Source organism: Sebastes fasciatus, chromosome 18, assembly GCF_043250625.1.
Source record: "Sebastes fasciatus isolate fSebFas1 chromosome 18, fSebFas1.pri, whole genome shotgun sequence".
Classification (NCBI taxonomy): Eukaryota; Metazoa; Chordata; class Actinopteri; order Perciformes; family Sebastidae; genus Sebastes; species Sebastes fasciatus.
Genome location: NC_133812.1, coordinates 3,617,116 through 3,761,294, shown reverse-complemented (window position 1 = coordinate 3,761,294; position 144,179 = coordinate 3,617,116). Strand labels below are relative to the sequence as shown.

The following is a 144,179-nucleotide window of genomic DNA, read 5'->3' as shown; positions in this document are numbered from 1 at the left end:
AGGGTTTATCCTGAGCCAGGCCATACAACAAAGATAGTAATCATATCACATCCATACATGGTCAGTATTAAACAGCTGTTGAATAATAATAATAATAACTGTATATTTTTTTTATCATGCTGGTATCTGATCGGTAATTGGTATCAGCCGATAACTCAAGTTCAGGTATTGGTGTGTGTGTGTGTGTGTGTAGTGGGTGTGTAAACTTACTGTGTAAGTATGTGCGTGTGTGTGTGTGTACTGATTGTGTAAGTATATTATAAATGTGCCTGTATCATAGAAATCTAATCCTAAATATAGTTGTAGTTCTTTTCTCCCTCTTCTCACCTACCCAATTGCTAATTTAGCAATTTCTTCCTGACACTCCTTTATCTCAAGAATGCCTTATTCCAATGCTTATTTAGCACATCACTCCATCACGCTGTTTCTTACACAATAGTATACTTATTTAAGCAACTATTGTTTCAGAACTCATTTATTCCTTTCAGTGGTCCACAGACGATCGTACCCCGTCCACCAGATCACACTGAGTGCCAATCCGGTATAGGATATACAACCTTTTTGCCATTGATCAGAATACCCCGCCCCCCTCCCCCTGTAATCTGTAGGAATTTTGCCTCTCCGCGTAGCCCTTCCCTCATGGAAGCAATATCCATAGGACTCTTACACGTGACCTATCCGAGCAGAGATCCTCTTCTAGGAGCCGTAACCATAGGCTTTTATTTTCACTGCCTAAATATGCTATTCCGACTATTAATATAACTAAACATATCAGGACGTTGGACTTAGCTGTCTCCCTTTTTCACAAATAGTATCTCTCCTACTTGTTACTCAAGCTTCCTTTGGAGAACTATTCCCAGCACTGTTATAAACAGCATGCAATAGATTTAAGATCCAAATGCTTTTAAACACACTCTTTATCTGTAACATTAGATTATTTCTTTGGAGAAATTTAGTGCTATTACCACTCAGCCCGAGCCTGGGTCGTACCACAAAAACCTTTCTAAAATAAAGCTAAATATTGCTTAGCTTTTTAGGTGGCCACCGTTACAGTAGTTTGTCCTGGATGCTGGGCATAGCGAAGGTGATCTCTTCCAGTCCGGTTTGCGATGCCAAGACTTTATTAACAAGGAATAAAGCCGAGTAAACTCTGCAGAACCCATCATTAGATCATAGATGGGTCGGTATGCCCTGATATTAGTTCATGTCATCGTCATCCTCGGACGTGGAAGGTTTGCTTGACAGTCATTTGAGGACATGGCAGTCATTTGGAACCAACTCCTGTCACATACCTATCTCCAACAATTTAATGATGAAGTAATTTCACAACAGTAAAGTGCAACACATGTTTCAAGGCATCTCTATATTCCTACATCAGCAGATCAGCAGACTTGCTGACTCGTCATTCACTTTCAGCAAACACCCAAGTGATTAAGAATTTCTTTCATTCTTTAGAATATGAGTCCTCACCAGTAGTGATTGCACATTGACCATCAACATCTCGGTCAATAGGTTAGCTGACTTGCTGATTCATACCAGTTACTGTCAGCAGACATGTAAGTGTTTAAGAATTTATTATTTTATTGCTGTGGAACATACGTTTTTCTATTTCAGATCTAAATCGATTATAGTCAGTGTAAATAGTGTAAAAGTGTACAGCATGCATGCACATTTAAAATATTATTTTAGATATCATTATGGTGATCCATATTTGACAACTGATGACAACATTTCTCATCATTATATTAGAGCTTTTGAGATGCAGCTCAAATATGGCCATTTTCAAAGGGGTCAAGGGACCCCTTTGAAAATGGCCATATCAGTTTTTCCTCGGCAAAATTTGGTCCAAAGTCAAAAATGGAACCTGCTACAGCCTCTGAAAGACAGTAAAGTTGGTCAGGATCGCGTGGGTCTCAGAGGGTTAATGCAGTTACCCACAATGGCCGAATACATCTCACAAGTTGATGTGTCCCTTGATGAAGCTGATGAGCAAACGCTCCAACACCAAGGCTTCAAGGAAATCGTTGTTGATCTAAACAAAAGTGCAGTGGGAAAGTTCATCTATATTTGGTACAAACGTGGGTCAGTACAAATCACCAGGCTCCAATTTACATTCAACGATGACATGGCTGTTGGATTGATCAATGCAGGGTACACAAATATCCGTAAGGATCTCAATGCAAAAAACTTCAGATTACCTTGATAATTTCTTCTGATATAAAAATGCTCTTTAAGAGAGCTCAGGAGGTAGACACAAACACACACACACACACACACACACAAGGCGTTGGCCAAGGTAGCTTTGGTGCTTCTTTTTCCAGTAAGTCAAAGTTTGAGTGTGACAACATTTACATTTACATGAAGAAATCATGATTTTAAACTGTTTTCGTAAAGTATTTTATTCTTTGGAATATGACTCCTCCCAAGTAGTGATTACCCAATGACCTTCAACATCTCTATATAAAGGCAGCTGACTTGTGGTAAATACAACAGAATCCAGCAGATCAGTTGAATTCTTACTGCCGCTCTACCAGTCACTGTCAGCAGACACGTAAGTGATTAAGAATTTGTTATTTTCTTGCTGTGGAAAATAGTTTTTCCTGTTTCAGATGTTGATCGATTATATTCAGTGTAAATAGTGTAAATGAGTGCAGCATGCATGCACATTTCAAAAATAATTTATTTTAGACATTGTTATTGTGATCCATATTTGACAACTGATGAAATAATTTCTAATCGTTATAGTGGAGCTCACCTGAAAAGTCACAGTCATGCTGCTAACTTGTCATATTCAGTGTACTCATGGTTTGTCTTTCTTTAATGCAGTTACCCACGATGGCCAAATACATCTCACAAGTCGATGTGTCCCTTGATGAAGCTGATGAGCAAAAGCTCCAACACCAAGGCTTCAACAAAATCAATGTTGATCTGAACAAAGGTGTAGGGGGAAAGTACATCTACATTTGGTACAAACGTGGGTCAGTACCAATCACCAAGCTCCAATTTACATTCACCGATGACATGGCTGTTGGATTGATCAATGCAGGGTACACAAAGATCCCTAAAGATCTCAATGCTGGAGCAGAAGGTGACTTCATCTACCTTTGGTACTTCAGAGGGTCCGGAGAGTACAATACTCCCATAGTGGACATTGATGTCACTACAGATTTAAATAGTGAAGCCCGGAAATTTGAGAATGACTGGGAAAGATTGGCCTGTAATCTGAACCGCAATTCTGGAGGGAACTGGATCCACGCCTGGGTGAAGAGGGAGAAAAAAACCTACATCTGTGATGTCACTGCCACTGATTCCTACGGGTCAGATCACGACCACTTTAAGAATGGTTACATCCGTGTGGATGAAGATACTAACAAGGGTGCAGGAGGATCCTTTGTCTTCATCTGGTACCGTCAGACCACCGACTCCCAGCGTGCACTCAGTGATCTGAATGTCTCCACTGATAATGCCGAGTATCAGACCCTTCAGCAGCAAAATTACATGCCAGTGAGTGTTAACCTGAACGAGGGGACCGGCGGGAAACCGGTGTTCCTGTGGTACAAGAAAGACCAAGTCGACAATCCCATTAAGGCCATCACCCTGCTTCTCAACATAGCTGCTGTCCCAGTGTACAAGAAGGCTGGTGTCACTGTTATTGAAAGAAATCTCAGCAGAGGCACTGAAGGCAGCACTGAGTACGTGTGTTTCTATCAGTGAAAGCCTGAGAATTCTCAACACTCACTGAAGTGAAAAGCAATGTCCAACAATATTGTTAAATCATTTTGGTCATTGCCTCTTTAAATTTGTTTCTTATCTTTTGCTATACAAAACAATGTGATTAATTATATTACAGTATAACTACTGGTAATTATAACTTGCTGTCAATGAAATCAAACCATTTTAAATATAAACATTTATTTCCTGATTTTCAACAACAATGTTAATGAATGATTGGATAATAAGACTCTGTATCACTTTATTCTGCATATTTCCTGCTTTTTAATAAAGACAACTTGGCATTTAAAGTGTGTTTGCTTCAGACTTTTAACAATAGAAACTTCACTTGGAGTACTTTCATGTCTTTTCATCATCTTATTCCATCACTGTTATCATGCTGACAAACCAGAGCCCATATTTATCAAAATGCTAAAAGGGACATTTTGGACTTGAATATGAAAATCAAATCACTTTTATTACTCACAAACTGAGGATAATCTTGATGATTTCTTCTGATATAAAAAGCTCAGGACGTCTCTTAAAGTTACAGTTACAACAAATAACTTTTTGTGATATTTGCTTAAACTGTCATTATATCCTGACAGTTGCACATGAGACAGATCATCTGTGAAAAATTAGAGATGTTCTGATATAATTTTTTCCTTCCTGATACCAATTCCGATACCTGAACTTGTGGTATCGGTCGATACAAGTACCAATCAGATACCAGCATGATAAAAAAATACAGTTATTATTATTATTATTATTATTATTAATAATAATAATAACAGCTGTTTATTACTGACCATGTATGGATGTGATATGATGACTATCTTTGTTGTATGGCCTGGTTCAGGTTAAACCCTTTGTATAACATGAACAAATACCCACAGAGAATGAATGCAAAAGAACTTTCTTTTATTATTCGGTTTGTCAGTTACAAAGAACATAAATAAATGAAGCTCTGAATAAATAACAATTCCATATTCTCTTTACTGTCTCCTCAGTGAAAAGCCTGTGTGCTAACCACACCCCGTACTAGGGTACTGCCACCCCTCAAAGCGGTGGAACCCTTATGTACTGTACATATCACCGTTTTACTTGTTAGATTTTCCACTGCGAGACATTTTCCTCCCTCTGACTACCGTTACCGCTTCACTCTCCACTAGCACTGCACTCTTGTTTGCTATTATCATGTGAGAAACTACCTGCTATCAGTTCTTCTTCGCTGAGCTAAAACAGTAGCTGCCAGTGGCATCCATGACACAGCCAGGGTGACAGCACAGTGAAGGCTACTTTGGAGCAGCAAAGAATTGATTTCAGGTTAAGCAAGTTAAATGAAACATGAATCAAGAAACATAGTTTAATTTACTATTTAACTGTAAACTTAGAAAGATTATGACCCAGCAGCCATGTTGAAAACAGTTGAATCATAACTAACCACCGCCCACCGGCCGGAGCAGGCCTTGAACATACACACACACACACACACACACACACACACACACACACACACACACACACACACACACACATACAGTCCTGTTTTCATAACTTTTGAGAACATTACATTTACTTACATTCATTTCCTGGAGACTTATCCTAACCCTAACTGTAACTGCTACATGCCTAATCCTAACTCTTACCCTAACCTTAACCTAAACCTAACTTTACCCTAAACCAAGTACTCACCGTAAAATATAATGATTTACATTATGGGGATGTGCATTTTGTCCCCTTTTGGAAGGACAGTCCCCACAGTGTGACCGTGTGAACAGGCTTGTGTCCCCACAACGTGGGTAATACAAACCTACATACACGAGAAAACAATGGGGGTTTGTTTTTGGAATGAGTTTTTGGGCCAATGGTGCATTTTTCTGACTATTGAGCTGTCGGAATAACAGGTTGTCGAAACAATGGCATGGTACCGCTAACCCGGACGTGATGTCAGGGCTTCGGCTCTCTATGCTCTTGTGTTGTACAGATAAACATTACAAATGACTTTGTTAACTTCAATCATTTTGTTCAGTTCAGTACAAATAGTTTTATCATGTTTGTTCCCTTTTCTCTAAGCTTAGCAATCACATCACCTGAAGCACTAAACACGCAAGCTCACAGTAAGCTAAACATTTGTACCTAGAGGTTTTGTTAGTGAGGCTAAACAAGTATCCATTCAAAAGGCAGGGAATGCAGATAGTTAGTGAGCTTAACAAGTGCAGCACAGAGACAAGCCTTCATCTCCAACGCCCTAGTTAGAGAGCAAGCTACATACTACCATACTATCTCGTATGCCAGAAAATAATTTAGTATATCCCAATACATAATATGTCAAATGTAGTATGCCAAAAATACCATCTGGTTGCATTTTGCAGTATGCAAGCCAGGAATGCTTTCCTGGCTATTCTGACACACAATCCTTTGCACGGCAAATATATGTGCAAGAGGGTTCAAGGTTATGATGAAATAGTATGTCCCAATTGTATGCAAGAAAGCTGCGGTTTAAACCATGTGCTATAGATTGTTAAAATAGGGCCCACAATGTGTTAGTGAGTTTTAGAGTTGCTGATAGGCAGTTTTTTTTTTTTTTTTTCACAGTGAACAGAGCCCATGGATGTATAAAGAGAACTGGATAACAGCGTTGGAGGCGGGGCCCCGTTCATTCCTATGAAAATTGCTCAGTTGCACACGAAGCCAAAATGCCTCGACTTCCGAGTGGAAAAGTACCTGGATCTTCCACATCCATTGGGTCCATGGAGCAGGCGCAGTACGTCGGCTCTGTCACATGGCTCTATCACAGGGTCACAGCCGTCATGCTGTCGTCACGGCTTGCAAACTCCGCCTCTGAGCCCTCGCTCCAGTCTCGCGGCTGGGTCTCATTCACATGAACAGAGGTAGGAAAATAGCTCTGTTTTCGGCTATTAGTGAATTTTTTATAATAAAAATGTATCACCAAAATAATCAGTTTGTAGCTAAATGTCTGCATAGAACTTCCCAACACATATGCACACTCCCACACAGGTTCCCATTGAGTGTTTTGTCAGTTCTGTGAAAGTCACGCTTGCTTTGAGTAAAATAGATAATCTGCTCAATCAATCTGTTGAGGAAATGTGACTCAAGAAAAGAAAACAAGTTCATCTTGTTTTTCTTAAAAAAACAACAACTTCTTCCTCATGGGAACACGTGTGTGTGTGTGTGTGTGTGTGTGTGTGTGTGTGTGTGTGTGTGGGCGTGTGCGTGTGTGTGGGTGTGTGTTTCACTGAACAAGACCAAATGAACCCTTCTCTCTAACTGGGATGTCTGCTACTTGCCCAGGAAGAACGACAAATCGATACAGTCAAATCACATTTTGACATCATGTTAGGCTTATATAGCCTACCTAGATACAACGTTAAGTAATGCAGCAAAGGTACTGAATGAACGAGCAAGGACCGATTGAATCAGCCTCGAGTTGAGACGGACTGCACGGCAGGTTAATGGTGCATTCACATGCTGCCCGGATGGAATCATTTCCAGAGTTGGGAAATTGTTCATTGTGACCATCCAGTGATGTCAATCAATTTGAAGAACATATATGACACATGGACATGTCAGTCATGGTCTTTCCCGAATAACCAATTTGGATTCGGGTGCATCCCTAATATAAATAAAGTTGTCTTTACTTTGCTGTGATGTTCATGACAACAGTTACTGTCTCTTTATCTGGATGGTTATATTTTTTAATTCTAAACACTTTTAGACAAGATGGAATTATAATAAAAATGTACCGCCAAAATAATCAGTTTGTAGCTAAATGTCTGCGTAGAACTTCACAACACACATACACACTCCCACACAGGTTCCCATTGAATGTTTTATCAGTTCTGTGTAGGTCACGCTTGCTTTGAGTAAAATAGATAATCTGCTCAATCAATCTGATTGGGAGGACTTCTATCTAGGAGGAAATGTGACTCAAGAAAAGAAAACAAGTTCATCTTGTTTTTCTTAAAAAAAAAAAAAACTTCTTCCTCATGGGAACACGTGTGTGTGTGTGGGCATGTGTGTGTGTGTGTGTGGGCATGTGTGTGTGTGTGTGTGTGTGTGTGTGTGTCCACTGATTGTGTAAGTATATATATATATATGTGTAAGTATATTTTATGTATGCCTGTTTCCTAGAAATCTAATCTTAATTCTAGTTGTAGTTCTTTTCTCACTTTTCTCACCTACCCAATTGCTAATTTAGTAATTTCTTCCTGACACTCCTTTATCTCAAGAGGGCCTTATTCCAATGCTTATTTAGGACCTCACTTCATTACACTGTTTCTTACACAATAGTATACTTATTTAAGCAGTTATTGTTTCAGAACTCATTTATTCCTGTCAGTGGTCCACAGAAGATCGTGTGAGTGTTCACAGAGTGGATAACCTTTGCTGGGCTCAAAGCAGCAAAAATCCATGTCTTAGTCAGGAGAAAGACACTTAATAAAGGACAGATTTTTCTCTCATCTAGACGGGTTTCCTGAAAAAGAGATGAATTGGAAAGTCCCCGGTGCGATTCCCGGATGGCCAGACCATTTACTGCATGTCATTCGCCTACTCTCTTTCCCAAATTTACTTTCCCTCCACTATCAAATAAAGGCATAAAATGCTCCAAAAATAAAAAAAAAGAGCAATAAATACGGTATAAAATGGCTCTCAGGTGACTAAAATCAGCTCCCCATTCATTTCATTAGTGAAGGATGTGAGATATATTTTCTTATTGTCACCTCTTTTACTTGGTGAAGTGTTCAATCCGATTGAACTTTTAAGGCCTGGTCACACCAGCATTTAAAACGATGAATTTATATGAGAAATAAATGCAATTCCACCTCAACAATAGATCTGAATGGCTGATCTGATCTGAACCCTAAAGCCCCCCCCGCCCCTCGAATAACAAGCAACTTCTATTTTCATCCTCATTATTTGTGCTTTCCCGAATAACCATTTCGGATTAGGGTGCATCCCTAATATAAATAAAGTTGTCTTTACTTTGCTGTGATGTTCATGACAACAGTTACTGTCTCTTTATCTGGATGGTTATATTTTTTAATTCTAAACACTTTTAGACAAGATGGAATTATAATAAAAATGTAGCGCCAAAATAATTTGTTTGTAGCTAAATGTCTGCGTAGAACTTCACAACACACATACACACTCCCACACAGGTTCCCATTGAGTGTTTTGTCAGTTCTGTGAAAGTCACGCTTGCTTTGAGTAAAATAGATAATCTGCTCAATCAATCTGATTGGGAGGACTTCTAGGAGGAAATGTGGCTCAAGAAAAGAAAACAAGTTCATCTTGTTTTTCTTAAAAAAACAACAACTTCTTCCTCATGGGAACACGTGTGTGTGTGTGTGTGTGTGTGTGTGTGTGTGTGTGTGTGTGTGTGTGTGTGCGTGCGTGCGTGCGTGCGTGCGTGTGTGTGTGTGTGTGTGTGTGCGTGCGTGCGTGCGTGCGTGCGTGCGTGTGTGTGTGTGTGTGTGTGTGTGTGTGTGTGTGTGTGTGCGTGTGTGTGTGTGTGTGAGTGTGGGCGTGTGAGTGTGTGTGGGTGTGTGTGGGTGTTTCACTGAACAAGACAAAATGAACCCTTCTCTCTAACTGGGATGTCTGCTACTTGCCCAGGAAGAACGACAAATCGATGCAGTCAAATCACATTTTAAAATCATGTTGGGCTTATATAGCCTACCTTGTTACAACGTTAAGTAATGCAGCAACGGTACTGAATGAACGAGCAAGGACCTATTGAATCGGCCTCGAGTTGAGACGGACTGCACGGCAGGTCAATGGTGCATTCACATGCTGCCCAGATGGAATAATTTCCAGAGTTGGGAAATTGTTCAATGTGTATATGGGTTCTATTGTTAAACTTGCTACATTAAATCAAACCATTTGAAATTGCTCAAGAACAATGCTAATGAATGATTGGATATTAAGGCTCCTTTTCACTTTATTCTGCAAATTTCTTTTCAATAAGGTCAAGGTCAAGGAAAACTTTATTATCCCCTAGGGGCAATTTGTTGTTCAGTCAGCAGTTACACACAGCCATCAAACAACAACAATAAACACAATAAATAGCCTATTAAAGGCAATAAATACAAAAAGGCCTACAACATACAACATTACAGGGCATTTTTTAGGAAACCAATGGCGGTCGGAACAAAAGAATTTCTGAGCCTATTGGTCCTACATGTAGGCAAACTGTATCTGCGGCCTGACGGGAGCAACCTGAACTCATTGGACAGGGAATGGCTAGGATCAGCGAGGACCGACTGAGCCTTCCTCAAGGTCCTACTTTGGAACAAGGGAGTCAAGTCATTAAGGGTGGTGCCTGCAATTTTGCTGCACACTTTGACTATGCCCTGAAACCTGTTTCTGTTTTTGAGGGTAAGCAACCCATACCAGCTGATAAAAGAGAAGTTCAAGACAGATTCGAAAAAACAAGAATAAAACATTTTCATAGAAGTGTTGTCCACCTTAAAACTACAAAGTCAACTAAAGACAACTTGGCATGTGAAGTGTGTTTGCTTCAGACTCTAAACAATAGAAAATGCATTAATTTCCATCATGTTATGCCCATCACTGTCATCATGCTGACACACCAGGGCCCATATTTATCAAATTGCTAAAAAGGGACATTTTTTACTTGAAAATGAAAAATCACAGTACAAATCCTTCACTTTTATTACTCACAAACTTCAGATTAAATTGATAATTTCTTCTGATATAAAAATGCTCTTTAAGAGAGCTCAGGAGGTAGACACAAACACACACACAAGGCGTGGTCCAAGGTAGCTTTGGTGCTTCTTTTCAAGGAAGTCTGAGGTTGAGTGACAACATTTAATTAAAAGTAATCAAGATTTTAAACTGGTTTTGTAAGGTAGTTTATTCTTTGGCATATTACGCCTCACAAGTAGTGATTTCGCAATGACATTCAACATCTCTGTCCTCTATATAAAGGCAGCTGACTTGTGGTAAGTACAACAGAATCCAGCAGATCAGTTGACTTCTTACTGCCGCTCTACCAGTCACTGTCAGCAGGCACGTAAGTGATTAAGAATTTATTTTTTTCTCGCTGTGGAACATAGGTTTTTCTGTTACAGATCTTAATTGATTATATTCAGTGTAATTGGTGTAAATGAGTGCAGCATGCATGCACATTTCAAAAATAATTTATTTTATACATCGTTATGGTGATCCATATTTGACAACTGATGAAATCATTTCTAATCGTTATATTGGAGCTCACCTGAAAAGGCACAGTCATGCTGCTAACTTGTCATATTCAGTGTACTCATGGTTTGTCTTTCTTTGATGCAGTTACCCACGATGGTCAAATATATCTCAGAAGTCGATGTGTCCCTTGATAAAGCTGAAGAGGAAAAGCTCCAACACAAAGGCTTCAAGAAAGTCAATGTTGATCTGAACAAAGGTGCAGGGGGAAAAAACATCTACATTTTGTACAAAAATGTGTCAACTCCAATCACCAAGCTCCAATTTACATTCAACGATGGCATGGCTACTGGATTCATCGATGCAGGGTACACAAAGATCACTAAAAATCTCAACGCTGGAGGACAAGGTGACTGTGTCTACCTTTGGTAGTTCAGAGGGTCCGGAGAGTATGATACTCCCATAGAGGACATTGATGTCACTACGGATGCAAAGAGTGAAGCCACAAAGATTAAGAATGGCTGGGAGAGACTGGCCTGTAATCTGAACCGCAATGTTGGAGGGAACTGGTTCCACGCTTGGGTGAAGAGAGAGAAGAAAACCTATATCTGTGATGTCACTGCCAATGATTCCTACGGGTCAGATTCCAACTACCTAAAGAATGGTTACATCCGTGTGGATGAAAATACTAACAGGGGTGCAGGAGGACCCTATGTCTTCATCTGGTACCGTCAGACCACCGACTCCAAGCGTGCACTCAGTGATCTGAATATCTCCACTGATGATGCCGAGTATAAGACCCTTCAGCAGAAACAGTATCAGCAAGTGCATGTTAAACTCAACGAGGGGACCGTAGGGAACCCGGTGTACCTGTGGTACAAGAAGGACAAAGGCCACAATCCCATTAAGGCCATCACCCTGCTTCTCAACATAGAGGCTGTCCCAGTGTACAAGAAGGCTGGTGTCACTGTTGTCGAAAGAAATCTCAGCAGAGGCACTGAAGGCAGCACTGAGTACGTGTGTTTCTATCAGTGGAAGCCTGAGAATTCTCAACACTCACTGAAGTGAAAAGCAAAGTCCAACAATGTTGTTAAATCATTTTGGTCATTGCCTCTTTAAATTTTTTCTCATCTTTTTCTATAAAAAAAAAAATGTGATTAATTATATTACAGTATAACTACTGGTAATTATAACTTGCTGTCAATGAAATCAAACCATTTTAAATATAAACATTTATTTCCTGATTTTCAACAACAATGTTAATGAATGATTGGATATTAAGGCTCTGTATCACTTTATTCTGCATATTTCCTGCTTTTTAATAAAGACAACTTGGCATTTAAAGTGTGTTTGCTTCAGACTTTACACAATAGAAACTTCACTTGGAGTACTTTCATGTGTTTTCATCATCTTATTCCATCACTGTTATCATGCTGACAAACCAGGGCCCATATTTATCAAAATGCTAAAAGGGACATTTTGGACTTGAATATGAAAATCAAATCACTGTTATTACTCACAAACTGATGATAAACTTGATGATTTCTTCTGATATAAAAAGCTCAGGACGTCTCTTAAAGTTACAGTTACAACAAATAACTTTTTTGTCATATTTGCTTAAACTGTCATTATATCCTGACAGTTGCACATGAGACAGATCATCTGTTAAAAAATTAGAGATGTTCAGATATCTTTTTTTCCTTCCTGATACCAATTCCGATACCTGAACTTGTGGTATCGGTTGATACGAGTACCAATCAGATACCAGCATGATAAAAAAATACAGTTATTTTTTATTATTATTATTATTATTATCAATAGCTGTTCAGTACTGACCATGTATGGATGTGATATGATTACTATATTTGTTTTATGGCCTGGTTCAGGTTAAACCCTTTGTGTAACATGAACAAACACATACAGAGAATGAATGCAAAATAACTTTCTTTTATTATTCGGTTTGTCAGTTACAAAGAACATAAATAAATGAAGCTAGGAATAAATAACAATTCCATGTTCTCTTTGCTGTCTCCTCAGTGGACGGCCTGTGTGCTAACCACACCCCCTACTAGGGTACTGCTACCCCTCAAAGCGGAACCCTTATGTACTGTACATATCACCGTTTTACTTATTGGATTTTCCACTGAAAGACATTTTCCTCGCTCTGAATACCGTTACTGTTACACTCTCCACTAGCACTGCACTGCTGTTTGCTATTATCATGTGAGAAACTACCTTCTATCAGTTCTTCTTTGCTGCTCTAAAACAGTAGCTGCCAGTGGCATCCATGACACAGCCAGGGTGACAGCACAGTGAAGGCTGCTGTTTTGGAGCAGCAAAGAATTGATTTCAGGTTAAGCAAGTTACATTTTTTCTTGGTTAATAAATTATGGTACTGGATCGGCTCAGTCTGGCGTACTCAGTGATACCTGATATCAGTATCTTCTGCCTTGTTTTAGTGCTCATAATGGTATTTGAAAAAATTAGACCGTTCCCAAAGAAAAACAACCAATCAGAGCTGAGGAGACTCTAACGCAGCTGTCAATCACTACTTGTGAACTCTGATCAAACGGTCAAACTAGGCAGCGCTGATGAAACATGAATCAAGAAACACAGATTAATGTACTATTTAGCTGTAAACTGAGAAAGATTATGACCCGGCAGCCATGTTGAAAACAGTTGAGTCATAACTAACCATCGCCCACCGGCCGGAGCAGGCCTTGAACACACACACACACACACACACACACACACACACACACACACACACACACACACACACACATACACACGCACACACACGGACATACACACACATGTGTTCCCATGAGGAAGAATTTTTAATAAAATAAAGAGGAACTCGCTTTCTTTTCTTGAGCCACAATTCTTCCTAAAAGTCCTCCCAAGCAGATTGTTATCTATTTTACTCAAAGCAGGCATGACTTACACAGAACTGAACAAAACACTAAATGGGAACCCGCATGGGCGTGTGCATGTGTGATAAAGTTTATGATTTCACCTTCATGAGAGCACATATTTTTGCAGTAGTTGAAGTTCTATGCAGACATTTAGCTACAAACTGATTATTTTGGCGCTACATTTTTATTATAATTCTATCTCGTCTAAAAGTGTTTAGAATTAAAAAATAGAACCATCCAGATAAAGAGACAGTAACTAAAGACAACTTTATTTATATTAGGGATGCAATCCGAATCGGTTATTCGGGAAAGCACAAATAATGCTATTAAAGAACAGATTTTTCTTTTACCCGAAGTTGCTTGTTGTTATTTGGGGGGGGGTTAATGACATGTCCGTGCGTCAGATATTCTTCAAATCGATTCAATTCAGATCTATTGTTGAGGTGGAATTGCATTTATTTCTCATGAAAATTCACCTTTTTATAGGGACTGTTTGTAACTTTCAGAAATGCTTGTTAACAGCGACCCCTGTGGCCGTTAAGTCAATGAAAGTCAGCGTCGGGCTCGCACTTGCTCGCTCTAAATAGACATGAACGAGCATCGCTCAAAACAGTGAGGAGACACACGTCAGCTAAAAACACAATATCACTTTATATATTTCACCTGCTTGGCAGTAATGTTAGCTGACCAGACAAAGGTCTCTCCATGAATCACTGCTGATCCTAGTGTTGGCTTTTCCTGCTTCAGCCTCCGGGGCTGAAGCAGGAAGAGAAACGTTATAGTCTCCCGACCGCAGTCGGAGGGAACAGGGGAGACACCAGAGTTTTGGTCGGAGACGATAACGTTTCTCTCTGTGGAGCCCCGTCACTTCACAAGACACGGGAAACCTCTGTTGGTCTGGAGGAGCTGCAGCAGTTATTTCTGCACAAACGTCCACTCTACATTCACTAGATATTCTCAGAGCTAAACTAAGTCTTCTGCAGTGTGTAGTGTGCACGCATGAACGTGAGGTGGAGTGACAACGCGCGTGTTGTGTGAGTGAAGACAAGCAGGCAGAGGAGCGAGCGCGCATGGGATCCTGACCCGGTAGATGTATACCTGTCAAAAGTTACAAACAGTCCCTTTAAATGCTGGTGGGATCAGGCCTTAAAAGTTCAATCAGATTGAACACTTCACCAAGTAAAAGAGGTGACAATTAGAAAATATATCTCAACTCCTTCACTAAAGAAATGAATGGGGAGCAGATTTTGATCATCTGAGAGCCATTTTATGCTGTATGTATTCCTCTTTTGGAGCATTTTATGCCTTTATTTGATAGTGGAGAGAAAGTAAATGTGGGGAAAGAGAGTAGGGGAATGGCATGCAGTAAATTGGTCCGGCCAGCCGGGAATCGCACCGGGGACTTTCCAATTCATCTCTTTTTCAGGAAACCCGTCTAGATGAGAGAAAAATCGGTCCTTTATTAAGTGTCTTTCTCCTGAAAGGAGGAAAGGGTTATCCACTCTGTGATCACTCAGTTCTCCTCCTTCTCTACAGCTTTTCAATGGACCCCCACCACCTATCCCGCCCCTTAGACAATCAAATGACCTTCACCCAGACAGATTGTTTCAGCTACATGATCAACACCAGCCACAGTGAGTCACCTCCACCAGAGTGACGAAGGCAGGGGGGAAAAAAAGGGGCGGAGGGGAAAGGCAAGTGTGAGGGATAGGATGAGAGGAAGACAGGTATATGGGAAGGAAGGAATAGGAAAGCTGCTATGATGCTGCATTATTCATCATCAGAGTGGGAAAGAAAAAAAAACCCTCTCCAGGAAAACCCCCAGTCAATTAATTAAAAACTCCTCACATGTGGAAGATGGAGGTGTAAGGAAGGAGGAGAGGAACACCAGCAGAGGTGTAAAGGGAAAGCTGTTGAGGCTTTCACATGATCGTGTTGTTGATTTGGATGCACTGGCCTACTGATCTGACCATTTGAGAATGTTGTGGATATTTGCGTTATGTTGGACTTTCGTTTCTGTCTGGATGGGTGTGTGTGTGTGTGTGTGTGTGTGTGTGTGTGTGTGTGTGTGTGTGTGCTCTTTCAGTCCGGTTTGCGATGCCAAATTATGTGGTGGAATTAGGAAGACATAAAAAAGAAACAAACTACTATGGAACTAAACTTGTGGATCTGATAGACTTTATTAACACGGAATGAAGCCGAGACAACTCTGCAGAACCCATCATTAGATCATAGATGGGTCGGTATACCCTGATATTATTTCATGTCATTGTAATCTTCAGACGTGGAATGTTTGCTCGATAGTCATTTGAGGAAGTGGCAGTCATTTGGAACCAACTCCTGTCACGTACCTATCTCCCACAATTTAATTATTAACTCATTGCACATAAAAAGGCACAGCCATGCTGCTAACTTTTCATAGCGTTGTACTCATGGTTTGTCTTTCTTTAACCATCTCAGAACCACAATATACCCGTTTTTGTCTTCTTTAGGCAGGTACAGGGGGTATTTAGGGGGAGATAGTAGGTCAACAGTAGATGCCACATATTGGCATGTGTTTCAAGCTGTTCTAGTCATAAATCAGAATTAAACATGAATGAATGAATGAATAATCAATTAATTACTTAGAATAAATTGTAAAATAATAAGAAATTTTAGGGTTGATACAATTTGTTGAACAAATGTGGTGCTAAATTTTAAATTTTTTTACCACTCGAGAATTGATCAAAATGATCAATAATCCTTCCAAAATACCACATTAAGACATAAAGAGTTTGAGGAACACCATAGAAAAAGCCATACTGTGATTTGGTATCAAAAACTTTTGACACTTGGAGATTTCTGCAAGAATTGCATTTTTTGGAGGTTAGATGGCGAGCACTTCTGTTCTGGATACGGCTTAGAAACCCCCTCATTGTCAATATACCTAGAAAAGCCATCCATCCACTGAATGTTCTAGGTCTCTAGGTTGTTTCTGGAAAGTTTCATGAGGCTGTGATTATCCTAGAGGTCACCATAGGTCATTTTATATAGTCAGGCCAAGTTTCAAAATGGGGACTAACATCATCACACATGAATACAGTTTGGCTCATTGGATCCACAAGAGGCTCAGCTTTACAGTGATACCCAATTTATGTAATTCTAAGACTTTTTAGGGACCCCAGTATGCGGAAATATTCCAATACACCATTTTTAGAGCAGGCGAAAATAAAACATGTATACTGCATTGAAACAACTGCATGGTTTTGGCCCAGAACTGCACATACAGTAGCTGTCATACAGTGGGCATTTGGTCTAGTTCAGTGAGTGTAGCTGCCAGGCTGCCTCTCGAATCACTCATTGACTATTGATTGATTGAGTGTCAATCAATCAAACTTGCGCAGCACTCCTCAATCAAATCAAAATGCAATTCAAAGTGTTGTACAAGTGATTGAACAAAAAACAAGAACGCAAAACAAAGCAAGAGATATCACCAAACAAAAGGCGGCTTTAGTAACCGATGTTGTTATTTGCAGTTATTTGGTTCCCACTCCACTTGTCTCAGTGCTACTATTCCCTATTGTTATCATCAGGTTTTCAGGAAAGTGTATTTGCTCTCTGTGTATGATAGTGTTTACAAAAAGTGTAAGTGTTAAGTGTGTTTGCTATGTGTACGTGTATACTGTATATGTGCACTGTGTGTGTGTGTGTGTGTGTGTGTGTGTGTGTGTGTGTTGAAAATATGAGTGAATGTTATGTGAGTTTGCTGTGTGTGTGTGTGTGTGTGTGTGTGTGTGTGTGTGTGTGTGTGTGTGTGTGTGTGTGTTTGTGTGTGTGTACCATTTTGTGTAAGTATGCTCACTTGTGTGTTTGGTGTGTGTGTCCACTGATTATGTAAGTATATTAGAAGTGTGCCTGTATCCTAGAAATCTAAATCTAAATCTAATTCTAGTTGTAGTTCTTTTCTCCCTCTTCTCACCTGCCCAATTGCTAATTTAGTAATTTCTTCCTGACACTCCTTTATCTCAAGAGTGTCTTATTCCAATGCTTATTTAGCACCTCACTCCATCACACTGTTTCTTACTCAATAGTATACTTATTTAAGCAACTATTATTTCAGAACTCATTTATTCCTTTCAGTGGTCCACAGACGATCGTACCCCATCCACCAGATCACACTGAGTGCCAATCCGGTATAGGATATACAGTACGACCTTCTTCCCATTGATCAGAATACACTCACACACACACACCCTCAGTGCAAGAGGAAATGCGTCCTCTACCAGGTCACGTTTAGGTGACGGTCCAGGACAGGTGCGCAACTCCTCCTCACCAAAGCCGGAGCTCTGTCTTCAATCACACTCACAAACACACATACTGGTTCTTACCTACTCCAACTATCCTGTAAATCCTTGACCTATTTCTAGATTACAGCCCCTCAGGTGAAGAATCACTAACTATTCTATATTCTACAGACAGATTACCCTGAACTGCCTCCTTTCATGAGTGCCAAGGCTGCCTATTAGAATACTTATCCCATCTTGGACGACCCATTGCTTACCTTTTAAGGTGGCTAACGTTTGAGTAGTTTGTCCTGGATGCCGGGCACAGCGAAGGTGATCTCTTTCAGTCCGGTTTGCGATGCCAAATTATGTGGTGGAATTATGAAGACACATAAAAAAAAAAAAAACTACTATGGAACCGAATTTGTTGATCTGATAGACTTCATTAACATGGAATGAAGCTGAGACAACTCTGCAGAACCCATCAATAGATCATAGATGGGTCGGTATACCCTGATATTATTTCATGTCATTGTAATCTTCAGACGTGGAATGTTTGCTCGATAGTCATTTGAGGAAGTGGCAGTCATTTGGAACCAACTCCTGTCACGTACCTATCGCCCACAATTTAATTATTAACTCATTGCACATGAAAAGGCACAGCCATGCTGCTAACTTTTCATAGCGTTGTACTCATGGTTTGTCTTTCTTTAACCATCTGAGAACCACAATATACCTGTTTTTGTCTTCTTTAGGCAGGTACAGGGGGCATTTAGGGGGACATAGTAGGTCAACAGTAGATGCCACATATTGGCATGTGTTTCAAGCTGTTCTAGTCATAAATCAGAAATAAACATGAACGAATTAATGAATTATTTAGAATAAAATGTAAAAGTGTATACGGGCTTAGAGCATTATAATAGAAGTATATGATGTCCATCCCCATGCTCTATTATGTCTCATAAGTTGTTGCAGACATTTTGAGGTTGATACCATTTGTTGCACAGATTTGGTGCTAAATTTAACCATTTTTCACCCCTGGAGAATTGATAAAAAATTATCAATAATCCCTCCAAAATACCACATTAAGACATCAAGACCTTGAGGAATACCATAGTAAAAACATGCTGTGATTTGGTATCAAAAACTTTTGACATTTGGAGATTTCCGCAAGAATTGCATTTTTTTTTGGCAATTAGATGGCGAGCACCTCTGTTGTGTAAACTGCTCAAAAACCTCCTTATTGTCAATCTAGCTACGGAAGCCATCCATCCTCTGAATGCTCTAGGTCTTTAGTTTGTGGCTGTGAAGTTTCATGATGCTGTGATTATCCTAGAGTTCACCACAGGTCATTTTATACAGTGAGACCAAGTTTCAAAATGGGGACTGACATCTTCACACATTAATACAGTTGGGCTCATTGGATCCACAAGAGGCTCAGCTTTACAGTGATACCCAATTTATGTAATTCTAAGACTGTTTAGGGACCCCAGTATGCATAAATATTCAAATACACCATTTTTGGAACAGGCGAAAATAACACATTTATACTGCAATAAAACAACTGCATGTTTTTTGCCAAAAACTTCACATAGCTGTCATACAGTGGGCTAGTATGTAAAGGGCAGACTCGTGGGTACCCATAGAACCCACTTTCAGTCACATATCTTGAATTCAGAGGTCAAGGGACCCCAAAATGGCCATGCCAGTTTTTCCTCGGCAAAATTTAGGCCAAACTCCAAAACGGAACCTGCTACAGCCTCTAAAAGACAGTAAAGCTGGTCAGGATCGCGTGGGTCTCAGAGGGTTAATGTAATTACCCACAATGGCCAAATACACCTCATAAGTTGATGTGTCCCTATATGAAGCTGATGAGCAAATGCTCCAACACCAAGGCTTCAAGAGAATCGATGTTGATCTGAGCAAAGGTGTAGGAGAACGGTACATCTACATTTGGTACAAATGTGGGTCAGTACCAATCACCAGGCTTCAAGTTACATTCAACGATGACATGGCTGTTGGATTGATCAATGCAGGGTACACAAAGATCCCTAACGATCTCAATGCTGGAGCAGAAGGTGACTTCATCTACCTTTGGTACTTCAGAGGGTCCGGAGAGTACAATACTCCCATAGTGGACATTGATGTCACTACAGAGTTAAATACTGAAGCCCTGAAGTTTGGGAATGAATGGGAGAGACTGACCTGTGGACCGCAATGCTGGGGGGAACTGGATCCACGCCTGGGTGAAGAGAGAGACGAAAACCTACATCTGTGATGTCACTGCCACTGATTCCTACGGGTCAGATCCCGATCACTTTAAGAATGGTTACATCCGTGTGGATGAAGATACTAACACGGGTGCAGGAGGATCCTTTGTCTTCATCTGGTATCGTCAGACCACCGACTCCCAGCGTGCACTCAGTGATCTGAATGTCTCCACTGATGATACCGAGTATCAGACCCTTCAGCAGCAAAATTACACACCAGTGAGTGTTAACCTCAACAAGGGGACTAGAGGGAACCGGTTGTACCTGTGGCACAAGAAAGACCAAGTCCACAATCCCATTAAGGCCATCTCCCTGCTTCTCAACACAGCTGCTGTTCAAGCGTATGAGGAGGCTGGTGTCACTGTTATCGAAAGAAATCTCAACACAGGCCATGAAGGCAGCACTGAGTACGTGTGTTACTATCAGTGAAAGCCTGAGAATTCTCAACACTCACTGAACTAGAAAGCAAAGTCCAACAATGTTTTTAAATCATTTGGTGATGGCCTCTACAACTTATTTTTCATATATTTTTCTATACAAAACAATGTGATTAATTATATTACAGTAATACTAGCAGTAATATCATAAAGTATCAATGGTATATGGGTTATATTGTTAAAATTGCTGCATGAAATCAAACAATTTGAGATTCCTGTTTTTAAACAACAATGATTAGACATTGAGGCTCCCATTACTGTCATCATGTTGACACACCGGAGTCCATATTTATCAAAATGCTAAAAAGGGACATTTTTGACTCAAAAATCAAAAATCAAAGTACAAATCCTTCACTTTTAATACTCACAAACTTCAGATAAACTTGATAATTTCTTCTGATATAAAAATGTTCTTTAAGAGAGCTCAGGAGGTAGACACAAACACACACACACAAGGTGTTGGCCAAGGTAGCTTTTTTGCTTCTTTTCCCAGGAAGTCAGAGATTGAGTGTGAAAACATTTACTTAGAAGTAATCACGGTAATCATTAATTTTGTTTCGTAAGGTATTTTATTCTTTGGAATATGACTTCTCACAAGTAGTGATTACCCAATGACCTTCAACATCTCTATATAAAGGCAGCCGACTTGTGGTAAGTACAACAGAATTCAGCAGATCAGTTGACTTCTTACTGCCGCTTTACCAGTCACTGTTAGCAGACACGTAAGTGATTACGAATTTATTATTTTCTTGCTGTGGAACATCGTTTTTTCTGCTTGAGATATTAATTGATTATATTCAGTGTAAATAGTGTAAATGAATGCAGCATGCATGCACATTTTAAAAATAATTTATTTTAGACATCGTTAAAGGCACAGCCATGCTGCTAACTTGTCATATTCAGTGTACTCATGGTTTGTCTTTCTTTAATGCAGTTACCCACGATGGCCAAATACATCTCAGAAGTTGATATGTCCCTTACTCAAGATGATGAGAAAAAGCTCGTTCAGCAAGGCTTCACGAAAATCAATGTTGATCTCAACAAAGGTGCAGGGGGAAAGCACATCTACATTTGGTACAAACGTGGGTCAGTACCAATCACTGGGCTTCAAGTTACATTCAACGATGACATGGCTGCTGGATTGAAGGATGCAGGGTACACAAAGGTCCCTCAAACTCAAGGATTTGACTTCATCTACCTTTGGTACTTCAGAGGGTCCAGAGAGTACAACACTCCCATAGTGGACATTGATGTCACTGCAAATGCAGAAAGTGAAGCCATGAAGTTTAAGAATGACTGGGAAAGAATGGCCTGTGATCTGGACCGCTTTGTTGGAGGGAACTGGATCCACGCCTGGGTGAAGAGAGAGAAGAAAACCTACATCTGTGATGTCACTGCCACTGATGCGTACGGATCAGATTCCGACTACTTTAAGAAAGGTTACATCCGTTTGGATGAAGATACTAACAGGGGTGCAAGAGGATCCCCTGTCTTCATCTGGTACCGTCAGACCACCGACATCCTGTGTGCACTCAATGATCTGGAAGTCTCCACTGATGATACCGAGTATCAGGCCCTTCAGACGAAAGATTACACGCCAGTGAGTGTTAACCTGAACGAGGGGAACGACGGGAACCTGGTGTACCTGTGGTACAAGAAAGACCAAGTCAACAATCCCATTAAGGCCATCACCCTGCTTCTCAACATACCTGCTGTCCCAGTGTACAAGGAGGCTGGTGTCACTGTTATCGAAAAAAGTCTCAACACAGGCAATGGAGGCAGCACTGAGTACGTGTGTTTCTATCAGTGAAAGCCTGAGAATTCTCAATACTCACTGAAGTGAAAAGCAAAGTCTAACAATATTGTTAAATCATTTTGGTCATTGCCTCTTTAAAAAAAAAATATTATCTTTATCTATACAAAACAATGTGATTAATTATATTACAGTACAACTACTGGTAATTATAACTTGCTGTCAATGAAATCAAACCATTTTATATATAAACATTTATTTCCTGATTTTCAACAACAACGTTAATGAATGATTGGATATTAAGGCTCTGTATCACTTTATTCTGCATATTTCCTGCTTTTCAATAAAGACAACTTGGCATTTAAAGTGTGTTTGCTTCAGACTTTACACAATAGAAACTTCACTTGGAGTACTTTCATGTGTTTTCATCATCTTATTCCATCACTGTTATCATGCTGACAAACCAGGGCCCATATTTATCAAAATGCTAAAAGGGACATTTTGGACTTGAATATCAAAAATCAAATCACTTTTAACACTCACAAGCTGAAGATAACCTTGATGATTTCTTCTGATATAAAAAAGCTCAGGACGTCTCTTAAAGTTACTGTTACAACAAATAACTTTTTGTCATATTTGCTTAAACTGTCATTATATCCTGACAGTTGCACATGAGACAGATCATCTGTTAAAAAATTAGAGATGTTCTGATATAATTTTTTCCTTCCTGATACCAATTCCGATACCTGAACTTGTGGTATCGGCTGATACCGAGTACCAATCAGATACCAGCATGATAGAAAAATACAGTTATTTTTATTATTATTATTATTATTATCATCAACAGCTGTTTAGTACTGACCATGTATGGATGTGATATGATGACTATCTTTGTTGTATGGCCTGGCTCAGGTTAAACCCTTTGTATAACATGAACAAACACATACAGAGAATGAATGCAAAATAACTTTCTTTTATGATTCGGTTCGTCAGTTACAAAGAACATAAATAAATGAAGCTAGGAATAAAGAACAATTCCATATTCTCTTTGCTGTCTCCTCAGTGGACAGCCTGTGTGCTAACCACACCCCCTACTAGGGTACTGCCACCCCTCAAAACGGAACCCTTATGTACTGTACATATCACCGTTTTACTTGTTAGATTTTCCACTGAGAGACATTTTCCTCGCTCTGAATACCGTTACTGTTACACTCTCCACTAGCACTGCACTGCTGTTTGCTATTATCATGTGAGAAACTACCTGCTATCAGTTCTTCTTTGCTGTTCTAAAACAGTAGCTGCCAGTGGCATCCATGACACAGCCAGGGTGACAGCACAGTGAAGGCTGCTGTTTTGGATCAGCAAAGAATTGATTTCAGGTAAACAAGTTGATTTTTTTCTTGGTTAATAAATTATGGTATTGGATCGGCTTAGACTGGCGTACTCAGTGATACCTGATATCAGATTCCTCTGCCTTGTTTTAGTGCTCCTAATGGTATTTGAAAAAATTACACCGTGCCCAAAGAAAAATCAACCAATCAGAGCTGAGGAGACTCCAACGCAGCTGTCAATCACTAATTGTGAACTCTGATCAAACGGTCAAACTAGGCAGCGCTGATGAAACATGAATCAAGAAACACAGATTAATGTACTATTTAGCTGTAAACTGAGAAAGATTATGACCCGGCAGCCATGTTGAAAACAGTTGAGTCATAACTAACCACCGCCCACCGGCCGGAGCAGGCCTTGAACACACACACACACACACACACACACAGACACACACACACACACACACACACACACACACACACACACACAGTCGTGTTTATAGACAGTATCAGGACTTTTGAAAAAAATGTGACAAATGGGGACGGGCCTTCCCCAAGGTCCTTGAGACCTGGGAATCAAGGTATTTCCAAGCTATTCTGCTAAGAATACATCCATCTGTTGAGATTTTTCTAAGGCTATATTTTGGTCAGACCTGATTTTAATGCTACGGAGGCTCTACAACACTGTGTTGAGCCTTGGAAAATTGAGGATGCCAAACATGTCCTCATTTTCCGAGCGTCCTGATATTGAAGGTGTGTTATCATAGAATTGTCCTCATTTATCATGAAAACAAATACACACACACACAAACACACCACACACGCACATACGCATACAGCAAACTCACACAAACACACGTGTTCCCATGAAGAAGAAGTATTAAGAAATAAAAGAGGAACTTGCTTTCTTTTCTTGAGCCACACTTCCTCTTAAAAGTCCTCTCAAGCAGATTTTTATCGAAAGCAGCCGTGACTTACACAGAACTGAACAAAACACTAAGTGGGAACCCGTGAGGGCGTGTGCATGTTTGTTAAAATTTATGATTTCACCTTCATGAGAGCACTGATTATTTTGGCGCTACATTTTTATTATAATTCTATCTTGTCTAAAAGTGTTTAGAATAAAAAAATATAACCATCCAGATAAAGAGACAGTAACTGTTGTCATGAACATCACAGCAAAGTAAAGACAACTTTATTGATATTAAGGATGTAACCAAATCCGAATTGGTTATTCAGGAAAGCACAAATAATGAGATGAAAACAGATTTTTCTTTTACCCGAAGATGCTTGTTGTTATTTGGGGGTAGCCATTAATGACATGTCCGTGCGTCAGATATTCTTCAAATCGATTCAATTCAGATCTATTGTTGAGGTGGAATTGCATTTATTTCTCATGAAAATTCACCGTTTTAAATGCTGGTGTGACCAGGCCTTAAATGTTCAATCAGATTGAACACTTCACCAAGTAAAAGAGGTGACGATAAGAAAATATATCTCACCTCCTCTTCACTAATGAAATGAATGGGGAGCAGATTTTGGTCACCTGAGAGCCATTTTATACTGTATTTATTCCCCTTTAATTTTTGGAGCATTTTATGCCTTTATTTGATAGTGGAGAGAAAGTAAATGTGGGGAAAGAGAGTAGGGGAATGACATGCAGTAAATTGGTCCGGCTAGCCGGGAATCGCACCGGGGACTTTCCAATTCATCTTTTTTTCAGGAAACCCGTCTAGATGAGAGAAAAATCTATCCTTTATTAAGTATCGCCCCCCCCCCCCTCTCAACTCCCCTGCCCCTTAGACAATCAAATGACCTTCACCCAGACAGATTGTTTCAGCTACATGATCCACGCCAGCCACAGTGAGTCACCTCCACCAGAGTGACGAAGGAAGGGGGGAAGAAAGGGGCGGACGGGAAAGGCAAGTGTGAGGGATAGGATGAGAGGAAAACAGGTATATGGGAAGGAAGGAATACAAAGATGCTATGATGCTGCATTATTCATCATCAGAGTGGGAAAGAAAAAAAAAAGCCTCTCCAGGAAAACCCCCAGTCAATTAATTAGCAACTCCCCACATGTGGAAGATGGATGTGTTAAGAAGGAGGAGAGGAACACCAGCAGAGGTGTAAAGGGAAGCTGGTGAGGCTTTGGGAGCATGAAAGGAAGAAGTGAGTTAAAAAAAAAAACAAGAGGAAGAAGAGGAAAAACTGAGCAGGTAGAATGGAAAAAGAAGAGAATATATAATCAAGGCATAATCTCTCTCATAGGAAATGTTAATGTTTGCACCCTTTTGGGAATAAGCTTCACCACTATTGACCTACTATTATTATTTTTATTATTATTATTTAGTGAAGCAGGACAAAACAGGTGAAATTTGAAAAGACAAACAGAAACAAAAAAAAGAGAAAAATAAATAAATAAAATACATTGGGTGACATGACAGAATTAACGGGACGGGGCAATTCTAACAAAACTAACAAAATGATGCAAATAAATAACGGATGTTGGTGGAGGAAGTGGCTTATAATATCTCATGGTCCGACAATGTTATGTTATAATATTTTGTCTTTAATATTGGTCTTTATTTTATTTTTTTTTGTTTCCTGAGACAGGTCACCCTCCATAAGCTAACCCCAGACCCTGTGGAGGGGGCTGGCTGTCAGAGGTGTCTACTGTCACCCTTTTGCCCATTCTGAACAGCCCCCACACCCGTCAGGAGAGAGCCTGTTCCGTGCTGGGAGAGCGATTATTTTTTTTTTTTTCCCTTATCTTTCCCTTCCTCCTTCCCCAATTCATTTCTTTAATTTTTTTATTTATTTTAAACAGGACGTCAGGCCGCCCCCAGCCAGGAAATAGGAAAAGGGGAAGGTGGATGAATAAGTGAAGGAAAAGGGGAATGAAGAGCAAAAAAAAAATTAAAAAAGGAGGAAAAGGAAAGGGGGGGGAGGAGGAGTGGTGATACTTGATGGGGTAAAGATGCGATAGGGGAAGGGATGAGGAGGGTGTTATTTCAGGGGGATATAGTGAAGTGTTGTTGGTGCAATGCATTTTTTGCAAGCAAATGCTGTATTTATATGTGATTATTATAATAACAATGATAAGTAAAATAAATAAATAAAATTAACCATCCGATTGATTCATTGTATTAATAGTAATAATATATATATACATATATATATATATTGACCTGTTATTCAATGACCAACACAATATAACCAATATCTACTCTATGGCCTACTAGTGAACCTTTTTATCCTGGATTCCTTTGCAACACCAACAGCGCAGCAGTGGAGTTTCATTTATTTCATAGGAGGCATTCCCTTTTTGGCTGATGACCAATGGCAGAGCTTGATGCTGATAAATACATTTTGACTTGGAGGGGTAAGGATAAGTTATATTAAAGGAAATTATTTCTACTTTTAGGGAGAGAAAATCAGTTAATGCCGGGGACACACTACACAACAATGAAGCTGATTAATCGTCAGCAAAGCCCCGATTTTTTTATGGTTCTAAAGATTATCTTTGTAGATATTCCTGTGATGTGAGGTATGTTAAAGCATCAGTAGGCGAGATTGGAGCAAATATATAATACAGTTGTTATATCATGACAGTAGTACATGAAACAGGTAACCTGAAAAAAAATCATATTCCTCTGTGTCCTCCGGTGCTCCTAACGGCATCTGCAAGATTTCACAGACCGGAGGAAAACAAGCAGTAAGAGCTGATCTGAGGTCTGCTGTCCAGCTGCTGTCTATGAGAGCCGGCTGTCAATCACCTGCGAACTCCGACCAAACGGTCAAACTAGGCAGCACTGATCAAATACGAATCAATATTCTGTTACGTTAATGTCTATTTCTCTCCTCAGATGTTTTCAGAATCATCTTGAAGTGTGCTGTGAAATAAAAAAGTTTGTGACGCCGCCGCCATTGTGAAATCTGGTGAAGGAACGCCAAATTCCGGTCACATGACCGGAGCACAGCCAATAGGCTCTCTCAATGAAATGACCTGTGATTGGTCAAAGTCTCCCGTCACGGGCTAGATTTTCTATAGCCTGAAAAGAGAGGCATGAGGAGGAGCAGAAGTCTAGTTTTCTCTCAGAACACTTGAATTACAACATGCTGAAAGGTCATTATGGATTTTTTGCTCAATGATGCCAAAAATATACTGCCTACTGACACTTTAAGACTCGTTTAAACATTCCCTAATCGGCTCGGAAGTCCATCCTGGACGCACCGATTTCAAATCGTAAAAATTAAACATGTTCAGTATTCAGGATGGGATCTCCTGTTGTGTGTCGGGAACCCCGAGGACAGACGATGACGCAGTCACGTGGGAAATAACGACCGCCAATTGAAAACCAAGCTGACTGAAGAAGAAAGGACAACCAACACCATCATGGCGGCCGCGGCTAATGCATGAGCCAATGCAAAACGCAAAGCATAATGTGGCAGTGAGATGGAGCTCAGAAATGGAGGACTAATTTGTTGATTTGTGGCAACAACATGAGTTTATTTAACGTGTCTCCATGACTTCATCCATCCATCATTCAGTTCAAAAAAGTGCAAAAACTAACATCGCTAATTCTTCCTGCCCGTCGTCCGCCATGTTTGTTTACACTAAAATCACGTTTGATCGCGAGAGATTTTGCGAGATTTCAGGTTCTTTTAGTGGGGCCTCTTGTTGTTCATGAGTGAATCTGTTAGTGTGTGATGGCTGTTTTGGCCAAATCGTTGCTCTCCACACACTATAGGAACTAAACTATTAAGTTTAACAGAACATGTCGTTACGTGTGGGCTCTCTCACATTTTCAACATCTGTTAAGATTTGAAAAATCTTTTAGTGTGATCCAGCCTTAACCCTCTGAGACCCACAACAGACCCGTTTTAGTCTTTTTTAGGGTGGTTCAGGGGGTGTTTAGGGGGAGATAGCGGGTCAACAGTAGATGTCACATAGAAGTGGTGAACATCATCTGAAAGCTGGAACCTGGAGAGTAATTTGAGATGCAGCTCAGCACTGTGAGTCAAGTTGTTCTGGTCATAAATCAGAAATAAACATGAATTAAATAATTAACTAAAATAAATTATGAAAGTGTATAAAGGCTAAGAACATTATGATAGAAGTATATGATGTCCATCCCCATGTGTCTATTATGTCTCATAAGTTGTTGCAACAATTTTGGGAATTGATACCATTTGTTACACAGATTTGGTGCTAAACATAACCATTTTTTTACCACTCCAGAATTGATAAAACAATTATCAATAATCCCTCCAAATTAACACATTAAGACACCAAGACCTCAAGGAACATCATAAAAAAAGCCATGCTGTGATTTGGGATCAAACATTTTTGACATTTGGAGATTTCTGCAAGAATTGCATTTTTCGGCGATTGGATGGCGAGCACTTCTGTTGTGTAAACTGCTCAGAAACCCCCTTATTGTCAATCTAGCTAGGAAAGCCATCCTATGAATGCTCTAGGTCTCTAGTTTGTTGCTGTAAAATGTCATGAGGCTGTGATTATCCTAGAGGTCACCACAGGTCATTTTATACAGTGAGGTCAAGTTTAAAAAAAATTGTCTCAATACAATGGTACCCATAGAACACATTTACATTCACATATCTTGAGGTCAAAGGTCAAGGGACCCCTTTTGAAAATGGCCATGCCAGTTCTACCTCGCCAAAATTTAGCCCAACTTTGGAGCATTATTTATTTAGTATCTTTTCCAACATGCTAGCATGACATCGGTCGGTACCAGTGGATTCCTTAATTTTTTTTTAGTTTCAGATGATATCTGTATCCTAGCTCTAAAACCTACTAGAGCCTCTGAATAACAGTAAAGTCAGTCAGGATCGCGGGCCTCGTAGGGTTTTAAAGGTGGAACTAAATGAAGGGTGGGAGAGGATCACAAGAACAGCTGGAAAGGAGGTTCTAAGTTAAAAAAGAAACAAACAAACAGATCAGGTGAAGGGGTGGAGAGAACATCCAGTTGACTGATGGTAGACATGGATGGAAGATGGAGGAGGGATGCACAGCCCTTTTAGCCTGGAGGGCTATATATTGTTCCAGAAATGCTATGTCAGCATTGGTGTCATATCGGCTGCGACAAGTGCCGGTGATTAATGAGATCAGGAACGACTGCTCCGACGTCATTTAACGAGCAGCTATACGTTTTGACTAAGACCGCTTTGCGGTGCATTCCAGAGGTGGTTAGGCACGGGCACCTTTTACCTCCAGCTAACACAATCACCCCTCTACCATCAATGTTATTTATGTACTTCATGGTGGAGAAATATTTCATGGCGATCTGTGTCGTAGATCAGCGGCAGTGGATTCAGGCACGCTTTGTCAGATTGAAGGCTTCCGGCTACGTGTTCATTCTCCACATATCCAATCCTTTACAAAAGTAAGTGCATCTGCATATTTTTACCTTTATTTTTCATTTTTAAAACCCTTGTGTTCTCCATTAGCCCTATGTGTCCCTACAAACTTCTTATGTGAAACAAAAGGTGATAATAATGCAGGGCTGCCCAAGCCTAATATCACGTGTCTGAGAGTCTCTTATTGTCAGGGGGCTCTGAATAGTAGACCTACCTTTCTCTGAGCTAAATGTGGCATCACTTATTCAAATAAAGACATTTTGTAAGCCCAACTGGGATATATAGCATTCAGCATATGGATTCTTAGTTTAGCTGTCACCCCCCCAATGAAGCTCAGCGGAAGTTCAGTCAGGAAGACTCTTTACACGCTCATCATTCACAAATCTCTCTGGCTGTATTTGAAACCTCATACTATACTAGAGGTACGTACTGATTTGGCCAAAATGTAGCATGTAGTATGTAGTATGCAAACAAAAAGTAAAATCTACAGTATGCCAAAAATACCCGGATGACGTACTGATTTGGAAAAAATCTCCAATATGCATCGGACCAGTCGACCTCGCCTACTGTATACCGCAATGCAAAGCACGGATTGGTACAGGCTGAGGTTACAACAGCGGCCAAAAAAAGGCAATTTTTTTTAAATTTTTCGTAGCTATTTCATCACTAAATTCATGTCTGAAAATGTTTGAGGCGAGAAATCAACTGTGTAGATTTTGAATATTGACAGTTTTACGATATGAGATGGCGAATTGAACATTTGCAACGACATTTTTCAGTTTAGAAGCTCCACAAACCTCCGTGACAGCTAGCTAGCGCCTGCCGGGGTCGCTACCTCGCCAGCCAATAATATTGTCACTGTCAAATTTTAATTTATTTACGTAAATACGTACATTTCAGTGCGAGGGTGGAATATTCCTGTACTAATCGGTTATATTTTTTTCAGTGAAACTTTTTGTTGGTGCCATTACTTGTATCAGTGCCAACTTTTTCCCCAATACAAGTGTTTCAATGCCAATGTTTCCTTTTTCAGTTCAATGCCAAATTTTATTTTCGATGCGGAGATGTTTTGTAAAACTAAAGTCTTGTGGACAGGTTTCTTTTTTTTTTTTTTTTAAATGGAAGGGAAAATATTAAAAATATCTGTATATATACAGTACGTAGACAGGGCCGAAATGATATGGCATAAAAACAGAACAGATGAAAAAATTAACTAAGAGTTGACAAAATGTAAGTACATTTCTGAGAAGTTAAAGAAAACTTTTGTAATGACTATTTAAACATTTTTATATTCAGTCCATTTCAGCCAGTGAGCTTCTTTTGGATGCCTTTATTATGACTATGGGGGGTTTTGTATGGTAAATCTTACACAAGACGAAATTCGACATTCTAAGACATAACACTCAGATGACAGCTGGTTTGAAAACAAAGAAACTGATGTAACATTTAATTGAGTTATAGTGCAGAACAAAAGAGTGTTGAGGAGGCAGAGGTGGCACTACTGTAAAGTAATCAGCACCACGGAGAGCGACAAGACTCTACCGACCGACTTCAGCACCAAAGACTGTTTCCATTTGACTGAAAAGAGGGAGAATAGATGAGAAGCAAAGATAACATGAAACCTGCAACTCTGGGAGTAAGTTCTATGAATGTACCTAATACCACTCACCAGAAATGTCCTGAGTACATTATTCAGAATGTCGTAGCACATGTCAACATCGCTGAAGCACACTTGCTGTACACTTACCAACTGACGTACTGTTCAAGTTACACTGTGCACATTATGTAAGCTTTTAGCCTAATCACAGCTGCTGTGACTCTTTATGAGCCAGTACACAGCTCCAGATCCTGAAGCAGATCCATTCTGGCAACTTCAGAGTCTAGTAAAAAACAAAAAAAGTGCGGAGGTGATTGGGACTTTGCCATCCAGGCTCTTAGGTTTTTTACTGAATGCCTGAGAAGCTTAGGGCAGCAAAACCAGAGTGATCTTTGACATCACTAGCTTTTATATAATTAATTTGGGCCCGAGGACCAACAACGTCGGGCTAGCGAGGTCCCTATTGAAACTGTAGTGTTTATTATTATTATTCATAAAATTAATTGACTTTTTGAGGGCCTTAGTATGCTCAAGAAGTTGTTAAACTTGGCACACTTATCAGACGCGGTGAAAAAGTTTATATTTTAAGGGTCTCGGGCTCTGATGTTGCAAAATGGCTCGCTAGCGCCCCCTAGACAGTTGGAAAAATTGAGCCCCTCGCTCGGGTTTTACCTACATGTATGCAATTTGGCAGACAGATGTAACATGTGGAGACGCACAAAAAAGCCTCTTGAAGGTATGCCCAAAACTCAACAGGAAGTCAGCCATTTTTAATTTCATGGGCGATTTTTTGCCATTTTTAGCGTTTTATTGGCCGTGTACTTTAACAAACTCCTCCTACAGATTTGATCAGAACGACTTGGTCAGGACCATCTTAAGACCTTAAAGGGACTGTTTGTAACTTTCAGAAATGCTTGTTAACAGCAACACCTGTGGCCGTTAAGTCAACGAAATTCATCGTCGGACTCGCGGTTGCTCGCTCTACATAGACATGAACGAGCGTCACTCAAAACAGTGAGGCGACACACGTCAGCTAAAACCACAATATCACTCTATATTTCAGCTGCTTGGCAGTAATGTTAGCTGACCAGACGGAGGTCTCTCCATGAATCAATGCTGATCCTAGTGTTGTCTTTTCTCTGGAGGCTGAAGCAGGAAGAGAAACGTTATCGTCTCTGACTGCGCCCGCAGGGAGACACCGGCACCCGGTCAGAGAAGATAATGTTTCTCGCTGCGGAGCCCCGTCACTTCACAAGACACGGGAAACCTCTGTTGGTGTGGAGGAGCTGCAGCAGTTATTTCTGCACAAACGTCCACTGTAGATTCACTAAATATTCTCAGAGCTACTAACTCTTCTGCAGTGTGTAGTGTGCGTGCATGAACGTCAGGTGGAGCGAGAATGCGCCCGGTGTGTGAGTGAAGGCAAGCAGGCAGAGGAGCAAAGACTCCAGCCCTGGAGACTAAAGCTACGGTTTCCCATGCGTACTACGACCGCCGCCAACACTGTTTTGCAAGACGGGCTTCACTAGATAGAACCAAGAGGTTTTGGTGCTTCCGTGTAGTTTTTGTTGTAGTCTGATGGTACGTGTCCACAGGGAGTCTGAACAGTGTAGCCACACGCGAGCGCGCATATGCGAGCGCGCATATGCGAGCGCGCATTGGAAACCGACCCGGTAGATTTATACGTGTAAAAAGTTACAAACAGTCCCTCTAAGGATGACAAGTTATTCAAATGGTGAGTTTTCACTGAACGACCTGACCGTGGCATGGCGGCAATTTTTAGCAATTCGCCATGAAACAGGAAGTTGTTGTAACTCCACTGCACATAGTCCAATCTGCCACAAATTTCTCAGGCATGATAAGGGTCCAGTCCTAATGTCATTTACATGCAAAAATACACTCATAGCCCCGCCCCAAGACGTTAGCCATGTCCCCTTTCATAACTCATGAGCCGTTTGTCGTAGAGTCTTGTGGGAGGTGTCATATCACTCAGCAGTGAGCTCCTGTTTCAATGGTATTGTTATCCCCCCTCCTACAAATTAGCCACGCCCCCTTTCATAACTCGTGAACCATTTGTCGTAGAGTATTGTGGCAGGCGTCATTGCGCTTATCAGAGTTCCGGTTTTATTACGCCTGGCCGCATCAATCGGCGTTCCCCCAGTACCCCCGACATGCGGTACGGTGCGAGGGCCCATTCATCGTTGCTTGCAGCTTTAATTCTATATTATATTTTGATTGAAATTGCCTTTGCACTACAGCAGCCTCTTATTCCGCAATCAAAATTGGTCTACGAAAAACATTCTTTGTGTGTTGTAGCATAAGAGGGTTCTCAGCAGTGGGCCGTTGCTGTACAGAAAGTAGGCAAAAAGTGAGACTTCCATCGTGGCTACATCTGTATGCTACAGTTTTTATCATGTCAAAAGGCATTTGACAAGCAGTCGTATATTTGTTTAAAAAAAAGCGTATATTCCATTTGTTTTCTTCAAATAAAAGTTCTTGACGGATTTTAAAGTTGCACTGCATACATTAAATACATGTGGGTTTACTTAAATTAGCATATAATCCTATTGCCTGTCATTTTTGCTTTCTGTCAAGTAAAAACGAAAAGATTTGCATCTTTATTCTCTGTGTGTTTCAAGGTCTAATATGTTATATTTGTCTGTTGCTGTCAACACCCAGCATTCAAAGTTGGCCCCTCCTCCTCGGTTCAATGAGCCAAGAGAGAGAGAGAGAGAGAGAGAGAGAGAGAGAGAGAGCAGCGATGGTAGAACGAGCTGTAGAGTGAATGAAGAGAGGGAGCGGCGTTGAGAACAAAGCAGTGAATAAAAATAAATAAATGAATAAAATGTTATTTTCAGATTGTTTCACGGCGGTTAAAAAAAAAAACAGGACTTTCACCGAGGAGATCGGTGTTCGTGTCCCGTGTGAAACCAGAAGTCAAAATTGATTTATTTGTCGTGTAACTTCCGTACTTGACTCTGTGGTTTGTTGCCTAAGCCTAACAAGTCAATCTATTCCTAAACCTAACCAAGTAGTTTGTTGCCTAAGCCTAACCAAGTCGGTCTTTTCCTAAACCTAACTAAGTAGTACCTTGACACTCCGTCCTTGGTCCGTCCAGGTTACCCAGTGCGTCCGTCTCCGACACCGAAGGGCACTGACCAAGCGGTGGTATTTGACGAGTTGGGAGTGAGAATGTGTCGTCTGTTCAGGGACTGCCAGCGCAACTGCTTGTAGCCTACGAAGAAGAGACGGCGCTCGAGGAGTATGACACAGAGGTTTGTTTTACAGCATTGTAAAAGTTGAAAAAATCCTCCCTGTATCTGCTACCTGCAAATCCCACTCTCAGAAGGACATCGCTCAGTGTTTTCTGTTCTCACTGCAGGTAGAGTGATGTTCGCGCTAGTGAAGCTCAGAGGCCAGAAAGATGCTAACTCTGCACAGGGTATCCTCCATCCCCCACACAGCAGTAGCGGTCAACTTCTATCATCTACCTCCCACTTTTTTTTCTACTGCTCTGTCTCTGTGGAATAAAAAAAAAGCTCTTTTCATGTGGGTAAGTGGTGGAAGAAACCCAGAAGGGTATCTCTCTCTCACTCTCTCTCTCCTACACAACTTTAAATCCAGTCCTTCGGGGGGCTGTTATGTACTGCATCTGCAGTTTCGTAAACCGTGCACCGTCCTGAAGAGCGAGCGCTGCTGCATGTTCATATGCTTCCAACATCAATTATTAACGCTGTGCATTTGTGTTTTCCACAGTTATTTTCTAAATAAAAACACGAGGGACAAAGTCAAGCAGGAACGGACACATACTGCGCATTTTAATAGACATATGGTGCACATGAAAACTACAAGAAAATAACCCCAAATCAGATTTGTGCATGTTTAACCGCTGATTTATAGTCTACCAGCTGAGAAGGCAATGTCAGTTCGACCTAGAGGAAAAGTTAAACCACTGGGAAATACACTTATTTGCTTTGTCCCTAGGACATTTCTATCAACCTTGTGTCCCTCTGTGGAGTTTGTGACCTCTAGTAGCATTACATGTTCTTATGACGAACCAATGGAACAACAGGGACCACAATGTTAATGAGTCCTGGACTTTGTTCCGTTATCCCTGAAAATGTCTCATACTATTGTATTTTTTTTTTACTGCTGTATTTGGAATTATGTCTAATAAGTTTAAATAAACTGAGGTGTATTCACTGTATCTAGCAAGTCACACGTCAGCTGAATAAATCTGGTTTACTACAGCAGTATGAACTCAAAATAAACAGATTTTGCTGTGATTAAATTTCAATAAACGGATCAAAAGGATGCTGACGTAACTGCATAATGATGCTGATTTGGAAAAAGTCTGAATTCATGCTTTGTCAGGTCTGTCTGCAGGTCGACAATCAAACTAATTTTAAAATGCTTTTTTCTCAATGGAGTTTGGATCGATCAGTGCCAGGCTATATTAACATTGTTGCCGCACTGTCAACACTCAAAATAACGTCATCCAGGTATAAATACGGCAGCACTATTAGCGTTTATACTATATCATATCCATCTATGGTTGATAAACATACATTTATAAACAGATTTTACTACAATAACAATATTTTCCTCCATTTCTGATTCAACAACATCTCAACACACTAAATAAACAAACTTCTGACCCAAGCGTTTCATTCTGGAGAAATATTTTGAAAAGGTGGAAATTGCAGCCCGAACTACGAGATTTATCACCCAGATTTAGATCTCGGTATAGTTTTTCAACGTATCAAACCTGGCACAAGTGCCTGAAATGGGCCGGTTCTCACCGGTAGGCCTACTGAGTACCAGCACTTCTGACTTTTGTCCACATGAGTACCTTTACTTCTTATTGCGTACCGCCATATGTAAATACGTTTTCAGTTGTACTCAATCAATGTTGATTTAACACACAGTACTTCAAGGTGACATTTGATGTGACCGCGTCATTGTAGCTAAAATGCAGTCTTGCCCATACATTATGGACTTGCCTTTGGTGTTCCTTCTCATTATCCGATTTAATCTGTAGGCCAACATATATCATACTTTCAGTTGATTTCATTGTAGCATATGTGCAATACTTTAGTTTTCTACAATTTGATTTGTATAAATAAAAAAAGTCTTTTTAATAACCAAATGTATGTCGTGTGGAATGAAATGCACACAAAAATACATTTGAAGTAGGATATCTTAACAAGGTATGCAGGAAAATATAAATATATCCAAGACACATGTTATGATCATATCATGCAACTGCTGAAATAGGGTACTGGCACCTTTTTTGATCCAATTCTGGCACTGCCTGGCACCATCACTGTGACGTAAAGACCTTCAACACAGTCTCACGGCAATTTGTGGAATAGTCACCAAATTTAATTTATTTGATTCTATACGTAGACATATTTTTTTTTCAAAGACACTCAGCACGACGTTCAACAATGTATTTTTTGTGCTTTTTTCCTACGAATGTCCAGCAACACCTGACACAGGTGTCAGTTTCCGCTCCAGTCTTTTCAAAATAAAACTACTTAGTTAGGCTTAGGAAACAATCAACTTGGTTAGGGTTAGGCAACAAAACTAATAGTTAGGTTTAGGAAAAGATCCCGGTTTGGGTTAAAATAATTCCGGAAGTGCTGTAAATTAAGCACGGAAGTTACGTGACGAATACACCTTAACATCTGGTTTCACACGGGACACAAACACTGGTCTCCTGGGCAAAAATCCAGTGTATTTGGACCCACCCATCCACCTCGACCTCCACCCTACGCGGCGTTGGCCGCTCTTTATACTTCCCGTCTCACCATTTCTGGATTACTTATGAATTGATTTCCTGCTGACCATCACAAAAAAAATTTGAAATTCGTGTCTATGTACACAAATCAATATATGAAATTTCGGGACTATTTCAGGAACTTCTGTGCGACTGGGCTGAGACCTTTTGGATTCTGCGCAGTCACTGCACTTGACCGTTGTTCGTCAAGAAATATGTAGTTAGAGCACCCAACTCCCCCTAGAAATAGTCTTTTTTACATTTCTCTTTCTTTACAGGTTAAACAAACACGATACAAGCCCCAAGCTTTTTTGTTTTTATTGTAGACGGTAGACTATAGATAATTACTTTAGTCTAGTAGAGCAGGGTGTGAAGGCCAGTTAATGACACCCAATTTGGGTTAAGTGGGCTTACTATGAACAGTAGAGGAGTCATTAGGGTGTAGTCTGCAGGGAACAGTGGAATACAAGCAGAATCAGTCAGTGACATCCACCGCCGAACCCTCATTAAACAAACCCTGATGATCTCTTCGCACAAGTCACATTAATAGACAGATGAGGAAGTTTTGTCTTATTGAGATTTCTGGTGAATGAATGGCCTGAGAGGCTGTTAAATTTAGCTAAAACTGGATGAGGTCTGTCTCTAAAGATTAATGGTCATTGTAGGAGAAGCTGAAGTGAATAAGGGTATTAACCTAGTGACAAAGGTGTGTGTTTTTGTTGGTTGTTTCAGTGTCTGTGTCCATCTTAAGGGGTAATAACTGTGTCAATCAACCAATAAAATGACATTGCATTGCTCCATTGGATGGATTCAGCAGTTTTAGATGAGCTGTCATGCAGGAAGGAGGGGGCATTCATTAACTGCCGCTATTCCCCAAAAGTTATTGATAGAGCAAAGACAGAAATAGAATCATAAAACATCATTGCGCGCAGGTATTTTTGGGACGCGAATGTCACTTTGCTGATGTTCCTCGAGCTGACTGTGAGCTATTTTCAGGGAGGTAGATGTGTATCCATTTGATTTCAGTATCAGAAACAGTCGCTTTTGTACATCAAATGCAATGAATCTGCAATTAAATGTTAGCTGACATTCAAAATTCAACGAGACAAGTTATTGGACTACAATATTCTGTGTTGTTAGAAATCCAATCTTAATCAAAGTCCTGGCACATTATGCAAATGAAACTGCAGCTGATATACAGTAACACTTAAAGGAATAGATTGACATTTTGGGAAATACACTTATTTGCTTTCTCACTATAAGGCTACAGCCAGCTGGTTAGCTTAGCTTAGCACAAAGACTGGAAACAGAGGGAAACAACTAGCCTGGCTCGGTTTTTGAATGTATAAACAAACAAAATATAATGTGCTAATTAGTAGACTTTGAAGGTGCTGGTAGATGGATTATTGTTAGCATTGGATAGAGCCAGGCTAGCTGTTTCTTCATTTCCAGTTTAAGCTAAGCAACTTAGCCATGTCAGAATAAGTAGCTGACATTAGCTGAAGTTATGAGCAACATTTGGCATAAACGTAGCACATAACGTTAACATTATTTACAACTTTTGGGACAATATCGAAATACCTGAAGCGACAATGACTAGGTAAGATTTGCGCCCCTTGCTGACTGGAAGTTTGGGCGTGGCCTTATGCTAAACGCAGAAGGTTTGCGTACATTTGCTATTGGCCTGATGCATGCCACATATTTCCAGATGCGTGCCACATATATCATGCCTAACGTGGCCCGAGTCTTTATTTCTACATGTGGGCAACATACATTATGCCCAACATTGCCCAAGTTCAGCTGTCCAGTACTCAGCCACATCTGTTATACTACAACTATCGGCCCACGCTCGGCCCTGGTGACGTCACAGACAGTGCGACAATTGTCCCGCGCCCCACCCGGATGTGGCCCGTTAGTACACTGCTAGCTGGGTTCAGTCTCCAATGGTTCAACATTTGCTGTGACAGATGCAACATCAGATTGTATGATACTCAAAGTGGCAGCAGTGGAATTAACATCCAGACGAAAGTGGAATTTACATCCAGGCGAATTGCCAGCCATTGCCAACGATATTCTTCGAGCCTGATTTAAAACTGAAGTTGTCTCCTCAACAAGAGGGCATGGGCCATCAATTGTCATCTGTGATCTTGAACTGAAGTTGTTGGATCCATAATTTCATTGCTTCTTTTGAGTTTTCATTAAAAAGTTTTAGCGACACCTCCACGGACCAAGTAACTGATAGAAATTTGAGAGAATGAAAGCACGAGTAAGTGCTACACTGCCATCATGAACCAGGCATCTTGTATTCCCCCAAGGATAATGCAACCCCTTGATTATTGAGACTCCAACCCCCCTCACCGATTGTATCTTGCTCTATTTTACCCCCTGTCCACACTGGACACGTTTCAACCACGTCTTTAGTCGTCCATCCAACACATTCTCACTCCCAACTCGAAGCTTGATCAGTTCTCCCATGCTTCAAACTATGACTAGGTACCCCTTTAATGTCAGTTTTGGACATATCAGGGATGGTGTGTCAGTTTCTGCTCATCACGTGCATAGTGTCTTTTCAAAATAAACATCCATGTTCACAGGAAATGTACAATTTCTGCTTGTTACATGCATACAGTCTCTTTTCAAAATAAACTTCCAACGTAGTTTTTAGGTTTACTTAAGCAACAAAAGTACTTGGTTAGGTTTAGGAAAAGATTGTTGTTTGAGTTGAAATAAGTGTGCATGTTTTGTAACTGATGTTAGTTAAGTACGTATGTTACGTAACAAAAGTAAGGTCAAATAAGTCAACGCTGATTAGGTTTTAAATGGGATACGAACAGCAGTCTCGTGGGTGAAAGTCCTGTTTGTTTGACCCATTCAACCTTAATTCCAACCTAGACTTTTTTGCTCTCAATACTACATCAGTTGCTTTTTTTATTGGTGTTGTTCCATTGTAAACAAATATAGAGAAAAAAAAGAAATAAAGAAGGTTTGTTACATGTTTTTAACCATATGTTACATATAAAAATAATAGCATATAGAGATTATGTCGTTGGCAAAAGTAGTACGTACAAACAAGACCCCTGCAAAACAAACAGTCTTCATGGTAAATTTCAGTACTTAGTTAATGATGTTTCAATAGTGGACTAGTAATCATGGTCAGATGGGCAACACCAAAACATATGGATCAGTGAGGCAGAATCTTGTCCACACCTGTTGCAAACAGGTTCAGGATCAATTTGAGAAAGTCTACGTTTTTGTACGGTGTATGATTTTGTTGATTTAAACCAAGTACATCACCTGTTTCCTACTATAGCGCAGCCTTTTCTTTTCTGGCAAATTATGAACTAGAGCCATTTGAACCACTAGAAGATTTACTGGACGCGAGGAAACATTCAACCCCCCAAATGTAATCACATTTTTCCACATAATGTAGGTAAATTTCTAAATTTACGACCCATGTGTTTGCAGAGTCAGGTCACGCTGAAAAACTGCCATGGTTTTTCTGGCAAGTTTCTGTGTAAACCCATATTCATAAAGTACAGTATTTGATCAATTACTGAAAAGAGGAGATATCACAGATTCAGCATGGGAATCCACAATATGATTTATGCCCTTGTAGGAATAGCCTATTCAGCCAGAATTCCCAATCAGTCCAATCAGAATAACGTCTTCAACTACAAACCACAAACCCAATAATGTTTTCAATAACATATATATGTGTAAGTAGAAAGTACCCTTTTCCACTTCAAATGTTTGTATTTAAAGGTTGTTTTTGAACATTTCATGATCAACTGAAGCTCTACAGTTAATAAAGTGATGCAATCTTTTAAACATATTCAATCCTTTAGCCTGCGAAAGCTGTGAAAATGAGGCCCAGCTTAAAAATAACTGGGGTTCTCCTTAAGGCGAGACATCAAACACCTACGCTAGTGCAGAAAAAACAAATCTGAATACGCAGCAGTAAATGTCTAAAATATGAAATGCTGCCAATTAAGACCCCTGTGTCTTCCAGCCGAAAATAATGTTCATGTGACCTGACCTGACTTCAATGCAGAAATTACAGATAGTAGAAGAAACACTCACAATACACATTCTGCAATTCAATTTCTGGATCCTGGATTTCTGATTCATGTCAAGTAACCCTTTTTTGCGCAGCATCAACATAAGACTATGTTGGGAGCATCAGGACGAGCCGACAGATGGCACGTCCAATGTTCAGATCCAATGTTCAGGTCCAATGTTCACGTCCAATGTTCACGTCCTTTTTGTAAAATAATTAGTGAACTTGTTTGTCATAACTTTTTTTTATTTGTAAACAAATATAATCAGTGAAAGATTATTTAAAAGTTTTCTTAATTTGCTCTTTTAGGACAAACATTTCCAGAAGAACTAAATGTTCAGATGGAGGCTGTGATATGTGTAAATAATAAGACTAGTAACTAGTCATAAAATGGTCCAAAGTGATGCAAAATTGCATAGTTTTAAGTGGAGTTGGAGGAGGACCCCCAAACCCAATATCTCCGAGTATCTTTTATTCAATGAAATATTCAGAATGTGTCTTTGCATAATATGTAGGAGCATCCTGAGTGGGACTCTGCTCCTAAAACCTGAACGATACCCTACTATAGGCTACAAATAACACAGGAATGATACCACCTTAACCCTATAATGTTACAGATGGAATACTATTGAAATTGTATAGGCCTACTATAGAAGATGCATAGCCCAAGTATAATAATAGCAATAAAACTGACACAGTGTAACATGCTTAAAGAAATAATGAATAAGTTAGGGATAATGTACAGCGAGCTGGTCATTGTTGTGAAATAAATATAATTATACAAAGCAACGTTCTGCTATAAAGAAATAACAGACTGTAGAATGCCGTAATTTGTCCAATCAAAATTTGAGTATTCAACAAAGCCAAGTAATAAATAGGAATAAGTCGCAAGAGATTGCTGATACCGGCCGATACCCACACCAACATGTGAATAAAAGAGTATTGGCATTTCTTTTTTTCAAACACTGCACAAGTTATTTAGTTGCCAGCCCAGTTTGCCAGTTAGCTAAACTGTGTTCCAAAGAGGAAAATTGAGGTTCAACACAGCAACCAGATGGACTATTTAAGCCTCCAGAGGACACGTGCGTGGGTGTGATTTCGTCAATACACATTTGCAGATGTATGCGTGTCTATATTTGTGCTCGCATGTGCATCTGTCATGTGTTTCATGCGCATACGATTGCATTTGAGCATCCTAGTGTAAGGGGCTGTCTTGTGTAGTACAGTATGTGTGTGTGTGTGTGTGAGAGAGTCTTTGAGGAGTTGCTGATGAATGGCTTTGATTAGCAGTGAGGACGACACCAGAGCCCTTGGAGCGCCCTGCAGGATTACAGGACAGCGCCAGCATTTGGGAAACAACCACTGAGGCAGAAAATCACTTTCATAAAGTGACACAGACCCTACACTCCCATACACACACACACACATACAGACTCCAAGACACAAAAGCCCAACACAAATAAACACACATTAATGCAAACACACACGAATGCACACATTTAAAGACATACAAAGGTTGGTACCCTTGATTTAATCTGTACCTGTGTTTTATTGGTCTCAGGTCCCCAAACATCATTGTTGTTTTTCCCCCACACTTGAGTTGCTGTATAGTTGGTCGCACTGGCCCTTTAATGGATACACACAATGCATTTCAGGATATCAAGGGTACCGTAATAACCTGTGCAGCTAAACTGTTTTTGGTTAAACCTGTATTTCCCTTGGTTTGGCTTGGAACCAGAGTGGTGAAAAATGTATTTACAGTATCTCGGTGGCAACATCGACCGTCAATTACAGTAAAAAAAAAGATGTTACATACACAGTGGTTTACTGCAGAACACTGTCATATCAGGTCACCAGTAGCGACCCTCTCCCCTCTGACCAGAGACTTTGGTTTCTAAAGGAGGGACTTGGCATCCAATCAGGGGCTAAATGGAATGTGGTCACTGTGCGACCTTTAATTAAGTCCTTCCAGAGGGGAGGATTTACTGTTCTGGAAGGAGAAAAGAATGAGTACATAGTATTTTCTCACCCACTTAGGGCAGTAATCCCTAAAGCATTTATGTTACCGCAAACTGTGCGTTCAGATGAGAACTCTTTAGCAATGCATTAGCAGATGCATTACAGCAGCTATATCCTAACATAGTATATTGGCAATGTCATGAAAACAAATTGCTGAATTTGAAAAAGACCTCCTCTCAGAGGGTAATGCATTAACATTTGATATAATACCAGATTTGGAATGACTCTCCACGGCACTGCACGGGCTACTCAAGGCGGACTGGATGGCCGTGCCAACCATGAGCTCTTTGATACCAGTGTTTGTGTGTGCAAAAGGCCTTTTGTAAAGGCTACTCCCGCCCAGTTGATAGGGTGCCACAATGGAAGGTTGTTTATCTCAAGTCCTCAGCAGCGGAGGCTGTTCTGAGTTTTTGGAACGCTGAAATTTCTAAATAATGATTTATTCAACGAAAAGTGCACCGCAGACGTGAATTCTGCAGTGTTCTTTGTGCGGCTCTAGTGAGCAGAGCCGGAGCTTTTGTCATTTAAATCAGCAAATACATCCAAACGGCTCCTGACAATCAAAGAAAACAAGTAAGAACAAATAACGCCGCTGCATCTTTTGCTCGGGAGGCCCGTTTGGCAGACTGGTGAATGAGGTTTCACTTGTGCCAAGAAATTATTCAGGAGCAGAGGTAGCGACTGTACATGCCCTACTTTTTATGCTGCTTCTCCACTGCTGTTGCTCCAACTATAAGGAGACGTGCTGCTTGGGAAAAAACAATCAGGCTCTACTAAAGGCAGGATTAAGGTCTGGGTCAACAACAATGTACCCAACATGTATTCGCAATGAGCTGTTGGTTCTGGGGGGATTCTTCAGTGGCTTCCTTTGTGTACTGTACAGACATGGGAAGGGGCTTCGATGATGATTACCACTGTAAACCCAAGAGTATACAAACGGTATTTACAGTCTAACAAGCATGAGTTAATCCTAATCCTGAGCTATAATTGATTTTCCAGTGATGAGATGTTCACTGGAAGTCATTAGACTAGGACGAGGTTTTATCCACGTCTGTGAAACTGGTCAACAAGCAGGGAGCTATTGAGTGGGCCAGATACTGTCTAATGCTATTACGAATTATTTAAATGTATCCTCTTAGTATATAGTTTTTTATACAGCATGGTCTTTATGGCTCCAAGCTATAGACCAGACCAGCATGGTATTTATGGTTCCAAGCTATAGACCAGACCAGCATGGCGTCATCTCCGAGGCTGCGCTCCCTTTTGGGGGAAAGAAACTCGCCGTCACAGGAGAGAAAATGATGAAAAGCTGTTGTGTAGCGGGTTAACCGAGGCTTTCACACTGAGATCTGAGTATCATACGATACGTGAATATTCACTATCAGTGTGCTAAATGGCTAAATGATGCTGGTGACGGTGACTAGCATGGCTATCTAACGTTAGCTTGAGTGTGAGGTTGCTGCAGTAAAACAGTCATACCTTAACATTACAGCAGCATCAGACTGTCGTCTCAAACTAAATCTCAGCCTACAGATCAAACAGTCGGCTATTAACAAGTTGTTTTTTTACAGACAACACTTAGCCTAACGGGATTCAATCAACTATGTATAGAAGTCTGGATCAGTAATATCCGGCCACTGTGTTGGATGGGGGAAAACTGAAGAGACATGGCGGCGATCAATCTTAATTTATTTAAGTATCGCGAACGCTCAGGTTCAGGTAAGATCGAAAAATAAGTATTAGACATGTGCATAAAACAAATGTTTGTTTAACAAGAGATGAATGCTTACAATCTTGTCAAAATTACAATTCAAACATACGTCAAATTGCATTGACGTCTTCGGTTATCTATCCCCCAAAAGGGGGCGGGGCCTTGACCTTTTGCAAAGTATGTGCCGGTCTGATGTATAGATTCTAATGAGTTGTATCATGGGAAATGTAGGATCCATTATTTTTTGGAACTGGACCTGTACAGGGGACTAAAAAAATCAGGATATCTCTACCTCTGCTTCTTTGAATGCTTGAATTCTTTTTTTTTTCTTCAAGTTTTTTAAATGTATGGCAGTATAATACAAAATAGCTGGATTACCCCTTTATAACCTTTAATATTATAGTTGATATTATGAGTACATAGTGCATTTGTGTAAACAAATTGGTATTTTATCACAAACTAACATTCAGCAGACCTGGGGCAGCGTAACATTTCAGTGTAGGAACACTGCTTGGTTCCTGGGGCTCTGGGCAAAATATGCCTGCTGTGAAAGTAATGATATTTTTAACCATGACAATGAAGTTACCCTTATCTTGACAAATATTTATTTTAACCAAAACTTTGATGTTTCTCGAACCCCAACAAGTGAATTACCTTAACCATAGCACTGGCAGACCAACAATATATATGTCATATTAACTCTTGTGCAATGGTTTTGGAAGGCATTGACAAACAAAGGGCATTAGATTTGGAAAGACTTGCATAGGTCATTATTGAAAGCATTGGCAAATGATATATTTAGTCATTTAGTTTGGAGGATATGTTGGTCACAACAAAGCATGATTTATTCCAACAGAGTGTCTTATATTAAAGTTAATGCTGACCCAAGGGGCAACCTCCCGGTCTGAGAAGTGAAGCCAATGCTGAAGTGCCTTAAACCTGCATTCTTTCTAACAGCCAGCAGGGGGCGACTCCTCTGGTTGCAATAAGAAGTCTGATTGTAAAGAAGTCTATGAGAAAATGAGCCTACTTCTCACTTGATTTATTACCTCATTAAACATTGTAAACATGAGTGTATGGTCTCAATCACTAGTTTCAAGTCTTCTTCAATTCAGCATGATGTTCATTGATGATGAGTTCTCATAATACAACTTTTTTCCCCGTAAACTTCTGACTTTATTCTCAGAATTCTACGACTTTTTTTCTCTGAAAGTTATTAATTTATTCTCATATTACGACTTTTTCTCATAAACTTATGACTTTATTCTCATAAAATTTACTTTTTTCTTGAAAACTTCTGACTTTATTCTCATAATATTATGACTTTTTTCTCAAAAACGTATGACTTTATGCTCATATTACGACTTTTTTTATTGCAAACTTATGACTTTATTCTTATAATATGACTTTTTTCTGACTTTATTCTCATAATATTACTACTTTTTTTCTCGTAAACTCATGACTTTATTCTCATAATATTAAAACTTTTTTCTCTTAAACTTATGACTTTATTCCCATAATAAAAATTTTTTTGTCGTAAACTTATGACTTTATTCTTATACGACTTTTTTCAAGTAAACTTGTGACTTTATTCTCATAGTATTACAACTTTTTTTCTCGGAAACTTGTGACTTTATTTTCATAATTCGACTGTTTTTCTGACCTTATTCTCATAATATCACGATTTTTTTTCTCTTAAACTTATGACTTTAATCTTAAAATATTACAACTTTTTTTCTTGGAATCTTCTGATTTTATTCCCATAATATGACTTTTTTGGCGTAAACTTATGACTTTATTTTTGCAATATTATGACTTTATTCTCGAAATCCCAGATATATATATATATATATATATTTATTTATTTTTTATCCCCTCAATGTGGCCCTTATACTCCGTCGTAAAAAAAAAGAAAAGCATTTAAAAGAAAAAAATGGCCTGGTCCTGTCACACCACCGCTGCCTGTCTGTGCCTGTATGTATGTATGAGCCACTCAGCATGAAGCACAACACAAAGTGGGTTTTCCCCATTCATGAAGCCAACACTGACTCATCCCTCCACCACCACCAGCACCACCAGCAACATCTTTTACAACTTTCATGTCGCCTGTTGCCTCCATCCACTGTTTCCTAAAATAACCACCATCATCACCCCCCCCCCCCCCCCCCCTCCCACACACACACACACACACACCACCCATCCCCATCCTCCAGCTCCCCCCCCCCCCCCCCCTTCTCCATCCAACCCCGCCACATGGTTACAGTTAAGTCCATAAATCAGGTGCCACCGCTGGTGTGGGTCGCGCAGACAGACGGAGAGGCACGCACGCACCTCTCCACCGCCGCGGCTCGTCGCTGCTACTGCAGCTCCTGCTCCAGCTCCAGCCCGGTGCGGCGCGAAGCGAAGGAGACACAACTCTAGCGGCGGCTTCTTCTTCTTCTTCTTCTTCCTCCTCCACCATCACCATGGAGAGAGGCGGAATGGCTTGAGATCTCACGGTGGCGCGCAGGACTCGGTCTCTCTCGATCGACTGGATGTGCATGTGTTCTCACTCGTCCGCCTGTCTGCGTCCGTCCGTCCGTCTTGCCTCGCGGATTGCTGGATTGCTGCAGTGCTGCTGCTTTTTTCCAGGTGTTGTGGCGCGCGTGTGCGCGTGTATGTGTGTGCGACTGTGCGCGTGTGCGTGTGTGTGAACGTGTGTGGTGTAATTCTCTTTAACGAATTGGACTAAAGCCTGGGGGGGGGTCTGATGTCACATGTGCTTCATCGGAGGAGACGGGGCATCAGCGAGCTGGAGGATTTTGTGGAGGATGCTGCGGCAAGTGCTCCACAGAGGGCTGAAGGCTTCGTTCTACTGGCTGGGCTTATTCGTTAGCAGGCACCCCGTCTTCTTCCTCACCGTGCCCGCCGTCCTCACCATCATCTTCGGCTCCACCGTGCTCAGCCGCTTCAAGCCGGAGACGGACCTGGAGGTGCTGGTGGCCCCGACTCACAGCCTGGCCAAGATCGAGCGGAGTCTGGCCAACAGCCTGTTCCCCATCGACCAGTCCAAGCACAAGCTCTACTCCGATCTGCACACGCCGGGCAGATACGGCAGGCTCATCCTGCTCGCCAAGTCCGGGGGCAACATCCTGGAGCTGGCGGACCAGGTCCTGCAGGTCCACAAGCGGGTGCTGGATCTGCACGTCAATTACAAGGGCTTCAATTACACGTTCGCGCACCTCTGCGTGCTCAGCCACCGGGACAAGCGGTGCCTGCTGGATGATATCGTCACCATCTTCGAGGACATCAGGCAGGCGGTGCTGTCCAACAGCAGCTTCCACAAGGTGCCCGTGAGCTACCCGAACACTACGTTGAAGGTGAGGGTTTATGCATGCGTGTCACAGCTGGGGCCTGTATGTATGTACAACCCCCACCGCCCCCCCAAATACAAAAAAATCTCCATCTCCATCAGAGCCTTGGTGACAGTGCAGCAGCATCAGCATCATCAGCATCAGCAGCAGGCTGGCTCTCAGCTTGCCATAATTTTCTGAATGAACGCTTGTATTTACTGCAGAATGCCACATAGATCAGCCGGCTAAAGGGGAACCCTCTCCATAACACACAGAGAAGCAGGGCTTTTAGCAGTTTGCACCCTCCCTTGTTGGTGCAGGTGAATTGATTGGCTGCATGTAGCCCATCTCTGCTCTTACACACATACTCACACACACACCTAACAGGGATATCCTGTCTTTTTTTTTTTTTTTTATGCAGTGTCTCCCTCTCTTCCCCAGCTGCACATGCAGCATGACATGGCTGCAGCAGCTAATAAGACTCCCAGGTGTATTTCTCATTGAGATTGGACTGTATATCCATCACTCTGTTATAGCAGCAGCAGCAGCAGTACATAAGGACACTGTATATCAAGATGCTGCATGTAGTAGCAGACGTGCAGGTGCACATTGGGTATATACTGTTGTAGGCCCCACAAGTGCAGATGTGCTCTGCAGATGGAGCCCGGTTGCTGTGTGTCTGAGCAGGTGTGCACTGAAAATCTGTTGCACATGTGCATGATTCATATGCAAGAAGATTTTTAGTGTTACATACGGATTGAATATTGAATTATAATGAATGGATTATTAAATAAATACTATTGGTTAGAGCTGTCGAACAATTAACATATTTAATCCCATGATTGTCCATAGTTTTATCTGTTCAAAATGTACCTCAAAGGGAGATTTGTCAAAGTATTTAATACTCTTATCAACATGGGAGTGGGCAAATATGCTTTATTTATGCAAATGCATGTATATATTTATTATTGGAAATCAATTAACAACACAAAACAATGACATATATTGTCCAGAAACCCTCACAGGTACTGCATTTAGCATAAAAACAATATGCTTAAATCATAACATGGCAAACTGAAGCCCCAACAGACAACTACTTTAACTCACTTTAAAATATTCTGAGACATGTTGGTGGGATGTGAGAAGTCCAGGACTTTAGGGTTCTATCCCTGACAACGTCTGATAGGTCATAAGTAATGTCAGTAAACCAAGTAAGACTAAACCCTGCGAGTAAAATAAACCCATCCGCGTCATTATTAGACGGTCAAAGCAACTGAGGTAGTATAAAGACTGGGGCTGTCAATCAATTCAATTATTTAATCACAATTAATCACATGATTGTCCATAGTTAATCGCGATTAATCGCAAATTAATCACTCCTTTTTTATCTGTTCAAAATGTACCTTAAAGAGAGATTTGTCAAGTATTTAATACTCTTATCAACATGGGAGTGGACAAATATGCTGCTTTATGCAAATGTATGTATATATTTATTATTGGAAATCAATTAACAACACTAAACAATGACAGATATTGTCTAGAAACCCTCACAGGTACTGCATTTAGCATAAAACAATATGCTCAAATCATAACATGGCAAACTGCAGCCCAACAGGCAACAACAGCTGTCAGTGTGTCAGTGTGCTGACTTGATTTGTGTTAACATGTTATTATCACGTTAAAGCTGAAGTAGGCGAGATTGGAGAAAATATGATTAAAAAAGTTATTTTTATAAAACGGTCGCTATGTCCTGACAGTAGTGCATGAAACAGGTAACCTGAAAAAAATCATGTTCCTCTGTGTCCTCCTAACGGCATCTGCAATATTTCACAGACTGGAGGTAAACAAGCAGTAAGAGCTGATCTGAGGTCTGCTGTCCATCTGCCGTCTATGAGAGCCGGCTGTCAATCACTCGCGAACTCCGACCAAACGGTCAAACTAGGCAGCGCTGATCAAATATGAATCAATATTATATTACGTTAATGCCTATTTCTCTCCTCAAATTTTCAGAATCATCTTGTAGTGCTGGTTTAGCTGTAAAATGAGAACGTTTGTGACGCTGCTGCCGCCATTGTGAAATTTGGTGAAGGAATGCCAAGTTCTGGTAACATGACCGGAGCACAGCCAATAGGAACGCTCTCTCTCAATGAAATGACCTGTGATTGATCAAAGTCTCCCGTCACGGACTAGATGTTCTAAAGCCTGAAAACAGAGCCATGAGGAGGAGAAGTCTAGTTTTCTCTCAGAACACTTGAATTACAATATGCTGATAGGTTATTATGGAATTTTGCCCAATGATGCCAAAAATATACTGCCTACTGCAGCTTTAACTATGACCGCTCTATTTTTTAGTCAGTCTCTATTGTCTTGAGGCACGTTCACAGTACCACACAGACTTGACACACCACGGGCCTCATGCAGGGAGCATTGTAAGAACAAATTTCCTCATATTTTTGTTTGTTATTCCGTTAGTACCCGTTGATTCCTGGGATTCATTCATGTTTTCGTATTTTTGCTCTTCTCTTAGGTAAGAGAACATTTTACAAGTGGTCGAGAGTCCTCTTACCAAGATAAGAAAAAAAACATCTTGTTTTCACTGTCTCAAAATAGTTTGTCAAGTGCAAAGAAACATAGTTTTAAAATTTGAGGAAGATAAAAAAAAGGCATGAATATCATATAATCAAATTTGGATTATTATATATTTAAAGTGATTACCTTGAAGGTACCAACTATGTCATGTTAGCTTGCGCTCCAAAGTTAGGCTAAACTTTGTCGAGGAAAAACTGGCCTCTGACGTCCAGATATGTCAATAAAAATGAGTTCTATGGTACCCACGAGTCTCCCCTTTACAGACATGCCCACTTTATGATGATAAGATGTAGTCTAGGGTAAAAACCATTCCATTTTTTGAATGCAGTAAATGTTTTGCCTATTCTAAAAATAATGTGTTTGAATATTTCTGCATACTGGGGTCCCTAAACAGTCTTTGAATTACATAAATTGGGTATCACTGTAAAGCTGAGCCTCTTGTGGATCCAATGAGTCCAACTGTATTAATGTGTGATGATGTTAGTAACCATTTCATTAATTTTAAAACTTGACCTCACTGTATAAAATGACCTTGTGGTGACCTCTAGGATAATCACAGCCTCATGAAACTTTACAGCCATAAACTAGAGACCTAGAGCATTCAGAGGATGGATGGCTTTCTCAGCTAGATTGACGATAAGGGGGTTCCTGAGCAGTTTCTAGAACAGAAGTTCTCGCCATCTAAACGCCGAAAAATGCAGTTCTTGCAGAAATCTCCAAATGTCAAAAGTTTTTGATACCAAATCACAGCATGGCTTTTTCTATGGTGTTCCTCAAGGTGTTGGTCTCTTAATGTGGTATTATGGAGGGATTATTGATAATTTCTATCAATTTTGAGTGGTAAAAAAATTGTTTAATTTGGCACCAAATCTGTGAAAAAAATGGTATCAACCCCAAAATTGCTGCAACAACTTATGAGACATAATAGAGCATGGGAATGACCATCATATACTTCTATCATTATGTTCTAAGCCGTGATACACTGTCACAATGTATTCTAATTCATTCATTCACATTTATTTCTGATTCATGACTAGAACCACTTGACACACAGTGCTGATGCGTCTCAAATTAATTAAACCACTTCTATGTGACATCTACTGTTGACCTGCTATCTCCCCCTAAAGACCCCTTGTACCCCCCTAAAAAAAACTAAAAGAGTCTATGTAAGTCTATGGGTTAAAGAAATACTATTGGCCCATTGATCCCAATTAAGACTATAAAACCTTTGGATGATACTGCGTGCGTTCAACCTCTGAATGTCTAACATACTGCTCTTTGATGCTTTTTGATTTTCCTGGAACGCCAGTACTGACGCTCTGGGAAAAATCACATTTACTTTGTTTAAGTTTAATTAACAGTACCTCAATTTCACTAATTCTTCTTCTTGTTACGGCATTTTTTTGCTGGCTCCTCTACAGTTCTTGGGTATGTGCCAGAGTATTTGCACTCCTATTTATAGCGTTTAGGGGGCATTACCTATGCTCATAAACACGCCTCCAATTTATGATCAAGTGGGATTCATCGTTCAGCATACCAGAGCAGATTTGGATGGTAAAGAACTTTTGGTGCATCTGAAGTCTCTTATTTTTTCTTTGAACAGAAAATTAAGAGGAAAATATAAGATACATTTAAGATAACATTGCTGCATGAGGCCCAATCGACATAAGAACACACACTATAACAACTAACTTATAGGGGACTAGATTGTGTTCCGCGCCACTGTACGCTGCTTCGTCCCTATCTGCCACATACATATAGGCTCAAACTGACAGGCACATATTTAATGTATCACAAGCCCTGGTCTCCAGCATGGCGGGTTGTAACTTCCATTGACAGCGGTGTGAGCTATCGGAGCAGCACCGGTGTCTGAGTGGAGTACTGAGGCCATTCATCGTCCTGCTGCTACAGCCGGTTTGCCTCCTAATATTCAGGTGAAAGAATACGTAGTGTTTTTCTTGTTTTGGATGACAAGTGGGAGTCAAATATGGGTTGTGAGTCACTTTTTTTGTCCCAGTATGCCTGTTTATTCCATTTGAAAGCACTCTCTCAAAAGAGTGATAAAGAATGAAAATAAGATTGCCTCTACATATCATTGCTATCCAATGAAAACAACACATTTTCACTCCCAACTCATCATCAAATACCGCCGCTTGGTCAGCGCCCCTCGGCAACGGAGACCGACGAACGGGGTACCCCTCTTGCGTTACTTTTGTGGACGGACCAGGGACTGCGTGTCAAGATACGCTCGTTACATGCATAGTGTCCTTTCAAAATAAACTTCCCTTTTCACAGGAAGTTATTGTCGTTTGACCCATCCAACACCCCTCCCACCATTAGCGGACTATCACGCTATTAATTACTACGTCACTTGCTTTGACCATCAAATAACGCCACGGGTGGGTTTACTTTGGAGTTAGTTGAAAGCCCGGTTCGTCACAAGCTGGCGCTAAAGAGTACCACACTGCCCAGTCGGCGGTGTTTGACGAGTTGGGAGTGAGAATGGGTTGGAAAAACATTCATCTTCAAATTTGGGGATTTTGAATTGTGTTCCATTTAATGGGTTGAGATAATTTGACCTCTGAAAGGTATAGATTGGATTGTTTTTGTTGTTGTATGAGGTACTTATCCATACTTGTCCACATCCATTGTATTAGTGGCGGTCGGCACGCCTCCAGCTTGGAGTACTAAGCAATGTTCTGCTATGGACGAGGGCAGCAGCAAAACATATTTTAGACACCCAAAAAATGTGTACGCTATATTTAAAATATTTTTACCGCTTTACCTTTCATCAAACAGCCCTTTCCAGACTTTAACTGAAGCCGTTGTATCGCTCTCTTCAAAGCCACCAGACTCCTTTGACAAAAAAAGTAATTTAACCTCTCAGAACTCGGAAGTTGTTGGTCTACCACTGCATTGATCGGTTAGTTTGTTCAGGGGTTGTCAAACATTTTGGGGCCATGGACCCCTTAAAAGGGAGACAATTTTCCAAGGACCCCTGATAATCGTAACACTGATTAAGCATATGCTTACTACCATTTGAAAATGGTAATAAGCATATTTTTAAGCATATTTTTCACTCTGTAATAAAAAGGTTTATTACTGTAAGCTACACAATTTATCCTCATACAGAAATGATCAGCATGACGTTTATTATAAAGGGAAAATAGACGTTAGTTTTTTTAGCGCTGGAGAACCACGCAGTAAGAATGAGTCACTTCACTGTCTCATGACGGCGAGAATACACAGCCAATTAGTAGAGTCTATAGTTTACTATATTCAGTATTAAATACATTCATACCATATAGTGGCACAGTGGCAACAATTGTGCATTATGCGATAAAAGTAACAAATTAGGCACAGATGTAGGTTTATATGTTATGAATAGATGTAGATATCGGGGGGCTGCAAATTTGGCCCCCGAGGGCCGTGGCGGACATTTTTCAAAATGGCCACCAAATGGGCGCTAAATATTCCAAATTGTTACAGAAAACTGATTTTATGGATCTTGACGATTTTTGACGCTTTTTAAAAGCTTTTAACCTGAGAAAAACGCAAAAAAAACAACAACAGTAAAGTAAAAGGGGCATGGTCAATTCAGGGTCAAATTTCACCCCCTTGCCTTCATGATAGAATGACAACCTTTAGACCTTTAGAACGGCAAGATCTTCAGCTTTTCATCAGTGTATTTATCTCTTCATTAGCAGGATAATATGGATAAAATACATCTATGCAGCAGTATCTCTTTTTTAATTAATTAATAAAAAAAAAACTGCCTCTGTATTTTTCACATTGTCATCCGGGCCTTCTGATTGTTAAAGGATTAGTTCACCTAAAAAATATAAATAGAGCACCCGGTAGTGGTTTCTATTGCTGTTGCGTCGCCTCACGTCGACTTTGTCTTGGCCGAAAAATTGCATTTGAGCACACCGCAAAAACGACAGCCAACGGCACAGTTAGCACGGACGTTCTGCGTCTGCGTGAGAGGAAATTACTCTCCAGCAGGTCGCGGTAGTCTGAGTTTGTCAATCAAAAAAGGGGAAACTGGAAGGCAGAGGACTGCGGATATACAAAACGTTGTTATGTTACGTACATGACCATTTTCCCACCACTCTCACTCACTACTTGGCTTCATTCCAGGTTTTGCCAACCGTGCACTGATTCGCTTAAGCTGAACAGCCAATCAGAGTGATTTCTTTCACCGACGGGCTCCGCTGCCAATTCTGCTGAATCGGCCGAAAAGCCTAACAGCCCGGACACACCAGGAACGTCAGGAGCGTGTGGTGGCTGCATTACCTGTTGTTTTTATATTTCGGTGTCCGTGTTAACAGGTTAGAGCAACCACACTGCCAACGAGAGACGCGCGTCTTAGCTACGTCTCTTCTAGAGAATAGAAGTCTCGCCTATTTTTGACGCGTGCCGCGCGTTTCACAGCAACAACAGACAGTGAAGGTGATCTATTGACTGTATATTAACATCATATCAGCTACATTACTACAATTTCGATGTCTAGACATCTGTAGAATATGTAACAGACAGTGAAAGTGATCTATTGACTGTATATTGTCATCGTACCAGCAAGATTATTACAGTTTCAATGTCTATCTGTAGATTATGTTACGGAGATGAAAAAAAAGTAAAGACTTATTTTTAAATGAACACTTCCTGCTTTCATTTCAAAATAAAAGCCCTCAAGCGTTTTTTCTGTGGACAGAATTCCTTCATTTGTTAACACAAGGCCTTTATTCTGAAATATGTGCAGTGTTCTAGAACATGCAGTGACTTGGAGAGCTCCATGAATGAATATAGTACGGAGTTTTAATTGTGGATTATTACTATTATTTACAAATTACCACACGTTTCTTAACCTTTTTCTGTCTAAAATAAATATAAATCACATTTATCATGAAATTAAATGGCCATTAAAAGGCAAACTCTCTGTAGAAAGAAGGGACCGACGCAGCCACCACGTCACGCAGCCGCCACGTGCTCCAGACGAAAAAAAAAAAGTCCTACTTTTTGCTGAGCTGAACTTTAGCTCTGTTCCCAGGAGAAAAATGCTTAAAATATATAGTCTTTGTTTTGCTCTGTCTGCTGTATTTTCAGCTGTGTAATCTTTTTAAACTGTCAGGTATTAAAAAAAAAAAAAAAAACAGACAATATGATCAAAAAAGATCCAGTAAATGGGGCTTCATGAACAAATAAGGAGAACGATACCTAATATAGAAATGGGATATCAAAGTTCAAATAAGCTGCATTCTAAGGAGACTGCGAGCTCTTGTACTGTGGTTTCATCCTGCATCCATACCACCAGCTACCACATCACCGTGCTAATGTCCAATGGTTAATTAGAGCTTGTTGATTGCTAGGTGAAGTGCAACGCTGACATATGATTATCTGCTGATAGCCAATAGGGCCCAAATATTGGAGTTTTCCCTTACTGACAGTTAGGCTTCGTCTACGGGTCATACAAATACGGACTTCTGTTTTCCAACTGCCCAAATGTTATAGATTAACGTGTGTTATAGTTGAATACAGAAGCCAAGAATGGCCATGGTTGAACATTACATTTGTCAGAAATGGAATCTAATACTCACAACTATGTTTTCAGTAGTGTGTAGGGAATGGGAATGTGGCGTCACCGACAGCAAGTCGGACATTTTTGGAGGATAAAGGGTAAAATTGCCATCCAATGGCTGGTTAGATTCAATTCACAGATTCAAAAGCCAAATTGTAGTATATATAGTATACCGTCAGACACAATAGTATGCTAAAGTTACGGGTCTCATTCTGTAAGATACATAGAATCCATATCCATAGAACCCATTTTCATTCACATATCTTGATGTCGGAGGTCAATGGACCCATTTGAAAATGGCCTAGTTTTCTCTTGTCAAAATTTAGCACGAGTTTGGAGCATTATTTAACCTCCTTTGTGACAAGCTAGTATGACATGGTTGGTACCGATGGATTCCTTAGGTTTTTTAGTTTCATATGAGGCCAGTATCTTCACTCTAGCTTTAAAACTAAAAGTGATCCGATTCATTTTGAAAAGTCAGCTTTTTCAACATCACCATGGCTCAGTTCAAAGTTTTGTTTCAGAACAAAACTCCTCATCTCTTTTCCGACATGATTTTGACATCAGATGATTTGCTACCACTACACTTCATAGTTTGTTTAAACAGAGAGAGACTGAAGTCTCATCTGTCACTGGATTTAAATGAATGCCTCTTACTGCAGTAAATGCAGCCCTACAACCTAAAAATCCCAAGTTACGTTAATGCGTTAAAGAAATTAATGGCGTGAAAAAATTTGCGTTGACGCGTTATTATCGCGTTAACTTTGACAGCACTAGTAATTTTATATCACAGTAACGGTGTAGATCACAATACAGTAATTATTATGTAAATTCAATTAAGAACTATTTTTAAATAACCATATCATACCTCATCACATTGGATCATTTTCTTCCTTTATTTGGAACTTCCGTACAACAAAAACAACTTCCTCACATGAGACAACACTTGATTTAAAAACAAAAGACTCTCAAACAAAAGACTGTTTAAGGTTCCTAAGAACAACAATTTCATTGTTACAGGTTTTAAGGTTAACAGGTGCAAATAAATACCAGCCTGACTTCAGGCAGTGCAATATAAAAATCACAAATGTGTATTTTAGAGTATACCAAAAGAAAAAAAGATGCAAGATTTCCTCATGTTTCATTTAAAAAAGCTGACAAAACAAAACACGTTACCGTTTGCAATCTCGCGCAAATTACGAAATAACGCCAGATTTGCTACAACGGTGGAAACGGTATTGCCAAATCTCTATCTGTGGACACATTTCTATTGTCGTACGGTATATACTGTCATATCACCCAACCCTAACTTGCATCAATCTCATCTCAAGAGCAAGTCTGGCTGCTCTGGGCTTCCGTACATAAAAGCTCTGATGGCCAAAATGGATTTATATAAAAAGGCAAAGGTGTGCCATTTCTGCAGCACATACACACTAATAATATTGTGCTTGACAAGATCAAGCTTCTTGTTACATTCACGAGAGGACAGTGAAATTGAGTGCTCGACTGAATTAAGTTATTGGTAGTTTGATGTTGCATGCTGCATGGCAATGTCAAGCTAAGGTCAACGCTTGTTTTACACCACCCCAACCCCCCATTCTCTAAAAATAAATCATACAATTGGAGGTGAGAGCGGCAGCGGCGAGGCAGCAGGAAAACAGCTGATATGCAGAAGGAGGTCTGTGACAGTTTAAATGCTGCAGGAGACGGGATGTGATCGGAGGATGGGAGAACAGATGAGGCACGGGAATTGGCTGATGGGGGTTAGCTACATGTGTGTCAATAATTGGCTCGCCCGAGGGTGCGTTGGGGTAAATGGCAATAAAAAGCAGTCAATACGATCCTCAGATCAGTCTCCAGAAACTGCATTAGAACCCGTAATTAAGAATTTTCTCTTATAGCTCTCATAGACAGCAGCTGGACAGCAGACCTCAGGTCAGCTCTTACTGCTTGTTTTCCTCCGGTCTGGGAAATCTTGCAGATGCCGTTAGGAGCATCAGAGGACACTGGAGGACACATGACTTTTTTCAGGTTACCTGTTTCATGTACTACTGTCACGATATAGCGACTGTTTTATAGAAATTAAAATTGTTTTAATCATATTTACTCCAATCTCGCCTACTTCAGCTTCAAACACAAATGTGAAGACATTTTCAAAATCGGTCAAACCGTTTGGCTGAGGAGTGAGGTTTTCTTATCATATTATATCTAGTGTTTTTCCTAATTTTTCAAAAATCCTGACTTTGACTATTAATTAAAGTCTGATTTTATTATGTGATCTAAAATTTTCAAAGTTGTACTGTTAGATACTTGCCTAAAGTTTGTCCATACCAATTTCAACACTTTTGACCAATCAGAACAAATGTGGCATTTTTCCTTATCATACTAAATATAGTCTTTTGGCCAAAGTGGGTTAGATACAGTAGATATTGGTTGCATGCCTGGCAATGAATGAATGAATGAAAGGATGCCAGGAAGTAAGAGAACTACAAAAAGCTGCATTTATGGCCAAAAGAAGTTATGCACTACTTTGTAGGCGGCATCACTTCAGGATTATTTCTCAATGAAAACCAGAAACCAATACAGTTTTGATTCAGTTTGATTTTTCATCGAGTGAAATGTTGCATTTTTTATGAAAGCACCCGGGGATGTTTCTGACTTTGAGGGTGCATTTCACACTGTTCTGATCCGTGATCTTTGATCTGGCTACGAATAAAACGATTGTCCCATTCTCTGTGTAAGAAATGCCCTGACTCTATATGCTGATGTTTATGCACTAGGGCTGTCAAAGTTAAAGCTGTAGTAGGCGAGATTGAAGCAAATATGATTAAAAAAAGTTATTTTTATAAAACGGTTGCTATATCGCGACAGTAGTACATGAAACAGGTAACCTGAAAAAAATCATGTGCCTCTCTGTCCTCCGGTGCTCCTAACGGCATCTGCGAGATTTCAAAAACCGGAGGTAAACAAGCAGTCAGAGCTGATCTGTGGTCTGCTGTCCAGCTGCCGTCTATGAGAGCTGGCTGTCAATCACTCGCGAACTCCAACCAAACGGTTAAACTAGGCAGCACTGATCAAATATGAATCAATATTATGTTACTGTAATGCCGGTGGACACATTTCTATTGTCGTACGGTATATACCGTCATATCACCCAACCCTAACTTGCATCAATCTCATCTCAAGAGCAAGTCTGGCTACTCTGGGCTTCCGTACATAAAAGCTCTGATGGCCAAAATGGATTTATATAAAAAGACAAAGGTGCCATTTCTGCAGCACATACACACTAATAATATTGTGCTTGACAAGATCAAGCATTATGTTACTGTAATGCCTATTTCTCTCCTCAGATGTTCTCAGAATCATCTTGTAGTGGACTGTTTAGCTGTAAAATGAGAATGTTTGTGATGCCGCCGCCATTGTGAAATCTGGTGAAGGAACACCAAGTTCTGGTCACATGACCGGAGCACAGCCAATAGGAACACTCTCGAAATGACCTGTGATTGGTCAAAGTCTCCCGTCACGGGCTAGATTTTTTAAAGCCTGAAAACAGAGCCATGAGGAGGAGCAGAAGTCTAGTTATCTCTCAGAACACTTGAATTACAACATGCTGAAAGGTTATTATGGAATTTTTGCCTAATGATGCCAAAAATATACTGCCTACTGCCACTTTAAGTACTTGACAAATCTCACTTTAAGGTACATTTTGAACAGATAAACAATGTGTTATAAATTTGTGATTAATCGTGATTAAATATTTTAATCGATTGACAGCCTTAATATATACTAGTTTTTTAGGTTAAATTTGTTTTATTTCATTTTGTTTTATTTAGTTTTAGATGGGGCTGCAAGGTGGTGCAGTGGTTAGCCCTGTCACCTCACAGCAAGAGGATCGCAGGTTCAAAACCTGGTTTGGGGCCCTTCTGTGTGGAGTTTGCATGTTTTCTCCGGGTTCTCAGGTTTCCTCCCACAGTCCAAAGACATGCAGGTCAGGTTAATTGTAGACTCTAAATGTCCAGTAGGTGTACATGGTTGTCTGTCTCTATGTATCAGCCCTGTGATAGTCTGGCGACCCGTCCAGGGTGTAGCCCGCCTTCGCCCAATGTCAGCTGGGATCGGCTCAAGCCCCCACGCGACCCCGAATGGGATAAGCGTTTACAGATAATGGATGGATTTAGATGGTGAAATCAAAGCAGCAGAGGTTGACATATAAATATTTGACACACAGCATTAACAGGAGTCCTGCAGTAGACACCTACCCCATGGGTTCTGATTTTTTAGTCATGGAACAACAGACAGATGTGTCGTACATGATAAGGTACGACACATCTGTCCTGCTTTAATTATATTCCCCTATAGTGGAGTTACAGGCAGGTTAGTTTTGCACAGAATGAGGACTGTGGATTTTGTCCTCCATCACCTACATTAAAGGAGAACACCACCTAAATAAAAAAAAATCCAATATATTATTTTCATGGCCTAGAAAAGTTCAATCAATATTTGTGAACATGAGCTTCTCTCTCTCACAGCCAGAAACCAGAGAAGTAGGTCTCAAACTTGTGATGTCATAGGGTATAAAGTCTAGAGCTGCTCCTTAGACAATGACACTATGACATCACAAGTTTGAGTTTTAATACTCTAGTTTTGGGATTTGGGAGAGAGTTGTTCATGTTTACTTATATTTTTTTGGACTGCCTTAGACCATAGGAATAACATGTATGAATTGTGAAAATGTATGTAGTTCTCCTTTAATTTGCATTATAGGAAGCGATCGCTTTGTGGCCAGTATGAACAGGAGGAACAATTACAGCAACCAGTAGCTCTTTTTATGTACATACAGGCATGTCAGTATTGTTTTAAGATACACATTACAAAATGTAGACCCCTCTTTAGTCCCTAGTATGTGTCAAGCTCCAAAAACACTTAATCCTCCAATTCCCATAATGCAACTCTATAGCATCTTTCATCAGATTTTTCCTGCCTTGTAAACATCCACATGCAACACTGTTTGTAACGCAATTGTATCAGATTTTTTTTGTCTTATACTCCTTTATATGATATTATGCATTATACTTTGACATTTGTCTTCAGTGGAGTGCCCCTTTAAATCAGAGTTGCCAACCATGAGAACACAAAAGTAGGGAGGATTTCAAAACCAAAATTTGAGTTTGGTGACTTTTAAAGGTCCCATATTGTAAAAAGTGAGATTTTCATGTCTTTTATATTATAAAGCAGGTTTAAGTGCTATATAAATACTGTGAATTTAACGTGATTGTGCGTATTAAATTAAATAAGGATTAATGATTTTTGCAAAGTATCAAAACATTTATTTGTTCTTATTTACACTTATTTTGTAATATTTTCTGTATTTTTTCTATTTCAAAGGCTATTTCACCTAATGGCAAATAATAATTCCTAAATGAACTGAACTTTCAACTCAACCTACAAAATAAAGGAGGGAAAAAAAAGAAAAGCTGTTTTGTCATTGAGTGGATTCCAGTTACAAAATCTCAGAGTGGATGTTTCAATCTCTCTCAAGTTGGGATACTGCACATATTTGGACAATAACTTGACAATGTTGGTTGATTGATTTCAAATAACTGTGGTTTGTATCGTAGGAGGGGGCTTCCGGTATAAAGACAGAGAGGCATGGAGCTCCTCTCGAGAGTGCGGCGTGGGCCTGAAAACTCAGGAAGTGCTAGAGCCCTATAGTCATGGGCCTGGTGTTGGTCGGTTTCTTGTGTTTGTTAGTAGTGATGGCGAGATGAAGCTGCATGAAGCACTGAAGCTCTCCAGCAAATTGGTTCGCAAAAGGGTTCGTAAAACAGGCAGATATATTTCAGATATGTGGCAGTGGTTTAACAGGGCACAGGACAGTGAATGTTCTTGTATAGCTAAAGGAAAATGATAGATGGGAGACATTATTCGTTTTTATTCAGGAATAATAAATTCTCAACTGTATTTTGGCTTCGGGCGTCTTCAATGAAATAATTTTTCTAAAATGATACAAGCCTCGATACGCGCTTCACAGAAAACTTCCTGAACTAGAATGGCACTCAGAGAACGCAGACCTCCGCCAAGCTGCCCGAGTACGATTGCCCCCCCACCCCCGTCCCCCGTCCCCTCTCCGTTCAGCTTGCGCCATCATCCACATGTATTTTTGTTTATGTTGAGATCAGCTGTACGTGGCGGAGCATCGTAAAACACTTCATTCAAACTGGACAGAAACAAAATAAAACCCACCTAAACCGTCGGCGTTACTCTTTCCAACAATCATCAAGTGTGCTTTGGCCGAACTCGACTGTAATTTCACAGAGTTTATTGTGAAAAAAACGCAGATTCTACAGGTGTGCCCCCCACGCCCATCCCTCCACCTCCATCCATCAGTTACACTTCACATGTCTTAAAGCCTGTGGTGTTAATGCACAGGCTGAGCGGAGTTATTAAAAAAAATTCCCAAAGCTGGATCATGATCCGGATCGCCTCCAAAATCGAATGGATTGTTTGTTGTGCCACACCCCCACCCCGCCAAAAATTTCATTCAAATCAATTGCAGACTTTTGGAGTAATCCTGCTAACAGACAAACAAACCAACAAACCAACACCAGTGAAAACATAACCTCACAGGCCTTCGGCCCTGGCGGAGGTAATTACTCGACACAGGCCTCGAAGCCTCGGCACATTACGTAACATCACTATTTGTTAGACATACTGTATACGTTTCCTTATGAAGAGTTTGTACTTAGCTTTTCCTCCCCCCCGCCCCCCGGAGCAATAAAGTATTTCCGATTCCGATTGTTATTTGTAGTTTCCTTGCCAGAGAGAGGGAAGTTCATCCGGAAGTGGCCGCTGTATTTCTACCCTACTCTTTAAAGAAGGGTGCTTTATTGAGGCTGTGAGTGGAAGGGTGTAGGGACCAGACTGGAATTGGGTCTGTGCCTCCTTCTTCCACCACTTGGCCAAATCTCGCTGTACGGTGCCAGAAAAACGGTTAAAAAAGGTGTGAACATTTTTCATAAATCTGCGGAGATACGGGAGAATTCTGACCCAGGGTGGAAACCGGGAGAGGGCAATGAAAAAACGGGAAGTCTCCTGGGAAAAATCGGGAGGGTTGTATGCTTTAAACGTGTTCATGAAACCTGGAAGCTTCTCTCTCCGCCTCTCCCGCCCGTCACCTCCGTCTTTCCTCAGAGAGCTCGAGAAGTGTCACTCCCTCCCTTTTCACATATCACTCAGCTTCTCACAGAAATCACACACACTTGCTTATGTGTGGTGCCCCATCCCCCCAACTACTCCCGTTCTTTCTCTCTCACACACACTGAGAACTATATTTTCTCTTTGCTAAAGGGTGCCAAAAAAAAGAAGAAGAAGAAAAAAACAAAGCTTGAGCATTTTCAGAAAGCTCAACGGCACTGACAGTTTGCAGGCGATATAGAAATCCTTGCCCCGATTATGTCTCATTCAGGGCTGCGGAGTGCGACCAAAAATCTGTCAGTCAGCGCAACTAAACATTTTCATTTGTTGCACCGGTGCGTCTGACATTTAGCAGGTCTGTCTCTGTGTGTGTCATTGTGACCAAATGTGTAACAAAGAGTATGTTTGTGTGGGACAAGTTACCAAGGCTGAGAGGTAGTCTACAATTTTGATATAATGTCTATCTAACTTGAATAATAAACATTTATATTCTGCCCCTTATCTTGTAACATCTTTATGCTTTGCCCGAATGCATCCATTGATCGGCACGACTCTTTTTGAGCCGCCCGTTTCTTGTGAGACTCACGTGAACTGTGTCGCTTCATGTCGTATTTCCACCGTGTGTGAAATTGAAAAATAACTGGCGAATTTCACACAGAAAACTCTGAGAATTGCCTTCCACCGGCTTATAAATACTTGTAAGTAGTTTCCCAGTTTTCATTGCAGCTGCTTTTCCTTTTGTTTCATATTCCACCTAAATCTGCAGAGCTTGTGACTTTGCGGTCACTCGCAATTTTCTCTGTTGGACGTAGCGTAGCAAAGACGGTGAAATGTTAACCTGCAGATTGACAGCGCCGTGATGACAGCCTTCCCTGCTGTCTTCACAGCCATTGGATAAAAGCCAGATTTTTAAATAAGTGTCTGTCCTGCAGTGGTTTGACTTTTGAAAAACTAGAGCCAATGAAAATGTTGGACATTGTCTCAATATGTGGGCCGTGTGACAAGGGGTAAAAATGCTGTGCAGTCACCTCGTAAAGTGGCACACTTGGTCAGCCTATCCTCGAACGACATCACAACCGTAAAACATACCGGTAATACAAAATGAAGAGAACTACTAATCTTCTGCTAATTTCTTCGATCATCAAACAGCTGATCTGCTTGTAGCGCATCTCTCTCTCTGTCAGTCGACCACACACTAAATAAACACACACATAAACACACATATTTTCATTATACATATGTAAACGTGATAAAGTACCGAGATCATCCAGCGATCTTCCGCATAAAGTACCCAAATCATCCGTCGATCTTCCGCATAACGTACCCAGGTCTTCTGATGATCTTCCGCATCCATTGGACCCATAGATCAGGTGCAGTAGCGTTTCCTTTAACCCCGCCTCACAGCCTTCGGTCCAGCCTCGGTTTGGGGCTCATTCACATAAACGGAAAAAATAAAATAACTCCATCAACTTTCAGGACCTAATGAGTTAAATAAGGGCTATCAAGTGTATCAAGTGTTAGTACTGCGAAATTGATTTACCTCAAACAAAAATTCCGGCTGAGTTACAGACGTCTCTTTCCAAATGTAAGTATATAGGAAAAAGTATTTTTGGGCTCAATGGCGTCACGTGACGGACAGGCGTCACGTGAAAATTCGCATCAAAGCCCGGCACTCTTCCTGGAAGGCTTGGTTGAAATCGGCAGGGCGAAAGCTAGTTAACGTTAGCTGTTAGCAGCCAGTAAGCAGCACAGTCCTTCACCGAGCTAACAGCTAACGTTAACGCATTATGATATGTTCGGGCTCTATTCAGTAAAAATGAGTATTGGATGGTAAATTCTAACGTTATGATGATGTGTTCAAATGTAATCTTGTAAAATGTAGTTTTTGGCGAGCAACTTGAATAAATCCAGTTGTTTGAAGGAGATGTTTTCACAGCGATATAAAATAGACAATTATGAGGGAATTATGACCTGTTAAACTTCCTAACAAAAGCAAGTATGCATATGTTGAAGAACATGGATTTATTGTTTTACTTTTCTTTTTTACAGTGGTATTGAATTGGTATAGAGAATCGTGGAATTTCACTGGTATTGGTATGTATTACTATATTTCTGGTATCGTGACATCCGTAGTGTAGGCCTATGGGAACTGACAAAACACTTTAAATGTATTATTGCGATGCCAAAAGGCACGTTGTTGGTTTGTTGGTTTGTTGGTTTGTCCATTAGCAGGATTACTGCAAAAGTCTGCGATGGATCTGAATGACATTTTTTGGAGGGGTGGGGTGTGGCACAATGAACAATCCATTAGTTTTTGGTGGCAATCTGGGGGGGGGGAGACTTCTAGTTCACTATGTGACTGCACATGTGTTTCAGCACTGCACACAGTCTGAGCATGTGTTGGCTCAGTGCGGGCTGCAGAAGTTTATAGATAAGTGTGTTTGTAACTATTGAGATTCATTTGAAAAGCTTTAGTGAAGTTGGAAAGACAGATTAATTTGAGTTTTGTGCAATTACACAAGTGAAATTAGAGCTAAAGCTTTCGGAGTTCCCTTAGCAATTACTGAGTGATTACATTACATATACACACTTGTACGCTGTCACAAAATGACAAATTTGAAGCACTGAGTGGGGAGTATTTTGAGGGTAGTACAGAAATAATGTGCCTTGATCTTGCCTGATAAAGTGATATATTAGAGGTGGTCAGTTACAGATTGTCTGGCTCTAAAAGGAAGAACCTGGCTGTTGACTTATGAATGTTATCAATTATGTGACTTTAAGGAGCAGCGTCCACCACCACTAATTCATCCTGCTGCCCACATAATGCCATCGCAGAATAACTCATCCATTTTGTCCCCCCTCGCTGCAGTAAATTGTTTACAGAAACTGAGGCGAACAATCGCTGGGATTTATTTATCTAGAAGCGTGAGATTTATATCACGCTCCCCCGCTGTGAAACAGCATACTGCGGCTGTTTGATTGTGCTGGATTATTGTGTTCATAACAAGATAAATCATATCTACAATAAGCTGCAAATTAACGTTGACATTGTTCTGGTTAAAAACAATAAAGCGGTGCCATGCAGGAGTTCAAATTCACATCACAATGCTGTGTGTGTGACATAATAAATATTTACCCAGTCCATTTAACAAGGGAAGTGAGAAACTGTTTTAACCCTCTGAGACCCACAATAGACCCGTTTTGTCTTTTTTTTTTAGAGGGGTACAGGGGGTCTCTAGGGGGAGGCGGCAGGTCAACAGTAGATGTCACATAGAAGTGGTGTACATCATCTGAAAGCTGGGAACCTGAAGATTAATTTGAGATGCAGCATGTCAAATTGTTCTAGTCATAACTAAAGACAGAAATAAACATGAATGATAAAAATGATCAATAATCCCTCCAAAATATTATGAACATTAAGACACCCAGACCTTGAGGACCACCATAAAAAAAGCCATGTTGTGATTTGGTATCAAAAAGTTTTGACATTTAGAGATTTCTGCAAAAATTGCATTTTTTTGGCAATTGGATGGCGAGCACTTCTGTTGTGTAAACTGCTCAGAAACCCCCTTATTGTCAGTCTAGCTATGAAAGCCATCCATCCTCTGAACGCTCTAGGTCTCTAGTTTGTGGCTGTAAAGTTTCAAGAGGCTGTTATTATCCTAGAGGTCACCACAGGTCATTTTATACAGTGACTACAATGAAATAGCTACTATGGAGACAAACATTATCACAACTGAACAACAATTGGACTCATTGGATCCACAAGAGTCTGAGCTTTACAGTGATACCCAATTTATGTCAGACTTTTGGTCACCGTCTTCCTCAGCTGTTCTCTTTTCTTTTTTTACTGCTGCTAACAGACTACTTCTAAAAGTGAAATACTGTAACTTGTGGCATATAACAATGCTACCTTGGCAACTTCAATATGAGAAAGGTTGTGCCAGCAGTGACCTCAGTTCTGTATTTCTTCCTGGCAGACTGACAGACCCACTTGTATTTCCCCAGCTGCTCTGCACAATTCTTATTGCACAATCACATTATCTCCAAACCCTTGCCACTGTGATGTCTTGAATGATTAAATGAATTTAGCCATTACAATGGAGCAGCACATCAACCTTCACTACCAGCTCTGTCCACAGCTGCATGGAGAGTTAAATGGTAAATCAACACTGAGAACTGCTGCTGCACTGCTCCGTGTGGGCTGGAACTTTCCAGTATATTGTACATCTGAATGCTCCCCCAATAGCTGGTTTGCTGTCGCCAACATAAATGGTTGCGAGTCCAATGGCGTGGAGCATTTAAAACAGATTGGATGATGTATTTTTGTGAGCTAATGTCAGATATCTGTAAATCCCCCCTACAGGATGGCCGTGTGTCCTTCATCGGCCACCAGCTGGGCGGCGTGTCGTTCTCGCCCAACAGCCGCGACCAGCAAGTCAAGTTCGCCCGCGCCGTCCAGATCACCTACTACCTCCGCAACCACGGACCCGTGGTTCAGGATGCCATCGCCGAACGCTGGGAGAACGAGTTCTGCGCGCTGGTCAACCGGCTGTCCACGGCCGAGGCGCCCCACGCGCCCGACCAGCTCCACATCCAGTCGCTCACCTCCTTCAGCCTGTGGCGGGACTTCCACCAGACGGGCGTGCTGGCCAAGGGGGAGGTGTTGGTCAGCCTGGTGCTGGTGCTCCTGGCCGCCACCATCTCCAGCTCCATGCGGGACTGCCTGAGGGGGAAGCCGTTCCTGGGCCTGCTGGGCGTGTTGACCATCTGCATCGCCAACGTGACAGCCGCAGGGATCTTCTTTATATCGGACGGGAAGTTCAACTCGACGCTGCTGGGGATCCCGTTCTTTGCCATGGGTGAGTGGGAGCACGGGTTGTGACTGAGACTGACTGTGTGTTTTGTGTGCGTATGTGTAGCGGTTGGTTAAGGGGCTTATCAGGGGTTGACACTCACATCGGGGTTGATTGGGGAAGGGATTAGCAGAATTGTGATGGGCTTTTCCTCGGAGGGGGATGGCGGCAGTTCATTGTAGTCGTTGCAAAATAGTGAGAGCGGCATTTGTGTGTGTGTCCATGTGTGTGCTAGTGTGGACCTCATAGCTGCATTTGTGCAGCACATTCTTCAGTCACAGTCTTTGCCTGTTTTTTTCTGTGATTTTTTTTGCAATAAGGTCACATTCAATCGTTGGGTTTTTCATTATTTCGCTGAGCTTCAAGGGATGTTATCCTCAGTGTAGTGGATATAATAATAAACTCTACCACTTCTACTGGTACTGTATGGTATTAAAAAAAGAAGAAACCACATACAAATAGATTTGTTTCATGTTTCAAATTTGGATTTAAATTCGTATTTCAGTGGTTTCTCACAGACACACACACAAATCGGTTGTTTTGCACTGACATAGTAATGTGAGAAACGAGTGCTATAACAAATATGTCAGGTTGGACTCAGTGCTTTGTGCGTAGACTTGAACTAATGAAACTTTTGTAAGCATTAAAATTCATGAATGTGACACACTGTAGAACAGCCGTGGTGTTTAGAGAAAAGGCGTCAGTGGTGAGCATGAGCTTGTGAGGCTGAAGTTCACAGTATGGGCTTGAGATGAGGTAGGGAACGTTCAAGACCTTCTGATGGCATTACACAACACAGTCTCACGGCAGTTCTTGAAATAGTCACAAAAATTGAATCTATTTGATTCGTGTACATAGACACAAATTTCCCTTTTTTTTCCCGTGACGCTCAGCACGACTTTCAACAACGTATTTTTCATGCGTTTTCCTCTGAATGTCCAGAAACACGAGACGCACATGTCAATTTCCACTCCAGTCTTTTCAAAATAAAACTACTTAGTTAGGTTTGGGAACAGATTGACTTGGTTAGGCTTAGGGAACAAACTACTTAGTTAGGTTTAGAAAAAGATCGACTTGGTTAGGCTTAGGCAACAAACTACTTAGTTAGGTTTAGGGAAAGATCAACTTGGTTAGGCTTAGGCAACAAACTACTTAGTTTGGTTTAGGAAAAGATCAACTTGGTTAGGCTTAGGCAACAAACTACTTAGTTTGGTTTAGGAAAAGATCAACTTGGTTAGGCTTAGGCAACAAACTACTTAGTTTGGTTTAGGAAAAGATCAACTTGGTTAGGCTTAGGCAACAAACTACTTAGTTAGGTTTAGAAAAAGATTGACTTGGTTAGGTTTAGGCAACAAACTACTTAGTTAGGTTTAGGGAAAGATCAACTTGGTTAGGCTTAGGCAACAAACTACTTAGTTAGGTTGACAAAAATATTGACTTGGTAAGGCTTAGGCAACAAACTACTTAGTTAGGTTTAGAAAAAGATCAACTTGGTTAGGTTTAGGCAACAAACTACTTAGGTTTAGAAAAAGATTGACTTTGTTAGGCTTAGGCAACAAACTACTTAGTTAGGTTAAGGAAAAGATTGACTTGGTCTGCGACTGCGCTGCATCACAGGGTATATATTTTCTCAGTGAAGATATTACAAACACAAAAAAATGCCACTTTTCTGTCAATAAAAGAGACATTTGGATATTAATAGATGATTTGTACATCCGTTTCCGCTAATTATTAAATGGAAACCAAAAACTATATCATCGTGACAGTTTTTATTGGTGATATATTAGGAGGAAGCACAAATCATTTTTGTGGTGACTCATTGCTTTTAAGATATATTTGTTGCCTAGATAGCGACAGTGTAGATACAGACGCGGGAGACAGGAAGTGGTATGACATGCAGTGGTCTACATACCAGCTAGAATCATACTGGGGACGTTGCGGTTGTATGGTAACCACAAGACCACCAGAACATCAAGGGGATCCCATAATAGTCCCATAACAAAGTCAAATCAGAGACATAAGTGGATGCAAACAGTGGTGAATTTTCTGTCGAAGGCACACATGCACACACACACACACACACACACACACACACACACAAACACACAGTGTGCACACTTTGCTGGCTACGCGTGTGTTTTACCCTCTCAGACAGTATCTGCAGATACAGATCAATTTAATACGATTCGATTCAGCTGCAATAAGAATTTAATATTTTTACTTTTTTAATGATGTGTGACTAAAATAAATCAATTAGTATTCTTTATTAATTTCCCTTGTGTTGACTGCTCCTTTCAGTTCAACTTCAGCTCACTTCAGAAACTGTCAGCGCACACGTTGTCTTTTTAAATGAGTAGAGAGGTTTGAGGTGCCACTGGCATATTTAATAACACAATTGTACATTTAGAGGACTGCAGATAAGGATGTTGTGGATGGTTTAAAGCAGATATTTCTTTGGGGAACATTGCCATCCTTTTTGAATGTGTTTGCCAATTGAATGGGGGGTGTTATCAGTGGATATCACTACCATTCTAAAGACGGGCCAAACTGCACCTTTCACATTGTTAAAGTGAAAGTGAAACTTAACTTAACTTTAGGTTAAGGCAACAAAATGACTTGGTTAGGTTTAGGAAAAGATCATGGCTTGGGTTAAAATAAGTACGTTTGTTATGTAACTTATGCACGTAGCATTAGTTAAAGGGGCTCCATACGATATCCAGCGCATTAATATAGCAGAAAACAAAAAATATAGAGGAGTAATGTCTACCTGAGCAGAGAATGAAGTCCCTCTCCCCCCTGTGTGTGTTGTATTCTGAGCTTCTCCATGCTTTGTTGACATAGCCGGGACCGGCTGCGTATGCCTTTTAGGGCATGTTAGTGCGTGTGAGCGTGCCCCACTGGCTAGCTCATGGCTGCCGCTCTGCACTGCGCTCATATGGCGTTTACAGCAGATAACGCCCTCCTGATCGATGACGCCATTGCGGAAGCGTAGCACCCAACCTCTGTCAGCACTGTTGCCATTGTTTTCACTGTTAGCGGCGAGCTGCCGGCTCAGCCGTCGCCATGTTGAGAGCTCTGAGGAGGCAATAGAAATGCTGCTCCCAATCTCACATTCAGCACCTGTAACTACGTAATTTACATAACAACAATACCGCACAAAAAGGCGTATAAATGCCACGATAATGCGCTTGTTGGCCGGTGTTTTGTTTCGTAAATTACGTTAGTGAAGTTTGTCACATGCTGATTGTCACATGGTTTTTGTTGACGTTGGATGACGTTTTCTCTGTAGTTGTGTTACGTTGCTTCAGTACGTGTTTTACTTAGTATACTTACTTTTTTTAAGCCCAACCATGACCATCCCTTAACCTAACTAAGTGGTTTTCTTGCATAAAACTAAACCAGCAGACATTTGTTTGATGTACAAATGACATGAAAACGCAAAAATGTGCACTCATGTCACGCAAAATGTCCATGTAATGTTGTGGTATTTATACATCTTCCCGTGAGACAGGTTTAAAAAATACAGTAAAATAAGTCAACACTGACTTTTGGTTTCACAGAGGACAAAAACAGCGGCCTCCTGGGTGGAAACCCTGTGTTTGTTTGACCCAACCATCCACCTACGATGCAGACTGTCGTTCTTTATACTACGTCACCTGACTTCCTCCTTTGCTCCAGTGATAATTACTACAGCAACTAGAGGCCTTCTGAACCTTCTAGTAGGTGTAGCAGGCCCCTTCTAACCCATATTGATGAGGCTGATGACGGGTGATAACGCCCATTTAATTAATCGCATTATTGTCCATAGTTAATCGCAATTAATTGCAGATTTTTTATCTGTTCAAAATGTACTTTAAAGGGAGATTTTTGTCAAGTATTTAATACTCAAATATGCTTGCTTTATGCAAATGTATTTATATATTTATTATTGGAAATCAATTTAAAAAAAACTATGCTCAACCCCTTCGAAAATGGCCATGCCAGTTTTTCCTCGCCAAAATTTAGTGTAAGTTTGGAGCGTTATTTTGCCTCCTTTGCGACAAGCTAGCGTGACCAATGGATTCCTTTGGTTTTGTAGTTTTATATGATACCAGTATCATGACTCTACTCTATTTGGAAGACTGAGCCCGCTACAACCTAAAAGTTTTGTTGATGCGTTAAAGAAATCAGTGGCGTTAAAACGAATTTGCGCTATTAGCACGTTAACTTTGACAGCCCCAATCATATTGTATCTGAGTGCCCATTTAGAAGCAAAATTACAATTACAGCATTCATTGCTTAATAATGTATTGCAATTATTGTACATTAAGTATTTGTAATTATTTGTTCTAGTCAACAAACCAAACTACAATAAGACCATTGTCGTGAAAATTGTCCTTTTTTTACATTTTAAAATGAATATTCAGTGTAACAGACAGACATTCTGTAGACTCTTAATACCTCCCTTTCCTTCGTCCTCTCTGTGCTTCTTCAGATACACCTTGTCCGATAAACTACAGTATATCTTGTATTTCCTCCCCCCCGTGCGCTGGTAAGGTCACTGGATCCCCGGGGCTTTGGTACAGCTCTGCTGCAGGCCCGGCTGACATAACTCTGAAGTTTAACTAAGACTCAGGGACAGGAGGCTGGATCAGCTCCTTGTGACCTAGAGGCAGGGGAGGAGAGGAGAGAAGAGGGGGGAGGAGGAGGTGGTGGTGAGAGAACCACATGTGATGTATAGGACTGAACAAAAAGGAGGGTGTAGAGGAAGAGGGAGCAGAAAGAGACAGATACAGAGGGAAGAGGGGGAGAGAGAGAGAGAGAGAGAGAGAGAGTGAAAGTCACATAGAGAGGGAGGAGGTGGAGAAGGGCAGAAGGAGATGGAGAGGACTTGATTAAGTCTGTAATTTCATGTGACAGGACCTCGGATGCAGCAGATGTCCACCCTCCTCTTGGGAGGTCCTGACGGAGACACACCCCTATCACTATATCAACGCCACATCAGGGCAGACGCCGAGAACTCAAATGGGAACTGATACTCAAGCTGTGTGGCGCCCCTTGCTGAGATGTTATTATTTAATGGAAATTATACGTTGAAAAGTTAATATAGAAATTTTATAATTATGTTGGTGTGTGAACAAAGGTTTTGTTATTGACGGTTTTTTTACATCGTTTATATTGCGTTATATTATGTCATATGAGGGAGTTATTGTTCCCGCAGCGCACTACTGTGGTAGTGAGTCTGGGCAGTTTTCAGTCGAGATGGGTATCCTTCATTTTCTTAACACGAGGCTTTTATTCTGAAATATTTGCAGGACAGTGTTGTAGAACATGCAGTGACTTAGAGAGCTCCATGAATGAATATAGTACTGGGTTTTAATTGTGGATTATTACTATTATTTACAAATTACCACACGTTTCTTAACCTTTCTCTGTCTAAAATAAATATAAATGATATTTATAATGAAATGAAATGGCCTTTATGAAAGGCAAACTCTATGTAGAAAGAAAGGGCAGCAGCAGAAACACAGCAGACACGCAGCTGGTGTGAACACCCGACGTGTCAATCTAGTGACTGACGTTCTCAGTGTGAATACGCCGTTAGTTGCTATTGTAGCTGACCAGTAATGGAGGTGGATCTTCCAGGTCAAGTATGATGACATGAAATGAGTTAAAAAGGCTTTTAGTCCAATTTATTTGAAGAATATTTTACATTCATTTTCAACCTCACTATGTTATCCTCGTGCTAATGAGTTAGCCTGCAGCTACTGATATCTGTTGGCCACAATGCTAACAAGCTGCTTCGTTGCCGAAGCAGAGGTACACACAGTCATCCCGCACAGTCCCAAGATTCATGTGTGCTGGTGATATACATTATAGACCTAATTATCTTATCTCGAATATAGTCCCCCTGGCTTTCTAGCTTGTTCTGGCTCCCTTCATCTCCTCTGTGGAGACTACAGTGACACTTAGAGTGATATTTAAAGACCCTATGTATAGAATTGTTATAGAATCTTTCAAATGATGTGGTAGAGGCTTAATATGTTTGCATTTATATTCTAATGGGCCCGCATGTGACAAAGGAAGGGGCGAAAAATCTAAATTGGCTTGTTGAATCACATGTTTTCTGATCTAGGCAGCCCATAAAAAACTGACTGGGTTGTCTTATTTCACAGCTTGTGTGTGGTATGCACTACGGATACCCAAATGGATGTGCATAAGCACTGAAAAAATGAGTCCCCTTTCACTGGATCACTGGCAAATATTAAATTCAGCCACGTATTGTGGTACTACTATCCTAAGAAGTTCTAAATACCGTCTGTATACTACAGTACCATTATACAGCCCGGAACCAAACAGCTGACACACCGTAGTTAGGTAAACATAGTGCAGCATTTAGAGGTTAAAGAGGCAAATATTTCCCCCAGGAGCTGGTGGAGAACAAAACAGAGCTAAAATAAAAGTATACATACATCGGACCGGCACATATGAGTAATATATGAATATGAATATTGCTTATCCAGACATCTCTACATATTTGATTGAACCCTGTTAGGCTTTAGTGTTGTCTGTAAATAACCAACTTGTTAATAGCCAACTGTTTGATCTATAGGCTGAGATTTAGTTGGAGACGACAGTCCGATGCTGCTATGACGTTAACGTATGACTGTATTACTGCAGCTGCCTCCCACTCAAGCTAACGTTAGCTAGCCATGCTAGTCACTGTCACCAGCATCATTTAGCCATTAGCGTTATTACTATTACCGGTTTGTTTAAAGTAGAAGTTTGGAGACATGTTTCAACTTCTTTTGTTTACTCAAAAGGGGGCTTGGTCATGAGAGCCTACCCCGGATGACGTATTGCCGGTCTGATGTATCGGACCCATTGGACTCACAATGAATGTCGTTCTGTGTTCGTTTGATATGCAAATGAGCAATTGTTGGCTAACATGTTCACCATATACATTTTTATACGGTTATCATTTGTCAATGTTGGTTCAGCTGCCTCCAACTGGCAAAGAAACAAACAATTAATGCAGTTGTACAGATAGCTTCAGTATCCTCCATGATTTTGAAGGGATAAATAGTCAGAATTAAAGCCTCACTATGGACATTTTTAAATGTTTAAATTTGAGCTTCGACGCATTCTGTCTCATTGGGCCATCATCTAAACTGAAAATTGTATTAATTGATGTATTTTAGAAAGACACACCTGTGCACATCACTGGGAAAACGGATTAAAGGTCCCATATTGTAAAAAGTGCGATTTTCATGTCTTTTATATTATTAAGCAGGTTTAAGTGCTTTATAAATACTGTTAAACTATCAAAACGCTCAATATACGGAGAAACACACTAAGCCCGTATTCAGAAATTGTGTGTTTGAAACAAGTGGTCAGGATTTCTGTCCATTTGTGATGTCACAAATATACAATATTTAAACCATTATGCGGTTTTAAACGTAAACGTTCTAAACGTGTCCCAGTTTATTTCTTTTTGCAGTGTATGTTAACGACATCAGCTGACAAGAAGTAAAACATGGACCCAAGCTGTTGCCTAGCGGCACAATTCAGTTGCAACGCACTAAAATGGAGCATTTCAGACAGGTATATTCAGGCAGACAGTACGAGGAAAATAAAGTTTTTTTTTTTTTAACATAACAGCATGTAAACATGTTCTAGTAGAAACATAAAATACAAGTATGAACCTGAAAATGAGCATAATATGGGACCTTTTGAGGGAATGATGGCGTTGAATAAAGCCAAATACAGAGAGGCGATTTGGTTGGAAAAAAATACCTGCACACAAACTCAACCGTGACAAAGATCCTTGACACAAAAATAGGAGTATTATTATACGCAGTATTGAGTATTGTTTTTCATCACCCCGGGTCCCATACCCAACGCTGCAAAGCTCGCAAACGTAGAACTGCACCCAAAGAACAAACACAATAGCACGCTTTGTCCAAGTTTGCATCCGAGCATATACAAGACCCTCTGAAGCTGAACATGGCTCATTAAATGTAAAGCTGTGTCGCGGCTTTCCTTTATCTGTTTCATCAAAGCCTCGTAGTAAAACTAATCCACTATTCTCTCTGAACAATGTCGTCTCAGGCCCTTTGAATCATATAGAGGAAGAATCTGTACACGGGGCAGGTAGCACCACGTTGCGGGTGGACCTTTGTTTAATATGGAGCAGCTTCTCTTCCCGTCTGTCTCCCCCCCCGTGTCTATCTGCCGTGTCATCTGCGAGCTGGCCAATTACCGCTGAGCCGAGCTTGTCACTTCCTTCTCTCTCTGGATATGTGAGGGCTGTTAGAAGTGTAAGAAAACAGAGAGGGAGAGGAGAGACTTATGAAACATACATGCCGCGGAATCACAGAGGAAAAGTGATGGCTCCGTCTTTTCTTTCTCTTGCTCGGGCAGTTCGAGGCCTATAAATCAGCTCAGTATGTTGATCTTCCCAAACTGTATTTTATTTACTTAACACAACATGCAGCCGCTTGTACATCCCACAGGGACGTGGGGTAGTGCTCTGCGGCGCCAAGCCGTAATCCAATCTCTTTCACCTCAGTCACATTTGACTCCCAGTGAGAGCATAAATTGTTTCAAATGGCTGCCTTTCCTGAACTGTGTGCAGGTGGATTTGATTTATTTTGAGTCAAACAACAGATGTCTTCCACCATAAACAGACACAAACTTTCTTACTTTCATTGAAAAAATCCTATTTGTGGTCACAATAGTATTTTATATAGTATGGAGGTGCACTGGGAAGTGGTATCACCACCAAAGAAACTACCAGGGTTGTGACGATACACCTATCTCCCGATTCGATACTATCACGATACTTGGGTGCCGATTCGATATGTATTGTGATTTTCAAGTATCGCGATTCTATATTACGATTTATTGCAATTTTTGTTGACATTTTTTAACACTAGACCATAGGGGAAAGTTGAGTCATACACTTCTAGGGACTTTTACTTAGGAAAATATTTAAATTGATACAGTAAAAATGTTTAATTTTCAGCATGTATATAGTCAGAGATGTCCTGAAGTCAAATATATCAGTCATTGTAAGGAATTATTTTTATTTTTTTAGCATGCAGTTTTAGCCGTGATGTCTAGCTCTGCTTTTCCTGTCAATGTGTGAAACCCAAAGTGTTTCCATCCTTTACTGGATGTGTAGTGTTTACCACGCTGGATTTAACATGTGAGGGTGCAGGTCGTATCCAAGCCGACCCTCCTTCGTTTTCTGCTTTCTCGTTTCGGCCGGCTGCGGTTTGTTTTGGTTGACGGATACGGAACGGATATGACGTCACGTTACTCAGGCTACAATAATAAAAGTGGAAACTTCCTTCTACCTCTGCGTAGACTCAAATGAAGCAAATAAATCTATTCTGGCATTAAAAAATCAATTTGAAAATCGTAAAAAAAAAATATATATATATACGTATATATATATATATATAGGTGAATCAATTTTTTTCCCGAACCCCTAGAAACTACACAGAAAATACTTGAAAATCTTTCTAGTTGTGAATGTTAAAGGAATGGTTCAACAGTCTTGTCGTCACCGCGCCGAGCAGCTATCGTAGGCTACACACAGATACATTTGTCATTCACTTTCATGAAAATTCATTGTCAAATCTGGCGTGTGCTTACTAGCCTGCTAACGTCTCCTAATGTTACGGCGTCACTGATGTAACCGAACTTGGCAGCAGCGTAACTCGTTTAATTGACAGCTGATTGGCAAATAATCAGTTTGTGTCAGAAGGATGTCTGTGAATTGGATTGGATAGAAATTTAGGTTTACCAAGTGACTTTGTCTTATCAAATTTGTTTACATATTCTTTGAACCTTTAGCGAGCGACTCAGAAACGGGTTGCGAGCGACGTGTTGGAGACCCCTGGTCTATAGGTTCCCATGGGAATAATGTACCAGGTTGTCAAAAATAAAAGTACACCATGGCCGTTAAGCTGTGGTGATCTGCTCTTCTAACCATAGAAACAGCAGTGAAGTTTGGGGCGAAGGAAGGATCATTAAAAGTGTTTTCATGATCATCTATCTGAGCCTGTGGCGTTCCTGTCAGTGTTGCTGAGTGATTTACAAGCTAGTTCGGAGTGTTCTCTTTCTGGACCTTGATGTTTTATACGGACTGATATTTTTTTGTATCCTGCGAGGGGCAAGATAAATAGTGACACTTCAGCATTCGCAGCCAGTCACGCGCAGAGTGGCCATCTCTGCTGACGGTAAAAAAAAGCCCTCTGGGAATTCCTGCCTGTTTCTAGAAGTAACAGGGGCTGGATGACTGATGATCGATCTGTGGATGTTATTGCCGTGAGTGGCTCTGGGATGACGGAGGTGTGACAGCTTCAGGGTCGTTATTAAGGAGCTGCAGGGAGGCAATCATAAACCAGGTCTATACATCAATTAATATAGCTCTGATGATATGGTCCCAGATGGAAAAATACACCATTTTCTGAAAGAGAAAAGACATTTGGAGTCTATATGATATACTCATCCCAATGTTTCCAGCAGGATTTAATGTTGCCGTGGGTAATGGGAAAAATGTTTTTCATCCTGTGAACTAGATTTATCCCCGGTCCCCATTCACAGTGTTCTCGTTCTGATTTTATTCATCTTTTCACACCTATTTCTTCCCTTCTCAGTTTGCAATTATAAAATAATTGTTCAGTATTAGTATCAGGAGGTGGTCTTAAAGAGACAGGTGATAAAATGGAGCGGTTCAGGGTGCTTTCACATTAGGGACCCGGGCCCGGATTCAAGTACACTGTGTCCAAAAAAGTCCAGTTGGATTGATTAGTGTGAACGCTCCGTACCGTACTCGGGGACAGTTTGTCGATCCGTACTCGAGTCCACTTGAAAAGGTGGTCTGGAGTACGGTTCATGTGGACTAGGGTACGGTTCACATCAGGTGTGAAAGCCAACCGTACCGAAACACGGAAGTGGACCGCTATTTAGCGGCATATTTTCACATCAAACTCGGTGAAATAAGAGTTTATTTAGACCAAACCAGAGTTGGTGATTGTTGGAAAGACTAACGACGACAGTTTTGGTGAGTTTTATTTTGTTTCTGTCAAGTTTGAATGAAGTGTTTTAAAGGTCCCATATTGTAAGAATTGAGATTTTCATGTTTTTTAGATTATAAAGCAAGTTTCAGTGATATATAAATACTGTTAAAGTATCAAAACACTCAATCCATGGAGAAATACACACAGCCCGTATTCAGAAACGCTGCCTTTGAAACAAGCTGTCAGGATTTCTGTCCATTTGTGATGTCACAAATCTACAATATTTAGACCATTACACGTTTTTTAACGTAAACATTCTAAATGTGTGTATTTCCTGTTGCAGTGTATGTGAAAGTCATCACCTGACAGGAAGTAAACATGGACCCAAACTGTTGCCTAGCAATGCAATTCCGTTGAAATGCACTAAAAAGGAGCGTTTTAGACAGAGGGTGAATACAGGTATATTCAGACTGACAGTATTAAAAAAAAAAATCTTTTTTGAACATTACAGCATGTAAACATGTTCTAGTAGAAACTTAAAATATAACTACAAACCTGAAAATGAGCATGATATTTCCCCTTTTAATTGAAGACTGCGGCTGTGTTTGTAGTATAAGGAGGAGCCTCTTGCAGGTCAAACTGATTGCAGTGGCAGTATGGAAAAGTCACAGTTTAATCGAAGGCGACAACAAGAACAACACGATTCGTGACCGCACCATCTCTCCACGTTCCCATGGTGATCTGGCCTATAGGAAAACCTAGAGGGACACTTCATGTTTCCCGGAAAGAGAATTCTGTTTACCTCGAAGCACTCTGCTGTCCTGTATGGCTTCACCTTTTTTTTCTCCATGACATGGTGTGAAAGCTGTGTACCATGAAAGGAGATATGTGATTTTAGTAGGAATTCCATTTGCTCATTATGGGAACTGATAGAGTTCATACAGATCACTTCTTTATGTTTATGCAAGGTAACCACAGTGACACGTTCTTACGTGCACCAACATGCGCTTGCAGGAATCTATCAGAAAGTAGAAGGGAATTGAAACAGTGTTTTGTGCTTGTGTCCTACTCCATATGTTTATTATTATCAACATCATTAGCAACCACACGGGAACTACCCATTGGCAATGTTATGGTGCACAACGCCTCTTGTCCAGAGGTCTGTACTATGAAGCAGGATTTGTGGTTAGCGAGGTAACTTCAGGATTAACCCTTCAGGGATTTCAGTCCTACGGCGGTGGTTCACTTCTTACCGGGGTAGATCTCCATGGACTAACCTGCTCCGGATCAGGTTATATTCCAGATAAGAGATCAACTAGTGTTAAAGCGACGCCTACTGACCAATCAGAGCTGAGTGCACAGATCAAATACGAAGAAGTTGCAGTCATAATCCAGGCTAAAAACATCACAGTTTAATCCGACAGATGCAGAAAGGACAGCTGGCTGTATGAAAAGTGACTTCCTGTTAGATCCGATCTGTAGGCTACTTGTAGTTTTGAGACCACGTTGGGATTTATTTATATTTGTTTGTAAATCTATATGGAAATGTGCGCTTATCTGGCGTTGGATTCTATCCTTTATTATTTTTATGTCCACCTTGTAAAGCACATAATGAGCACTCATTTTGATAAGTGTTATATATAGATAACCTTCATTATTATAATAATTATTATTATCAACAACACAAGATGTGTTTGTTAACAGATGAAGCCTTTATAGCACAACATGAGACTAATATCCTACAATCTAGCGTTAAATATTACGATTACACAGAAAGTTCGGACTTTCTAGAACCTAAACTAAGAGCCAATCTGTGAGGCTTCCTGGACAATATTTGTCATAGTTTTGTGTTGTTAATTGATTTCCAATAAAAAAATATACACACATTTGCATAAAGCAAGCTTATTTATCCAAAAATGTGCGATTCATTTGCATTGTTTTCATAATTTGCAATATTTACGAGTATTTATCGCTAATGCCTATTTTTAATCTTATTTATTGTTATTCTATTCTTATTCTTGTTGTGTGCTTGATCTATCATTGCTGCTGTAACTCAGAAATTTCCCCTTATTTTAATTATTAATAAAGTATCTACCTACCTACTTACATACCTTGGAGAAGTATGCGATTAATTGTGATTAAATATTTTAATCGATTGACGGCCCTAGTCTTAACCTGATCTGAAAACTTTTCACTTTTTTTTTTTATGTGTGCCCAGCCATGAACACATCATCAAAATGATACTATTCCTCGCATTATTTTCGCAACCAGAATCATCAAAATCCATTTGGGAACAATAGCGTCATTGTTATGTAGGAGCTTGTTTTGTTTTTTTTTACCATCGAAACGGGTACGATTCTCTCCCAAGCTTCAAGAGTGTACTTTGATAGCACTCTGTTCCTAACTTCTGCATCTTAAAAAAAAAACAGCCTCACAATGAACATGGATTCCCAGCGGATGCCATCAGACACAGCAGCACAGCGTCTGCTGCTCAGGCAGCAGCATCACAACCGAGTAGAGACGCACCAGAATAGCTGCTTTTACCGCCTCATTTGTCAGCCCTTGTGCATCACAGGAGAGTCATTTGTATTCCCCACACACTGCCAGGCGGCCGCCAACCTTCACTCAGTTGACCCAGCCGTCGTGTGGCATGTGTCTCTTGGGTTGGTCAAATTTCGTGGTGTGACTTGAACGTCTGGATTGAATGCAAGGCAAGTGTGTGATCGTGTGTGCGTGTAGATTTATACACGTGTCTTTACGGAGAGATGTTCTCCGGGCACCGCAGAGACTCCTCATCGTTACGTCAGAAAGTATTGATCTTCACATTACTGTCAGAGCTCCTTGGTCAAGAGACAGCTGACCCACACACACACACACACGCACACACACGTGCGGCCTTCTCTAATCGATATAGCCATGAATGGGCCTGGTCATGACAAACAGGCAGGTAGATGCTGGGAAAACCATTGAGAAAATTTCAGCATGCCTCTCTCTCTCACACACACACGTGCACATCACACGTGTTGCATGGAAATACAGTGAGTACATGCTTGGATGCAACATGTCCTCACCATACACATAGACCAGTGATAGTAGAACGGACAATACCGTTCAAATCACTCATGCTATTCGTCTCGAAAATCTAAAAACAAGTCAGTGCATCTCTAAGCTGATGCTGCTCGTGTTATCACAATACAAAAATTCTGACTTTGATATGATACCCTGCCTGAATATCTCGATACCGATACTGAAACAATACCGTGACAAAAACCTAAAACATCAGGAAAAGGTATGGAATAATAAATGTATGGAATGGAATTAGTTTTTTAGATTAATTAAATATGTTACAATGTTTTAATTAAAACATTGTACATGTTATGCAATAGGGGAGAGTGGGGTGAGTTGAGCCAATTTTTACTTGAGGCGTCTTTAAAGTGAGGCAATGCAAGTAAAGTCTTCAACTCAAACATGGACATATATTTCAGGATGTGGTGCATCATTGTGAATTTTCACTTTGGATTTAAAATAAACAGTTTTCAAAATATGACTGGCTCAACTTACCCCCATTGCGGGGTAAGTTTGGGAGAGGATAAGTTGAGCCACATGGGGAAGGCCTAGTCTATCAGTCATACCTGTCTATCACTGAAGTAAACAAGGCTTGGGGCCCTTCTGTGTGGAGTTTGCATGTTCTCCCCGTGTTAGCGTGGGTTTTCTCCGGGTTCTGAGGTTTCCTCCCACAGTCCAAAGACATGCAGGTTAACTGTTGACTCTAAATGTCCTTTAGGTGGGAATGTGAGCATGAATAGTTGTCTGTCTCTATGTGTCAGCCCTGTGATAGTCTGGTGACCTGACCTGAGATTTACATCAAGTTGAAGCTATAATCTCTTCTCATTATATATAATTATGATGGCTCTACTTCCCCCAGGGCCTTTTGGCTCAAATTACCCCATCCCCGGCCATTTAAAAAACTTGTATCATCCAGCAGTTTAGAACTAACGTCATTCCAACAGTTTAGACTCATACTGTAACTTCTTAAAGCACTAACACGTGTGACGTTTTTTCAAATTTGTATGTAAGTGTTCAGGCACAAGAATCACGACTCCTTTAACATAAAAAAAAATCACTAAGCGGCGAAAACATGTTTTTTGAACCTAAATGTGTTACCACTTGTAATATGGGCCTCTTTCCATTAAATGGTTCGAAAAATGGATGGCTCTTGAAAAATGTGTGGTCACATGACAATTTTTTGTCTATGGTTGCCTAGAAACAAGGGGTGGCTCAACTTCCCCACAGGCTCAAATCAGGTCGTGTCCAGAAGGGAGCCCCCAAACTGTGAAATCTGATCTGAAGATTTGCAAAAACTCCCATGGGACTTACTGCCCAATGACCTATCCTAACCGTAACTATTGGAGGTCAATGCCTAACCTTAACCATTCGAGGTCAATGCCTCACCTTAACCATTCAAGGTCAATGCCTCACCTCGACCATTCAAGAGCAATGCCTAACCTCAACCATTTGAGGTCAATGCCTAACCTCGACCATTTGAGATCATTGCCTAACCTTAACTATTGGAGGTCAATGCCTAACCTCAACCATTGGAGGTCAATGCCTAACCTCAACCATTCAAGGTCAATTCCTAACCTCAACCATTGGAGGTCAATGCCTAATCTCAAGCATTGGAGGTCAATGCCTAACCTGAACCATTCGAGGTCAATGCCTAACCCCGACCATTCGAGGTCAATGCCTAATCTCAAGCATTCGAGGTCAATTCCTAACCTCGACCACTCAAGGTCAATGCCTAATCTCAACCATTTGATATCAATGCCTAACCTTAACCATTGGAGGTCAATGCCTAATCTCAAGCATTCGAGGTCCATGCCTAACCTCAACCATTCGAAATCAATGCCTAACCTTGACCATTTGAGGTCAATGCCAAACCTCAAGCATTCAAGGTTAATGCCTAACCTCAAGCATTCAAGGTCAATTCCTAACTTCAAGCATTCATGGTCAATTCCTAACCTCAAGCATTCATGGTCAATTCCTAACCTCAAGCATTCAAGGTCAATGCCTAACCTTAACAATTTCGCCAGAGTTTCCCCAGTTTGCTGGTTCTCATCTAGCCACTACCCGGCTCAGCTGTCGCCATGTTGAGAGCAGTGCAGAGGCAATAGAAATGCTTTGAATTTCGGATTTAACGCCTTCAAACTTAATTGAAAAAATACTCAACAGATTAGCCAACAATGAAATGAACCATTTTTCAACAACAGGGTATAGTGATACCTTTCTAGTATCTGTACGACGTGCAAAACTAAATGCTGTTAATGCTGACATATTTATATTCAGAGCATAGCATTAAGTATTAACTGTAATATATTGATTTGCCAGTATGCAGTAACATGTGACAGAATTATAATCAACACTCGAGGTGTCCTTACTGAGTTTCTTATTACAGATCCCTTCGAGTGTAACACATTACATACCATTAACCGGGCAGCTGTATAATTCTCCCTTGATGTGTGTGTCGGGGGAGTAATGGGGATTCGAGGCCACTGCTGTCGCCGATGGCTTCAGGTCTTTATCATGCAAGAACAGCACTCTCTTGTTCGGCCCTGAAGAGAAAGAGATGACGATGCGCGACGATTAGGGACATCTTTTTAATTTGGTATTGAGATGGCTGAACAGTGAATGGTCTTTAGATTAAAGTCAATTGAAAAGTGTAATTTTCAAGTTTGATTACGACTTGCGGTGTCTTATCAAACTGTAAGAGGTGAATATTTTAGTCTGCAATCATTGATTTTTGCCAACTTATTGAGGACCGGTGTTTGAGACCGGCGTTTTGTTTTGTAAGTAACGTTGTTACGTCTTTATTAGTGACGTTTGTGACGTGTTTTACATACTTATGTTATGTAGTTTCCTTTTGCATGTTACTTAGTTAACGTACTTATTTCAAGCGTAACCATGACATTTTTCCTTAAACCTTACTAAGTGGTTTTGTTGCCTCAACCCAACTGTGGATTCTTACCCTAGTTTTGTTATGTGGCATACAAATGACATGCAAAAAAGGCTGAAATGCGTCCTTATGACAGGTGAAATGTCATGCTATATACACCTCTCCGTAAGACCAGGTTGGTATTTTCTTGAAAAGAAACACTGCTCTAGCTAGCAGCTAGCTTGGTAGGATACATATTGGGTGTAAATGACCAACAACTGGTGGAAGGTGAACAGTGATGATGATACACAATGATTAGCAATGTCGTTTTAATTTGGTATTCAGATAGGGCTGAACAGTTTATCGTTTTGAGATTGAAATTACTATTGGACGGAGTGCAATGTTCAAATGGCAAGGGCAGGAGCTCAAACAGAGCGTCAGACAGAGGGTGAAAAGAGGTGCTGCAGCACAGCCGCTATGAGAATATTAAACAATGTAAACATGTTCTGTCAAGTAGAAACCCAAAATACAAGTATGAACCTGAAAATAAGCACAATAGGTCCTCAGTAAGAGTAACTGAAAAATGAATATCTTGTCTGTTGTCCGATTAATATGCTTTCTGCATGATCATTTTGATGTATGAAAATGGAGCATTGTGTTTTTCTACTGTTAAAAAGATCCATAGCGCAGTGAGTCTTTCCCTCGATAAACAATTTAACTGGTCCCTCCGTACCATTTTCAGACCGGTAGCTGGTAGCTAGCTCGGTAGTTTAACAGTGTAAATGACCATGGAGATAGTGAACAGTAGTTAAAGGTACTGTTTTTAACTTCCTATGCCCGGTTCAGACTACACGATATCAGCCCCGATTATAGCCCGACACGGCCGTCGTAGGGTGTCGACTCGGATCGGGAACGATAAATGAGTGTCGTGTGTCGCCTCACGATGTCCCAGCAGAAAGTCTAGCATGTTTGATTTTTGCTTTCCACGACGTGTTCCGTCGCGGCAGTGAATTTGACCGGCTGAGCGCAAATGCACACAGCTGTAAACAGAAGGCTACTTATTATGCAGAATGATGTCATCGGAACTTCCCGGCGCAACTGCTGCCGGACCCTCGCAGTCGGATATTCAATCTAGGTTGTGTCGGAGTAAAAAACACCACCGCCGTTGTGTCTTTGCGCATGGAGCGTCCCGTTGCGCGCCTGCTTTCGCTTCTCCCTGTGAATTGTATTTTTATTGTTTCCCCCGGAGCCTTGTGGGTCCCTTTACATGGTCAGGCCCGGGGGCTTGAGCCCTGGTAAGCCCGTATATCAAGACAAGACGGCGGTGCCGGGAGAGTGTGTATTGTCAGGACAACAGGGGTCCGACGTGTAGTCTGTGCCAAGTGACAACAAGAATTTATGACTTTCAATCGTTTAATCTGACATAGTGACCATTGTAACAGTCAAAAATATGGTGTAATCTGATCCTGACATTACACGTATAAATCATTGCAGGTCGGTGTCCCATGCGCGCTCGCGTGTGGCTACGCTGCTCAGACTCAGACTCCAACACAAACTACACGGAAGTACCAAAACCAAAAAGTTCTATCTAATGAAGTCCGTCTTGCAAAACAGTGTTAACTCTTCCTGCTCCAGACACAGGGGAGACTGTAGTTTTGGTCTCCAGGGCCGGAGTCTCTGCTCCTCTGCCTGCTTGCATTCACTCACACACCGCGCTCTCTCTCTCACTCCACCTCTCACGTGCATGCGCGCACACTACACACTGCAGAAGACGGGAGTCTGAAGCAGGACAACATTAGGATCAGCATTGATTTATGGAGAGACCTTCGTCTGGTCAGCTAACATTACTGCTAAGCAGCTGAAATATAGAGTGATATTGTGCTTTTAGCTGACGTGTGTCTCCTCACTGTTTTGAGCGATGCTCGTTCATGTCTATGTAGAGCGAGCACTGCAAGCTCGAACAACAGGACGCTGACTTTCGTCGACTTAACGGCCACAGGTGTCGCTGTTAACGAGACATTTCTGATTCTTACACAGAGTCCCTTTAACTTAAATTGTCTAGCTTGTCATGGTTTCAAAAGTTGTTATACTGTAATGTTAGACAGGACCACTTGTGAATGTTGTGATATTTTTTGATAGTTATTATTAAAACTTGCTGTAATATCTTACTAAATATGAGTCAAATCAGTGCTAAAACTAACTATGATGAATATACCTAGAAGCTGACTCTTCTCTGACTGACTGGCAGCAGTGTGCTAAATTTGACTGACACCCAGCAGGTGATATGATGGGGGGGATGCCATCCACCTTACCCGCCATCCCTCCTCCATCCCCCAGCAGCAGAGAGAGTGCAGGGGTAGAGGGGTTGTTCAGTTGAATATGATAGTCTAGTCTGCCTCATTCATTGATCTTTTATCATGTTTGTGGCTCCGACCGTTACAGGAAGTAAACATGGACCCAAGCTGTTGCCTAGCAACGCAATTCCGTTGAAATAAACTAAAACGGAGCGTTTCAGACAGAGGGTAAATGCAGGTATATTCAGGCAGACAGTTAAAAAATTAAGTTTTTTTTTTAACATTACAGCATGTAAACAGGTTCTAGTAGAAACACAAAATACAAGTATGAACCTGAAAATGAGCACGATATGGGTCCTTTAAGTTTTAATTTGGCAAAAACTGCCCAAATGCTAAATTTATCACAGATCATTTTTTCACCCACCCAATCAAATAGCAAGTACCCCAATCTGGCGGTATACACGTCCCAATCTGGCAAAACTGATTCACCATTTGTGTGCGTGTGAATATTGACGGGGATGAGAGCCACTTCTACAGATAAGAGTCAATGAGCAGGTGTGTGTTGGGGTAATCCATTTTTAATGGAACATTCAGCAGGAAGTGGGGTCTCGAAAGGACCCCTCTTAACAACGCTGAATATAGCATCAAAGAGTGGTGAGCTCCTGCATATTTAATGGATCAACAGAAAAAAATAAAAAATGTCTCCCTTATGTTCACTGTGCATCATACCTCTGGTGGCTGTATATTTTTGGTCTGTCGGGGTATTTTCGTGCACTGCGTGTCATTAATTGCTTGTGAGCTCATTTCACATCAAAGACGAGAGAGTGACAGCGATGTTTTTTTTTTCTCATGTTATTTCAGACTCGTGTTCATAGATTTGGGTTTTACTTGACAGTTGTGTGAAATATGAATCACTTGAGGGAAAATTTAGAAACATAGGCAACGGCATTTAATTGGTTGGATGGCTGGGTGTCACTATAAGTGCGCCCAGCGCTATCTGTTGTCACCTTGAAGAATCACACTTTAACCCCTAAGAGGGGTATGGTGGGGGACAGGGGATGTTCAGGGGTAAATAAATAGTCAACAGTAGATGTAACATAGAAGTGGTGTACATCATCTGAAAGCTGAGAACCTGGAGATTAATTTGAAATGCAGCTCAGCACTGTGTGTGAAATTGTTCTAGTCATTAATCCATCCATCCATTTTTGGGTTGATACCATTTGTTACACAGATTTGGTGCTAAATGTAACAATTTTTTACCACTTGAGAATTTATAAAGTGATCAAGATTCCATCCAAAATACCACATTAAGACACCAAGACCTTGAGGAACACCATACAAAAAGCCATGCTGTGATTTGGGATCAAAAACTTTGACATTTGGAGATTTCTGCAAGAATGGCATTTTTCGGCGATTGGATGGCGAGCACTTCTGTTCTGTGTAAACTGCTCAGAAACCCCCTTATTGTCAATCTAACTAGGAAAGCCATCCATCCTCTGAATGCTCTGGGTCTTTAGTTTGTGGCTGGAAAAGTTTCATGAGGCTGTGATTATCCTAGAGGTCACCACAGGTCATTTTATACAGTGATGTCAAGTTTTAAAAAATGGTCTCACTACAATGAAATGTCTCCTATGGGGACTAACATCATCACACATGAATACGATTGGGCTCATTGGATCCACAAGAGTCTCAGCTTTACAGTGATACCCAATTCATGTAATTCAAAGAATGTTTAGGGACCCTAGTAATCAGAAATATTAAAATACATAATTTTAGAATAGGCGAGAATAACACATCTGTCCTCCATGCAAAAAACTGCACGTAATTATCATAAAGTGGGCATGTTTATAAAGGGGAAACTCGTGGGTACCCATAGAACCCATTTTCATTTACACATAGAGGTCAGGGGTCAAGGGATTCCTTTGAAAATGGCCATGCCAGTTTTTCCCCGCCAAATATTTAGCACAACTTCGTAGCGTTATTTAGCGATCTACCCGACAAGCTACTATGACATGGTTGGTACCAATGGATTCCTTAGATTTTTTTAGTTTCATCTGATGTCAGTATCTACATTGTAGCATGACACCGCCACAACCTCTGATAGACAGAATAGCGTCCGGGTTAAGGAAAAATATGCATCCAATAAATGATACTCTAATTTAAGCATCCTGAAGTCCTTTTCCTCTTCTTGTTGACTTTTTTCCGAACTCATTCAAAAGCCCAAGTTGCTCTACCCCAACAACAATCTATACAGCAAAATCAGACAATCACTGCAATGTATTATTAAAGATCACCATCTCCAGTGAATTAATTAACTCTAATGTAACGGACATTTCTGCCAGAGTCAAAGGGAAACACATTAATCTGATTCCGCACAGGCAGACCGAGGTCCCACCTAGCTGAGGACCTGAAACGTTTTGACACAGCTATATATTATTTTCTGTAAGTTTTGAAAATGTCCACCTATGGGAGTGTCATCAGCAGTTAGATACCAACAGGCTCCTATTTGCATAGTTTTGAAGACGTGTAACAACATCCAAGGTAATGCCATACCTTGGTAAAACACCTTAGATAGTTCACTTGTGCTGTTTTCAGTGAGGTGGTATACAACTGATGGAGACCAAAAACTGTGCTCAAGTAAAAGTACCGTTACTTTGCCCAAAAAAGTACTCAAATAAAAGTAAAAGCTGTCATCAAAAATTACTACTTAAAGCTAAAGTAGGCGAGATTGGAGCAAATATTATTTCAAAAAAAGTTATTTTTATAAAACATGAAACAGGTAACCTGAACAAAATCATGTTCCTCAGTGTCCTCCGGTGCTCCTAACGGCATCGGCAAGATTTCACAGACCGGAGGAAAACAAGCAGTAAGAGGTGATCAGAGGTCTGCTGTCCATCTGCTGTCTATGCGAGTCGGCTGTCAATCACTCGCGAACTCCAACCAAACGGTCAAACTAGGCAGCGCTGATCAAATATGAATCAATATTATGTTACGTTAATGTCTATTTCTCTCCTCAGATGTTTTCAGAATCATCTTGTAGTGCACGGTTTAGCTGTAAAATTAGAAGGTTTGTGACGCCGCCGCCATTATTAAATCTGGTGAAGAAAACGCCAAGTACCGGTCACATGACCGGAGCACAGCCAATAGGAACGCTCTCTCTCTGAAATGACCTGTGATTGGTCAAAGTCTCCCGTCATGGGCTAGATTTTCTAAAGCCTGAAAACAGAGCCATGAGGAGGAGCAGAAGTATGCTGCATTAAAACTACTCTGACAATTTACACAAAAAGATACTTGAGTACATGTAATGGAGTAAATGTGACTAGTTACCACCCACCTCTGTTCATGAGTGTATTTGCAGGCAGACATAAAGCAGAAACAAAAGCCTATAAATAAATGGAGACATACATACACGAATGGAGGCAGCTCACTCACTTAAAGATAAAAAGAATCAGTCAGCCTCAGTCTCAACGCTGCACGTATTCAACAGACGGAGAAGCTACTTCAATCAACACTTTGCCATACTATCGCTGACTATTCCTGGTTACACCTGGTGCACTTTGTTTCATTTTTACAGCAAAACCTGCTGCTAGAGAGAGACACAATAAAAAAAAAGAAACACCGATGTGAATTCCACGTTTTGCTGCAGAAGAGCAGCAGCAACATACTTTTCTTCCAGAAGGAGAGAAACTTTAAAATGCAAATGACCAAATTTGCTGTTTCACACCTGGGGGCAAACCCAGCCAGACTCCTACTCAAAATCCAGGATAGTGTTGCGAGTGTGTGTTTGTGTGTGTGTGTGTTTGTGTGTGTGTGTGTGTGTGTGTGTCCAGTATCCTATAGATACAAGAAGGGCAATGTTTGCAGTGCAAAAAAGCAGAGCAGTATCAAGTATTTATTTTTGGTGCAAAATGAATTTGGTATGGTTTGATTAATTCTGTCTGCAGTGAAGTGACTCTTATTTAATAACCTATCATTGAATCCCACATATTTAGGAAATGATCGTGGTTGATGTTAACTTCACTGACTAGTGACTCGCGGGACTAACGATACTAATGAGTCATGTGACTGACGAGACAAAATAAGTGAACTTGAGCTGTCAATCGATTTAAAATATTTAATAACAATTAATGGCATGATTGTCCATAGTTAATCACGATTAATTTCAAATCAATCACACATTTTTAATATAATCCAAAAGTACCTTAAAGGGAGATTTATTTTTCAAGTATTTAATACTCTTATCAACAAGGGAGTGGACAAATATGCTTGCTTTATGCAAATGTATGGATATATTTATTACTGTAAATCAATTTATAACTAAAAAAAATATTAGTACTTAGTTAGAATAAAGTTAAAGTATTTAGTTAGGCTTAGGCATTAAACTACCTAGTTAGGTTTAGGAAAAGACCGACTTGGTTATACGAAGGAAACAAACTACTTAGGCTTAAGAAAAGATCGACTTAGGAAATAAACTACTTAGGTTTAAGAAAAGAACGACTTGGTTAGAGTTAGGCAACAAACTACTTAGTTAGGCTTAAGAAAAGATCGACTTGGTTAGACTTAGGCAACAAAAGTACTTAGTTAGGCTTAAGAAAAGAACGACTTGGTTAGAGTTAGGCAACAAACTACTTAGTTAGGCTTAAGAAAAGATCGACTTGGTTAGACTTAGGCAACAAAAGTACTTAGTTAGGTTTGAAAAAAGATTGACTTGGTTAGATTTAGGAAACAAACTACTTAGGTTTAGGAAAAGACCGACTTGGTTAGACTTAGGAAACAAACTACTTAGGCTTAAGAAAAGATCGACTTGGTTAGACTTAGGCAACAAAACTACTTAGTTGGGTTTAAGAAAAGATTGCATCTCGGGTTTAAATAACTCCAAAAGTACCGTAATTTAAGTACGCAAATCAATCACACATTTCTAATCCGCTCAAAATGAACCTTAAAGGGAGATTTTTTTAGCCCAGTTTAACCGACTGACTATTTTCATCATAAAAATACGGAACATTTCAAACTCTGGAGATTTTTCAATTATTTAATACTCTTATCAACAAGGGAGTGGGAAAATATGCTGCTTTATGAAAATATATGTATATATTTATTACTGGAAATCAATTAACAACACAAAACAATGACAGATATTGTTCAGAAATCCTCACAGGTACTGCATTTAGCATAAAAAATATGCTCAGATCATAACATGGCAAACTGCAGCCCAACAGACAACAACAGCTGTCAGTGTGTCAGTGTGCTGACTTGACTAGGACTTGCCCCAAACTGCATGTGATCATCATAAAGTGGGCATGTCTGTAAAGGGGAGACTCGTGGGTACCCATAGAACCCATTTACATTCACATATCTGGAGGTCAGAGGTCAAGGGACCTCTTTTGAAAATGGCCATAACAGTTTTTCCTCGCCAAAATTTAGCGTAACATTGGAGCGTTATTTAGCCTCCTTCACGACGAGCTAGTATGACACGGTTGGTACCGATGGATCCTTTAGGTTTTCTAATTTTATATGATGCCAGTATCTTCACTCTAGTGGTGGTAAAGCGAATTTGCATTAATGCGTTATTATTTTGACAGCTCTCAAGTAAACCTTTACTTTTAGTCTCATACGGACGACAAACAGCGGCCTCCTGGTTGAAAGTACTGTGTTTGTTTGACCTTGTCTAGTGCCGAGGGGCACTGACCAAGCAACGGTATTCGACGAGGTGGGAGTGAAATGGGTTGCCCTCCCCTATTGGATAAATTTAAAAAAAAGTCCCTCCCAAGTGGCTTTTTTATTAGAAATATTTGACATGCCTCCCACGTTTTTGCACTCCTCCTTTCATAAATAACGAATATTCCCTAAGTATTTCTCTTTAACATGAAATATTTATGACTAAATATTCAGGAAAGAAAAAGTTTTTTGCATCTTATGTCTCATCACATATCTCTCATGTGAAAATGACTAAAACTGTTCAAACCCTTTCAGGAAACGATGGAGCCCTTTTGCTCATAGCAAGTTGCTGAATGAGAAAGTAGGTTTTGAGGGTCTTTACATGTGATTTGAAGCCAAAGAGGGATGAGTCCCTGAACTTGTTAGTTTTTGTTAATTGCATTCTGATGCTTTGCCTGAAAGCTGAATCTCACCCTGCTGTCTGGGTAATGACTTCCAGCCGTCATTACTGCTGTATGTAACCCACTGCAGCGAGGGGCAAACTCACCTCCAGCTAAAATAGTGTATTAGCTGCAATTAGCCAGGGCAACAAATGTACAACACAGTCTCATAGCAGTTCATGAAATAGTCACGAAATTTAATTTATGATTCATTTACATAGAAATGGATTTCACTTTTTTTCATGACGCTCAGCGTGACTTTGAGCAAATTTTTCGTGTATTTTCCTACGAATGTCCAGCGACAAGCAACACACGTGTCAATTTTCAGTCCAGTCTTTTTAAAATAAAAATAAAACTACGGAAATAGGAACAGATCGACTTGGTTAGGCTTAGGCAACAAAACGACTTAGTGAGGTTTAGGAAAAGATTGACTTGGTTAAGCTTAGGCAACAAAACAACTTAGTTCGGTTTAGGAAAAGATCGACTGGTTTAGGCTTAGGCAACTACTTAGTTAGGTTTAGGAATAGATCAACTTGGTCAGGCTTAGGCAACAAACTACTTACTTAGGTTTAGGAAAAGATGGACTTGGTTAGGCTTAGGCAACAAACTACTTAGTTAGGTTTAGGAATAGATCAATTTAGTTAGGGTTAGGCAACAAAACTACTTACTTAGGTTTAGGAAAAGATGGAATTGGTTCGGCTTAGGCAACAAACTACTTAGGTTTAGGAAAGAAAATCATGGTTTAGGTTTAAATAACTCCGGAAGTACCGTATCTTAAGTACGGAAGTTACGTGACAAATAAATCAACTCTGACTTCTGGTTTCACACGGGACACAAACACCGGTCTCCTGGGCGAAAGTCCTGTGTTTTTTGACCCACCCTGATCTCCTCCCTACATGGCGTTCGCCACTCTCTATACTTCCCTGCTCTCAATTACGTGGATTACATACAAATTGATTTTGTTCTGACCATCGCGCAAAAAAAAGAAGTGAAATTTGTGTCCATGTACACAAATCAATACATTAAATCCTGTGACTATTTCATGAACTGCTGTGCGAATGGGCTAGTATGTAGGTAGAACCGTGGAAATGTGCATTTAAGATTAAGAGTTAAATTTTGAGAAATGTCCTTCTTGGTTGCAAGAAAAAAAAAAAGACTGGAGTTCATAAGGAGCGTTATCACCCAGATATTGATTTGGATGTGAAGATTGCTTTTGGGCTCCCGTGTGTTCGTCCTCACTTTCACTCCCCTCATCTGTTTTTATTGAGTTTGGATCACTCTTCTGCGGCGGGACCTCCTCTTTGCGATATTGGCTCTTCCGTCATCTCCACCTGTGTGACAAGCCGGCGTGGTTAACGGTCATCCTGATTGGAAGAACCCGCGGTAGGCGGGAGCAACTGACATGTTCCCTCGCCACGTGATGGATGTGTTTTGAGGGAGTGCGTTGCCGCAGAAGTTTTCGAGCAGTAATGTAGTTTAATGACTCGGTGGCTTTTTGGTGTGGGCCAGGGGAGGAGGGGCGGGGGGGGGGGGGGTGGGGGGGGGCAAAACTAGGCCGAGCCTCCATTATAGGAGCAACTTGGTCAGGCTCTGAGACCTTTTTTTTTCTTCCCCACGCCTCACTTCTCGCAGAAAATAGTCTGCGGGACAGCCGGTGACAAACTGCCCTCTTACAATCCATTCAGGGATGTACCTATATCTGGGAGAGGCTTGAGATACAACGCCTTTCACCTCTTCATCCTTTCATTCTGAGCTACAGCTTCTCCCATCTTTTCTTTCTCTCTTTATCCATCCCTGCTTCCTGACACACTGCTGTAGTTGCTGGCAGACAGTGCAGGCTGTCCTCCCTTTAGAAGGAATGGGAATAGGTGATTCGGTAAAAGGTTGCAGAGGTTGTACAGATGCTTTGCGGCTGCAGTCTTGGTGCAAAAGTTCATCTTTGCTGCAGGTGAAAGACTATCACCAGATAAATAATTAATAATGGTCAAAGAATTATTAGAATCAAATGCTCTACTGGGAAAAAAAACCCAGCTGGGATCATGGCTAGGATTTCATGAGCCTGCTTACAGCGTTGTCGAGAACTGCGGTATGGCTGCTTACTTACCCAGCAAGTGTGAAGTCGATTGGACAAACGGTACTCCAGATATGTGCAGGGCAGTCATACATACGGAGAATACTTCCTTTATAGGTAAATGATGCTGCTGCAACACCACCTATTGAATGAATGGCACCAAATCTGCCATTGGACGCTCAGACCTCATATCTATACATGTCCACCAAATGTGGTCCCAATAGCACAAAGCATTCAGGAGATAAGACATTTTTTTTTTTATATAAGACCTGCCCACAGCATTTGAGCTAACTTTGAGGGCCAGCTATAACAAAACTATATTGAACGTCAACTATTTCCGGCGTGGTCCAGAGATGTTCTGTATCAAATTTGTCATAGTCAGTCAGACCTCATATCTACACATGTCCACCAAATGTGGTCGCAATAGCACAAAGCGTTCAGCAGACAGACATTTTTTTGTATTTTGGAACATCAAAAATCCCCAAAAAGTAACTATTTCTGGCTTGGTCCAGAGAATGGCTGTACCAAATTTGGTGACGATTGCTAAAAATGTGTAGGAGCAGCAGCAAAAAATCAGATTTGGACAAAAAAAAAACATTCTAGACACAACTGGGCATGGCTTATATGGATAGATTCGTCTGGACCTACGGAATCCAGGACAAAAAGTCTCAGAATTTTGTTTCTGAGGCTTACGGTTCAAATGTTACAGGCCAAAACATAAAGTTTATTGTTATAGCGCCACCATCTGGCCTAATTTCACCACATTAGAAACTGCAATCCCTTGGGTCCCCAGCAATACACCCAACAAGTGTGAAGAAGTTTGGATGAGATGTTCTTGAGATATGGGGAGGACATATAGACAGACAGACAGAGATTCCTTGCTTTCTAGATAGATTACGTAAACTAAATAAAATTAGGGCCGTCAAAGTTAACGCGATAATAATGCAAATTCGTTTTAACATCACTAATTTGGTTGTATGGAGCTCAGTTTTAGAGCTAGTTTTGATACTGGCATCATGTGAAACCAAAATAACCAAAGGAAACCATCGGTACCAACCATGTCATACTAACTTGTCGCGAAGGAGGCTAAGTAACACAAATTAACGCTAAATTTTGGCAAGGAAAAACTGTCATGGCCATTTTCAAAGGGTTTCCTTGACCTCTGACCTCAAGATCAGTGAATGTAAATGGGTTCTATGGGTACCCACGAGTCTCCTCTTTACAGACATGCCCACTTTATGATAATCACATGCAGTTTGGGGCAAGTCATAGTCAAGTCAGCACACTGACAGCTGTTGTTGCCTGTTGGGCTGCAGTTTGCCATGTTATGATTTGAGCATATTCTTTTTATGCTTAATGCAGTACCTGTGAGGGTTTCTGGACAATATTTGTCGTTGTTTAGTGTTGTTAATTGATTTCCGATAATAAATATATACATACATTTGCATAAAGCAGCATATTTGCCCACTCCCATATTGATGAGAGTATTAAATACTTAACAAATCTCCCTTTAAGGTAAATTTTGAACAGAAACAAATGTGCGATTGATTTGCGATTAATCGCGATTAACTATGGACAATCATTCGACTAAATATTTTAATCGATTGACAGCCCTAAGTAAAATATGTACGTAACAGAAGTATGAAAACATGTCACAAACGTCACTAACGTAACTTTAAAATAACCCAACGACACATACACTGGTCTCGAACACCGGCCTCCTGGTTGAAAGTCCTGTGTTTGTTGGCCTTTCACATTTTTTTATTTTGCGCCACTAACTGTGATCGTAGCATATTCACGCGTATATATTTACATTGCAGTCAGTACAGACTTCATAGCGTACTCATGTCACACCAAAAGCAACAAAGGCGTTGTTATCGCACACAAAATGACTTACAAATTGCCGTGTCATTCATGCGCCATTTGGTGAGACCAGGCTGGCATAACAATGGTCAAGCCCAGAGGAGATAAAAAGCATGCATGACCTTCTCCGGACTCTGCAAATGAGAGGATCACGACCTGACTTTGGTTATACGCCTCAAATAAAACAAGACCGCAGTACTTTAGTGACCCGAGCATCACATTACAACTCCGAGTCAAAACAGCAACACCGGGATTACATGCTTCCCGTTCAGATGGCTTTTATTATTATCGAAACACAATCTCCATCAGTCAGAGCGCTCATCTGTTCACAGATACTGAGGATCGAGTGCTGTAGGCCTTCACTGCGGCTGCCAGAAATGTGTGTTACACCACCTGCAGTCTCATATATGCAGGGAGAAGGGAGGTGAAAGGAGGCAGACTAGTTCATTTTGCTGTCTGCATGTGGGTGTTTGTTCCACGGCGTCGGTGTGTGGGTGAAGATGGCAAGAGCGGCAGCAAATGAGAGCGTGGTCTTCCCTGCAGACTCACAGTCGTGGCTATAAAGTTCTTAGAGGGTAGGCATACTGTGTGTGTGTGTGTGTGTGTGTGTGTGTGTGTGTGTGTGTATGTGTGTGTGTGTGTGTGTGTGTGTGTGTGTGTGTGTGTGTGTGGGGGGGGGGGGGGGTTGGGTGTGTGCCACTGTTTAGGGGACATCCCGGTGACACTGGTTAAGTTTTATCACTGCAATAATCGCCAATGCAATCTCTCTCTCTCTCTCTCTCTCTCTCTGTCTCTGTTGCCGTGTTACCTCACCCCCGCTCTCCTTACGTCATCCATTCGTATTTCCCAACAGTCACAGAGGCCCAAATAAAATGCTCAGTTTTGCATCCATCAGCATTCAGACATTGAGAGATTTTGTCGGTTTCCTCCAAATCTGATTACCATCGAGCTGCAGTCATGCTTCCAGCCATGTGCTCCTCTCTCCCTCCGACTTCTTTCATTGATTAAAGCCCCTGCACTGTCCACACTGACAATTTGTTTTTCCTTTATTTGCCCACTGGATGAAAGTTTACACATCTGGATTGGGTAGCAGCGACTAAAGTTTTTTTGCGTAAAGTCCGGCCTAAGTTCTCAGTAACTGCTAGCTAGTTTACTAACTAGTGATTTACTGAGTCACAAGAATCATCTGTAACACTGCCCAGTTAAAACCAGTCAACTCTGCAAACAGGACACCACTGTAGCATCACAAGAATATAACATCACTTGCAAAAATAACTGTTTTAGGAGGCTGAATGATATATTAACCCCTTAAAGGTCCCATATTATGTTCATTTTCAGGTTCATACTTGTATTTTGTGTTTCTACTAGAACATGTTTACGTGCTGTAATGTTAAAAAAAAACTTTATTTTCCTCATGCTGTCGGCCTGAATATGCCTGTATATGCCTGTATTTACCCCTCTGTCTGAACGCTCCGTTTTAGCGCATTTTGACGGAATTGCGTTGCTAGGCAACAGCTTGGGTCCATGTGTACTTCCTGTCAACCGATGACATTCACATACACTGCAACCAGAAATAAACTGGGACACATTTTTAATGTTTACGTTTAAAATTGTGTAAAGGGTCTAAATATTGTATATTTGTGACATCACAAATGGACAGAAATCCTGACGGCTTGTTTCAAATGCAGAGTTTCTGAATACAGGCTGTGTGTACTTCCCTGTGGGTTTCGATACTTTCACAGTATTTATATAGCACTTAAGCCTTTTTTATAATAAAAAAATATGAAAATCTCACTTTTTTATAATACGGGGACCTTTAACACTCTGACGGCCTGCTGGCTGGCCGGCCGCTATTCTGACTTTCAGAGTTTGTTGCGGACTATCGTGCTAGCTTGTCGGGAAGATTGCTAAATAACGCTACGGAGTTACGCAAAATTTCTGGCGAGGAAAAACTGGCATGGCAATTTTCAAAGGGGTCCTTTGGCCTCTGACCTCCAGATATGTGAATGAAAATGGGTTCTATGGGTATAAATGTGTTATTTTTGCTTATTTATGAAATAGTGTGTGTGAATATTTCTGCAAACTGGGGTCCCTAAACAGTCTTGGAATTTCATAAATTGGGTATCACTGTAAAGCTGATACTCTTGTGGATCCAATGAGCCCAACTGTATTCATGTGTGATGATGTTAGTCCCAATAGGAGACATTTCATTGTAGTGAGACCATGAAACTTGACGTCGTTGTATAAAATGACCTGTTGTGGCCTCTAGGATAATCACAGCTTTCCTAGCTAGACTTTCCTCTTACTGTCTGTCTGAATATACTTGTATTTACCCTCTGTCTGAAACGTTCCGTTTTAGCGCATTTCAACGGAATTGCGTTGCTAGGCAACAGGTTGGGTCGATGTTTACTTCCTGTCAGCTGATGTCTTTCACATTCACTGCAACCGGAAATAAACTGGGAATGTTTACATTTAAAACTGTGTAATGGTCTAAATATTGTATATTTGTGACATCACAAATGGACAGAAATCCTAACGGCTTGTTTCAAACGCACAATTTCTGAATACGGGCTGTATGTATTTCTCCATATATTGAACATTTCAATACTTTCACAGTAGTTATATAGCACTTAAACCTGCTTTGTACTATACCAGACATGATAATCTCACATTTTACAATATGGGACCTTTAATGTGCTATTTTGGAGGGATTATTGATAATTTTTTCAATTTTTGAGTGGTAAAAATATTGTTAAATTTAGCACCAAATCTGTGTAAGAAATGGTACCAACCCAACAATTGCTACATCAACTTATAAGACATAAGTGAACATTGGAATGGCCATCACAAACCTATACATGTTTTAATGTCCTGATAGACTGATGGAAATATGTGAGAAAGCAACAATTTTTTTTATATCCACTAAACATGCAGAGATGCAGGGTGCCATCCTTGATGTTCTCGTTGCTGAGTTCAAACATGTTGCCCGCTGGAGCGCCTGTCTTAGTTTGACATGGGTGTGAATACACATCACCCCAGCGAGCTGATTTTTTTCAGTTCTCTCTCTCATCTCCTTCTAATTGGGATTCTTCTCACTGCTCTAGCATGGAGCTTTCAAAGACAAAGCTAGTACCACAGAGAGACAAGACAGGTGTGAAATCTCCCTCTCTATCATTGACAAAAAACGAGCTCTGCTCTTACTAGAAAGCAGACTTGATAAAACCATTACAGACTCAATGTGTCCTACTGTAGATCAGGTCTGTTTGAAAGGTCTGACCAGTGTTTTTGAATGTTTTATCCAATCTACAACAAATTATACTTTATTACATTAGCATGCTTTTATATGTTGATGTTAAAGTAGACATGATAGTTTGCAGGAAGGGCTACCTGAATCAGGCAAATTTCGCATTTTCTAGAAGTTTCATGCCATACTGAAACGATCTGTGACCAACAGCTGTCGGTGGTGAAACAAATGGAAACAAGTGGTTGTCTTGAAGGTAGAAAATATTTAAAAAAAAAAGTAAAGTATACCCAATTTGAAATAAAAGGGCTAAATATGCAAAAACACAGAAAATTAATCCACAAGTTTTTTCATAAATCAATCAAATGTGTATGTTCCAGCTTCTTAGATGTGATGATTTACTGCCTTTCTCAAGTGGGATATTTATTGATGTATTTTATGTCGTAGAACAAAATGTTAAAATCTCACAGACCTTATTTCAGGCATCTAACTAAAAACCCATCGACTTCGAGACGAGGGGACCTGGATGTCCTAAAATGCTAACTCATTTCTGGGTTTTAGAACTCCTCCCTGCAGCACTCTATTGATATTGAAAATAAACAGCTGCAGCCCAATCAGCAAACATCACTGAAAATGTATGCCTTTTTAAATGTTTTACTGTATCTGAAAGTATACATTATCGAAGGACCTGTTATTTGTACAACTACTGATACAATATATTGTAATGTAAGTGAATGAATACATCCAAAGATAAACAATTTTATTACACAAAAGTGCTAGTTTTTGCATCGGTAAAAAAAAACATGTTAGAATTCTTCTTCAGTGGTGTTAGTGATGATAGTAACCAGGGACACTTTACCAGATGGGCTCATTGTTATTATCCACCTCCTGCTGCCACCAATCAATCACTGTAATGAATCCCAGAGCTTTTCCAATCACGTCTAAAAAAAAAATGACACGCTACTTAACATCCTATTTGGTAACCGGTGAAGGGAAACGCATGCGGACGCCCCTGGTGCAATGTCAGAAAAACCATGGGCATGAATTTCCTTTCCTCTCCACACCCTCTAAACCAACTGATGCTAACTAATTGACTTGCGGCGCAGCTTAATAAAACTAAAAGCAGGAACAGCCATCTAGCCAACTCATTACAAAGACCTAATCCTTTATAGTTAATTAACTTTTTTTTCTCTCTGTATCGGACAAATTTACAATGTCGTCAAGGGGTAGCAGTCCCTCTGACTTCCCTGTCCACCTGCTAGATTTGAAAAGAAGCTTTAAAGGTCCCATATTATGCTCATTCTTAGGTTCATACTGTTTCTAGTAGAACATGTTTACATGCTGTAATGTTAAAAAAAAAGCTTTATTTTCCTCATACTGTCGGCCTGAATATGCCTTTATTTACCCTCTGTCTGGAACACTCCGTTTTAGACGGATTTTGACGGAATTGCAACGGAATTGAGTTGCTAGGCAAGAGCTTGGGTCCATGTGTACTTCCTGTCAGCTGATGACATTCACATACACTGCAACCAGGAATAAACTTGGACACATTTAGTGTGTTAACGTTTAAAACTGTGTAATGGTCTAAATATTGTAGATTTGTGACATCAGAAATGGACATGGAAATGGACGGCTTGTTTCAAACGCACAGTTTCTGAATACGGTCTGTGTGTATTTCTCCATTGAATTAAGTGTTTTGATACTTCGACAGTGTTTATATAGCACTTAAACCTGCTTTATAATATAAAATACTTGAAAATCTCACTTTTTACAAAATGGGACCTTTAAATGTTGGCTGAGAAACATGCGCATGGGCCAAATCCAGTGTTCACTTGCACTGAAATATTAACACGGTGGAAGGAACATTAAATTGATTCCAGTGTTCAGAAATTTATAGCACATTCCCTCGCAGCAGTTTCCCCCTCGTTAGGAATGCAGCTCCGGCATTTTACAAATAAATGAACAGTGCGCGTGGGTGGGCGGGTGTTCCTGTGTGGGAGATTTTGCACTATGGAGCGTATGCCTTTGAACGTTGTGTATTCATGTCTATATTTTTCGACTGGTGAAAAAATCCCACAGATTTGACTCACATGAATGGGCCTGCTGCAGACAGATTTGGATGCTGCCTGCTGATGCGTGGTAGAGAGTAGAGACTGTGCGCAACTCTATCTCAGAAGAGAAAAGGAAGGCCTGTGTCTCCATTAGAGCAGTCAAACCAAAAATTTAATTTTTTTAATCTGTCGTGTGTCACATTAAAACTGTTTAGCAGCCTTGCTGGTACATGGTGAAAATACCAAAAACATCAGTACATTGTTTATTCTCTTTGGCAGTTTTGTATTGAAGGGGACATGGCAGTCTCTAGGGTTCACATTGGACAGCTAACATCAGCAGATACCCTGACATACAGTATATACTGCTCTTACGTATACGCTCCAGTCAATTGTGATGCCAGCTAGTTGATCACTGAGCCCTCCAAACGTCATGTCAAAAATCCTATCCAAACAAATCCTTTTTGTAAACGCTACCAAGAGATTGATGTGAAGACACTGGCTGATTTAACATTAAAGGTCCCATATTGTAAAAAGTACGATTTTCATGTCTTTTATATTATAAAGCAGGTTTAAGTGCTATATAAATATTGTTAAACGCTCAATATACGGAAAAAAACACACAGCCCGTATTTAGAAATTGTGCGTTTGAAACAAGCCGTTTCTGTCCATTTGTGATGTCACAAATATACAACATTTAGAGCATTACACGGTTTTAAACATAAACATTCTAAATGTGTCCCAGTTTATTTCCTGTTGCAGTGTATGTGAATAACATCAGCTGACAGGAAGTAAACATGGACCCAAGCTGTTGCCTAGCAACGCAATTCCGTTTTAAATACACTAAAATGGAGTGTTTCAGACAGAGGGTGATGTTCAAAAAACACATAATTTTCCTCGTACTATCTGCCTAAATATACCTGTATTTACCCTCTGTCTGAAACGCTCCGTTTTAGTGCATTTCAATTGAATTGCAATTGAATTGCAATGGAATTGCGTTGCTAGGCAACAGTTTGGGTCCATGTTTACGGGGGGAGGGGCCTCTATCCACAAAGGCTCGGTCCCCTTTGGTCACAAGCCGAGATCTGGGAACAACCAGCAGAGCTGCATCCGCTGATCTAAGGGAACGCCCAGGCACGTAGGGGGTCAATAGATCTTGATGTAATTTGGGGCAAGGCCATTTAAATTTCGTAGTTAGTGGTATATTTTTCCTACAGTTTTTTTTGGAGTGATAACTGAACAGGAGAGTTTCACACCCATCCAAGTTATCGGAACTGTTCCAGCTGCAGGTCGTCTAAGAGCATCTTTGCAGAATATGAACAGGACTGTGACTGGAGCCCTGGATGTCTGAAATAACTGCTCCCACTCTGCAACTCTATAACACAACATACTGTACATTGCATGCAGGCCAACTGATAACATGAAAGTGTTGGGTGTTATGATGCCGAAAAGACGTGGTTTCCTGCTCTTCAGGGTCAACTTTTTGAGCTTGCTTTGGTTCGTGTATAAAGCAGTTCTTCTTGCAAAGAAAAATTAAAGGAAAAGTTAACATCTACAGTAGAATTAGCGACTTTTGCCTATATTGAATAGATTATAGCTGTGACCCAAACAGGAAATGGGAACTTGGGGAGTGAGAGGGGTATGAGATGCAACAAAAGTCCCCAGTTGAAGTTGAACCGGGGACATTGCGGGTATTCAGATATGGTGTAGCAGCTCAGTTCAATCACAAATGTGACCTGCTCCATCATTATGAGTCACATTGACCCCAAAACACATTTTGAGTTATCTATCTGACTGTAAAGAGGAAAGTCTCAGCTTTATGGCAATACCCAAGATTATCTTTCTACGCCAAATATTCAATGAGATATGCTCTTTCAAAGTTCGACTGTCATGAAACATTACTTTTGAGAAAAAGGGCATTAAAGATAAGAATTCATTTTCAGCCATTTTTTGCATTGATTAAAACACATTTATTAAGACTCAAGTCTAAATGAACACAATATGTTTTGGTCAAAAGTGACACCCAACATTTCATAATTTAGCCTACACATACTTTCATACATACATGTGCACATAGTCACGAGCACGTGACGTGCACGTGGCCACGTGCACGCGTATGACCACAAGCAGTACAGTAGATAGGGCTAGAAGTCCATGTAGAAAAGAATCCAAAATGTATGGAATAAAATTTATAAAATATAAAACAATATACTGTACATATGATATAATATATAGTATATATGTTTATTTCAATATAATAATAATTATATGAAGAATACATAATTAAAAATATTAAATATGGAGCCATGTGCACACAGGTACATGCACAAACTTACAAGTCCATATCCAAACAATAAAAAAACATACTAGAAAATGGATAGCATATGAACAAATATTATGTACATATTATGTATGTACAATATTATATAAAATAATACATAATAGAAATATAGATATAATAGAAAGACTATGAAATGTGTTGCCTGTACTCATTCTGCTGGCTTCTCCTGCAGCTCACTGTATCCTTTGACAGGGTCATATGGGAGCTGATCTTCTCAAGGAGATCCCGATGTTTCTCATCTACAAAATGACATAAAGTGAAAAGCATAAAGTGAAAAATCAAGTCATCTCAAAGATTTTAGGCTGGCTAAATCATGTTGAATCATTGTTGAATGAGGCCTGATCATTATCATATTAATACAGCCCTATATTCAGAAACATAGCCTATTCACCATGTGATATCAGATTAATATACAACATATCATTTGACTATATGTTAAGCTATTTCTTTTGCTATTTAAAATGATATCCTCACCTTTTGTGTCTCTCACAGCAACCCTGTCTGTCCCTGTCCCTGTCTCCTAGAAATGACATTTGTATATTGTTTTCATAAAACCTGGTGTGGTGAGGAGGTAACAGCTGCCTGGATTATGTTCAGATACAACGCTTCTTTCAATGAATTAAACACTTCACAACATTTCCCTTTTAATAATAATAGTTTCTAGGAGACAGGCACCTGAGAGACATATCTGAGACAGACAGACACCTCAGAGACACACCTGAGACACACAGACACCTGAGAGACACACATGAGACAGACAGACACCTCAGAGACACACCTGAGACACACAGACACCTCAGAGACACACATGAGACAGACAGACACCTGAGAGACACACATGAGACAGACAGACACCTGAGAGACACACATGAGACACACAGACACCTCAGAGACACACATGAGACACACAGACACCTGAGAGACACACATGAGACAGACAGACACCTCAGAGACACTCATGAGACACACAGACACCTGAGAGACACACATGAGACAGACAGACACCTCAGAGACACTCATGAGACACAGACACCTGAGAGACACACATGAGACAGACAGACACCTATAGACACACACATTAGTAGCTGCTATTAATGCTTCTTAGCCTGCTCTATAGTGATTTAAAAGTCTTTAAAACAAACGGATAAAATAAGGATAGTGTAGTTTAACTATAAGAACTTACCATCAGTCATTTCTTTCATCTGGTCGCGTCTTCTCTCATCTCCTCCGGTGTAGAGAGCGGCGCTGTTTTACAGTTTGCAGCTACACTGGTACTCCCGGCCGGGCGATCTCAGTCTCTTTAACACTGTCCTGATTTAATAACTATAATCAGAGACATTTCGTGCCACCATCGGCTCAGCCATGAGTGGAATATCTTCCTCCTCGCCTTCCTCCAACTTTCTTTCTCCGTCCTGATCAGTGGATTGAGAGCTAGCCTAGCCTCTAGCGTTAGCCGGGTGTCCGACCCGACTCGGCGCACCCGCTGTCCTCATCACCCGGTGCGGTGAAATAATCTGAATTTAAGTCGGTCCAGTTGTCGTCAGATGTAGCACCTCTAACATGAATTTAATTTAAAAGTCGAGCGATGTTTTCCTCACGTGAATTCATCTTGTCAAGCCCGTTATCTCCTCTGTCAACCAGCTCTATTGAGCCGAGTCAATACAGCAGACTTCCGGTAAAAACTTTATGACAACGTTATGTTTAAGAGCTTCAAAACTAGACTTATCATTTGAATTTTACATCGATTCTTACTTTGTATTAAAGCTGAGACTTTATTTATTCAGAAACGCATAAAAAAACAAAACAACCCAAAACACACTTTTTCATAAAAAAACGTGTTTTTACAAGAATGCACTGCCGCGACATCCGACTCATTTTGATAGAGCGGGTCACAAATATGTAGTTTTAGGAATCCGTAGTATTCTAATAATGATAGTAGTCGGTGGCACAAAAATGTCGCTTCTGAAATCCTTCTGAGACATGGACCATTTCACTTCCTAGGAATGATTATATCATGCAAATAGAACCATTTTTCCAGACTATGTCATGTTTGATGTACACAGTGCTAATACATCAGTGCAAACAGAATTCTTACTGAGTTCTCTCTCTTTTTTCTTCTAGGCCATGGAACCAAAGGGGTGTTTGAGCTGCTGGCAGGCTGGAGGAGAACGAGGGAAAACCTCCCGTTCAAGGAGCGCGTGGCGGACGCTTTCGCCGACGTGATGGTGTGCTACACTATGACCAGCTCACTCTACATCATCACCTTTGGCATGGGAGCTAGCCCTTTCACCAACATCGAGTCGGTGAAAATCTTCTGCCAGAGTATGTGCGTCGCCATCCTGGTCAACTACTTCTACGTTTTCTCGTTCTACGGCTCCTGCCTGGTGTTTGCCGGACAGCTGGAGCAGAACCGCTACCACAGTGTTTTCTGTTGTAAAATCCCCTCAGTGGAGTACCTGGACCGCCAGCCCACGTGGTTTAAAACCATGATGAGCGACGGCCACGACTTGTCCACGCACCACGACAGCGTCCCCTATCAGAATCACTTCATCCAGCACTTCCTGCGCGAGCACTACACAGAGTGGATTACCAACACCTACGTCAAACCCTTTGTGGTCATTCTATATCTCATCTACGCCTCTTTCTCGTTCATGGGATGTTTACAAATCAGTGATGGATCAAATGTCGTGAACCTGCTGTCTAGCAACTCTCCGAGTGTTTCGTACGCGCTGACCCAGCAGAAATACTTCAGCAACTACAGTCCCGTGATTGGGTTTTACATTTACGAGCCCATCGAGTACTGGAACTCCACGGTGCAGGAGCACCTGAAGACTCTGAGTCATGGCTTCAACAAGATCTCTTGGATGGACAACTTTTTCCACTACCTGCGGGTGGTGAACGTGAGCGCATCAACCAAGAGCGACTTCATCACCATCCTCAAGGGCTCCTTCCTGCGCAGCCCGGAGTACCAGCACTTCACCGAGGACATCATATTCTCCAAGAACCGCGAGACCGATGAATACGACATCATCGCCTCACGGATGTACCTGGTGGCACGGACGACGGAGAAGAAGCGAGAGGAGGTGGTGGAGCTTCTGGAAAAGCTTCGTCCGTTGATGCTGATCAACAGCATCAAGTTCATTGCCTTCAACCCTACGTTTGTGTTCATGGACCGCTACAGCTCCTCCGTCATCTCGCCCATCCTGACCTCAGGCTTCAGCGTACTCACAATCCTCATCCTCACTTTCTTCCTGGTCATCAACCCCTTGGGAAACTTCTGGCTCATCCTCACGGTGACGTCCGTGGAGCTAGGCGTCTTGGGTTTGATGACCCTCTGGAATGTCGGCATGGACAGCATCTCAATCCTGTGCCTTATTTATACCCTCAACTTCGCCATGGATCACTGTGTACCCCACCTGTACACTTTTGTGCTGGCCACCGAGCACACAAGGACGCAGTGCATCAAGTTGGCACTGGAGGAGCACGGGGCAGCCATCCTGCAGAACACATCCTGCTTTGTGATCGGGATCATGCCCCTGGTGTTTGTGCCTTCCAATCTGACCTACACACTGTTCAAGTGCTCCCTCCTCACCGCGGGCTGCACAGTGCTGCACTGCTTCGTCATCCTGCCCGTCTTCCTGACCTTCTTCCCGCCGTCAAAAAAGAGACACAAGAAAAAGAAACGGGCCAAGCGTAAAGAGCGGGAAAGGGAGAGGGAACGGGAGCGGGAGAGGGAAAGGGAAAGGGAGGAGATAGAGTGCATCGAAGTCAGGGAGAATCCTGATCACGTGACAAACGTCTGAGTAGTTTGTAATTTTAGCAATGAGTATCAGTGGTTATCCGTCAGTTATTGGTGGATTATAGGTATTCTCCAATGGCGAGGCGCCTCTTGAGGTGCAGGGGGAGTCCGAGATGTCCCCTGAGGAGTGGGAACTGGTCACTCCCAACCAATAGCAGCTAAGTTGGCCAGAGTAGAGCGCAGCCCCACTGGTCAGTCATTCAGTCCTTCAGTCTGGACAGTGTATCTCATTTGCACAAACTGCAAAATGCTCACAATTCTAAAGCTCTTTCCCAACTATTTGGTATGTTAGTTCTCAGAACTTACGCTTGCTAAATCTGCAAGTAAATTCTAAACAAACGGTACGTTAGTCCATTTAAATATTAGCAATTCTATGTTCATCTCCTGCTATCAAAAGAACTGAGCGAGGAACATAGCAGTCTGTTAAGCCAAGGACAAGTTGGTGAAAGGGGTTAGTGTGATCATACAAAAGTGTGAAAACTGTGCAGGAGACGACTGCGCACGCACCTTACTCCGCACACCTTAATAACAGCAAAAAGATACCATACCAAATTCCGTGGAAAAGAGAGGAACCGTGGAAAGCACACCGCATGCTTTTCTGTGACATTAAAAATAGCTGAACAGCTGAACCGGGCAGATGGCATACACTGTGTCCATTATGAAGAATTATCTTGCACATTGCATCGTGTGAATAGAACTGTCGAGGTTTATATTAGCAGGAGACAAATATTTCTGCTTTATTCCAAGGGGTCGTAGGCAATGGCAAAAAGGAACTGCAGTGGGCTGCAGCGTATGAAGAGGAAGTGATAAGTGACTGTCGTGCAGCAGTGTCTGAGTATGACTTAAGTAAATCCTAAACTGCTTTCGCACCAGACCAGTAAAAACCAAAAGTGAAGTGTTTCCGAGGCTTGAAATATTGAACTTTCTAGCAGGTTGATAAACAATGGAAAGTTTCTGTGAGAGTATGAATGTCTCTGCAATCCACTTGCAAACGCTTACTGGCATGGCACTGGTAATTGGAAAGTTCTGAATGTGTTTCAAAACTAGCAGTTGTGCCAAATAGTGTACAGATTCTTTTTTTTTTTTTTTTTGACAGAGTTCTATAACAACAAAAAAGTCTCAGTAAGTTTGAACTTTCATATAAATCAACCATGACTTATGAATTATTCAAGCTAATTTAAATGATTGCTATTTAATGTTGTTCAGGTTTGTGAAGCAGGCTTTAAATTAAGCACCTTTTGTTAAGTACACGGTCTCTGAATAGTGTGAGAGACTGAAGAGAGTCGAAATGAAACTAGAACCTCCGGGTTTTTGTTCCAGAAGTAAGAAAACCTTGTTCAAAATCATTGACATTTGTAACAAAACAAATTAGTAAGAGTCCAGCCCTACAACATAACCTTTGTATGTCGTTCACGCCATTTTTCTAGACACGGATAGTACGTTTTCAAAAGAAAAATGCACAATCATTGTTTAGCTGCACTAATCAATATTTTTACGTTGACATCAAAGGAGACATGGGGTTGATCGAAAAGGTCACAGAGTTATCACCCAACTCTGCAGTTCCCCTCTTTTCTGCAGAGCGTTTTAGCATCTTCTAGTCCATTATTTTGTGGCCAGCAACCTAACCGTATGGTTCACTCTCGCTATTATCATCAACCTCTTTTCCTTCAGGCAGCTTTTTCCTGTAAAAAAGCTATGATATACCCTCTCTTCGCTACCTTCCCAGCAACAAAACAGCAGACAGACAAAGTTGGTGGACATAGTGAAGCATTTAGCGGCTAAAGAGCCACATATGTCCCCTCAGGAGTTGGTGGAGACCAAAAACAGAGCTTGAAGAACAGTGAATATTGGACTCACATTGGTCAGGCGATCAGAAACACAACGCTAAATGATTGCTAACGTTGCTTCCTATCTGCTGGATGTGTAAATAAGCAATTGCTTGCTAGTACATGCTAAGTTTTTTGAGGTGATAATTTGTCAAGATGTATTTCTCAGCATGTTCCGAGGCCCCACCATGACTAAAAACACGCTGTTTTAATGAACCCCCCAAGCCTAAGACCATCGTGGGTTAATATCAACAGCTTGACAGACTGGATATGACAGATACTAGCTAAGGAAGAAACAGTTATGATGATGTACAATATGCCAAAGGCCATGCTTGAAAATTTGTATGATTTTAACAGATTTTTTTAAACGTAAACAAATAATTTTTTTACCATCATCAAGGGTTCAAATGCTAAAAGCAGGTACTATAAACGACACTTGTTGATCTTAGAATATGGACAATGAACCCCAGGAAAGCATTTCACTTTTTCAGAAAGGCCAATCAAAGAAATCCTCAATGAGAGATTCCATAGAGTGCTCCAGGGATGACGTATTTTTGTAGGCCAACCAGGAAGTTAGCATCGCCCTGGTTCCCTCGACAAAAAGCCAATGGGATTTTTCCATTGGGTTTTGGATTATTGCATAAAATAAGCTCTGTGGCAAACACACGTTTATGTTACGTACATGTTTTGTTCAGCAAGATATGTTGTATCATATGTATCTCTTCCCAAATTAACGTTTTTAATAATTTTTGAAGTGTAAATTCAGTTGCTAGAAGAAAAAGCTAACTTTAGGGTATAGACGAACTACACCACAGTCGCATGAGCACAACGAGGCGGACGAGTCGGCGTGATGACGTTTAGCAGTCTCATTTAGCCACTTGTTAGCATCCGCCTTTTTTAAGACACATAAAGGCTTCAAAAGAGTGGGGTATTTATTAATGTATTTTATGTTGTCGAACAAAACGCTAAAATTTCTTAAGCTTGTGTTAACCACAGACCTTATTTCAGGTATCTAAATAAAAAACTATTCAAAAAAACCCACTGACTTCCAGACGAGGGAACCAGAAGTGCTAAAATGCTAACTCATTTCCGGGTTTTAGGACTCTGTAGCACTCTATTGAGCTACGAAAGCTACAGTAGTGGAACAGCATCTATGCTGGAAGTGACTTCAAGACTTCGGCTCTCTATTGGGAACATTGCAAAGGTGCAGACCACCACTGCCACCTATAGGCCTAGAGCTAAAGGCCTTTGCACACCGGCAACGTTTTTTTTTTGTTGTTTTTTTCAAATAACGGCATCGACCAATCATGTTGTAACGAATTGCGCCTATGTTTATGCAACAACAACACGGAGGCTTCGTATTTCGAACCAAGATTGCAATTTGTATTACTCCTTCGAACCTTGACAAAGGCAGCACATACCAGATCCACTCTTTCCGTTCTTACTTTTCACAATAAACGCCCTAGACATATAATATTCACAGGCGAATATTTCTCATTTTTGCGTTGTTGATTCGTCATGCCCCGTTGTGTAAAGGCCTTAACACTTCAAATAAAATCCCATCGAAAAATTGGAGTTCTACTCCACAAATACTTTTCTTCAAAATTCAGTCTTATAGCAGTCTAAAATGGCTGCCGTCTCCCCAGAGGGTAAACAGTATTATCTAGATGTGCCAAAGAATCTCTGTTGCAGTCCCAAAACAAACACACTCAAGGTCAGCAGCTCTGATGGATACCAATCTCACACTGACCTCCTTGCAGGCGGATCTTAGCTGGTGCCATGTGATAGAGAGGCCCCATATGTGAGCAGATGTGGCTGATTGCAGATCAGTCAATACCGTCATAGGGGATCGGCGAGGCTGTCATTGAGGGGGACACTGCTGTCTCTTTTCTTCATGGTGCCACTGAGAAAGTGAATGGCACTCACAAAGGACAGATAACCAGGCAGCTGGGGTTAGATTATTATATTCATATTGGAACAAATGTCCGTGAGAAATATGTGTTTGACAAAGGAGCGCGTGAGGGAAGAAGATCCAAGTGGCAAATCATTAACTATCAAAAAGGCTGTTGAACCCACTTCTTGTGTAAATTAACGAACAAATGAGATGCAAAGGTGGAAAAGAATCATCGTTTACCTGTCATACTTTACCACAGACAAATTTCCTGCTTTTGTGGAGTTAGAAAGTCATCTTAAGTGCTGAATTGTCAACGTTAAGAACCTTATAACTTTCATCAACCAAGCATTTTTGGCAGTTTTTGGCAAGCCACTTCCTGCAGCAGCTGCAGTGAACGTCACATTATGTAAAAGCGATGTCATGTATGTATAGCAAGAAGGCATGAAAAGTTTGAAACACGGGAAAGAAATGCAAATCTTAAATAATTTACTTCCCAAAAATGAACTGTGTTTGCATGGCACTGTATTGTATGTATGCATGTATTTAATTTTTCTGTATGAAGTCTGCGTTTTTTTTAATTTTTTTTAATTTTTTTTGCTACACTGTAGTGACTTATGTTTGTTGTTTCGATGCATATTCTGTAACACCATGTGCTGCAAAAGAACAAAATTAGTCATATCTGTTCCAAAACAAAAAGCCAGAGGATATTTCATGTGTAAAATAACTGTAAATTACTCTTTTCTATATTTTCTAAGAAAAAAAACTATACTATAGAAAGATTTTTAATGACAGAATTTTCTTAAAAAAAAGAATTAAAAAGGGAAAAAAAAGTTGAACACAGTAGGCCAGTAATAAACAGTGGAATGTTACCAGTATACTAGATCGTATTCCTTGCACACTGCAGTGTCAATGTTTGTTGATGATTCACGTTTTTATATGGGAAACTGTGGCCACCATTTTATTGTTTTTTTGTGCGTCTTGACTCAATATTCTCTACTTGGCCCTCACATTTAAGGAAATCATTAATTACTCAACAGTCCTTTTTTAGCAACAGAACAGTCTATCAGACTTTGTGGTGTTCACTTTTAATAAAAAATCTAGGTTATAAATTTACAGAATATAGATGGAATCTCCAATTTATGTCTGAAATACTGCTATTACAGTTTCCTCTTCGGCAGGTCAAGCTTAGCGGCAAATATTTTAATATTTAGCATTGCTGTTAACTCTTCTGGATCATTATTCCTAAATATACTTGGTGTCCTCTTAGGCAACCTGTCATTGCTGCCTAGAAAGCTATTTGCTGTTACTTCGCCACATTCACCACTTTTCGGCTTCCTTACATTCCCAATGCTGAATGCCGTCTGATTAGGCACCTGTGTATTTAAATAGCATCATTAGAAATGAATAGAACGTATTCCTCTATGGCAACACACTGAGTCTTACCAATGGGTTACTGAAACAGCATGTGATATCCGATATTTAAAACACATCTTTATAGTGTCTTCGGTCTTCTTTTGACAAAAAAAAAAAAACAGCTTAAAAGGGCAAGTGTGTAGCATTTTGGGGGATCTATAAGCATAAATGGAATAAACTATTCATAACTATGTTTTCATTAGTGTATAAATCACCTGACACAAAGAATCATTGTGTTTTCGTTAGCTTAGAATGAGCCCTTCATATCTACATAAGGAGCGGGACCTCTTCACGGAGTCCTTCCATTTTGTTCCGCCATGTTTCTACAGTAGCCTAGAATGGACGAACCAAACAACGGCTCTAGTAAGAGCCTTTCGCATTTTTACATTACCTGAAGGCCACCGTAGTTCTCCGACGCGCTTGTGAAACTGCGCTATCGTAAGCCGCAGAGTACTAAACCGTGGTGCTGCCAGCCGCTGCCTGACTTCCGTTGCTCCTAAAGTAGTGTTATTATGGTAAGGATAGTCTCCGAGCGAGGCGAACGCCGTTACCACGGTTTTGCACTCACGTTATCGCAGTCTTGGAAAGGGAGGAATGAGCGGAAGGGTATTCAGTTGGTTGCAATCTGCAACCGCACCACTAGATGCCACCGAATCCTACACACTGTACCCTTTAAAAGTATGAGCTTGGCATTCTTCAAAATTGTTCCTATTGTCAACAAATCCCCTGAAAAGGCCAAAACTAACATGTGTCAGTCCGTCTCTCAATACTCTCTGACTTACCTACCCTATTTTTGGCACTCTGTCCCAAGCCCACTGAAAACAGGCTTGGTTCCCATTGGTTTGCACTGCAGTAGTTGACAAGTGTTACTCAAACAGGGGTAAATGGTGCATTTGTAGGACTATTTTCAGCAGCTTATGAATATAAAATTGGCATGCTACTCAGTAATGAAGCTCTATAGACCAGAGGAATAAGATATCAGGCTTTGATACACACAGGATCAATTGGTGGTTTGGGGTCTTTTCATTGGATTTGTTGACAGTAAGATACAATATATTGCCAGCCTCATTCTTTAAAAGATAAACTGGTCTGGTGTGCTTTAAAAATAAATTTAATGAGGTACCAGATACTCCTGAAGCTGATATGCTTTCTGCTCTAAAAAGCTAAGCTTTGTAGGTTTTATTATATTTTCAGTATATGTTTCTGTGTCTGACTTCGATACATTTGTAGTACATTTAGGTTGTTTGAGTCATATTTATTCACTTGCTTTATCATCATGTAAAAACTAACCTTCATCCACGAACGCAGCACTTCTTTTCAAAAAGCGATAATGGTGACCATACCTCTTCAAGTGTTGCACATTTTCTAATGTTAACAAATCAGTTTCATTGGATCCATACTGTAAGCTCCTGCAATATGGTGTGTAGTGGCCCCTTTTTGTCTTTTATGGGGATACCATAACTAAAATGTATGTGATACTGTGACATTATAGCTAAAATATCCATATGGCATTAAATGGGTACAATGCATGATCATCAAAAAGCAAAATAGAAATTAATATGCTAAAATCTTTGGTGTTATTTTGGAAGTCAATGTTTGGGCAGGTAGATAGGATGTCCTATCCTTTGCCCACGCACCAGCACATATTCAGTTTGTACAACCAGGGACAGCACAATATTTCCACAATACAGGGCAATAAAATTATGCAATCACCACTTCGCTAGTTGAATAATCTACATTGCAACCACAGCCTTAGAGGACAAATTGCTGTTTTATTGCAACTCATCTATCTTATATGTCAACTAACAAAGCCAAAAAAAATAGGCTCTAGTGCGCCCCATTCATCAAACCTGTTATTTAATGGCATATACAGTTCTTCAACATTTTTCATAAAGTTTCAACATTGTGCACCTATCTCTATCTATCTATCTACAGTATGTTTATATAATGATTTGTTTACTTCATTATTCATTTGAAATGCTAAAATATGGCAACAATACCTAGAGGTTTGTGTTGCTGTCAAAAAGCTATTTTTGTGCTACAGTTTCCCTATCCTTGCCCATATAACATATCTAACCGATGGTCTCGTATAACTTGCCTGATTTGAGTTTTGTGACCCAAACACATAGGATAAAAGGATAAAATACATGTTTATAATGTGTCCACGTAACTCTGGTAAGAGTATACACGGTTGTTTGCTCTTATTATTCTATGTATTTGGAGGATTATGGTCAGTTTGACTTTGCCAAAGTCTGAGCCTTATATACTGTGTCTTAAAAGGGGTGTACCACTCAGTTTAGGAAGATACATATGCTATGTGGGCCTATGGAAAGGCCAGTCCAGTCCTTATTAGCATGGACAGCACTCCCTCAAACCACAAAGTACCCAGAAGTAATTGTTGCTTACGGAACTGAGGTTAGAAGAATGCTCACATTATGGTTACTAAGTAATGTCTCACTATAGATCCCTAAAAAGTCAGTTCATACTGACTGTCAGTTGCTGTAACAGGTAGGCTGTATTTTTTTGTGGGAGGCTAACTTTTTAGGCTAACATTTTAGGCTTAAAATTAGTAATGTAGTAGAACTACATAACACAACCTAAGGACAAAATGAAGACTGGTATATAACTTTACAGACTAGTCTTACATAGGCTAATGGGATAATAGATGTGGTTCCTAGACCGTTTATTAAAGTGAGACTATGTAACTTTCGCTCAACAGTGGCCACCATGTCTACAAGTGACAGTTATGGAAAATAGGTAAATGCTAAACCTGTGTTTAGCAGGTATAAAGGAGTCATCAAGTAATTGAACTGACTCAAGTAATGTCAGTTATACTACTGTAGCTATGTCTAAAGTCGGCTAACGTTACCTTAAATTAGCCAGTTTGTGAAATAGTTACGACATTGAATGTATTGATTTGTGTACATAGACACAAATTTCCCATTTTTTTCGTGATCGTCAGCACAAAATCAATTCTTACATAATCCACATAATTGTGAACCGGGAAGTATAAAGGTGAACGCAGCGTAGGGAGGAGGTTGGGGGGGATGCGTGGGTCAAAAATCACAGGACTTTCGCCCAGCAGACCGATGTTTGTGTCCCATGTGAAACTAGAAGTCAACGTTAATATATTTCTTACGTAACTTCCGGTTACTACTTTCAGTACTGTTTATTTAACCCAAACCGTGACCTTTTCCTAAACTTAACTAAGTAGTTTTGTTGCCTAAGCCTAACCAATTCGATCTTTTCCTAAACCTAACAAAATAGTTTTAATTTGAGACTATTTTAAGGCTGGAGCGGAAATTGACACATGCATTAAGTGTTGCTAGACATTTGTAGGAAATCGCACAAAATATACGTCGTTGAATGTCATGTCTGTGTTCACAAATCAAATAGATTAAGTTTCGTGACTATTTCACAAACTGCCATACCAGAGCAAGAAAGGTTGTATCGGCAAAATTGTTGGGGAATGTTCCCCTATGTTTCTTAACATATCTGAAACATCCCTGAGTAAATGTGCATTTTAGAATTTCAAACATTTCCACTTTAGCCCTGTTTCACACTGGCAACTTTTAGCCTTGTATTTAGCTTATTTTCAGGGGATAACCCCACAAACTCAAGACTAACACTGCTTTGGAGCAATGCCAGCAAGCCCTAGCTAAAATCGGGGTTAGCTCACAATGGAATGTGCTGGGATTGTGCCAGTGTGAAAGCTTTCTTAGCCCCAGGCTAACAGATCACTTAGCCTGGGTCTAAGTGCAGTATGATTAGCCCTAATTAGCTAGCATGAACCACCAGAAACTACTGACTACGCTGGAGCAGGAGAGGTTGCAGCGGCTAAACTAAAGCGTACTGAATTGTGTAATTGCGTTTTATTCCTTAGACATTTTTCATTAGTGAGAGGAAGAATGTGTAATTGCTTTTTCTTTACCTTGCTAACATTAACAATTGCCACTAGAAGCTCCTGGCCAGAGCAAGAAAGGTTGCAATACAGTGTATTAACCAAGTAAGGGTGAATTGTATGGCTTTTGTATATAACTTTACATTTGCAAAAAGAAGGATTTGTCATTTCCTCTATCAAAAGTTCCATAGTCTCACTTTAAATGTCAATTTTGTGGTAAGGAGAACCTTCAAGCAAAGTTCTCAAGGTGTTTCATGGAGGTACTTTAAAAGTGACTGTTTTATCATTAAGAAGAGACCTTTTGGGACAGAAAATATTCCCCCAACAACCTTTGAAGATAGAAAGAAGTTAATATGTCAAGGGAACATTATGTGCAGTATTAACTGGGTGTAGAGAAATCAGATAAAACTAAAATTTTCTGCTATAGTACATCTTACAAATGTAGTTCAGATTGGTTGACTCGGAATCAGAGGTTTGCATGCTGATGATGACTGATCTGACTCTCTGTACCTGACTACAATGGTTTCTCAAAGTGGGTGGTATTCCTCTTTTAAGTGTTGTAAGCGCCTGGTAGCTTCATAAGTCTGTGCTCTTCATATTACCGGCGGCATTGCCTTACATGTGTTTCCCGGGATTTCAATACAGATGTCGATATCTTTAAGGTGGAGTATTTTTCTTACATTGTGACTGAGATATCAATGTGAAGTATGTTAGAAGTACTTTAGAACCAGGTGCAGTAAAACTACACTGTGATGAGATGACAATGGTGTCAAATGTTGTCGGTCGTTTGTGTGTTGTTTGAGTAGGTGAGTGGAATTAAATAGGAGGGTAACTTGTCATTTGATATGGTTACAATACCGTGGAATTTAGGCTTCTAAATGCTGTTAATTCTGCCTTTCTCATAACTGTTCATCTTACGACAATAACTCACAATCTTATGAATTTGTACATAATGTCGTCGCTATGAAACAGAGAAGAGCATGCATGTTTGGGCCCAGAAATTATGGTTCACACGTCGGGATTTTCCCAAAGAATGAATTGTAATCCCATTCTCACCACCTCTAGTCACTGTTGGCATTCCCTATGTTATGTACATGCTAATGTCACTCAGCTGTGTACAGCTCTGCTTGGCTTTTGTATCGCACACAAACACATGCACACATGTTGCCGAGGTATACTCTTCAAAGAAGAACAGGAAATTATCAGTTCAGTCTTCGGGTGTTGCTTGTTTTTCCGGTTGCCTTCTTAGGTGTTGGCAGAGTTTAAACTCTGTTTTGCTAATCTTTGCCTCTTACCAAGCAGCAGGAAGATTTAACCTCATTTGACTGAAGTGACACAGGGAGAAACACAGGGGGGGGGGGAGTGAGAGGAAATGTAGGCGAGGATGAGAGAAGTGTTAGGGGGAGGAAGAGATAAAGGAAAAAGGATGCCAGCAAAACGGAAGGTAAGCCCTCATTTGAATTTGAGAAGATTCCAGCAGTAGGGAAGTTTTTCTGGTGAAGAGAGATGACGTATGAATGGAGGGGGACTGTGCTCATGTTGAGTCCTTTGCTGATTTAATGAGTCTTACTGGCTTATTTTACTGAGAGAATGGCTCTCTGTTGTGACAGATGCAGATTTGCTTGTTTCAGAGGAAAGTGACTCTATCTCAAAAAGGTTAGATTTCTCCATTACCGTCAAGACACTGCCACTCTCATTTTTCAATGATTCTCAAATCAAGTTCAGATGAAGAAAATGGAATTAGCCCTGTCTCCTAAAAATTCCCATTCAACAAAACTGAATTTTGAATTACGTTTCGAAGAAAACATATTTTGTCACGGATTAAGTTTGATTTGACATATATGCCGAATCACCAATACGTCATCACGGACGTATTGGTGATTCGGCATGAGAAGGAGGTCGGGGTGGTGAATGGGTCCAACAAACACAGGACTTTCACCCAGGAGACGCTGGAGACCTAACAAAGTAGTTTTGTTGCATAAATCTAACCAACTAGTTTTGTTGTCTAAACCTAACCCAAGTAGTTTGTTGCCTAAACCCAACAAAATAGTTTTGTTCCTTAGAGCTAACAAAGTAGTTCTGTGGCCTAAACCTAACCCAAGTAGTTTGTTGCCTAAACCTAACCCAACTAGTTTGTTGCCTAAACCCAATGAAATAGTTTTGTTCCCGAAACCCAATGAAATAGTTTTGTTGCCTAAACTTAACAAAGTTGTTTTGTTGTCTTAACCAAACCAAGTAGTTTTGTGCCTAAACTTAACCCAAGTAGTTTATTGCCTAAACTCAATGAAACAATTTTGTTCCTTAAACCTAACAAAGTAGTTTTGATGCCTAAATCTAACAAATTAGTGTTGATGTCTAAAACTCACTAAGCACTTTTGTTGCCTAAACCTAACCAAATAGTTGTGTTGCCTAAATCTAACCAAGTAGTTTTGTTGCCTAAACCTAACCAAGTATTTTTGATGACTAAACCTAACAAATGTTTTGTTGCCTAAACCTAACCAAGTAGTTTTTTTTTGCCTAAATCTAACAAAGTAGTTATGTTGTCTAAACCTAACAAAGTAGTTTTGTTGCCTAAACATAACAAAGTAGTTTGATGCTTAAACCTAACCAAGTATTTTTGCTGCATTTTTTTTGTTTTGTTTTAATTTACAACGTTAACCACGTGTATAAAACTGTTTAAAACTGTGACCGTAATCCAGGAGAAAATACATTTCCCTCGGATAATAATTTAGCATGCAGTTTAGTTGTATGAGAACTTAATTCTGTAGGAGACAGGGTTGCAGATTTTATAGCATGTTTAAATTAAAAGGTTACTCCAGCATGTTAATATTGCACTTCTATAAAGGTGGGGGACTTGTGAGAGACAGATTTTTAAAAAAGAATATATCCAAGGCCAACGTCACCTGACTTTTAGTTCCTATGCTGGGCAAATTGTGAAGTCTGAATAAACAAAACCCACACAGTCCTGATGTAGCAGATTAGCTGAGTTTGTGAGTGTAAAAACTAGTTCTAAATATATACTAAAAATGCTTTTGACCCAACTTTAACATTGATTGTTACTTATTTGGTCATGAACATTAAATGTTGCACAGAAAATATAAAGATTTGAAATCAAGTTTTCAGGGGCTTTAAAGGTACAGGGACCCTCTGTAAAGCCAGTGTTTAAGGGCGCCACTTCAGGGCCTTTACCATTGCAGTTTTTAATTGTTCTTCAGTGGTGCATATTAGCGACCAAATAAGTGACTGTCGTACAGACAACCTGGGGCTTTTCAACCCGATTACAGGCCCAAAGCATGTAATAAACCCGCCTGTCCACCAGAGGACAGAGTGTTAATGTCACATTTTTCCTCGCATGAATATTACAAGCCTGTATAGACGTGTAGTACCAGCAGGGAGCAACAAAGCCACTCATTTAGGATTAGGCAACAAAACCACTTAGTTAGGTTTAGAGAACATTTCTTGGATGGGCTTGAAATAATACATAAACTAAGTAAAACATGTACGGAAACAGACAAACGTCACTAACCTAACTTGCAAAATGAAACTCCAGCCTCAAACACGGGTCTCCCGCTTTAAAGTCCTGTGTTTGTTGGACCCAACCCGCCCACCATAAGTGGTCTTTCTCTCTTTATATACTTCATAACTAGTTCTGAAGATAGGCTTCCGTCACCATACAAAACGTGACGACTGTCACTTCATAACACTGCACCTTCATTCAGCCGTGTAATATTCACCTTTTGGCGACACAAAACTTGACACTGACGAGCTTTCTTCCGGTGGACGGGCGGGACACGCTTTGCCGTGAGACTAGGCTGGGCTTTTAGATTCTGGGGCCCTGGGGCAGTGGCCGACTTTCTCCAGCCAAACGCTGGATACTACACTTCCCATAATGCAACTTTGCATCTTTCATTTGACCCTAAATGCCTAAATGCCCACATCTTTGAAACTCCACATAGTTTCAATGTTAGTTTCAATAGTTTCAATGTGTAGTACTCTCTATGACAAGTGAACTGAATTTGAGGTGTAAAATTGCTGGAGTGCCCTTTTAAAGATCAGTAAATGGTCAGAATTCAGCAGGGAGGAACTAGTATTATTTTCAAAGTTCGGATTCAGAAAACCATCTGTGTGACGGAGGAAAGTGCTCGTCAAGTTACTGTGTCTTATTGGCAGTATAGAAGAAGTAGATGGACTAGTGTGAGACTGGGCTTTATACTGCACGATGCTGGAAGTTTTACTGTACACGGCAACATCATAGTGGCTTTTTATAATCCCCCTAACGTTTCACTTCCTGAGCTGACGGAGACTGGCAGCAGGAGTGGCTGCTGTCGCGTCGTGCTCCGTTGCAGCGTTATTGCGCCAAGCTGCCTTGGCCGGGGATATTTTTGGCTCCCACCTTGTCTTAATCCTGTCGTGATTCTCCAATAGATTATTCATGCTTCCCCTCCTGCTTATCCCACCTTCTTCCCCTCTCACCCTACCTCCTCTCTTTCTCACCTTCCCCATCCTCCCCCTCCTGAGCGCCTTCCTTCCTAACACCACCACCACCACCACTAACAGTCTTCCCCCGTAAACATCATTACCATGCATGCATGGTGTGTGCTCTCATGATGTGCACCAATCACTTCTATATAATGTTTTCATTTAGGTTATATAATATATCTGCAGTTTTCTCCATACTATCCAAATATATAAATAAATATGTCAATAAATCAATAATCTTGTTAGCACCATTACCTACCTTTTAATGTATCCCTCCACTCTATACCCTTCATTTAGATAGCTTTTCTTCACAACCTATTAAAGTAGCCTGAAATCCCTGCTGAGGACCGCTGTGATAATTACTTCCATAGAATTCTCTCTTTTGCTGTTTCTCTCTCCACCTAAAAAGAGGTCCTGAAGACTCTTGGCGATGAATAGACTTGAAAAAGTATATGAATATATATTTCACTAGAGACTGAGGGTCCCATCAGCCTTTGCTGAATGTGAACAGAACAGTGAGTTAGAGTTCTCTGTGAAATCTTTATTTTATTTACAGTTTGTGACACTGTGCAATGTTGCTGACAAATGATGGGATGATGATAGAAAGTTGTTGTTGTACTGCATTGAGAAAGTGGAAATATTATTATAGGTAACTCTACTTCTAATTCTATATCTAGTTCATCTTAAAGAGTACGGACAAATATTGCAGCTCGCATCCAATCCACTTTCAGTTTCAGAGTACATCCACACTAAGCCAGCTGAATTTGAGAATGCCAACACATTCCCACTCCGTCAAATACTGCAGCCTGGTCAGTGACCCTACGTTTCAAGCTGTGACGCCCTTCGTAGCCCTCCAGCGTCAGTTTTCCATGTGTCAATTTCCGCTTGTTACATGTGTACACTGTCTTTCCAAAATAAACTTCTGTTTTCACAGTAAACTACTTGGTTAGGTTTAGGAAAAGATTGTGGTTTGGGTTAAAATAAAGTATGTTTGTTACGTAGGCTATGTTATGTACGCGACGTAGTAATGTTACATAACTTTGCACAATCTATGTAACATGGTTAAGTAGGCTATGTTACGCAACTCAAAATTCCACATGTTGACTTTTGGTTTCACACGGGACACAAACAAAGGTCTCCTGGGTGAAAGTGTTGTTGGACCCAAAATCCAGCTGACCTTCTTCCTACGCAGACTTTATCAGTCTTTATACTACGTGGCCTGACTTCCTCTTTTACTCCTACCATAACTATGGCCACGTAGAGCGTCATAGTTTGACGCGTAGGGCTACTGACCAAGCTGCCAGCTCAGTTTTACCAAATGACGTATGACTGACACGGCAATTTGTAAATAATTTTGTGTACAACAACAACGCCGTTCGTCATGTAGTCTGTACTGACTGCCATGTAAACGCATCCGCGTGAATATGCAACGCTCAGAGATAGTTGAGTTATTTGAAGTTATATTACATTTGTGGCGTGTTTTCTGTACATATGTTACGTTGTTTACATACCTATTTTACTTAGTTTACGTATTTATTTTAAACCTAACCGTGATGCTTTTCCTAAACCTAACTAAATGGTTCTGTGTCCTTAACATAACTGCAGCTTAGTCATCAGTGACCGTAGTTTTTTTGCTTAAATAAAACCGCGATTGGTTCACGGTTGTGAAATGCACACGATTTGACTGTTATCAGGCCATTAAGTAGTTGTTATCGGTCGCTATAAGCACCATAGATGTGGGTCAATAGGGGCCTACTACGCCTACTACTTTGTAAAAGTGAAAGTAAAACTTGAAAGCAACATGTTCTAACATGTAAAAACATGTTAGAACGTGTTGCTTTCAAATGAAACGTCATGTTTTGAATACAAACAAAAAGGCTTCTTTAGGTTTAGGTAACAAAACTACAACTTCTTTAGATTTAGGCAAAAAAGTGAAGTTGAGGGAAAAACATTATGTTTTGGGTTAAAATAACTGAACACAAAGACAACTACACGTTGTTGGTTTCACATGGGATGCAAACTTTGGTCTCCTGGGTGAAAATATGTGTTTATACTACAGCGCCTGACTTCCACTTCTGCTCCTGTCATAATTACTACGGTCGCTACCATGACCATGTCCACCATGAGAATAAATGATAAATCCTACTAGTGTGTGTAGTAGTTCTCTATTGACCCACATCTATGGGGCTTATAGCGACTGATAACGTCTATTTAACAGCCTGACAGCAGTTTAATCGAAAGGTATGAAAAAGCCGCTTTGCAGTGTTAACCCTGTGGTGTGAAATGATCCTTAAAATGTGCTATTTATACGCCTTCACATGAGATCAGGTTGTCCAACCTGATCTCATATAGATTGTCAATCATTTTTTTTTTTTTATCATATGACCCCTTAGTGGTTTTCCTACAGTTCAACGTAGACATAAAATGCCAGTGCTAACACGTTGTTTAAACAGCATTTAAAAAATTCGGCTAAGTGTGGACGTAGCGTCTGATGACTACAAAACTAGTGTAGCTGCAAGGTTGCTGGTCCGTAGTCTGGAAAGATAATCTCCAAATCTCTAGCACAAAAGAGTTTATCAAAGAATAAAAAAAAGAAAAAGAGAACTTATAATACAAATTGTATGTCCTTTAAGACAGTGTGATATCAAACACAGTTATATTTATTGTAACATAGAATCATCTCCAGCTCTTTAGTGTCACATTGCCCGACCACGAAATGTGCACATCATACTTAATTTCACCCACATTTTCATTTTTGCAGTAAAGTAATGTAACTCCAAGGCAGCATTATCCACTGCAACTGCTCATATAAAAGCTTTTGCAACATACTATATGCATGATATAGCTGCAGCGGCAACACGCTGCCATGTATCGGCCCTGTACTGCAATAGAAGTTGAACGCACCCAGTGAGGATTAGACGGAAGCAGATACATTATGTAAGCTTGTGTATATTTTCGTGACGTGTGTCCTGTTGCAGTTCATGAACTTTTTTCTCTCAGATGTCAACATCAGCTATGTGAACGAACACAAAAATCAGCAGCAAATGATCAAGCAGTCTTCCATAAATGCAAATATCTAGGTGATAAATTTATTAGCAGAAAAGACCTCTCGGACATCCTAGCTTAGCCATCTCAGCTGACGGAAAAAAATATATATATATTTCAGATGTGTCCAACTGAAATCACCTGGGTCACAAAATGTTATCCCAAATCCTTTTTCTAAAGCTTTTCACAGCAGATGGATTGAGCTCACCCAGCACATTACAGCATCTTCCGAACAGCCAGCCCAGTTGTCTGGCACCGCTCCGGACGTACGAATTTGAGCACCAGGCTTGCACACTGTATACATCTATCTTGTAGCGAGGAGCTGAACAACCCACCGATCAGACCAGCCAAAAGTAGAACCGTAGTGAGTCGATGATGTACGGGAATGTCTCAGTTGTCAATTTATTAGAAGACGTATGCTTTTGAATGCTCTGAATATTTTAATGTAAACTCTTTTTTCTACTGCCTGCTATGTTCAAGCTATAAATAGTATGCATATGATCAATCTTTTTTACTGGACAGAAAAATACATGATTTTCATTAAAAAAAGAGCTTTTGTCTATGAAACACCTGCGAGTTACTTCTTTTGTTGTCTTTTTCAATTTTCACTAGTAAATGTCATGTGTTGCTATGGGTGCCAGTGAGAAGCCTTGATAGAAAGGTATTGGTAAAGGTACTGAGAGACGCTTTTGAATTGTTTTGAAATGTATTTTGTCCAAAAAACACGTTACTCGAGCAATCAGAAACTCCCACAATAGACCCGTATTTGTCTTTTTTAGGGGGGTACAGTGGGTGGGGGAGATAGCAGGTCAACAGTAGATGTCACATAGAAGTGGTTATTAATGTGAGATGCAGCTCAGCACTGAGTGTCAAGTTGTTCTAGTAGCAAATCAGAAATGAAAAAAAAAATTTAATTAATTAAAATAGATTGTGAAAGTGAATAAGGGCTTAGAACATAATGATAGAAGTATATGATGGTCATCCCCATGCTTTATTATGTCTCATAAATTGTAGCAGCAATTTTTGGGTTGATACCATTTGTTACACAGATTTTGGTTGCTAAATTTAAAAAAAAATTTTACCACTGGAGAATTGATAAAAATGATCAATAATCCCTCCAAAATACCACATTAAGACACCAAGACCTTGAGGAACACCATAGAAAAAGCATTCTGTGATTTGGGATCAAAAACTTTTGACATTTGGAGATTTATGCAAGAATTGAATTTGTTTTTGCACTTCTGTTGTGTAAACTGCTCAGAAACCCCCTTATTGTAAATCTAACTAGGAAAGCCATCCATCCTCTGAATGCTCTAGGTCTCTAGTTTGTGACTGTAAAGTTTCATGAGGCTGTGATTATCCTAGAGGTCACCACAGGTCATTTTATACAGTGAGGTCAAGTTTCCAAAAATGGTTTCACTACAATGAAATGGCTACTATGGAGACTAACATCATCACACATGAATACAGTTGGACTCATTGAATCCACAAGAATCTCCGCTTTACAGTGATACCCAATTTGTGTAATTCCAAGACTGTTTAGGGACCCCAGTATGCAGAAATACATTATTTTTAGAATAGCACATTTATACTGCATTCAAAAAACGGCATGTTTTTTTGCCCAAAACTGCTCAACCTGGTACAGCCCCTAAAACACAATAATCTTGTGGGTCTCAGAGGGTTAAATATAAATTTTTTTCTGCTCTTTTGATGATGTCACACTCAAGGTCAACCTCTGTGTTATGAGGCTTCAGTCCTGTGTCAATTGTTGGGCTTTGTGAGCAGCGTTGGTTCCTATTTTTATACCACTTATGGCAATCACCAGATTGCTGCCTTCAGGAGATACAAGCGTAGTAAACCTGACAGTGCAGTCAGCGCAACCAGAGGAACCAACGCATCATATTTTACTGTAGCCAACAAGAGGTGGACATTGCGTCCAATTTCCATTACCTAATTAATCCCGAGATCACAGGGAAATAAAAGCTTGACACCTCAAGATAACCGAAATAAAAAGTAAGCATCAACAGCTGCTCACGACTTCCTTATTCAACCAATTATACATCCATCAAAGTGTCCTCTAGCAAATTAACTAACTGCTCCAGTGGTGCTGCTCTTTGACAAATGGAAGAAAATGGAGGTTTTTACTGGGCGGCTTCCATGTGTGAAAGTGTCGGATGATTAAAGTGGGAAGTTGGAAGATGCTGAAACGGGGACGTGTGTACTCAGCAAAGCTTCCCTGGATAAATCAAGGTTAAAGGCGTTCACAGTATGCCTGTGAATGCAGCCTATTTAAGATCACATGTTCTATAGAGTCAGTGAGTGCATAACGCTAACACAGAGCAGAGTGAGTACCGGAGCTTCACCTACAGGATGACTAACTTGTTGTTGCAAATTAAGGCTGTCAATGTTAAAGTGAATTTGATTTAGCGCCACTAATTTATTTAACGCATTAACACAACTTGCAATTTTAAGGTTGTAGCGGGCTCAATTAAAGCTAGAGTGGAGATACTGGCATTATATGAAGCAAGACAACCGAAGGAATCCATTGGTACCAACCACAGAACCACGTTCTGGCAAGGTTTCAGGCAGGTTTCATGTGAGCCCATTGTAGTGGGCTCAGTTTTAAAGCTAGAGTGAAGATACTGGTATCATATGGAAGTAGAAAAAATAAGAAATCCATCAGTACCATCCATAGTATTAATAGTCCTACTAGATTGTTGCGAAGGAGTTTAAATAACGCTCAAAACTTGTCCTAAATTTTGGCGTGGAAAAACTGGCACTGCCATTTTCAAAGGGGTCCCTTGACCTCTGACCTGCAGATATGTGAATGTAAATGGGTTCTATGGGTACCCACGAGTCTCCCCTTTACAGACATGCCCACTTTATGATAATCACATGCAGTTTGGAGCAACTCATAGTCAAGTCAGCACACTGACACACTGACAGCTGTTGTTGCCTGTTGGGCTGCAGTTTGCCATGTTATGATTTGAGCATATTGTTTTATGCTAAATGCAGTACCTGTGAGGGTTTCTGGAAAATATCTGTCATTGTTTTGTGTTGTTTATTTAATAATTTCCAATAATAAATATATACATACGTTTGCATAAAGCAGCATATTTGTCCACTCCCATGTTGATAAGAGTATTAAATACTTGACAAATCTCCCTTGAAGATATATTTTGAACAGGTAAAACATGTGTGATTAATTTATAATTAATTGCAATAAACTGTGGACAATTGTGCGATTAATCGTGATTAAATATGTTAATTGATTAACAGCCCTATTGCAAAATAATGTAAAGGTCCAATTCACTCAAAGGGGCCAATTTTTACCACTTACCTCAGTAATGACCCATGCAGATATTTTTGGTTTTACTAAAGTATCTTCACGGGATTCCTACAGACGAATAATCTCAACCCAACTGAACACCTATGGGAGCTACATGTTAGACGGCGCTCTGTGCCGCCACCATCGACACACCAAATGAGGGAATATCTTGGATGAATGGTGACCACCTCTACATATTTGGAGAATCTCTTTTTTTCTGGCATTTTTGACCTGAGAAAGGAGTGACATTTCCCACATCTGCTTCTAAACGTATTGCATTACAGGGAAGCTCATTGGTACTAATTACAAAAGCCCATCAGATAATGAAAACAGTCCATCTGGCACAGCGAGAAGAAGGGTGAAAAAAAAAGCAGTAACGGGCAGACGAGTGGAGTGGGAAAGAGAGGAGACAGAGATAGCAGCTGAATTCTTCTCAATCTGCCACTTTTTTTTACAAACTCCTTCTCACCCTCTCCTGCCTGCTTGCATCTCTCCAGAAAATGAAATATTCATGGAAGCCCTGGATTCTATCTGCTGCTATCTAATGCTGCAGGCCTCCCTGCTCTGCTCGCTGCTACATCAGCATGCGATGCCACCACCACTGCATCTCTGCTGTCACCTGCTGCAGGTTCACACTGCTTCTTTTCAAGAGCTCCTGCATATATGCAAGGGCCATCTCCAGCTCCAGCTCCAGTTCCAGTCAGCCTCCTTTTTTTTCTACTTCCCACCCACACAGGGAGACAAGAAGAAGAGCAAAATGGTGAAATGTAAAATGAGAGAGAGAAGGCGTCTTTTTGGGGGTGCAGATATCACAGAAATGTAAAGGAGGGAGGGAGAGAGGAGATAAGGAAGAAATAAATGTGAAGAATAAGGAACAGATGGATGGATACAGTGCAGCGTGGTGCACTGGGTAGAGAAACATTATATGCCTTTTTCTTTTTTTCTGAAAATGCAAATGTGGAAAAAATATTCTATGACGGAAGGGGGAAAAAACAACAAGCACTGACTCCATTTTCAGAGCATGAAAAATAAATTCCGAGATGTGCTATCATTCATGGTTGTGGTGCTGAAGCTGCATCCTGTGAGCCGGAGCAGCTTTTGGAATGTCAGAGAAAGAGCAATTGCTCCCCCTGGAGGACTCTCTGCACTCAGCTGTTCACTCAGCCATTTTTATTCAGTACTCAAACTGTTTGAGCTTATGAGTGACGAAAGAAAGAAAGAAAGAAAGAAAGAAAGAAAGAAAGAAAGAAAGAAAGTCACGATTCTGTGATGATTGTTACACACAAGTGATTTAGAAAAGATCCCCTTGTAACCTACTGAAGTGCACGTTTGAGACACTTGAGCTCACTTATTTTATTTCTTTTCTATGTTTTCTATTTATTTATTTTTTCATTCATATTTGATATGATTAAATTGTTTTATATATTTTGCATTATTTATTACTTCACTGTTTTATTAAACACTTAAAATAATATATATATTATTAAAATTTTAATCAGGGCTGTCAATCGATACAAATATCTAATCGTGATTAATCACATGTTTGTCCATAGTTAATCGCGATTAATCACAAATTATTATTTTTTATCTGTTCAAAATGTACCTTGAAGGAAGATTTGTCAAGTATTTAATACACATATCAACATGAGACTGGGAAAATATGCTTGCTTTATGTAAATACATGTATATATTTATTATTGGAAATCACTTATCAACACAAATAACAGATATTGTCCAGAAACCCTCACAGGTACTGCATTTAGTATCAAAAAAACATGCTCAAATCATAACATGGCAAACTGCAGCCCAACAGACAAAAACAGCTGTCAGTGTGTCAGTGTGCTGACTTGACTATGACTTGCCCCAAACTGCATGTGATTATCATAAAGTGGGCATGTCTGTAAAGGGGAGTGTTAGAATCCCCGAGCGGTCAAGGAGGAAATGATGATCAGTCCACAACTGGATGGCATTTCAGCATAGAAGTATTTATTTTCCTTTTCACACCCGTCACACATGTTGTCTCCACCGTAGTATTCCCCCAAATGGACCCAAACTCATGGTTTTTATACTCCCCTCAATTGGCCCACACCATTTCCCACACACAACACCACACCAATATACAAAAATATCCACATTTATGTACATAAAGCCATTTCCCACATATAAATCCTCTTAATAAATACATACACACCTAACTATCTTCAATAAATATCCATAAATATTACCCTTTCATAAATACACACAAAACAGTCCCGCCGAACTCCCCTCCACCCACTTCCCACTGGTTTCGCCCTCCCGGAACTATTAATAGGGCGCGAGTCCCCGGGGATCTCTTTCACCCGCGCACCTTGGGAAACGGAAACCGGCAGAAGTAAGTTTGGCATGTTATTGACTGTTTTAATTAATTAATACCTCCGTGTGTTCATTAAGTGTATTCAATAATCCATATGTCTAGTAATTATAGTTAAACATACACACAAAATACTATATTACTCCAGTAACGGCGAGCCGTCATTACAGGGAGACTCGTGGGTACCCATAGAACCCATTTACATTCACATATCTGGAGGTCAGAGGTCAAGGGACCCCTTTTAAAAATGGCCATGACAGTTTTTCCTCGCTAAGATTTAGCGCAAGTTTGGAGCGTTATTTAACCTCCTTCCCGACAAGCTAGTATTCAATTTCAATTCACTTCAATTACATTGTTTATGTTTTGCAGTTTATTACTTGTTAGGTGGTATTGCCCAAATACAAACAAATGCAGTGGGGGTCAAAGGTCAGGAGCAGCTCGTTTTCCATTTTGCGTCTCCTCGCCTCCTCTCTCCTCTCTCCTCTCTCCTCTCTCCTCTCTCCTCCGTCCTCCTGCCTGTGACCCAAAATTTGATGTCAGTGCTCCATCTTGAAGGATGTATCAATTCCTAAAATGAGAGGTGAGTGAGGATGCACAGGTGTGTCCTTTGCAGACTTCTTTCCGGTACCCGTGACGTCTAAAAAAAAAGGCCTGATACATTCTTCTCACATTATGCCACGTTGGGAATAGAATTACAATTAAATATGTAAGTTGTCATGAATGATTATGCTCATATGACAGAGATCCTAAAACACAGCAGTAGGCTGTAACAAAACAATGGACAGCTGTTGCAGTTGTACCACGCGTTGATTTTAAATGACGGCTCCGAAACAATTTTGTTACAATGCTGTTGCCTCGACTCCTCTCTCCTCGTGTCTCTTCCTTGCCTCCTATTCTTGCATCTCAGGTGGGAGGGACTAAGATGCAAGGAAAGGAATCAAGGGATGCACAAACAGAGACATGAGAAGAGCCAGGTCAGCTCTACCCTGAAGTTAAAAAAATTTAACGGCAGAATAAGATCACATTAACTCAACATCCGCTGGCTCCTGCAGTCCACTGGCTCTGCATTTATGAAAACTGGTTTATGTTATTCATATAGTTAGCCACTAGAGGGCAATGTACATTGTTGGTATTGGCAGTCATTGGCAGTTTTTTCTATTCATATATATGTGTTCCAAAAGTTGTAGTTTCTTGGTAATGAATGGACTCTTTAGAGACTCCTTCAAGGTGATAACCTCTGATTTCAAACACTTATACCTGTTATAGTATAGTATAGTATAGTATGTCGAAAAATAGTAATAGTAGTGTGTTGAAAAAATAAAAAAGTTATAGTATAGTATGTTGAAAAAATAAAAAAAACTCATATTATAGTATGTCGAAAAAAAGTCATAGTATTGCATGTTGAAAAAATAGAAAACAGTCATACTGTAGTATGTCGAAAAAAACAAGGTATAGTGTGTAGGAAATCTTTTTTTAAAAAGTCATGGTATTGCATGTCGAAAAAATTAAATAGTTATAGTGTAGTATGTCGAAAAAACCAAAGTATAGTGTGTAGAAAATCTTTTTAAAAACTCATAGTATAGTATGTTGAAAAAAAGTCATAGTCTATTCTTTAAAAAATGAAAAAGTCCTAGTATAGTGTGTGTGACGGCCCCAGGGCCTCTTCCAGGTCTAGGGTGTTGTGCTGTGCTTGTGTGTGTGTGTTGCAGTGTCCTGGTCCACGGTGGGTTGGAGCTGGAGGAGGTGCCGATCAGGCGATTGGAGACAGCTGGCCACTATCTCCCTGACTATAAGACCCGCCCCATCCTCATGGTCGACAGACATCACTCCCCTGGCACCACCGGGTGTTATGCCAGCTTGGCTTTGTTGTGTAGTTTTGGTTAACAAGTTCTTAAGTAGTCCAGAGGCCTGTACTACGAAGCGAGTTCAACATACCCAGGGTATCTCCTCGTTATCTGGCTTCACTAACCCGAACAAACGAGATCACGCTAAGCGGTGCTACGACGCTGCTTATCAACTCTGTAAATCAACCCAGGGTTTCTCCGTCTGGCTGTGAGCGCGTTCACATGAACATGGCTGTGTTTGCAGCATCTGACCAATCACAGACATGGACAAATCTACTGTCAGCGTAGCGGCACATTTAACAAACGAAGAGCCAACTATAATATTAGACAAATATGAAGAAGTTAAACACTTAATCCAGACTAAAATTAACACAGTTGCAACTGCCAAATGCAGGAAGGACAGCTGGCAAAAAATGGCTGACTGTGTGAAGTAAACAACTATAATATCACTGTACTGTATAATGTAAAGCATCAGCAGCACGCTCTCCACCGGTGTATCGGGAGCACGGCAGTTATATTATAAGACAAACAATGTTTGTCTTATAATATAACTGCCCATTTAGGACACAAGTAGATCCGACTATAATTACATTAGCGTATTCCATTAAATTAATGTGATGCTTATATGTCTAATGAGGGCGTATTATAAATTACATGGCGTGTATGACATTTTTAGTGTGATTTATTTATTTATTTATATTTTTCAGCTGTAACCCCAGCGGTGTGAAATGGACTTGGGAGCAAATAAAGAATAAATATAAAAACATCATTCAAAGCGGTAAGCAGGCTTACTTTCATATTTTCATCAGTACAACAAGTAGGAGGCTTTAGTGATTCAATCAGTGTCAGTTGTAGAATGATATCGATATACAAAAGCACAAGGAAATGCTCTGACTTTGCTTGCAGCCAACAGAAAAAAACAATGAAATGAGAAAGACAGGAGGGGGCCCCTGGTCCTCAGCAATAATGAGGGTCTCCCCTCAATGGAAGGGGTGGAAGGGGGTGTCTCTTCGGACCCGGGTGGTGGCAGCTCCCAACAGGCCACATTTTACAGGGTATGTGTCAATAAGTACATGAAACTAAGTAAAACTACTGGGTTGTTAATAAAACAGAAATATAATATACTAACATGTATTTACTTGCCCTACAGTTGATGGGGAGACGCTGGTGTTGCTGCCACCACCTACATACACACTGTCTCATACAGAGGTAACAGTAAAAGCAACCTGTGGTATTCACTGGCTGGCATGTCATCTGTGTTTGCTGATCATGGATTAAATAGTCAATTTACTTGTTTTATTTCCTCAGGTGGAGGCCCTAGACGATGAGACACTGTCAGTGTGCTTTCGGGTACACTTCAGTCTTCTGTTACCACTTTTATGCAGTTTTCAGTTTGCCCATCTTAACGCAAGTTTGGACACTCACCATCTGTGTTAAGTAGTTAACACAGATGGCTTAAATAAAGTTCAATAGATTTATCTTAAATTACCTTGTTACAGCTGTATGTGTTTTCTGTTCTGCTGTCCCTTTTCCCTCTTTAGTAGCTCTGCCCAGGTGTGCTGCACTCCTCAACGAGGTACCCAGGTGTGCTGCATTTTCTCAGGGAAGGAGGTGCTTAAAAGCTCCAGTACCAGCAGCAGAAGAGAGAGGCTTCTGGTGTGGGGACTGCTGCTTCTGCTGCCTCTCAGTTTAAGACTTGATACTTTGTCTTTTTCATATTTTCTTGTTAATAAATCCTATGGATTTTGAGAGTTTTAAAGGTGTCTTTTGTGGTTGGTTTGGGTCAGTGTTGGAGTGTTGTTTGCCTCAATAGGGCTGTCCAAGGGTGGGGCGTAACAACCTGCAAATGGTGGTGGTCTGCACATGGGACTAATAAATGCTTTCTATCTTAAAATGAATCCACTGCTTTGATCATTTAGCAGGAAGAGGGAAATCCTCCTCTCCTTGAGCCTGTGGCCTCCACATCTAGGCCAAGACGGTCACAAGTGGTAATGAATTAACCTTACTTTAAAGCATTAGTAGTCAATGCAACATGTGCACCTTTCTTTAAGTGAGCCTTGCAAAGGGACTGCTTGAATGTTAAAGCAACTCATGTTATGAGCTTTGTGTTTCAGGTTGGAGCAGACAATGTGAGGGCCCTATACAAAAGGACACTGGAACTGGATATAGAAATAAAACAATTATAAATACATCACAAACATATCCTAATAAAAAAAGGAAAACCGGAGGTGGAGAAATTAGAGCACGAAAAGAAGGTAATTCAGTAACAATTTATTTCCAGGCAGGGGAAACAATTAAACAAATGTATTTCCCTTTTTACCAGGGAACAATTAAACAAATGTATTTCCCTTTTTACCAGGGAACAATTAAACAAATGTATTTCCCTTTTTTACCAGGGAACAATTAAACAAATGTACTTCCCTTTTTTCCAGGAACGGGAGAACCGAAGATAAAAAATAAAGACTTCAAAATTCAAAGAAAAAAGGCCTGTTTTATGACTTCATCAAAAAACTTGCTGTGTGATGGCCTGTCTCACAGCCCTGCCAGTAGGGTGGTCAAGGGTGATGGGGTCCACAACATCAGGGGGTTGTTCGTGTACCAGAGGGGCTCTCTCCTTTCTGATGCCTGCGATGTTGTGTAGAACAACACAGGCCGTGATGATCCTGCAGGCTCGATCGGGGGCCACTCTGAGGCCACGCAGGCAAGCAAAGCGTGCTTTAATTAAACCAAATGTCATTTCTATCCTGACCCTGGTTTTGGTGAGGGCCAGGTTGAATGTAGTTTGTGGCCCTGCATCAGGGTCAGGATAGGGGGTCATGAGGTATGGCTGGCAGGCGTACCCCCTGTCCCCGAGCAGCACTCCACTGAAAAGCCCTGAAGATGAAAAGGAATATTGTCATGATCAGTATCACAAAATGCAGTTCACAAAACAAAAAATAATATGCAATGTACAGTTGCCATACCCTGCTCAAATCGATGGCACAGTGCAGACTCCCTGAAGATCCGGGTAGTCATGAACTGACCCAGGCCACTTTGCCTCAAGGCTTGTCACCAGACACTGGTGGTTAAAAGTCGTCTGCAAAAGCATTCAGGGTTTACGATACTTTCACAAGACAACAGCATCAAAGACAATGTGTAACATCAATGTGCATTTGAAAGGACTCCACGGTGGAGAGAACGATAGTCCAACCATGACACCTGTGGGCTGTGTGAATATTTCAATATGTGCTGACCTTTAATAACCCCGGCTACTGCATTTTCTGCAAACCCTTTTTGTTCATACAGGCAATGTGCTGGTGTTATGCTCTCCCTCCTTCTGATCGTGCTGATCCTGTCTCATGCCTAATCTTGGTCTGTGTTTTTTCTCTCCAGGTGTGGCTACTTTCTCTTGATTGTGAATCAATAAAGAGGGGGAGGGGATTTGGGGTCTGGGTATCATCGGATAATCCGTTTTTCCTTTTGAATTCAGAAAGGAAAAAACGTTTTTTTATTTTTTTGTTTTAAACCAAAAACGAGAAAACGGCCGTTTTCTCGTTTTTGGTTTCTGAATCAAAAAATGAAAAACGAACCCAAACCGGGCCGTTTTTTGTTTTTGTGAATTCCTTTTCTCATTATTCGTTTTTAATTGAAGAACGGAAGTCACGTGGGTTTTTCGTTTTTTCGTTTTAAACCACAAACGAAAAATGAAATCCTGTGATGCTCTGTTTGTTTTTTGTTTCAAAAGGAAAAACGAAAAAACCAAATTTAAAAAAAACTATCCAATTTTAGTTTCTTCAAGTTTCTTTCTGTTATTTTTTGTTTTGAATCGAAGAGCGGAGAACGGCAGTCACGTGACCAGGAAGTTAAGGCAAACATGTCAAAATAAAAGCCAAGAAGATAGTTTGGTCATTCTATAAAAGTGTAACATTATTTAAGCACAGGATCAAAGTAACAGTAGAAGATAAATAGGCTAAATAAATACACAAATAAATACATATATTTTTTTTTGTTTTGTTCTTTTCATTAACACATGAATGTCTTTTATCCAAAAAGTGTGTGATAAATTACACGGAGGGGCTCTACAGATGTTATACAGAACTCTCACATAATTGACAATTTTCTCTCTCACACTCTTACTATGGGCTGTTTCTTTATGTCGGCAGGTGAGAAGCACTATGTGGCTACTCCTTTCAACACACATGACACTTCCACTTGATCCCTTCACTCCACTAGGAAGGCTGTAGCCGAGTAGTTCTACATCATGATAATGCTGATTTTTCAACCAGCGATTATGACATTAATGCCAGCTAGACAGAATAAAGCTCTGTCTGTCATGACAATAGTACTGGACTGAAGGCCACTTCATCAAAATCATGGAAATTCACAATAATTAGGCCTGTGCTAAAAAAGCCGACGCAAGTAAGCCAAATGATCTGTGGCCTATCGCAATAACCTCCATATTGTGTAAAACCATGGAACGAGTTCTTGCCAGCCACCTGACCAGCACAGTGCTAGATCTGCTCCAGTTCGCTTAAATAAGAGCAACAGAGGCCCAGACGACGCTGTGCTGACTCTGCTTAACACAGTCACAAAACACCTTATGCATCCTAAAGGTTATGCCAGAGCTTTATTCGTGGATTTTAGCTCAGCTTTTAACTCAATGAAGACGCATATTCTCCTGAAAAGGCTCATTGATCTCAACATCAACACAGGGTTAGTTCTGTGGATCAGAGGGTCTGTGTCAGGGAGAACATATCAGACGTGCTGCCCACAAGGCTGTGTTCTTTCCCCTGTGCTATTCTCTCTTTTTACTAATGAATTTATGATCAATGAGAAACATTTTAGACTGTTTAAGTATGCGGATGACATGGCCTTAGTTGGCCTTTTACAGGAAACAGGCCCACTAGGTGAAGCTGCCTATCTGGCCCACACTACAGCCCTTCAGACATGGTGTCACACTAGCCAGCTAGAAATCAATGTGGCCGAGACGAAAGAATTAATCATGTGCTGCACAAAACAACATCTGATCACAGAGCCAGTTTCACTTGATGGCCAACATGTTGAAACTGTGGGACACTTTAAATACCTCGGTACAGTCCTGGACACCCAGGTGAGCTTCTCTGTAAATACAGAGTATATTTTCAAGAGATGCTCACAGCGACTTTATCTTCTAAGGAAACTCAGTGGCCTCGGAGTCAGCCGGCAGATTTTAGAATTAGTGTACAAAACTATTGTTGAGTGTTTTAACCTTTAACCTTCCTGCCTGGTACGGTCACCTACACTGTAGATAGAAGAATAAACTGTCTAGGATTGTGTCAATGGCAGGCAAAATAGTTGGTAAACCCCAAAAGCCCTTGACTCAACTTTTTACAGAAAGGACGAGGAAGAAGGCGAGGAGTATCCTGGCAGATAGCTCCCATCCTCTCTGCAGCCAGTCGGGAGGCGCTATAGAGCCCATCTGGCAACTAAACATGTGTTTAAAAAGTCTTTCATCCCAAATGCCATCAATATTCTTACCTCAACACAGTGACTGAGCAGATCTGAGCCACAGACACTGACATGAACTGTTTTAATGTGTAACATAACCTGTCTCTGTTTTTTACTAACTGCTGTCTGGTTTTTAATGTCTGTTGTTTTCTGTGTTTTGTGAGCTGAAGACAAATTTCCACCCTGGTGGACAATACAGTTTGATTGTATTGTATTGATCAGATCATATTGAGGGGCCGTCAGCTTTACAATTTAGTTTGGAGGGAGATTCGCTATCAGTGAAGTCAGTGCATTTTATGAGTGGGCCTTCTGTGACGTTACCCACCGTAGGGGTCAGAGGTCACCACTCCTCAATCCCCAAGGATTTTCTTTTCAGTAAAATTTTCAATTTTGACGCATTTATAGATGAAAAGTCAAGTCAATTAACATGGTCAATGATAGAGAAGTATGGTTGATCAGCATGTTTGCCAACCTTCAGACATCATAGTCTAATATGATGATTAATCAGCCTGAGTTCACAAAAAACTGAAATCACTAACTTTCTGTATTCTGTTTGGTGGTTTATGATGCTTTTCAATCATTTATAGCCTATTTGGTATAATATGTAATTTTACTTAATTTGTTCGACATCATGATAATGCTGATTTTTCAACCAGTGGTTATGACATTAATGCCAGCTAGACAGAATAAAGCTCTGTCTGTCATGACAATAGAACTGTACTGAAGGCCTTTCCTTTACTCTGGTGACTCTTTACAGCCATCTGAAGACAGCAGGTATCTGTTAAATCTACAGTATCTGGAGTGATGAAGTGGCCTTCAGTCCAGTACTATTGTCATGACAGACAGAGCTTTATTCTGTCTAGCTGGCATTAATGTCATAATCGCTTGTTGAAAAATCAGCATTATCATGATGTAGAACTACTCGGCTACAGCCTTCCTAATGGAGTGAAGGGATCAGGTGGAAGTGTCAGGTGTGTTGAAAGGAGTAGCCACATAGTGCTTCTCACCTGCCGACATAAAGAAACAGCCCATAGTAAGAGTGTGAGAGAGAAAATTGTCAATTATGTGAGAGAGCTGAATAACATCTGTAGAGACCCTCTCTGTAATTTATCACACACTTTTTGGATAAAAGACATTCATGTGTTAATGAAAATAACAAAACAAAAAAATATCTATATGTATTTATTTGTGTATTTATTTAGCCTATTTATTTTCTACTGTTACTTTGATCCTGTGCTTAAATAATGTTACACTTTTATAGAATGACCAAACTATCTTCTTGGCTTTTATTTTGACATGTTTGCCTTAACTTCCTGGTCACGTGACTGCCGTTCTCCGCTCTTCGATTCAAAACAGAAAATAACAGAAAGAAACTTGAAGAAACTAAAATCGGATAGTTTTTTTAATTAGTTTTTTTCGTTTTTCGTTTGGAAACAAAAAACAAACAGAGCACCATGTGATTTCATTTTTCGTTTGTGGTTTAAAACGAAAAAACGAAAAACCCACGTGACTTCCGTTCTTCAATTAAAAACGAATAATGAGAAAAGGAATTCGCAAAAACAAAAAACGGCCCGGTTTGGGTTCGTTTTTCATTTTTTGATTCAGAAACCAAAAACGAGAAAACGTCCGTTTTCTCGTTTTTGGTTTAAAACGAAAAAATAAAAAAAACTTTTTTTCCTTTCTGAATTCAAAAGGAAAAACGGATTATCCGATGATACCCAGACCATTTGGGATCACTCTCTCTTCCACTCTGGCCTGGCCTGGCAGCAGCAGCAGCATGTAGTTTTTTGTTGTTTCATTCTTTATTTTTCCTGGTGAGTCCGGTGGTCTAGTTTTCGGTGTTTTGTTTCTGTTTGTCAGGGTTTAGTTTGGGGTTATGTTGTTCAGGGGTAGAGGGAAGCACCCGGTTCCGCCGGCTCTGTAAGAGCTGGGCTGAGGTGGCTTCCCCTCTTTTGTTCCTTTTTGCCGGCTCACCAGTTCAGTTAGTTATGGGTTAAACTTTAGGGGTTAGTTTTGTTTTCTACTTAACTTAGCTCTTTGGTTAATTATTGGTCAATTATTTCTGTGTTGCACTTAAATAAAAACTTGTATATTTTTGAAAACTCTTGATTCATGTGATTATGTTCGACCTCGTCAACAAGCTTTTCTCGGCGTCGTAACATAAAATGGGGGCTCGTCCGGGATAGAACATCCATGAGGTGAAGTAAATGTACGTTTTTCCTGTCTATTTTTTTTGCCGTGAGTGTAGAGTTTAGATCATTAGTGGTTATTGCTGCTTGTTTAGTTGTGCTTTTGACTGGATAACTGTTTGACCAGCTTGGAATTTTGGTTTAGAGCACCCTGACTAGGTGGTCACCGGGCAGGTTTAAAGAGCCTGCCACTTTGTTATTTTGCCTTTCTTATTTTTGGTGGTAATCCTGAGTGGGGGTACGTTTCAGTGTATTACAGTTGGCTACATCTGTGGTCGTCGGTGATGCACTGAGTTCAGCGTTTAAAGTTGCCTCGAGCTCGGCAAACCACTGAAGACTAGCTAGGTTAATTATATATACATATATACGTCCAAATTACCATTGCAAGACTTACCTGAATGTTGAGGCTGTGGAACGATTTACGATTCACATGATCTGCCTCGTTGTCACCCAGACATGCACAGGTAGGAATGTGTGTGCACCAAGCACTCTGGGGAACCCTATGAAAAGAGTAGGCTGCATTTACTATAGGCCTGCAAGAGTATACGTTATTTATAGATCAAGTAGTCACATAGGTTAATGCCTACCTGCCATGTTATAAAAGCCCTCTTTTATGGTCTGCGTGGGCAGGTGGCCAGGGAAAACAATATATACATCAATAAGCTCTGTCAGAGCACGTGCAACTTTGTGAATTGCTCTGCATACTGTGTTTTTGCCGAGGCTTTCAGTGTCACCCACAGCATACAAGAAAGTACCTGTGGCAAAATAGCGCATAGCAATACACACTGTCTGCGGCACTGTAAGCGCACCGCTGCGACGTGTCACACTTGCAACGTACGGTTCCAGCAGCCCACAGAGATACACTAGTCCCTCATTCGAGAATCTGTAACGCTCGTACAGGTAATCATCGGGAAAAGAAAACGTGTTTTGGCGGTCCCTAAAGATCCTCGCCCTCCGAAGAGACCCTCTCACAATACGCGCACCCAAGTCAATGGGATCTTCGATAAATGGTGATGCCATTTTCCAAGAGAACTGATCAGTTTTTACGGTGCACGGTCACCTGCTCTATATATAAAGCGTCTCGAGATAACTTCTGTTATGATTTGACGCTATATAAAAATAAATTGAATTGAATAGCATTGATCTCCTATCTGGAACATAACCTGCTCCGGAGCAGGTTAGCCGTTCAGCATAAGTAACCATGGAGATCTACCCCAGTAAGAAGTAAACCAGCTTCGTAGTACGAAAAACCCAGGGTTAACCCTGAAGTTACCTCGATAACCGCAAATCCTGCTTCGTAGTACAGACCTCAGGTCAGTTTGTGTTGCTGGTTTCCTACCTCCATCACAGTAACTTGTGTATGTGGTTGGACGACCACATGGTGTGCATTTCGTATTGTGGTAGTGGCAGTTCACTTTTGTTGGATCCTGATCCGTTTGGTTTGTGGCTGTTGCAAACACCTTTGTGTTGGTCACCTGTGTTACTGTTTTTGTGTTGGTAAACGCAGTAACTTTGTTTGGTATTGTGGTTTTGTTTTACACCTCATGGTGGTAGCCATTTTGTACCTTGTGGGAAGGGCACCCACTGATTTGGCTACTTGTGTGCTTGCTGCTCATTCTTAAACACTGACAGCACCTTAGTTGGCCCTTTCGTGTGTGATAAAATCTTGTTGGTTCCACATTTGACCCAAGTTGGCACCTTTTTGTCAGCGGTAGTCCCAATCTGTTGTGTGACTTAATTGCACATCATTTGCTTCATATTGACACTTGAAGAGGTTTCTTGTGTGTAGTACTAGCCACTAACATTATGTTCAAGACTGTGCACTTTGTATTAGTCTACATGGTCAGGTAGTGAGGTGTTAAGACTTGTAGACTGAGTACTTTTGATCTGTGTATTTAGCTGTGTTTTACATTAACATACAGCCCTTAGTAACATTTGTTTTACTCATTTTAAGTGCCAAGTACACTTCATTTCAATAAATAAATATTATGGTGGTAATTTGTCAGTGTGAACTTGTATGTTATATTGGTGCCGTGCTAAACTTTAAATGTTTCGACTACTGTGAGTGATTGAGTGACAAACTATTTACTCATTGTTTTAAGGGTGGGGGTGTTACGACTGTATGTGTTTCCTGTGCTGCTGTCCCTTTTCCCTCTCCAGTAGCTCTGCCCAGGTGTGCTGTATTCCTCAACGAGGTACCAAGGTGTGCTGCATTTGGTTAAGGAGGTTGGGAAGGAGGTGCTTAAAAGCTCCTGTGCCAGCAGCAGAAGAGAGAGGCTTCTGGTGTGGGGACTGCTGCTTCTGCTGCCTCTTAGTTTAGGACTTTTTATATGTCTTTGTTAATAAATCCTATGGATTTTGAGAGTTTTAAAGGTGTCTTTTGTGGTTGGTTTGGGTCAGTGTTTAAGTGTTGTTTGCCCCAATAGGGCTGTCCAAGAGTGGTGTGTAACAATTGCAAGACTTACCTGAACGTTGAGGCTGTGGAACAATTTACGATTCACATAATCTGCCTCGCTGTCACCCAGACATGCACTGATAGGAATGTGCGTGCAATCTATTGCACCAAGCACTCTGGGGAACCCTATGAAAAGAGCTGCATTTACTATAGGCCTGCAAGAGTATACGTTATTTATAGATCAAGTAGTCACATAATGCCTACTTACCCTGTTATAAAAGCCCTCTTTTATGGTCTGCATGGCCAAGTGGCCAGAGAAAACAACAAAGACATCAAGAAGCTCTGTCAGAGCACGTGCACCTTTGTGTATTGCTCTGCATACTGTGT

General features: G+C 40.5%; 2 protein-coding genes across 2 annotated transcripts; both read left to right on the top strand.

The window, feature by feature from the left end:
* The first annotated feature begins 2,423 nt into the window (after window positions 1-2,423).
* Window positions 2,424-4,022, top strand: LOC141756672 (uncharacterized). The gene is made up of 2 exons (XM_074616610.1): window positions 2,424-2,551; window positions 2,827-4,022. Exon 2 carries the CDS (start codon window positions 2,836-2,838, stop codon window positions 3,712-3,714), a length of 879 nt encoding a protein of 292 aa, XP_074472711.1. The 5' UTR covers window positions 2,424-2,551; window positions 2,827-2,835; the 3' UTR covers window positions 3,715-4,022.
* Window positions 4,023-47,669: 43,647 nt separating this feature from the next.
* ptchd4 (patched domain containing 4) lies at window positions 47,670-125,013 on the top strand. The gene is made up of 3 exons (XM_074615623.1): window positions 47,670-48,776; window positions 68,477-68,972; window positions 107,985-125,013. The coding sequence occupies exons 1-3, from the start codon at window positions 48,174-48,176 to the stop codon at window positions 109,664-109,666; spliced, it is 2,781 nt and encodes a 926-aa protein (XP_074471724.1). The 5' UTR covers window positions 47,670-48,173; the 3' UTR covers window positions 109,667-125,013.
* Window positions 125,014-144,179: the final 19,166 nt, after the last annotated feature.

Bases quoted from the DNA above. Each gene is read 5' to 3' on its own strand.
- ptchd4 (XM_074615623.1), top strand. From the start codon at position 48,174: ATGTGCTTCATCGGAGGAGACGGGGCATCAGCGAGCTGGAGGATTTTG. The intron at 48,777-68,476 runs GTGAGGGTTTAT...TCCCCCCTACAG, and splicing joins ACCCGAACACTACGTTGAAG to GATGGCCGTGTGTCCTTCAT. The intron at 68,973-107,984 runs GTGAGTGGGAGC...TTTTTCTTCTAG, and splicing joins GATCCCGTTCTTTGCCATGG to GCCATGGAACCAAAGGGGTG.
- LOC141756672 (XM_074616610.1), top strand. From the start codon at position 2,836: ATGGCCAAATACATCTCACAAGTCGATGTGTCCCTTGATGAAGCTGAT.